This window comes from Genypterus blacodes, unplaced genomic scaffold, assembly GCF_046128005.1.
Source record: "Genypterus blacodes isolate CSIRO-AG114 ecotype Tasmania unplaced genomic scaffold, CSIRO-AGI_Gbla_v1 ptg000104l_1, whole genome shotgun sequence".
Classification (NCBI taxonomy): domain Eukaryota; kingdom Metazoa; phylum Chordata; class Actinopteri; order Ophidiiformes; family Ophidiidae; genus Genypterus; species Genypterus blacodes.
This window is the reverse complement of record NW_027466908.1, coordinates 1,244,435-1,386,050: the sequence shown is the minus strand read 5'-3', so window position 1 is coordinate 1,386,050 and position 141,616 is coordinate 1,244,435. Positions and strand designations below refer to the sequence as shown.

Sequence of the window (141,616 nt, the reverse complement as noted above, 5' to 3'; positions counted from 1 at the left end):
TCTTTCCTCTAACTGCGCTGCTTTGTTGGCCAACTCTGTGCCTTCTCACCCTCTTTCCACGGCGGCCAACTTTTGATGAGAGCTTTAATTTGATGTTGTTAAGGTTGTACGGTTTCAACTTTGCCATTTCTTTGGCTTATAACAGCCCAGGTTTTTTTCCCATGCGAACTCATAGTCTGTTGGGCGACGTCCTAAAATGGCCTCCAGATTTATTGGTGAGTTTTTTTTCCCTCTACAAGCCAAAGCAAGAACATTACTCAGCAGCAATTACTTCAACGGTTGACAGGGTCGCTGCTCGCCGCGACCTACGCACATCCAAATGTCAAGGTGTGCAGTGACGGCCTTACGCTGTACTTTTGAAAATGCACAATTACAGCTTACGGACTCCAGTTTTGCGACGGTGTCATCTTGGTGGGGCTGTAACAGCACACCGGCCCGGCTCAGGATTGTCACCAGGGCAATCACCCACACCTCAGCGGTAATTAGAGTAAGACTTACAGAGGGCATCAGTCATGTCCCTGTTGCAGTGACTCATGACCTTCTAAACACACACACACGCACACGTACACAAAACCACACACGCACACACACCTCAGTGCCGCCTGCACACACGTGGAACCAGTCAGCGGACACTGAGCCTTGCCTGGTCTTAAGTAAAAAGTCGAGGCTTTGAATGGATGATCTGTTTACGGGGAGAAGAAAGGCAGGCTATCAGGTTGCCAGATCTGGAACACATTGATGTTGATGCTACTCCCATTGTCAGATCAAACTGTGGATCTATTTGATATACAACAGATGATTCACGGGGTACGCACACGCAGGCTGACAGGCCACGGGGAGAACAGCGAGGAACTGTGAGTCTGGATGTACACCTCTGCAGAGTTACATGGAAACGTCTCCGAAGATGGTCCGGTACAAAATCGCCTGGTGCAGTCAAAAATGTCTGATTGATCGATTGGAATTGCCAATTGGAAGTTCTGCTTGGGAAACCGTTCAGGAAGACAAAAAAGTGACTTCCATCTAGATTTCCTCTCCACTTTGCTTGATAAATTCCCAACTTTGGGGTGAAAGATGCATCTCCTGAATTCTTCCGACGATTTCTGTACATTTCTGGTTCATGAAATGTGATGCTGCCCCCGGTGGACACATGGATGTCCGCAAACTATAACAGAATAGGGCCACCCAAACGTCTCAGAACAACATATTGCTTGACGTGCAGGCGGTGGAACCTGACAGCACTTTAACTTTATTGCTTCTGTCACAACTGCAAATGCTAATTAAGGCACCAATTTCAAGGCCAATACTCAGACCGTATATATACTGCGACAAATGAAAGCTCAGCACACATAAAAACCCATATTACTTATTTCTAGCTTGAGGTAAAGTTTTCCATCAAAATGACATATAAAGTTTTGACAAGTGTAGTCCAAGCCAACGCTCCTTTTCATCCACTGGCCTCCCCAAAGGCCTTGTCAAAGGCCAACAACTACTGGCAGATCCGCTCACCCCTGAGAACCAGAGGCAGCACGGATATTTGACACGGCCTGTGTGTCGGCGTGTGTCAGCTTTTCTGTTCCAGCCCCGGCTTGAGGTGCACCTCTGCGTGTTGCTGTGAAGTAAATGAATATTTTCCTCAAGGATACCTCACAGCGGAGTTTGTGTGTTCACCAGGAGCTTTCAGTGCGCGGTCGGACAGACAGACTGCGCTGCAGACAGATCTCTGGTTTACCTCTCGGGTTTGTCTGCTCCCGGCCAAAACTATGCAGATGAAGGCTCGGAGGGTAACAAAGTGATTAACGGCGGTGCGGCTGAGGTTTGCTGTGTTTGTCCTGCTGGGTGGTAACTTCACGACCACATTAACGTTAACTAAATTATCTCCCGTCCTGCTTCAGCACAGCAGTCGCATTCCTGATTGTTACACGACAAGAGTGAGGAAGCAGCGGACAGGAAAGAGACGTTCACGGCAACATTAGCGACGTTTCCCAGGAAATTTGGCGGTTTTGCTCTGTGACTCTTTGTTTTGCCATTTTTTTAAAGTGAGAAGCTCCGTTTTATTTTAAAGAGCACAGCCCATATCCTGTTATTGAAGGCCCCAGTCTCTTTATTGGCCGGTGAGGTGGCGGTGAGCGTCCCCGGCTTGGTATCAGGGTAGCTGGGCGAAGGGGCAGCATGTTTAGTCATACATTAGGGCGAAGGACACTTAAGTGCTACCTGATGTTAGCGGGAGTGCATGTGGACACAGTGGGGTTTTTTAGGCGTGCCTCAGAAACTATGCACAATAATTTTACCATTTACTGCGGTCTTGTGATGGTGCGCTGCCGCTGTTATATTGGTTTGGAATGTACCGTTCTATTTTTGCGCTAGCCCACTCAGGCTCAGTGGGTTGTGGGCCACTACGGCCACTGCCCCACTCATGACTCTTACAACAAAGCCTGCCCATCGGGTCCAAGCCGTCTTTTTGACTAAGGACATTTTTGAGGTGATTGTGTCAACATTTCTACGCTGTAACATCCTTTACAAAGAAATAAATATGACTGACAGAGCGGACATTGAATTTCACCACAGTGTTTTCCCCAATTCTGTCCAACAAATTGCCCTGTTGGGATTTCCAAGGTTTCCAGTTCAATCTTTACCAAGCAAGTAGAGGCTGATACAAATAATTTACAGAAGAAAATTATCTTCTCTTTCCCCCTGATTGCCGTTTGGCCACAGTTTGTTATAGGTCTGAGGAATGTGTACGTCTGAAGAACGATTCCCGTTCTGTGGCCGTCTGTCCCATTCATCTGTGTGAATGAAGCTTGTGATTACAGAGCAGAGCGCCGTGTGTGTGTTTAAATGGCAATACACTTTGCAGTTTTTCACATAAACCGTCAGAAGCTTGAATTTGAAACGAAGCAAAATAAGCAATATTTCCGCGGAGAGTCGCTGCCAATAATCCGAACAAAATAACAACTCCTCAACCAGGCCAACTGCTGTGGGTGCCCTGTATATTTATCTGGACAGAGTTCATCGATGGAATTTCAGAATTAACTGACAGACTTAAAAATATTTATCAAAAGGGCACCGTGGCAAAATGAACATTTGAAAAAAAATCTAAACGCATCCATCATCGGCGTTAGAGGGGCGTACGAGCGCGCAGCAGCTGCCAGCTCACTTCCACTCGCGCTGAAATTAAATAAAGAGCAAACTGCGAGAATCCCTCTGTAGTCCAGAAGCTCCACCCTCCTCACACTGCGTCTGACTGACCACTTGACAAACTGAGAGAGAGCGAGAAGAAAGTTTGTTACATGACTGAATTTATTAAATATCTTTAAACAGCAAACATAGCTTCAAAATACAAAACTGCTCCTCCTGTATTAGATTAAATCCACAATAATCTACTTGTTTAAATCCAAAATCAATAAAAGGTCCTCAAATATTAAGCATAAAAATACACAGGAACCACAGGAGATAACGAGGGCTGATGACCAACAGGTGAGGCAAATGAGGAACAGGTGAAACTAATCAGGGACAATCACACAGGCGGGAAACACACAAGGGCAGGAAGTGAAGAGTCTGGAAGGAGAGGAGGGGCGAGAACAACACAACAGCAAACAATGGCAAAACAACATGAAGATAAGATATAAGCATAAACTTAGCAGCTGTGTTGGAAATGACAGTATCTTAAATTTATCCTTAATGCCTTCTTCTTCTTCTTCTTCTTCTTCTTGGAGATGAGTTGTACTGACTTGAGTTGACTCTTTGTTTGTGGCCATGACCCCAAACTCTCTCTTCTTCTCTGTTTGTGGTCTGCAGACTATGGCAAAATAAAATTACACACCACGACCACTTACAAGACTTCATCCCTCTCTATTCAACAACCTGTGGATTTTACAAAAGGTCCAATATGGAGATGGATGCAAAATCAAAATATACATTACACGACAACAAAAACATTATGGAAAATTATTATTAAATTAGGATTTCTTTAAAACAAGAACAAGGAAATCACTTGAACCTACAATACATGAACCTAAACGTTATCTTAGATTTGCAGGCTAATTAGTTTGAGAATGCAGGCATATTGTTGATATTAGAGTCATTAGATGTCTACTCCTGTAATACTGTACAGTCGCAATCCGGCATGAATAAAGCATTGAAACATCACGCAGCGTCAGTAATAGTAGCTGCAGTAGTTGTACTAGTGGTATAGTTAAGCTCTAAACCTCAAAAGCATTTCATATGTGAGCTGGCTTTGATTTGGAGCTCCAATGGCGGAATAATGGGAGGCAGACTCGCCGGGGAATCGCAGCCACACAAAGGCACCGTGCCTCTGTGAGGGGTCTGGCCTGGCTGGCTGGCTGGCTGGCTGGCTGGCTGTCTCTGGGCCCCGGGTTTGGGGTTGAGACTGAGGGCTGGGGTTTCAGAGGAGATGGAGCTGCCACGGGGGTTAGTAATGAAAGGCCTGGATGGATGAGGAGAGTCAGAGGCGTGTCATCCTCTCCTGCAGCCTGACCCTCACCTCGGAGATTAGCTCGTCACACAGACCCATCAGCGGAGCTTTAGGAGCAACAAGAGACGGGGGAGATGTGGGGCTGGGGTGGGGTGGGGTTTTGGCTGGGGCGAGATGGGACGGAGGCAGGGTGGGGTGACTTGGGCTTGTGGTGGCTCCTTTTCTTAAACAGCTCAAAATAGATTGTTTGGAAGTCACGGAAGGAGTTTTTAATCAATCCCGAGGAAGCAGATCTTGAATTGGATGGAAGAAGTGTGGCGGGTGTGTAAGACACAAAAAGGGGGGGAAACTCTGAATGGATCATGAATAGGAACTAGCACCTTTACAGCCAAACAGGAGCTGTGAGAAAGAGTAAAAAAAGGGGGAATAGCTGCAGCGGTCGGAGGGAGATGACGCAGCCTAATACAGCTGCAATAAAGTTAGAACGTCAGCTACGGCTGATTTATTTGAAGTGGAAGGGAAGTGTTTAATATGAGACACATGGTTTCAATAGATAGCTGAAGTTCCACGCCACGAATTGCAGAAAGATGTTAAACGGACTATACAGGAATCGGTCAGTGATAAGTACATGATATAAGACAGACACGCGGCGATGCCTTCCAACTCTCAAGCCCTGTGCTGCAGCCTTTCCCGACTATTGCTTCCAGGAAATACTACAATCCGCTCTGGATTTCCACTCCTCAGATCTAACAGACTTGAGACGCTTTTGTGTTTTCACTCCCTCGACAAGATTTCCAGTTGTTTTAAGCGTCTGATCGTCTCTCTCTCTCTCCCCCGTATGGAAGATTGCATCTTTCTTTGGTTATATCGACACAGACAGTCAGGTGCAAACAAACACACGCCGCAAACGCACTCCGGGGGCCTCTACTGTACACAAGCGAGGACGTGCAAATATACCCACGTCCAGCAGCGGATCTCCTCCCGCAGCCTTTGTTCAGTGTCTCGCGCTAACACTCGCTGCCTCCTTTGCCAGAAAAATAAACACCAGCACTCAAGACTGGGACGTGACTCAAAAGTAGTGTCTGGCACCGAGCGGCGGGGCGGCCATGCCAGCGTGCGAACCTAAACAATTTGGAGACAAATTTTGGGAAAATTGTTGTGATAAAGCGTGCACTTTAAAGGGATTAACGGAATTTACTGGGTAGAGTATGTGGAGCGTTTGTGTTGAGCAAACCAGAACCAGGAACGTTTCATTTTCTTAACCTTTATATTTGCCAGGGAAAGTCGACAGAGCGCACACACACAGACACACTCAACTTCAGGTTTGTGCAGTTCACACACATTCACACCTGGTAGCTGCAAAAATATTCACAGCCATCAACTCCTGGCCAGCGAGCAGCTTTACTGGCATGGCTGACGGTTAAATACCTCGCAGAAGGCAAACTAACAGCCTGTCCAGCCTCTCATCAGCATTCTAGTCACAAATCAAACCTTTAGGATAAACTCACGGCATTGAGACCCAAGACTTTAGAAGATATCCTCACTTTATTTAGCCTGGTAGGGACCGGAGTCGATTGGTTTGCTCTCTAGTGGGTAGAGGAACCGCTAGACGAGGACGTAAACACACACGGACAACACCAATTGAGTCGAATCAAATGAAGTATCGACCAACAAAGACACAGAGGTCCTTGCTGCTAAGGAGTGGGCGCCATTAGATGTAGAAGGTTTCCAGTTTAAAGCCCGGCTGGTGACGGATGAGATGATTGGTTGGACTTGTTGTTGGACGCGTTCATAACATTTTGCCAACAGGATATGTTCATTTTCAGTGCCACATATACTCTGACTATGATGTCGACACGCCTGAGCGGACTGATTTACGAACTCTCCGCTTCATTACTTCGACCGAGGTTTGTTTTGATTTGCGCCCGCTCCAGTCACACGATGATGGATGCAAAAGTTTGAAAACAACAAATTCACGGGCCTTAATCGCTTAATCGTATAATCTAAAGTTTAATGCTCGTCCTGGCAGCTGCTAAATCAAATCGTCTATCGCTCCTCTCAGTGTTGTGTTGTGTTGTGGCGCTGAGGCTTCACTTCACAGAATTTTAATGGCTGCTTTTTCTGCTTGTTTATGGGCATGTGTGTTTTCCTCAACTATAGAGGGAGAGAGGGAGAGAGAAAGGGAGAGAGAGAGAGAGAGAGAGGGAGAGAGAGGGTGGGAGTCCTGAGATGAAACGCTGACATGGAGTTTCCTTATGGTGTAGAAACGGCCCGTGAGTTTGGAGGCGTTGTTGAGACTACAGAGAGACGCTTTCCTCGTCTCTGCTGCGGAGGAACTGACTGATCAGCGGCCAGTCTGCTCGCGCTACGAAAAGACAGTTGTCTCCGTCGTTTCCTGATCCGGACCAAAGCCCTTTGTGACTAAACAAATGGAATAAATTACCCAACTGGAGTGAATTATAGATTTTCCCCCTAGAAGTCGCTGGCATTTATTATATTACAAATGCCTTTATGTTAGGAGCAGAAATTAAACGGGGAAGTCGTAAAAGTTTGCTCCCAGACTCATGGCAGCAGCCTCCATCCACTCTGGAAGGGTCCAGCAGCTCCACTTCTGTAGATTTTTATATCATTGTGAGGATCTCGGTTATTAGTTCAGCCTGGTGACCCCACAGACGACGACATTTCCTACAGTGTCAAACAGGCTCCAGGCGTGAGCCTTTGAGCCCCAGCCCCTCTACATCTGCTCTACATATTTATCCCAGGGCCTCTTTAATTCTTACCCTGCGCCCACACAAGCACACACACACGCGCACACGCACACACACACACACACACTGGCTCTCTCTCACATACACACACAAACAAACACACACCTCTCAACGCATACATATAAGTACACACACACGTACCTGTCTGACACACCCACAGACGGATCTGAGCTGAGAGAAAATACATCTGTTGCACATTTTTATTTATTATTTTAAGCTCTGAGTGGAATGAATGAAGCTAATTGAAAAGAAGAGCCCAATTTTCCTCGGGCACATGGAGTGAAAACAACCGTTGACTTGCTGATTAATTATATAATCAATCAAAATGAAATGGATCAATTCCAATTTTTCAGATTTGATGGATTTATCTCCCTGTTCCAATCATTATAAACCCAAACAGGCATGTTGTTTACCTTGTAATCGGATGATCGGTTCTATTAGCTCTGCTCTATTGATCAAACTAATGAGGTGATCAATATGACTCTCCTGCAGGGCGTTTGTCAGCGTATGTAAGACATCAGCTGCTTCATCAATACAATCAAATCCGTTGCCGTGCTAACAAAGTCTCCTAATGAGCCTATAAAGCCGTCTGTTTCCTTAACAGGCAGTAAAAGCTCAACGTAGCAGCAACAAACGTTTCACACGATTGTACACAAACATTAATTGGAGAGAATCGCATTAGAAAGCCAGAGACCCGCTCAAAACTAAAGGAATGGAGGTCAGAGTTCATTCCAAAACAAAAGTCTATTTCCAGCTTTTTCCCTCCCGTCTTCTTCATCCTGCCGCTACATCAAAACGTGGACATGGGTTCAAACCCTCTGTGGTAAACTCCCTCAGAATCTACAGTCAGCAGCTTTAACTAACAGACCTTATTTTCCTGCTCACGTAAACTTCTAACGTATTAGCAGGAACATTTGAAGTCCTTCAGTCTGCTGAGTCACGACAAAAATCAACACGCGGAGGTGAAAATTGGCTCCCAAAATCAGTAAAACAACCCCAACGCACTGGCACCGCCGCCGCTGACCACCCAAGGCAAACACCGGCGTGCCCGTATCGCGTTACAGGCCGTCGCCTAGGCCATTAGACCAGACTGATGACAAAGTAAAGCTCCGACACGCAGGCCGGTCACATCAACAAGGTGAGACCTGATGGTTTCTGATGTCTTGCGGGTATAAACGCTGACAAAATCACTTCTGGTTCACTTTCTGGTTTAGCGTGAAGGTGAACGTGGGGTCTAGTTTGCAAAGGGATGCGAGCCTGTGACATACTGGTCCTGCAGGGGCAACTCGAAAGGAGAACGACCTCTAGATTGCGACCTCTCCACTATGGATCTGCTCTCTCCTCTCAACCCTCAAAATCTGAGATGAAACAGATTCTGCTTTGGTTCTTTCCCATTGCTCGGATCTGGACTCAGATTTGAGCCACTTCAGGTTGTGGTCAGATGGTTCTGGGTTCACACAGACTGTACTTGGACTCTGCAGCTCTCTGTGTGTACCAAGAACTACTGGAGTGTTTATGTCAGCAAGTCTTCAGAGCTTTTGTTGTTTTAAGACGTCAACATTTCCTTTTCTTATTTTCAGAGGTAATGGAAAGGTGGGCGGGTCACGTGCAGCGTTTCCTCTGCAGAGGGCCGTGCGGGGGTTCGTGTGTGGATTTGTTCGGGCGTCACGCTTTATTAACACATTTCTGACGAACCTGCGCGTAAATAAATAAACCTGTTCCTGTTGTAGGTTATTTTTAGGGCCTTTTTAAATACGAAAGGGCATAATTCACTCCGCCGGCCGACGCGGTGCAGCAGAGGAGGGCCGCCGTTTAGAAACCCCCACCAGGCTTCGGGACGGGGGGGGGGGAAATCATCAAACTGTGAGACAAATTGCTCCTGGGGAATAATAAAATAACCCAGAAGCAGTTGAGTAATTGAGTGGCGCAAAAACACAAAAAAGCACAAAATCAGCATCGCCGCAGACGCCGCACTCGTCCTCTCTCTTCCTCTTCCGCACGCCCGCCGCGCCGTCTCTCTCTCCGTTACACCCGGCGTTCCCACTGACTCACATTATTTCCATATTTATGTCGGCAGCGGCGCGGCGGCTTTGATCTCCCTCCCTGCCTTGCTCAGAGGCCGATCCTGTTATGGCTTGTTCCTGTAAATACTTTGAAGTACTCCGGGATTAGAAGATTGTGGGACTGGATGAAAAAACAAACAGCTCTTACACAGATTCATTTATAAGGCCCCCCGAAAAAACACAGAAAATCATTTGGTAACTGTAGATGGAAGTTTACTCTGTAATTGTTGGTAATTGTGGAGCCTGTTTATGGGCTCTGACAGTCCGATTTTGAGTGATTGAATTTGGAATGTTTTTCTGCCACACACAGCATTTAGTGCCTTTGAAACCTGACAGCAGCTGGGGTTCACACACTCGCTGCTGCCCGTCTTTCTGCTGACCGTTTTGAGCGAGCGGGCGGGTGGGGTGGGTGGGGGGGATAACACTGAGCATGCATGTTTGTCTCCAGCGGACGACGCCAAGACGACGGGCCTCCCACGTACCAGTTCATAAACTCACACGCGTCCTGTATGTACGCAAAGAAAAGCAGACGCACACACACACCACTCTCTCTCTCTCTCTCTCTCTCTCTCTCTCTCTTGCTCACCCACACACGCATCTCCAAAAAGTCTCTCTTATGCAACACCCCAGGTCCAGGTGCTCTCTGAGTCTCCCCGAGTCGGTCAGCCCTCTGAATCACCCGACCCTCCAAAATAAAAGTCAATTATGCCCCGGCTTCGCTTTTCCACGCTACCCAGAGAACAAAGACGCCCCTGATCCTTTAAAGTGACAGAAAGACAAAAATAAAAACAGAGAGCCATCTAAAATGAGGAATGCGTGGCGGCGGCGGTGGTGGCGGCGGCGGCTCCACATCCCCTTGTACTTGTCAAGATATGTAAAGAGTGTTCTTCCCCCCCCCTCGTTTTTTTATGAAAGCCTGTTAAGTGTCGCACAAAGCGGCGGCCGCAGCTGTTTCGTGACATTTATTTTCTTGTCGTTTTTTCCCCCATCGTTCCCTAATTGGCTTCTGTTTGTGTCCTCGTCTCATGTGGTCTCTCTACACTCAGATTAAATGAATATATGCTCGGGCAGAGAGAGAGAGAGAGAGAGAGAGAGAGAGAGAGAGAGAGAGAGAGAGAGAGAGAGAGAGAGAGAGAGAGAGAGAGAGAGAGAGAGAGAGAGAGAGAGAGAGAGAGAGAGAGAGAGAGAGAGAGAGAGAGAGAGAGAGGGGAAAGAGTCGAGCGGAGGAACAGAAGAAGAAGGGGCCTTTACCAGCGGTGGCGGCCTGAATGTTGTAGGTTACAGAAATGATTATGTTTAATTCCGAGGCTGTGATTCTCCCCATTTTCGGTGGCTGCACGCGGATGACATCATTCACTTCATTGCACATTTCATCGCGTATTTCCTGTCCTTTTGCCACTCGGTCTGTGGTCTATCACCCTTCATCGTGTGGTCTCCCTCTGACCAAATCACCAGGCTGTGTAAACTGCTCATTGGGACAGATAAAAGCGCAGAGTAACACTCCGACTACTGCAAGCTGCGGCTCGGCATTAAGGGAACCAAGTGTACTTAACCTTGTAACAGTGAAACACACACACGCACACACGTGCGCGCGCTCACACACTCACTCACACACACGCTGCCTGTTGAGTTTGCATGTTTAATCTCCCTCTGAAGTGCCTCCAATCCTTTGATATTCTAGAGTGTGTCTTTTTGCGTCATGACAGCCTGTCAAATCAGCTCGTTTTTCATCGCTGCTCCTCTGTAATGATCTCAGTGAATTACCTCTCCCACTCCTGGAGGACATGAGACCTTCACAGCCCCCCCCCCCCCCCCCCCCCCCCCTCCTGCCCCCCTTCCACCGCCCACCTCACCCCCCACACTCTCACTTTTATTACTGTAGTTAAAGAACAATCTCTCCTCTAGTCACACCGCCGTTATCGTGACAAATAGCACCCGAAAGATACACATATACTGATCTGAAGGGAAAACACAGCTTTTACACCATCTGTGTGTTTCCTCTCCAACTGAGCTCATTCTGGCAGTCAGCATCGCATATGATACATCCCTCAAGTAGCGATTCTGGAACATTTACAGTGAAGATTGTTACATACGTCTTCATTTAGCGGGAAAGGACTGAGAGACTAAAAAACAAGGGTCTGGGTAAGAACAGTTACTACCCCCCCTGCATATCTCTTCTATTAGCCTAATCCCTACAGTGCCACACAGTGGACAGTCTGGGTTATGGTTATGTTTTGGAACCTGTAAGTCCCCTTAATTGTCTGTTTGTTTTGGCTTTTTCAGCTGTTGGCTCCTCGTGTCGCAGCTGAGTTTGGACTTAGTTGTAACTTGAACATATTAAATGTAAAAGTAAACAAGATAAATAGTGATCATTTAACTATTACCGTATATTTTTCATAGCAGGTCTGCTCGGGCTTAAGTGGTTGAACTATAAAATGCTTTTAATTGCAAAACAGACCAAGAAAAGAAAGCTAAATTGGAATTGTTTTGAGTTGAAAGACACTGCGAAGGCACAAACAAGCCACAGAAGCTCTGCCTTTTTCACACTGGGTGTGTGAATAAGCCGGATAAATGGATAACACACAGCCCAGAGGTCGCACACAGGAAGTGGAGCCAGTGGGCCCGATTGTGTTTTTTGGAAATGTGTGACTTCACATTCCAGCTCACTACCCGAGGCTTGTAAAGATAGTATAACGACAAACACAGACTGCAACCGGAATAAAAACAAGCCCACTTAGAGCACGCACGCACACACACAAACACACGCACACACACACTCAGAGTTACTGGAAGAGTGACAGAGCAATGCAACTGGAGAAAAAAACACAGAGAGAAAAACAAGTGGGCAAAACCACTTGGGGAGAAAAACACCCTATATTATCAGGGGTGGAGATCTGCCACAAGCACATTCCTCATCCAATACTCACTTCATCCCGAGCTATTTCAATATTGGTAAATACTGGAGCGTATCCGCAGGCTTGGGACGGCTGCAGCAGCAGCCATCAGACACAACACCTCACGGGCGAGACACCGTGCTGCGGTCGGGCTGTTACGGCTAATGTTCTATTGTAAAAACCAAGGGCGATGAAACTTGCAGACTTGAACAAGAATCAGTGATAGTAATCGTCAGGCAGTCTCTGTCTCTTATACACACACACACACACACACACACACACACACACACACACACACACACACACACACAGCCACACACACACGCGGGCTGAATGCAGCATCCAAACAAAGCCGCTCCTACCAAACCAACCAACCAACCACAGAGATCAGTTTGACGTCAGAGGCTTTGGCCGCCGTGTTGCTGTTGTTCTGCTGCTTAATCCATTAGCAGGATATTGAGTTGATGACCCACAGAACCTCAGCAGACAAATCACATTAAAATAACTCAGGGGAAAATAAGGAAAGAGCCACGTGAAATGCAATGAAAGCAAATGTTGCAAAAAAGAAGCTGTTTAGTTTGAACCTCTGGAAGTCTGTCGGGCCAAAATAGGAGCTGAGTCCATTTTTCATTATAGACGTGCAAATTTAAACTTTGTTTCTACTCTGATTAAGGCAATAATTCTACCATAATGCATCTGAAGTCTGCATCAATCAAAGTTTCCTCACTCTGAGTGGAAATGGGTTCATTCATGCATGTGTCTCATCAATGGGGGAACAATATACTGATCACTTTATGCTATTTAATACACTTTATATGGATTCATTCTCTTACTTAAGTAGTGTGTCTGAAGTTTGAAGTAATGGCTGTATGGAGAAGATATGGAGTGGACTGGAAAGTTAGTGAATGGGTATAGAACAGACACACAGAGGGAGAGAGGAAAGGGCTGGAGGGCAAATAGCGGAGGAGAAAGTGTGAGAAGGAAGAGAGAGAAAGAGAGCGAGTAGGCAGAGAGAGAGCGAGAGGCCAAGCCGCTGAGGGGGCGAAAGGTCGCGACCCTGACACGTGTGGCTCGTTGAACCTTTAACTTTTAGCGGAGGTCACGGCTGGGGGGCTCAGAGGGGGAACGGCTTTATTGTTCTGGGTTACGAGCTCCACACCAGCGCTGTTAGGAGCTCCTAAATCACACACACACATCCACACACACACACACACACTGTGGGTCATTCGGGGCTGCTGAGCCAGATACTGGCTGGCCTGAGCAGGTTTTTCCCCTGGTAAAGTCTTCATCCGAGACGCCCGGCCCGTCTATTCCTAGAGGCTGCTGAGATGGAAAAGACGAGGCGGAATTTATTCCTGAATATTTTATGATACGAACCAACGTATGCGAAAAGACATCACCTCATAAAGCGATGAGGTCGCTCGCCCGTGAGCCCACTCAGTGTGCCACGCAGAACATGACACATATGGAACATTCACCTCTCACCCCTCTTTCTCTCTCTTCCAGATAAATACAAGAGAGTCAGAATGAGACAGAATCAAATGGTTCCACTAGGTCACATTAACTGTCGACTCACACTGCACATTCAGATCGTTTGTGATTGATATACGACACAAACAACAACAAGTTGCAGTACAGCTTGATTTAAATAACAGAGAGTATAAACCTCTATTGTCCATTCAGGTCGTGGTCTTTGCTCTCACCTAAGACAAATAACAACAAACCCCTCAGACGGACACGAGACACAATCAGCAGCGAGACTCGGCGTCGGCGTCAAATTTCACTCGATGCTTTTTCTCCACAAAAACAAATACGAGTTTATCAAATTTTAAACGGTATGCGTGCACATTTCCATGCGTTCTAGCAACTAACTCAATAATATGAAACCAGATTCAAATCTAATTGGAGCTAATCTGCGTCTGAGTCCTAGGTGTTCCTCTGCTTTATTCTAAACTCTGGCCAGTGTCACTTTGAGTGGTAGGAGAGAGGAGTGTGATGATGATAACCTCAAATGAATTCTCCTCTCTCCACCCTCCTCCACAGTTTATTAGTTTAGGCCAGAGGCCACTTGTAGCCTTGCGGAGTGGACGGTAATTGTGTGCGTGCTCCTTAAGCACCGACCGCAGCAATAATAGACCGAATTATACAATAAATTCCCTCCAGATGTGCTCCCTCCGCTCCCACCCACCCGCTCCAATTTGACAGTCCGCACACCCGCAATCTGCGCGGCGAGGCCTCAGTCCGGGCCCGCTCACACACACACACACGGCGTGGACTCGCTCACCCGTACACGCACGCACTCCTCTATACAAACGTACATACACACGGTGGCTTAGTGGCAGTGTTTGCATTGTCAGATTGTTTCCATACTGGTGTTAGCTCGCTGCGTTTCCTCACCGCTGCTGTAATTACGGGTCGTATTAGCTGATAGTGTTTTGTTAACCTCTTAATAGATGTCCTCTCGCCCAGGAAAGCTCACAGAGAGACCATTCAATAACAACCAGCCTTTCTAATACCCAATACTATTAGACGCACACACAGACACACACACACGGAGACGTTTGAAGCAGTCAGAGTGTGTAAGTTTGACTCCTTTAACACGTGTTTGATGCACGTCTCACACAGGATTTGGAGGTTTTCTGTACGTTCTCGTCAGGACGGCCTCGTGAATGTGTCGCTGGGTGAGAGAGGAGTGAAAGTGTACAAACCCAACCGAAAACATCACCATTCCTACACCCTGCATGGGAATCTAAAGGTCTATTTCTGTCTTAACGGAGGAGGCAGGAGAGGAGGAGGAGGATGAGGACGAGAGGAAGAGAGAGGAGGAAAAGAGTGGTCAGACTAATTATTATGTATGCTGTTGCTGAAATGTGAGTCCGTTTTTTTTCGGGGTGTATTTCTTCCATAGTGTTTTCGTTCCAGATTTTTGTGTACTTCGGCCGACCATCTTTTGAAAACACGGTTTCATATTTTCTTATGTCTAAATATTGCCCGCGGCCCAGCCGGCGCTGTGCTGATGCAGGAGGATGGTGAGAGCCAGAGCTTGGACCACCGCTTAGATGAGCTGTTACACACTCAGCGGCTCCTCATGCTGCTGTCTGGGCCTCAACAGGAGCCTGCACACTGCCCCCTAGTGCTCAGACATGGACCTGCATTTACAGCACAATCCAAGAACAGCAAATAATAATAAACAAATGATAATAACAAACTTCAGTGTGCTGCAGTTGTTGGATGTAAATATATTCTGTCATCATTTGTAATAAAAGAAATATTAAAAAAAGGTGTCATATTTTTTTTAATAATTTTCTACCTTTTCACAATCGAGAAAAGAGATTTTTTTTTGTACAAAATAAAGAAAACAAAATCCCACATACATAAAATTTGGACATCACAGTGACACTACAAATATGTGCAACTAAGCTTTTAAGTTTTTAACAATGTGATTTTTGATTTCATAACCTACAAATTAAATACATTATTGGTTTAATAGTCGGCCACCATGAAGGAAAGATTTTTTTTGCCAAATAATCTGAATTGTTACTGATTAACACAGACACAGATCTGCACCACAATTTCTATAAATAAGAACATTTATATGGATATTACAACTTTTTAGATGGTAACTTTTACAGATCAGCACCATATGTCAGCCTGAACTGACAGTTGTTCCCTCTGTTCCACTGTCACGCGCTGATATTGTGTTTGCCAGGTGAGAGGCCGGCTGCACTAATCAGTAAAGGCAGAGTAATTTGCTGGCAGACATGTTCCAGAGCAGAACTCGCCCGTGTTATTCTCAACCTGCTGTCCCAGGTGGCTCGGCTGCTTCAATGCCCCCCTTCTCTGCTTAAAACAAGAAGAGAAGAAGAGAGGAAAAAAAAGAATCCAGAAAAAAAAACACGTCACAACAGGAAACAGGAACAGGAAACAGACTTGGCGGGCTGTTGCTCACACCAGGTGCAGAGTTTGGCTGGCCTCCCCTCCTCCCGAGCTCTCTGCTGGCTCGTGCAGGCAGGAGGGTTGCTGCTGCTGGTAGCCGAGGCCTTTTCATCGCCAAGCTTCTTTATCAAACCCCTGGGTCTAGTTTGTTCTCCTGTTGCTGCCGCGTGGTGGGTTGCCACAATAAATTAGTCCGGAGGAGATGTGGGGAGCTCCCTGGTGGATCTCTGCCCGACTACCGCTCGCAGGAGAAGGTCAAATGAAATATTAGCCGCGCCCGTTCATGTTTTAATTACAAGGAGCCACGCTCGTAAAAGCCAGCCCGAGGGCCGGGGCGGTACGGTTTCCTCTCTTTGTGTTTTCCTTTATGTCTCGGCCTCCGTCGTTGCACGTGGATCCTTAATCACCGCGCAGGAGGGAGAGGACGGTCGGCGTGGAGCTGCTGGATTTATTTGAGCCATCAGAGGAGTCATGCTCACCGTAACACCGCCGCCGTCTCTGAGCTGAAACCTCTGGAAATTTACTGCTTAGCTTCACTCGCTGTACAGCGAGGGGAACAAATTAATTTACAGTCATATTGACCATTTTAGAACATGATGACGTTTAGGGGAAAGAATTACTTTCAGCCCTTGAAAGCCGCACTGTAAAACACTGTCAAACGGATGAAATCAGATACTAAAATTGCAAATTCGCGAATCACCCAAACTCCAGCACAGACTCTCGTGTTTTCATCTCCCTGCTCAGGATGCGTTCAGGGACGTATTAGCTCTGCCTCCAGGACTAAAACACGCCTAATTAATTATTTGCATCCCTGGTAAGAGGCTGTTGTTTTTGTTTATTTTTGTTTGAGTGGTTGTCGGGTGAGTTCGTCATTCGGCACCCTTGCGGCCTCCTGGGTGGCCGTGGTTAATGCCAAAGATACCCACGCCGTGTTTAATCTTCGACATTTATTTGTTTGTGTTGTGAATGAATATGCAAGCTGGAAAGGCCTGTAACCTGGAGTATATCCTCGTCACAGGGGGCCGTTCATCCTGCGAGACTGTGGTTGGTCAGGCGGCCATACCTCCAGACCCGCGTCCAGACACGGCCTGGCTGCCTCGCAGTGAGCCCGTGTCCATTCACTGCTTCCTGCCAAATAAGTGTCCAGATACTGTCTGGCACCCTGAAGGCCACACTGGCATCCTCACAACGAACGGAGCCTAGAATTAGTTCAGCTTTTATATCAACAGTTTGAAATTGAAAATACTTAAACTCTCAATGAACCACCTAAATGGAGGGATTGTGATGCATTTAAATATTGACTTTAATATTTGCACATTGGCTGTTGTCTCTCATAACAGTTTCAGGGGGTGTGTGTTTGTTTGTCTCCGTCTCTGTGTGTGTGTGTGTGTGTGTGTGTGTGTGTGTGTGTGTGTGTGTGTGTGTGTGTGTTAGTGTGTGTTTCATTCCTTCCTCCTCTGTAGCATCCAGCAAACCTCACCTCATCTGGCAGCCATTACCTGCACACATGCTCCTGTCTGAAGGTTGATCTGCCGGGTTAAACAAATCCAGGCGGCGCTGCGCGGCCCGCCAGGAATCAGCTCCATACATCAGCTGCGGAACAGCCAACATGACAGGGTTAGAGCCGGCTACCGTTAGCCGCATACTATCACTGATCTTGCAACACCAAATATGCTTGAAAACGACAAACTCACTTTAGTTCAGGTGGTGGATGTGGCGATCAAACATACGGAGATATAAGCTTCTGCTGAGGGAGCACTTTGGCTCCCGGGTTCTCGTCTGGAAAGATGTGACACGAGTCATTTCTTATGTATGAAGTTCCAAACTAAACAGTAACAGGCATATAGTCGCAGCATCGAATGTGGAATTCAGTAATTATCTGCAGCAATATTCTTTATCCAGCGTTTTTGGTGTGAGACGAGGCATAAATGCATAACTGTCTCTCAGCGGGGATGGCACGGGATTGACAATTCAACCGAGTTTGCGGAGTCTGACTCAATTCCGTTCCCAATCAAAAGCTTGAGATTCCATTTATGTTTATTACATTTCCTGTTTCTCACTTCATCACATCGGAATTGAAACTGACAGGGTAATTATCATTTCATCCCAAATTGATCCCAATCCATGTGGGCTGGCTCCAAACATGGAGACACGAGAGGGGGAAAAAGGGAGATGGAGAAGAAAAAAAAACACCCAAAAAAAAAGAAGCCCCGAGTTTTTGGAGCATTTGGCGACGGTTCAGTCATCTGTAAGACGTATCGCTGAAGGGTGGGAGAGACGAGGAGAAGCGGGGGGGAGGAAGGGGAGACGGTTGGAGATTGCGTTGCGGGTGTTCCCTTGATGTCCCCCTGACAGGAACCAGATTGGGAGCCACTCGGCGTCGGCGCTTTGGCTTTTTTATTCGTCTGGCTCCGCCGGGTTTTTCCTGGCCTGAGCAGGCCCGGTTCTGAGACGTCGTGGCCCGCTCGTGGAGCCAGCCTGGAGTTTAAGTGAGAATAACAAATGCTTGAAAAAAAAAATAATAGGGCCTACAAAAAGGGAAAGAGAGGAGCAGCACAATCCCACTATTGTTCATGGTAGCGAGGCAGAAAGCACAGTCGAACCACGTCTTTGGGACATTTTACTGGCTCTAATAAAGAGTGTGTGGTCCCTGTTTTGGAGAGGTCTGCCAGACTGACAGATATGCTCTACAGTAGTATTGGATGGTTCCGTATCATGTATTTTGAGTTGTGTTACTTGGCAGGGCCGAGAAGAGAGCTGTCATTCATCATGCCTGTGCCGAGCCGAATGTAGTGGTCCGAGTTGCTTATGATGGCATCGTGTGTGAAACGTTGAATAAGTAATCATAAAGGCTCTTGTGGATCATGGCAGACGGGGCAGATTTCACCTCCATCGCTAACAAACCCTCACAACCGGAGGGGGACGTAATGATTTGGGGGGTCTGAGGTACACACAGGTACTGGGACTTCTCCTCAGCTTTCTCCTTATTAGAGATACTGAAATCTTATTTTGTCTGCAATAGACAACCATTCAGACTGTTTGTGCTGTTTAAACAGGAGGTTACCACTAGAGACCTAGGAGGGTACAGCCAGTCTTCACATCAAAACACCTCGCTCCAATTGGATCAGTAGGATCTGCTGGTCAGAGAGTCATCTTCAGGTGGAAGCCATATTTATCCAGGCATAGCCAAGGGCCTAGCAGGGCTACAAACATGCAGCTACGAACCATCATCCAGCTGAGATGAAGCTGATTCAGTAGTTTGAATGGATCTTTGATAGTTCCACCAGTATTGAATGTTCAATTTCCAATACATTAAGTGAAAGATATCCTTCACGTTTCCATGGAGACGTCTCGCGTGTTATAGCAACTAGGAGAGAAATGTTTGGTGTACGTAGAGGTTTGCAGAATGGGGCTTTGTTGTTATTTATGTTTCGAAAAACAAGTGGAAATAAAGGACACATTTAAAAATATTAAATTGTTTAATTTTTTGCACTTAATTTTTAATCTTGTCTAAACATGTTTGTAGATTTACAGCCATTGGGGGCCTCAGGTAAAGGCTCATGTTGCCTTACAGTAAAATGGGCCTCTGCCGCCAACGTGTCCTGAATGTAACAGTACACCAGGTTCTCATGAGCAGAAAAATATTTATACATGTCATTGAGAAATGAAGTTGTGACATATTTACCTTCTGTGAGTCAAAGGTTTTATTGATCATGTGTAACGTGTTATTCAGCGCAGCGCAGCACTTGGGGGCTGCAGCTCCATGTTGCGTGTCTTCATCTGCTGGCAGGACGTATGGCTTCATTCTGCAACGAGACCACCTGGTAAGAATAGGTGAAGATCTCTGCATCTGCACCACAGCACCTCGTTTATGTAACACATGCATACAAATAGCACAAAAAAAGGGGAAAAGACACAGGAAAGTCTTTTAAATGAAATTATTCTCCCCAGTCTTCAAGCTTTTCACGTTTAATATTATTCATCGTTATGCAGTGTTAATTCACGGCGCACTCACAGCACACACACACACACACGCACACACACACACTCCAGCACTGCTGTGTGTGGTGCAGAAACACAGTTGGGTCTGTGCTTAATCAGTTCTGTTTTTAAGTGTTCTCTGCTCGGTTTTCCAGCACAGCCCTGCGAAAGAAAAACGTCTGGTCGTGGGTGGCTGAGCCGGGTCACTGAGCCCACAGAGTGGAGCATTTCATAAGAAAGAACCCACTTAATTCTGAACCATACATGGCATTAGCTGATTTACATGTGGACAGCTATCATTTTGTGAGGAGTTTGACATTGATAAATGAGGTGTTTTACCTAATAGGTAATAAAAACAAATTACAGGTCTTAAGAGAAAGGATGTTCTTCATTTGGCTCTGTTTTCTGTCTCTCAGAGGCCAAGGGCCAGATTGTTTCCATATGATTGTAGCCTTCATTTGTTAAGACTACAGACAGAGATTAATAACGGCATTTTCTGATGACCAATCCATACGTGGCCTTGAGGTTATTTAAAGTTAAAAAAAAATGGAAAGAAAGAAATGGAAAGATCAACTGGACATTAAGGACAAACAACTGCATTTACTGCCTAAAGAGCAGATGTGCAGTAAATGACTCAACCATTAATAGAGCTCTTTATTAATTTGTTGATTCTTATAATTTATAACCCAGTGATTTACTTTTGTTTTCTATCAAATAAACCTCAACACTGTTTTCACAATTAAATGTTATTAATGACAGGAAACAGAGATTTCTTTACCGTCAGCATAAAAACCTGTAATGAGCACATTAGTAGTATTTATATCCTCTGAGGTGTGTGTGCAGAGTAATAAATAATACTCTGATTAACCGGGACAAAATAATCCCCTGATGTTTTCACTATAAGACTGTTAATTATGGGGTCATGTGTGTTTCAATGCAGTGATTATGTGGCTGCTGCCCTCATTCAAACACCTTAAAATCTAATTAGTGCAATCATAAACAATCTACTTATGGTCAGTGGGGATTCTCGCAGTTCTCAGAGACGCTGACACACAACGTGACATGACAAACGACAGCCCAGAGACCAGAACAAATCAGTGAGCTGACCCCAGTTTCTTTTTCCAATGAGAAAATATTAGCCCAAACAGTACTTAGTAGGTGAGGGTGTGTTATTCTTAACTGGTCTGAATCACTAGTGGACTCTCCGGGTCCCACAGAGCTCGTATATAAGCTCTCTCAAGTTTCTTCAGCTAGGCGTGAAAGGGTTTCCCTCCCGGCGTAATGCAAGCCTGACAGAGGACAAGTCGGCCTCTATTCCACGTCTCAGCTCGGGGCCAACGCAACCCGAAAAGGATGAGGCGGCCGCATCTACGGTCACAGAGGGCGTCACGGTGTCCAACAAGCGACCATCTAAAAGCTGCTCAATCAGCTGTGATCCATCAGCTGTCATCTGTCCGCAGGTGGCAATGAATTAGCTCAACACACACGGTGAGAAATGTAGTTCAATCAAATTAAAACATATGGATGTAAAAATGGAAATCTTTAACATCTCCAGATACACACACACTATCTGATGAACACATTATACATCAGCCATATGGTTAAAATGGAAAGTCCATATGTAGGAGTTCAGTCTGGGAGCTGGGAGTCATCGCTTTTTAACCCTGAAATGAGATAGTTATGTTTTGTCACAATCCCGCAATCATCATATAGAGAAACAAAGACGATACTTTCCCTGTGAATTGAATTTTGCCGTTCAGTCTTGCTTGTAAATGATGCAGGCGTACGTAATGACTGCGCAGTCAGGCCAAGGTAATTTTAGGTGCCACATCCAATCAGCACTATCACCACAAAGCATCACAGCTTAGAGCGAGCGCACTCTCCCGGGCTGAGGTGATACCCCGCCACTGCAGCACAGGCTAACCTACCAGTATCCCTAAAAAGAAAGAGAGAGAAAGGCTAAGGAAAGAGAGGAGGGCAGGAGGGATCGGGGATGTGGCGGTGAAAGAGTCTTGGATCCTGTGGTGAGTGCCAGAGGGACACATTTTGTTGGAACACAGGGTGTGCTGAGTGATGGGGGAACGGCTACGGCAGTGTTTAGAAACACCAGTCGGCCAGTCTATTGCCTAGGAGCCTGGGTGTCTGCGCTCGGCTCTCCCCCCCACCGCTCTAAGTAGGATGGTACATGCAGCCTCACTGCATACCGCTCCTGCACGCCGCTAAAATTAGCCCCCCTGGAACCAGATGGAATTCCAAACAGAATAAACTTTTCTTGACTTGATTATATTGAGCCTTTCCAAGCTCCGACATTAAAAAGAAAGAGAGAAGGCAAGAACGAGGGGGAACCTTAGAAGCTAATTGCCGCGGGTCTGGCGTGCACATTGGGCATTGTGTTGAGTCGAGACGCTGCAGTAATGCCGGAGCCTTTTCCCCGGGCCGTGTCTCCCAGAGGGGGAACTGTCACATCTTCCATGCGTTTGCGGTGGGCTCGCAGCTCCACACGGACTGCACGAGAAGCCGCTAATTAAAAGCAAGCGATCCGTAACTGTCTGGCTCACCAGGCCGTGCTCATCCATGTGGCCCCCGTCGGCTCCCATAGACCCCCTACCCCCTGACGATATCTGTTAGGCCTCTGCATGGGAGTGATTTCGAGAGGAATTACATGACTCTCTCTCCGGTGAAGCAACACTGGGCAGACTTACCGCACATTTATGAGACTCAATCAGATGGATGAGGGTTGTTTTAGTCACTGACTGATGCTAAAGGTGGAGCGCAACAAATCCCCACAGCAGCACAGGATCAGCAGATCTCTCCAAAGGCCAAATCTACACAGTTTGCTGCACGACATAACCAAAACAATCTCCTCACGGAATCTTTGAAAAAGAAAGGGTAATGACTATAGACGATAATGGCTGTAACATAGCAGAGACGTGTAAACACAGGAATCTAAGACAATACAAATTCCTTTAATGAAACAGCCCATGGTTGGTAGAAAAGAAGAAATGGGACTTTGAATGGTTCCAAACAGCGACTTTGATTACCGAGATTTGTTTGTTTCCACAAAATGACAGCTCAAACCCCAAGTCCTTCTCTAAACCAAAGTCTCACTCCAGTCCAAACGAGGCCCAGTGGTTGGCCACCTACAGCACAACAAAACACAAAGAGGAGGGAAAAACCCCCGTGTATCAAAGGCTATCTGCTGGTGACTCCCTGCCTGGTGTTTATCGAACGCTGATTTTAATGCTCCATTTTTATCATGGCGATTAGCATTGTTTAGTAATCAGTCAAACCCAGACTTCCCCTTGTTCGTTGCGAGTGTAAACACTTGTCTTCTCCAAACGGCTTCATTTGGATGCAGAAAGGACAGAAATGTCTCGGCGAAATGTGATGGTATATATTTTTTTGCATTGTTTGGCTAAAGCAGAAGCACATGATGCAACGTGAGTGTTTACGGGGGGAAAGAGCAGTAATTGTAGTATCGGTCATATGTGAGTCATGACACATGTGACCACCGTGAATCGGCTGTTTCTCTGTCATAATCTTTTTCCACAGTTCACTGGCGAAGCTCTGCGCCACAGATTTAGCATGATCCTCTTTTTTTCAATAACCTCAGTTTGCTTTGATTACTTTAATCACCTTTGAATCTAACCAATTTTCAGAGTTCTGCGGTAGCTCGACCCAGGCCTGTGTGTCTGTGTGTGTGTGTGTGTGTGTTTGTGTGTGTGTGTGTGTGTGTGTGTGTGTGTGTGTGTGTGTGTGTGTGTGTGTGTGTGTGTGATTGAAGAAAGGTACCGAGCGAGGCTGCAGCAGCTCATTGGAGTCCGGGGCTGAAGAATTTCCTCGACAGTAGGAAGGAAAGAGGGGTGGGGGAGGAAGGAGGTAAGGTGAAGGGGAGAGCGAGCGGGCGGGCGGGCGACCCAGACGATGACTTGGCTGGGGTCAGGTGTAAACACACACAGGCACAGCTGGCCCACAGATGTGCTCAGACGAGAGGCAGTGACCATGTCTTCAGTTCCTTCCTCCTCTGCTCACCTGACGCTCTGCTCATTCAGGGGAGGAAGAGACAAAGAAGTGAGGCACAAAAATGGTTAAAAAAAAGGAAATGTATTTTACTCTTTATTAGCAAATCCCAGCTGTTCACAAGGGACCGTCTGAAAATGACACGGGACTAAAATCGAAAGTTATTTAATGGATTCTGGGACACAATGAGTCTAAGTCTCATTTTCAGACGCTCCCTAGAGTTCAGCATGTGTGTGTGTTTATGATAATGACTAATTGTGATGCAAGACCAGACAGTCCTGCAGAATCCAGAGGGTTTAAGCATTTTGTATTGTCCCGGGTCGTTTACATCGATGACGGGACCGACTTACAGGGCCGTGCAGGAGGTCGAGGAAGAAAGTGGTTCCGTGTAATCCGGGTCCTTTAAAACACACGCGGGGTTGTGAAAGTCAGACTGTAAGAGAGGGCAAAGGGAAATCAAAGGCTCTGGTTACTGCACGAGTGGCGTCAGCCTCTCTGTTGCTCCGCTAGTTGAGTGAGTGTGTGGTCGATGAGAGAGAAAGTATAACATTTCCCATTTTCTACTTTACTGAAGCGGTCTGGGAGACTCATCGGATGGGATTTGAGAAAGATCTTTCAGTGCTCCGACATCCACCAGCGCTCCATGATTACATTCCTTTCACCCAGCGACTTTTTTCTTTTATTCCTTTATTCACGATGTGCCAGGCCAAAGAGAACAGACAATTTTGTGCATTTTTGTGGATTTTCTGAGACCCCTAATCAAACTCTCAAACAAATGACCTCACAGTGTAATGGACTGGAGAGATGCGAGCAACAACAAAACAAAGTGGGCTTTACTGCACTCTGGAGCAATAACCAAAAGTTTACACCCGCCAAACCCTTTAAATATTTACCAACCTTAGTAAAACAGTCGGGGATTATCCTGTATTGTTATAACGCTGAGAAATGGCTCTCATACTTTCCATATTTTCGACTGATTCCGTGAGGCTGAAAACAAGGAGGGGGATCAGATTGAAATCTCTTTGTACATAAACTACCCATTGACTCACTGTCTTCCTGTCGGAAGAAGCAATTAGCTCGCTGAGACAAAGATCTCAGACATGTTAAATGGCTGAAAATAAATAAATGTGGGTATTGCCGTTAGACTTTGGGCCCTGTTTCAATTAGAGCAGAGGCCGTGTTCTGTGTCTCTCTCTGAGCTGCAGGCTCCTTCGGGCTCTGGTTCTATGGGGACTTTTTAATTGCTGTGTTTTAGCTGAGAGGGGAAATGTAGTGTATTCATCTCGGCCTCCCACTATGCTGCGCTCATGAGGGCCCGGGGTGATTTGTCTCTTTAACGCGCGACGCTGTACAGTGAAGTACAGTGCTGCCCAGACAATGTGTTCATTCTTCCCATCATGAATGGAGATTTTTCTTCCATCGCCCCCCCTCTTTTTTTCATTTTTTTTTTTTGGGTAGATTGATTTATGTGACATAATTTATTATGACCAGCACTCCGGCTCCTTCCATTTCAGGTGGTAAAATGATCTAGAGATTTCCTAAAATCACAACACATTTAATATAAAAGCTTTTGACATCGTCTGTGTTTGATATTCATCATTAGATTAATGGCTGGCGTTGGTTAAAGCTTATATAACTGATAAAAGTTGCCTGTGGGTCTTATTCTAAGGATTGCGTTCCATTTCAAACATTCCACACAATCCGCTAAAGCTGGTTATGCTACTCCATGGAGCGTAGCATTTCAAGCTCCTCAGTCTTTCTGGCTTTTTCCACATCCAGCCCGTGGCAGCCATGTCAGCTATCAAAAACCCCCAGTCTGCTTATTGAGATGACTGATGAGCGACGGGAGCCAGATCTGTCTGCTCTCCCGCGTCTCCTGTGTGCATCCAGACATGTGGGTCATAGAAGGAGACCAGATACATAAGTCTGCCACCTCCTGAGCTCTCTGCTGTCAGATCAACACATTCTGTCAGCGTTTCTGTCTCCCTCTGTGCCGCTCCCACTCTCTATCCTTTCTATTCACTGTCCTCAGGCATTCCATCAATCATCCCCATTCCTAAATTCACGACCCCAGCCTCCTCTTTGCGTGCGCACCGAGCCCGGGATGGGAATGTTTAAAGGTCCCTTTGTCCCTTTGAGAGCGGGAGCGATGCGAATTTCCTCTCAGATGCGATAATATGATGATGGTTATGCTATTTTTCGAGGACGCCGCAGTCTCTTTCTTGTTTCCCTCAACACCCATAATAAGCAGCGTGCGCCTTCTGCAGCGGCGGTTGTACCTTCCACCCGTGGCTCCCTCTGCGTTGCATGATTATACGCAGACAGATGGTTTGAGTTTCAGCCCTGCCACCATGCGCTAATATCAGACATGCTTTGAATTTATCTCACATTTTAATGGCCGACAGCGCAGACTGGCAGTTTGCACGCCGCTCCACCCGCTCCTCTCGCCCCTGTGTGTATTATCCTGTTTATTTGACTGAGATGGAGAAACTATGAAAGTGAGAAGGGGAAGAGCTGCACGCTGAACGCTCATGAATAGAAGTGTTAAGACTGCGGTCATGAAAGCTGTCAAATGCTTGTCTGTCTAATGATCAACTTCATTATGCTGCGATGCCAAACAATCACACCATTGACTTACATCCTCTGGGGGGGCCGGGACAGGGGGGGACAGGGGGGGTCAGGGAGGGCCAGGGGGGGACAGGGAGGCCCCTCAGGTACTGAAGCAAAACACATCAAAGACTTTTCCTCTAATGTCTTATCAGGGTTATAGCTGATTAACTGGGAAGAGTCGTTATTGTGCAACACACAAATTCGTCTCACTTAGTTGCCTATCTTGACTTGGAACTTGACTTGGAACTTGCCTATCTTAACTTGAAACTTGTCTATGTTGACTTGGAACTTGGGACTTGTTGCAGAGACATACTTGTGACTCTGTTCCGCCCCGCTCATTGTCTTGCAGCCATATAAAGTCATGTGAATAAACAGGGATAATTTGATCCTGTGGTCATTCTGCAGCATTGCAGCATCACGTTTCCCTGCTGAGGCCCTCTCACTCGCTGAAAGATAAACTTCTCTTGTTGATCCAAAGCGGTTTGCTTGCGCTTCATCAATTGGTCGGTCGGTCAAGCTGCAGTTTTTGGGAGGAGAAACGAGGGCGACGGCGTTGCCTCAGCAGAAGTGGCAGAGGGAACAAAGCCTGGTTTATGGCGCACGGCCATTACACAGGATAGATCAACACTGTTCGTCAGGGCCCAGGAATAGAGCGGAGGGCTGAGTCAGCCTCGCAGTAACTACCCACAGCTTAGGGAAAGAGAGAGAGAGAGAGGGAGAGGGAGAGAGGGAGAGGGGAAGAGAGGGAGAAGGAGAGGGAGAGTGAGATGGCCAGATGCAGAGGAAGGGAGCGAGAAAACAACCCAAGGTTCTTGTTAAAGCTAGATTGTTAAGGATTCCTGCTGTGGGATTTAGTTTTCTGCCGTTCACCGTTTGACTCCACTCTTGACCTCGGAACACACGGAAACAAATGAGGACTTGGCCTCCATAACAGCCCTGTTTACTGGAAATGCAGCTCACCAGGGACAATAAAGACTTATGATGCATACAAGACTCCTGCCGACCTTTGCTGATTGTGGCCTAATTTAACACACACACACCCATGTACGCACATCCATGTGTAAACTCACACACACACACAGACACACACACACATGTAAAGCAGGACACGCCTTCTTTATCACTAAATAGGAAGAATGAGTCATTTTGAGGTAATGGGGGATGTAAATCACGCTTCAAGATGCAAACCTTTATCGTCCATAACTGAAGGCAGTAATGAAAATTTGTCTTTGACTCATTTCAAGAGCTCAATAAAACAAAACCCACATTAAACATTCAGGGGAACAAGATGCTCACATGGAAGGAGGTATTATTACCGATTAAATCACCAGCGTAAACTCATTATTTATGGAGCTCCCGTGTGTGTGTGTGTGTGTGTGTGTGTAGCAACAGGACCAAACGTTGTCATCGACCTTACGTTTGAGGTGTTGTGTGTTGCTTGGATGAGCTGTTTATTTATTTTACTGTTTCTGCTGCATATGGAGTGTGTTCATGTGTGTGTGTGTGTGTGTGTGTGTGTGTGTGTGTGTGTGTGTGTGTGTGTTTGTGCGTGTCTGTGTGTGTGTGTGTGTGTGCACGTGTGTGTGTGTGTGTGCACGTGTGCATTTTCATTTGGAAGTGATCTCCTGTGTTTTTCCTGTTGCAGAGTACAGAAGCGTGCGGTGTGGAAGCTCAAAGCTCTCGCCCACATCAAGAGAAACCATCCGGCCTTACAGCCACAAGACGCTCCCCCCCTCCCTCCCCCCTCCCCCCCTCTCAGGCGTAATAACAGAGCCATCAAATAGCCGTATTTATAATCTACGAACGGGCCAATTTTAAAGTGGTCAACTCCAGAGGTATAGGAATTGTTGCGAGCAATTTGCGGTTTTCATTTTTAAAGAGGCACCATCCCAGTGGCAAATGAAATAAAGTCAGTTTCCCTTTTTTTTCCATTTGTCAATGTAAAAAGCTGGGTTCAATTACATCTTTGGCTTAATTCTGATATCGTCGTCAAAATGATTTATTTAATTTGGTTTGGGTTTAAATTATTTTATCGTAATTCCGCTCTGTGTTTGTGTGCCATGGAAAAGCAGGAAAGCATTTATCAATTTCCAAAATACAATGATCAGATTGCGCCGGCCTGCTGCGGGAGCCTCTGCACGGGGATCATATGAAAGCAATTAGATATTCAGTAGCGAGTACCTTTCTAACAGTATTTGTTATTGTTTGTCTTGACATTATTTTGTTGAAATCTTTAACTGATCGTATGTCATCAACACATTTGCAGTGTTTATGCAGCAGCTCCGTTCAGTCATCCAAACATTTGTTCTCTATCTGGCCCGTCCTGGTGGTCAACTGGGCCAGTGGAAGGTGGTAAGAACCTTCAGACGCAGGCAGAACCCGTCTCAGTGATAATAAAGGAATTTTTAATGCAAATAAAAGCCGTGTGTTCCTGCAGCACATTGTGAGCAGGCGCAGCACATCAGCATACATGAATATATTTCATCTGGTCATTACCGTGCATTTATGGAGCCAAGCGTTCCTGCACAGTTTCCAGCCTCCTGTCACTCCGCCGTATCTGACGCTGATGCAAAATGCAGCGTGTTTGGATCACCGCAGCATTAGCATTCTGTTTTCTCCACAGGTTCAGATCAGATGACTGCCCGGTGCTGATCTAGCCTGATAAACACGGCAGCGTTCATGTTAATGTGCTTTACATCAGAGGAAGGACTGACACGTTGCTTTGAGAGTCCCGAGTCAAGACTGGAAAGTTGCAAAACAAGTCACAAGACAAGATAGACAGGTCATAAGTTAAGGCCCAGATTTAGACAGGCAGGTCACAAATCACATCCTAAATCAAGTCCCAGAGTCAACACTTAAGCCAAGACTAACAAGTCAAGCCCCAAATCAAGACAGGCAAGTCACAATCAAGTCCTACATCAAGTCAAGTCTTAAGCCAAGACAGCCAAGTCTGAGTCAGGACCCAAGTCCAGATTGATAAGACTGATTGATAGATTTTTGCAGTAAAAGTGCAGATTTGATTTCTTACAAAGCTGCAGGATTCAGTCAGTTACAGTATGTTTGATGTACATATAGCAGGAACATTACACAGGCTGCTGAATGCTGTAGTAGATCATCTGCACATCATCTATACTTTACCTTGATGGTTGAGTGCAACACAATTCTCCAATTAACCATCGCAACCTTCCTTAAAATGAAGATTTCTGAACATTGAGCTGATCTGATGCAGTCACACACACACACAGAGGAGTTCACATGCTATCATTACCTCAGAGCTGATGCATCCAACCTCAGGGCGCCGATGATTTAACCATTTTCCCCTTGACTATGAAAATGAGTGAACTGCTGAATACTGTAACCACCTTAATCACATTGTTTACTGATGCCGTTTGTGAATTCTTGGCTGCCCGCTTTTTTTCAGACCCATAGCTATTAACTGGAGCCTCCTTTCATCTTTCCATCCTTTTGCTTTCTCTGTCTGCGCCTGAAGGGTTGTGCTCATGCATGCCACCCTCATAATCAGCCATTCTGATATTCAAATGAGCAGAGCAAAGGCATTATTTGCACACGTGTAGCCGACGACCTGAATACATCAAGGGACAGCTGCCGAGCCTTCCTCTGCTGACTTAAATGGAGAAATGTGAAGCATAGGGCAGAAATATTTGGGGGGGTTGTGGAGCTGTGAAAACGTGGCCAAATGACACTGCTGTCTGCGCAGGAAGGAAACCCAGCTTTATACACTCCTCAATAACTTCCTGTTAAACATCCGCAAATCACAAACTCACAAAAGGATTAAAAAAAAGAGTCGGCCGGAGACCTGGTGTCATCTAAACACAGGCTGTGTATTTATGTGACTGCACTTGTAGGAAGCTGACCACCATCGGGTTCCTCTCTCTGTGTGTGTGTGTGTGTGTGAGTGAGTGTGTGAGAGCGAGGACACATCCCGTTCCTGCTGCCCTGTGTGTGTGTGTGTTGGATGGGCTGTGTGTGTACCGTATGGAGGAGGATGTTATCAACATGGCAGTGATGAGGGATGAATGGAGTCCCGTGGGGAGGGGGGAGGCGGCTTAAGCCCCTGCACATGTGCACGCCGCTGCCGCCCCGCTAAAAATATGACTCCTGGATACTTTTCCGACTCCTGGCTCTGTCCATAAATCAGCAACCGGACAGGGAGACCTGGACTTGGCAGAGTATCAGACGTGCCTCCAGTGACTCGGCCTGTCCGTCATCCTGCCACTGCTGCCCCCGAGCGGCTTAATTAATGTGCCAATTGAACGCCGCATATCATAATGAACACACAGCCCCTCTATCTCAGCCTTCCTGGGCTTGTTATTCTTGGTCCGCGGGAAAGGATACGTCCCTGTGTATGTTGGGTTATTTATAGGTAATGGATCTATTAAAATGCATGGGAGCGAATTAAAAAACAAATAAATGCAAAGGTGCTCAAAGGCGCTCGGAATGTTTGGCGAAGGGATTTTGGGTTTGATGTGTTTTCACAGCGCGGATGTCGAATTTATCACTTTCACTTTTGTTGGTGTTACTCCGTCGCCTCGTTTCATCATGAAGAACACACACGGGCTGTTTCTACACATCGACTTTTTCATTTTCACAGGATTCCTCCTCGCTGCTCTGTGGAAAACACACACACACACAGGCAACCTTTCCATTCCCAGATTAAAGCAAAACATGAGCACGTTTTTGCAAAAGTCTGCAAAGTTCAAGAGGGAAATTTAAATGATGTTGATTAATGAGGCTTGATGTTCTAATGTCACCATCAGAGGTGAATGTAAGAGCGACCAGGCAGCTCCATGGGAATCCTTCTCCTTCTCCAACTTCTCTGGTTCACTTCCTGCTTCTGTAAACATCCATCACGCTGCTCACACACAACATGGAAAGAAACACAAGACGTCAAGTCGCATTACTTTTTTTTACGAATGACGTCTTTATCGTTACTTGCCACTAAATCTAACGAGTGTGAAAAGGTTTTCTATCTGAGGGTTCCTCCGTTCCGTGTGGAAACTTCGGTACAGGAGCCGGACTTTCAAGAGTTAAAAATGGGAAAACCTGTCCGAGAGGCCCTTAACAAAGTGCCGCAGCGTCGAGAGTCAGAAGGTTCAACCATCTCCAGCCGAGTGAAGACAGAGAAGTTGCTCTTTCGCACAGACCATCTAACCTTTGGCAGCAAACGTGAAATGGAGCGTTATGCCTCCGTGTGCCTTTAACCTGGAGCTCATTCCTTCTGCTCCGATGATAGTTTGCTCTTTCCAAACCAAGAGGAAACTGTATCAATGTGACAGCCTGGGGTAGCGCTTAATGCCCCTACCATTTGTAACTCTTTGCTGTGTGTAATGCCACCTCCTCGGCTTGTAAAGGCGTCATAAATCAAGCGCCCCCCCAGCCCTCTTCTCACACTGTACACAGCCTGATTTATGGACACACCTTCCAGCAGATTCCTCCTCCTTTATCCTCCTTTATTCCCCCCCTCCGTTTCTTTACCTCTCTCTCTCTCCATCCCAGGTGTCTGGACTCTGACTTAGCAACGCGCCAAGCCAACCAACACACACAGGCAGGAAATGGATCTGCTTCAAGGGAGGGCTAATAGGATGTGACATCATTTATGGGTGACTGGGGCTAAACGTGTGACACTTCAACTCTCCACGGCCGGCTGTGTTTTGCCGCCCAAAAAAGGAGATTTTTCAAAAAACCTGCCACCGTCCGGAGTTTGAGAATGAAGTTGTGTGTATTAATAGAGGAAGACTTTGTTTTTACCTGAGGAGCTGGTGTGGTGGAGCAGCGGGGAGAAGGTCAGGGAGTTTGTTTTCTGTGTGGGGTTTCTCCCTGACTGAAGGACCGCCCCCCCCTGTCACAACTCATGTATTTTGATGGCCGACCCTGGCCCGGGCCAAGGAAGTGGCTCCTCCATGACTTGGCCTATACTATCTATATCCTCTATATCCTATCTGAATTATGACCCGCGGCTGCTCACGTACGCCCCTGATCCACTTTCCCTGTGGATCGGTGGAAAGAAAGGCGGTTAGCAAACCAGAAATAAAAGGTTTTAATCAGCCAAGGCCTTTAAATGATTGATATACATTTTTAGATGCAATAAAACGACTGATTCTGTAATAGAAACCTACAATTTAGGTGAATTACTGCATTTTAATTTACTGTAAATCCCCACGTTTTGCTTCTTTTGCACCAAATTAACTTCAATCTCTAAAATTTAAATACATTGTAAAAAATATTTATCTGTCTTGTAAATTCTTGAGAAAATCTGTTAAAACTCTATAATATACAGAATCACTTATCTAACTCAGGTCTGTATATGTTAAGTCTGAATCCTGCAGCTGTGGCTCATATATAATGAATACATTCTGCTCTTTAATTGGACTTACGGGTACAAATGAAATTAGAATGAAGTCAGAAATTAGAAGCGAATCAGTCAAGGGCTTCACAGAGAAGTCAGGTAGGTGCTGAGATCCCCCCCCTACACACACACACACACACACACACAGACACACACACACACACATACACACACACACACACACGCACACACACATCCCTCCAGCGTCGACACACCTCCTGTAATTTCATGCTACGTTGCTGCTCTGTGCTTTAATGTAAGCAGTCTAACACTTTGTGTGTTTTCTTGTCTTGGGCCATATGTTATTTCTCAAACTTCTCGGCCCTCCATGTTCTGGGACGTTCTTTCGCTGAGACACTTTGAACCCCAATCCAACTTTTCTGTGCAACTCAAAACCATAAAAACCCATTTTTTAAAGAGTCTTTGTTTCAGCCATTGAAGAAAGGAAACAGTCTTTCTGGGATATGTTTGTACTCAAAATAGTGGAGCCTTTGTTTTAAAAAGACTGTTTCTTTTGTTATGGCTTCATGTCTCTATTTCTGCTTGCTGTGGTGGAAGCGTGGACGTGGGTAAAAGTTTAGTCTTGGTTATCCTATGACCGGCCGTGTGTGTATATGTGTGTGTACGCGTGTGTATGTATGTGTGCGTGCACGTGTGCGTCTCTTCGGGGTCCATGCGTGTCAGTGACGAAGATGTGCACTCGTGACATCGTTGGGCGCTGTGGCGTTGGGAGTGAAGGGGGGGGGAACCCTGATAATCTTGTTTGACAGTTGGGAGCGGGGGCACCGAGGCGATGGTGTCCCACAATGCAACTGTAAAAACAAACAGCGTTTGATTGTGTGAAGAAGGCTGGGAGGTGCTGCTCGCCACATTCTGGGCATCTGATCTGGAGCCCTGCAAACACACACACACACACACACACACACACACACACACACACATATACACACACATGTAGAATCCTAGCAGGCCTTGAATCTGTAAAACTTTAATCCGCTCTGCTTCACACGTGTGTTATGACAGGCACAACCTCTCTGCCTCTCCCTCTCTCTCTCTGTTGTTCTTACAATACGGGCTGAGGGGTTCTAATCCTGTTAAGACCTGTCGGGACTAATACAACGACAGGTCAGACCCCCGGCGCAGCCCCTCCGCTACCCCCCCACCCCCCGACCTGAGATCAGGGTGTTGACGCAGAGGAAGAGAGCGAGCACCTTCGCCTCTGAAGTCGTTAACATCAAATGCTTGTGAAGTGATGCCGACTGTTAAGGAGTGAGGACCCTTGTGTGAGGCGCTGAGGGGCCCGGTTCTGATCACACTGGAGTGAATAAGCATGAGTGTGTGAGACGTAAACCTGATCTGTGATCTACATGTGCAGACAACAACGTCCTTCAAACACACCTAAAATATACCTTGAAAAACGATCACTCAACAAATTGTCCATTCTCACTCAGTGTGCATGCTGGTGCTGCAAGGAGAGCAAAAGTGGATCGGTGTGGTTTTTTTTTTTTTTTTAACTCACAGATCAGTCCATAGAGGCTCAGCCAGACTTCAGCATGTGAACTGCTGAGACGCATGTGTGTGTGTGTGTGTGTGTGTGCATTCCCATGTTTAAGGCTCTGGTCCACCATTATTGGATCTGCAGGACCGTGGCGTGCTTGACCCCCCGAGGAGTGTTCACGCCAGCGCACACGCCGCCACACACACAAACACGTGCTGCGGTTTCTCCTGCGGGCGCTCCGGCTCGTTCAGACTCTGACCACCAACCCCACCAACCCACCAACCCCCACCCTGTACCCCAACTCACTGCCCCCCTCCCCTCCCCTCCGCTGGTGGAGATTACGCAACTTCGCTGGGAGCACACACACACACACACACACACATCCTCAGATAAACGGGCAGCGAGCCAAGAGCCGGGGTCAGGACGGAGGAGTTTACGACAGAGAAACTGGAGGGGAGAAGAAGGAAAAAGGTGGAGGTGAAGAGGCGATGGAGAGGAGGAAAGGGGGGAGGAGAGGCGGGTGGCGGCTCGGAGGGGGGAAACATATCACCTAGTTCATCATATACAAACGTCCCGAGCGTGCCTGTCATCCCGGAGGCCGCGGCTCGGCGGAGGGCTGGAGCGTAAACGTCTGCGTGCTGATGGAGGAGATGAGGCGATGGTGACACAGGCTGCAGTGTGCTGAGGAGGCCTGAGGAGCGGAGGAGGTCTGAGGAGGCCTCCTATCTACCCAACCCATCGCTCAACCTGAAATGAAACACGCTCAGCCCGGGCCGTTATTAGAATTGGAACGTGGACGTAGTCTCCAGAAGAGAAAACAAATGGACGTGACGTGTTTATTTGCGCTTGTCTGAAAGCCATTAAAAGAGTGTATAATTCAACTTTATCCACTATTGTTCTGGGCGCCCGTGGAGGAAAAGAAAAGGCTGTGTCATCACCGGGGGGGAGGAGGAGGGGGGGCAGAGGAGTGTGTGTGTGTGTGTGTGTGTGTGTGGGAAAGCTGGCCCGTTCCCAGCACTGCCCTCTAGGACCCGCTCCTTCCTCTCCTGGACACACATCAGCACATCCAGGGTGAGAGAATGACGGGAATGAGGAGAGGAAGAGATGGAGAGATAGAAAGATAACAACAAGAAGAGGCCAGTGTGTGTGTGTGTCTGAGTGTGTGAGTGCGTGTGTGTCTGAGAGTGAGTGTGTGTGTGTGTGAGTGAGAGAGAGAGAAAACACACAGTCTGCCTTCCCCAGCATCCGTCGCTCAGCTCGCACGGCGGTGCCAGCCCCACATAAACACGCAGCCAAACCTGTGGAAAGTTCCCCTCCTCCTCTCTGGAGGGTCCTCGTCTCTCCGCGCTCATTTTTATTTCTGTCTATCTGGAGCCTCCACTCTCTCTCTCTGGTTTTAGGAAAATTCCCCCGGTGGTAATGGTGCTGCGCCCCTGCAGCCCCCTAACGTCTTCCATGTGACCGTCGCCGCGGCAGCGTCCAGTTTGTGTTTGTTTTAGGCAAACAGCTCATTTGCCACTTCATCCATCTAGTTTACCTCTCTGACTCTGGACGCTGACAGTTTTCCAGACGCTCACGTGGGCGCAGCTCTGAAAGAAGGCCACACCTCACTCACTCACTCACACACACACACACACACACACACACACACACCTCACCTCCTCCCCCGAGCTGCAGTTTATTTTCAGTTTTATTCAGTGTAAAAAGCCTTTGATATCCTGCCTGAGGCCCAGAGGGAGCGGGCGATGGAGAGACATTTGCAAAGACTTGTTAAATGTCACCAATTAGGAAAAAGGCCTCACACATCGACGCTCTGGCTCCGGCTCGGATCTGAACTCTGAAACCAAGGCAACATCGCCATCTGCAGGCCAGCGGCAGGACTGAACCCTTCTGCGTGACTTCTTCTCCTTACTGGATGTAGAAACACACACATCCAGGTTCTACTTACGTCCTTACGCCACACCTGAAGGTGGACGTGGACGTGAATCTTCCTCGGCCTCCTCTCCTGCAGGTGGCGCCCTTATCTCGTTCTCTCCGCTCGCTCACGGCTGCGGTGAGCGCTGGACGGAGGCCTTGTTTGTTTAGCCCACAGTGTTGACGCCCACCCACAGGTGCTAAAGGTGCAGCGGAGGAGCGGTGCCAGCTGCACGTAAGCCTCGGCGCTGCTCGGCTTCGCCCTGCTGACTGCCTGAGGCTCACAGGAAGGGAGGAAGTGGTTGAGTTACCCAGCAGCAAATTTGAGGTTTATAAATGGAGAAAGTTGTTAAAAAAAAAGAAAACACCCCAGCCCAGTTTCCTTTAACTCAGCAGCTCGCTCGCTCTCTCGCTCGCCCGGGTGACACGGAATCTCTCCTAACACCCGAGTCCGTCATTGTCATCAGGCATTACGCTCAAGATCCAGACGGGCCTGTGAGGCGGACGAGATGTTTTTGTGATTAAGGCAGAAACGTGGAAGTAACGAGGTTCCATTCTCCAAACACACGAGGAGAGTTTGACCCCCTGATCGGTCAGAAGAGGGGCCGGAAGTCCTGATACCAACTCTGAACGTGAACATGTGGAGGCTTGTTTGGTGTAAACAGAGGTTTTCAGAAACTAAGGTGACTTGACAGGGGGTCTGTTGTTACTTCCTGTTAGTTTGGACACAGAGTTTCCTTCTCTTGCTATTATTAGTGTTAATCCTCAGGCCTGGTTGAAGCTCCAAACCGCGTCCTGACTGTGACGTTTACACGCCTGACTACATGGATTACGGACTCGTTGACCGCGTGTGTTACAGGGAGGAAGCGTTCTTCGGTTCAGGCCGGTTTGCGAAGGCGGAGTTGCGGCGGCAGCGGCGGCGTACGTAACGTGACATTTGAAGTAATCCGTTTGTAAATGCGGCGAATGATTTCCAAATGTGGGCTGCTGCCGTGTTTAGCTTGGTGCCTGACTGGGTGATGGAGAGAGGATCCAGTTCCATGGGAGCTTGATTACCTTGTAAAAGTTTAGATTCATTACGCTATTAATCCGTTGTTACCTGTGTCACAGCAGGAAACCACCCACAGCAACCACAAGCGTTCAACACATGCACCACCCCCTCGCCCTTCACCCCCCTCATCTTCAACTGGCATGACCAATAATCACAGACTCGTACAGGCAAACATGTGCAGAGAGTCTGACTGACTGGGGGGGAAACAGCGTCACATTCTTCATTCTTCTCTTTTACTAGAGATGTGAAATCGGTTCGGCATGTTTATTGTTTGGACTCGTACCTTTGGCGTGTTGTCAGTGCCAGGAGGGAACAGGAAGTGAGGGGTGAAGCAGAGCGCCGGGGGGGGCTTTGGCCTCGACAACGCAGCTCAGTTCACACTCGGCGTAAAGCGCGAGGCGGCGAGAAAGACGCTTTTAAATCAGTTCCACCCCGCCGTAAATTACAAACCAGCATTTTTAATTTCCTCTCTCCATACAATGTTATGCATTGAAGTCCAAGTCAAACACGAGGCCCCGCAGGACAAACGGGGGTCTCGGGCCGTCGCCGTACCTGTCAGGGGCGCAGGGGCGTGACGGGAGAAAAGCATGAAAGGTGTGTGAGGTCGAGGAAAGAAGAAGGAATACAGCAGGAAAGATCCAAAAACCAGATTGAATTAAGCTCTGAAACAGGGCAGAGCGCTGAGCGATGCGTCAGAAACAAGCCGAGCGGAGCAAACATGATCTCTGATAACAATAACACTCACTGGCAATTATCTTAGCGTGTTTTCCTCTCGATTGATACTGTGGAGAAACGATTTGTGCGGCGTCTAAGAGGAGCCAGATGCCGAGCTTCAATGAGACTCCAAATTCAATTTCAACACACACACGCACACGTAAACGCCGTATTCACGTTCTTTCACGTCGCAACATTTCATGGCAATAATATCGCAATTACACGCTGAGCGGCGGCCCGCGTACCCAAACACGCCGCGTCCAGGCCTCAGGAAACTGTCTAAGCTCCTCTAACCACTAGAAAGACTCGGACTTGGCTGCTGGAATAACATTAGGAACTTGTTAGCATCACGGTAAAGCCTCATTTGTTAGCATTACATATCTAAATACCATCTGAAAACCATGGCTCACTCTGATTAAGCAGGGTCGTGTAACGGAGTAACATTTTAAACAACTTTATGCCCACATTACCACACGTCTCCTGTTTAGAATCAAACAATCCCTCCCTGTTTTGCTTCCTTCAGTCAGAGGTTCTATTATTTTGCCCTCACGCTTACAGGGATATCTGCTTTTGTCATCAGGTTTGGAGCTGTTTTTCGCCGGGATGCCGGACAGGTTTCAAACATGATACGCGCTCTGGTTTAGGCTCAGACTTCAGGTTACAGAGCCGAGTCGAGGAGGTTCCGCGCAGTCAGCAGCTCGTCGTGCCGCGCGGGGCCGACGACGTGAGACACCGGTGTCCGGCCTGCACGTCCACATAATCCAGAGAGACGCCGCCCGAGCGTATACTTAGATTAAGCTCAGAAGGTAACGACATAATGGTGTCATTACCCCAGGGGGGCGAGGGGGTGGGGGGGGGGGGCGGCGCTGACACATTGCTGCGTTGGGTGGGAGACGCTGGGTTCCATTTCAGCGTAAACCCGGCGGACCTTTTGTGTCGCGGCCCAGCAAAACAGGGGAAATACAGCAGCCTGGCACGCCGCCATGCAAAACATTTTAGCCTGCGCAGACGAAAACAAAGCCGTTTCGCCATTTCTTTCCCCCCCCGTTTCCCCCCGCCCCGTTCTCAAATATGTATCTGACTGAAACACTGAGAGGCGCCTCGGCAAACGTTTGGGTCTCGCACTTTTGCTGCGTTTTGCTGCGTTTTTCTGCCAGAATCCATCCAAACTCCCCCTCCGTCTTTCTGCTCCACTGTTGATTATTTAGCTTTTTGTCTTCTCTTTCCTACTAAATGTGTTATTCATCCTGTTTCGAGTGTCTCCAGGCACACTTCAGAACTAGATATAAAATAAACAGCCGCGTGTTTGGCCCCCCTGTCGCTCGCCCCCTCCACTCCATATACCTGTAACAATAAACAGATGGGGGCTCGGGGGCTGGGTTAGACTCATCTCTTGCCATTTGAGGACAGAAACACAACAGGAACTGGAGCGTATGTGTGTGTGACTGTGTGTGTGTGACTGTGTGTGTGACTGTGTGTGTGACTCTGGTGGATGCTACTAGACCGTGATGGGAGCGGAGGCTGCTGGCAGGTAGCGTGAGCGCCGCCTGGCAGAGCTGCAGTTTGACTTGGAGGGGCACCAACCATCTGCACGCTATAAGAAGTTGAAATTGCCAGTTTGATGTCCAGCGAGTGAGACAAAAAGCGTTCCACATACATGAGCGTGTGTTTGTGTGACGTTGTGTGTGTATATTAGCGTGTCTGGGCAAAGAGAGAGAGAGAGACAGAGAGAGAGAGAGAGAGAGAGAGAGAGAGAGAGAGAGAGAGAGAGAGAGAGAGAGAGAGAGCATGCAGAAGAGAGTTAGTTCACATCTCTAGGAGTAAACTTGGTCGTGTGTGTGTTGGTGGCTCGGGCCTGATAGAACCGGCCAATCAGAGCAGAGCAGGCGCTTGAAGAGGAAGATGAAGTGATAATTGAGGCAGCGACCCCTCGTGCGGTGAATGGCGGCGTTTTCTGGGCACAAAGTCTTCATGCTGTCGTTAATGTATAGATCCCTGTCAGGGTCTAAATGTATAAACTGGAGCTTTAAGGGTCGTTTGTTGTGCTCAGTGTGTCTCTTTACACATGAAAGCATCATTAGTGTCCCCTGAACAAAAACAGAAGGTGTCTTATATGTCTCCTTTAAGACGAGCACATGTGTTCTCCATATACTGGACATCGGTAGGCACTAAAGTTTATGTCCCGGCTTTGTCTTGGTGTCCTGCTTCTCAATAGTCTCAGCATATGGCAGGTTTGAGGTCACTTCCTGTCTGTCCTTTGTCTAGCGTTGTCTCTGGCTGTGTGATATGAGTGGAGTGTGTTCATGTGGAGGACTGGCAGAGTCTCACCACAGCAGAATTCACTAAGCTTCATGGGGGTTCTGGGTTTGGGCCACACACTCAGTCAGTCATAAATAATCTGTCCCGTCCTCTCAAGACGCAACACGGCCGGACAGACGCCTTTAATTCGGCTGACAAGTAAATTAAAAGCCTTCATTACCCTGCAGTCTGGGGGGAAAGAAAACTTTAAGAGCTCAGACGATCACAGTGTGAACGCGGCTCCCAGAGCGGCGTCGGGGGCTCTGATTGGTTTTCCAGAAGGATGTGGGACTCTGAAGTGTGGCAGACGCTGAAAATAAAGTGACAATTTTTAATGGGGTCTCAAACCTCAGCAAGTCACTGGTTCCTGCCAAACCAAACGCCATGGACCGCGTCCAGCCCCACGGTTAGATGGGGCCGGACGGGGAGGGGGGAGGGGGGGAGGGGTGATGGGGGGGGGGGGGGCTCTGTTCCCCTCGGGGTCTCTTTCCCATCGGCCGTAACTTTTTATGCTGCCATTCATGTGCATACGGCATCATACTCAACTTGTTCAAGATTAAGGCGACGGTCTGGGACATCATTAGAGAGTCTATAAACCCAAGAGGGTCTGACTGGAGCTGCTGTTAACCCTTTAAGCCCCAAGGTTTTTATGGAGTTATCCTGGCCTGAAAGCTCAAATGGGGTTTCCACACACTAGCCCGGGACTTACACACACACACACACACATCACTTCCATTATTAGAGTCTGTATTTACACATTACTGCCTTTGAGTTGTGATATTTTATCCAAAAATCATCAGATTTCACTTTTGTGAAGAGTTAAAAATGAATAAGAACTAAACTAATTCAATTGATTCATGGCAGAATGAAGGTTGATCCATCTGCTGCTTGTGAATTCAATCGCAGTATCACACTTTTGCCAGTAGATGGAGCTCTGAAACATGTATCCACACTGGAGGGACTCTGGAAGTGTAGAAGAAGAGCCAGAGGAGACAAAAGCTCCATATCAGCAGTGACAAACAAGGAGGTGAACACATTACATACAAACACACTTTAATCTGACAATAATAAGGGAGTGTTTTTGTATATGCATACGGGTTCAAAACATGCAAGCGTCTGCCTGAAATCCAGATGAAAAACGTTCTCCTCTGCAGGTTCGTGCAACGTCTCTGTTACATTCACTTCAATCCGCCCTGTGATCAAGGGCGACTGAAAGAGACGTTCATTTACACACATAAACACACACACACACACACACGTCGAGAGGGAGAGTGAGGACGAGAAGAGAAACTCCGAGACTAACAGGAAATGCAATTACTGTCTGTCTGGGCGCGGCATTCCTCAACAGTACGGCCAATTTCACAGCAATTTCAGTGAGTCAACAGCTCGTAAGTAATCATAATGAGCACCTCAATGTTTTCACACGGAGCAGAGGAGCCTTTTGTGGTTTTATCCCTCGGCCATTTGATCCTTCTAATTATCTACAAACTATTTAAACTGTACACAGGAGCTGCAGGCCTCTACAAGTCCCTGGAGGAGGAAGGCCCCTGAACCGGCCTCCCTGTTTGTGGAATACTGTCATTTAAACACTGTGTCAACAGGGATCAGATTCCCCTCTTTGACTTCTCTCCTGCTCAAAGGCTGCAGGCGGCAGGCGAGCAGACGTGGTGTTGACAGCGTGCTGCTGCTGCCCTCAGGTAGCGAGCAGACGCGCACATTTGCCCAACACAGATATGAGCCCGTTCCTCCGCTCAACTGGTTTTTGTAACGAAAATCCCCAAAATGTAAAATTGAGCTGAATCCAGGCGTCGTGTTTGTCCGAGCCTGGAAAAACTACACCGCCGTCTCCAGTTATGCCTCATGTGATAGTGTGTCTGTGTGTGTGTGTGTCTGCTCTGTGAATAACATCAGTAATAGCATCAGAGTGAGGGACCTCAGGCAGGCTGCTATTCCAAACAAAGGTCCAGAGTGACTCAAATGAAATCTGGGATGAACAGCTTCAGGGTCTTCTGAGGACTGTTACATCACAGCTGCTACTCATCTAAACATGAGGAATAAGATCTGTGGCAGCATACAGGCACACAATAACACACACACCCGCTCCTGCTTTCACACCTGTTTGCATTGCTTTTGTCTCAAACGTCTCATAACCTGCTGAAGGATCTGGAATCGTGTTACCAGCATCTAATGGGATTGTCTTCCATCTACTTTCGCTCTTCTTCTTTCACAAAATGCTGCTTATTCCGAAATGATAAAAGCAAGGAGAGACAGAGGGAAATAAAGGCCAGAATAGAAGCAGAGAGACTGATAAGGGAGCGTCTCAGCTCGCTGCACAGAGAGGCACACACACACACACACGCGCGCGCGTAGGTCCACATATACATGCACACAAGCAGCGGCTGTGTGAGCGGAGACCAGATTCCCTGTGCATACCTCAGTCAGAGCCAAAATGATTAAACAAACCCCTCCTTTGTGAGCTGCAGCCTTGATTAAACTGAGTTGTATGTATGTGCCCTCAAATACAGGAAAGTGCCGGCGGTGGTGCCAAAATTCACTTTCCCTGTTAAAACATGGCGGCTGTCAGGGTTGTTTTTACTCTCTCTCCTGGAAACTAAATTTATCGTGCCTCTCCCGGGTGTTCACCCTTTTTTTGCTGCAGAGAATGAGCGTGATTATTTATGTGAAAAATAAACATTGAAACATTATCCGTGTTAGTGGTCAGGGAATGCTGACACTAATAAATTTTAACAAGAGCTTATTTACAGTGTCACAATAAAAGTGGAAACAGGATCGTTAGGCCTTGTGTGAGTCGAGTGGAGGCAGGATCACACTCATCCATTAGGATCTGAGCAATAATGCAACATTTCATCAGATTCAAACAGGAAAATCATCTCTAATTGTTTACCATTCTTAACATTATAAACTTGCATTACTACAGTTTAATGGGAGTAGAGAGGAGGATGTGAGCATGTGTGTGCCATGAGATTAGATCTATGACTACATCATGTCAGGAATAGCACAGATTGTTTTTATCATCGGGATCTGAGTAACTCATAAAGTGAACAAGTATGCCCTCTAGTGTCGACATCTTGACTTGTTGTTGCAGAAAGCCACTATTGTGGTATTTCCAAGTCTCAGATGTGATTTCAGTCAATTTAGTGCATGTTCGGCAAACATTACGCTTGTTTTCGCTTGTTGTGTATGTGCATGTAGAATCCGGAAAGGTTTGTTTTTATTGTAACGTTTGTAATTCCTGGGTCCATCTCTCTTGGACTGATCGTTTTTGTCTCCAGCCAGTTATCTCCTCTCAGACGACACATGGCTGAATAATGAATGATCTTCATTTGGGTTTGTTTTATATCAATACTGACATTGATTTCTTCTCTTGCTTTGAATTGCTGAACCCGAGGTTTTCATTTAAAACCACGAGTTTTGCAGCTAAATAGCAAATCTTTCTCAGAGTTGTTGTGGAATGTGTGGATACAGGATGAGGCTGTTTATATTGTTGTTTGTCTCGTTGCTATGGTGATTTGGGGTATTTGAGGACCTATTACTTATCACAATTGCACTCAGCCACTGATTTCAAGTGATCCCCCTACATGCCTCCCTGACTCACCGGTCCTATTTCTTTACATTAACGGACAGAATCTGCATTACAAGCTTCTGCACCTCCACACTGTCTCCTTGTTGTGGTTCACTCGAACACACTGAAGTTGTTTGTGCCACTTTAAATGTTGTTATATGCCCAAGAATCCAGGGTTTACTGGTGCCTTCCATTGTACTCGGAATTTGCAAGCCTTGCAAAATGGGCAATGTGCAAAGTGCAGCTCCTCTTCAGCCCTTCAGATGAACACGCAAACTGGGGCAATGTCAGCAGTGTGCAGAACAAAGTTTAGTGAAAGGTATGTCTTGATGTGTCCAAACACATCAAATTAACAGCTCCACAACACAAACTGGAGGCTTTAATCTGTGCAAAACTGGGTCAACTTCTGACTCATCCATGGTGTGTGAAGTCTCGGGCTGTCATTTGGCCTCCACTGTCTTTCTCTCGTTAACATCCTTAATAAAATTGATTTCCGATGTACAATCCAAAGCAAATCTTAGTATAATTTTAACCTTTTGCTATTACAATTTCCAAATTATAAAACCGGTATTTCCAACATTACTCGAAAGCAGCATGTGTCTCAGCCAATCAGAAACGTCGCGCCCCTAATCTCACCTACGAATAGAAAATCTGCAACCAGGAAGTACGGAGCTGCCTTGCTTTGTTTTGTTTTGGCTGCTGGACTTGGATTAGGCACCGACAGGCAGCGGCGACAGAAGCGCTCACTATGAGGGCAGAGCCGCACCGGGGATGGAGGAGGACCCGCCATTAGCTGGTGCTTGTGAAATGCCGAGTTTTATCAGCAGCTTCGAGGAGGGGAGGGCGAGACTGAGCCGCAACCTGCCGGTGGAAACTTCCTCCATCGACGGCAAAGTTGAGCGGTCGAGCGGCGGCGTCGTGTCCCGGTCGAGCTCGGTGTTGTCGGGCAACGGAGGGGAGAAGACGGGCGACGAAGAGGAGGGGGAGAAGGATGCGGAGGAGAGCAACAACAACAACAACTGCAACAGCGGAGGGGAGGAGAGGAGGAGGGCGAGCGCGGTGGAGATCCTGAGGAGGAATTTCGGGGTTTCGATCCCCAAATCTCCATCGCTGCTCCTGAACACAGCAGACCGGATGCAGCCCAACGTGGAGGAGGACAACAAAGAAGAAGACGAGGCGGGGGGCGACGCTGCGGTGGCGGAGCGGGGAAGCGAAGAGGCTGATGTGGAAACGGGAGAAGGGGAGACGAAAAACGAGCCAACCTTGATTCACCGGGACGAAGTAACGGGGTCGGATGTGTTGCTCAGTGCTTCCGGGCGCCGCTGTTACGTCTGTGACGGCGACAGCGGCGCGTCGGACGAACATTCCCACTTTAAAGAACATGTCTACTGCACTGTTTACTGCATCGACAACGACATCCAGCGCCAAGAAGCCACTGATGTGTCTGACGCGGGGGACACAGAGTCGGAGAGGGGACACGACCCGAGTCTGGGCTCCGAGCCGGTCCTCTACACCTTGGATGACCTCGTGGATCCCCGGGGGGACCTGACCCGCCAGGTGAGCCCGGAGGAGGCCGGCGCGGACGCTGCGGTGCAGTGCTGCCGGGTGTGCCTGGAGGAGAACCCCATCGCATCCCTGCCGTGCTGCAGGAAGGCCGTGTGTGATGAGTGTCTGAAGCTTTACGTCAGCTCCCAGGTGTGTATGAGGGGGGGACGGGGTTAGATCTGTGCAGTTTTACCTGCAGGAGTGTGGATAGACATTTCTGGGGCCTGGAACACCACCCGGGCCCCCACCAGTTGTGCCCCCCTGGTTCTTACTCCTTGGACCCATAGTTTGCTCTATAGTATCATGTAAGTGTAGTTATCTCTGCTCTGTGAGGTTTGTTGTCATAAAAGTCCATATAAACACAGTTTCCCCATTGTTCCACATCAGTATTCTTGGTATGCTGATAGTTTATCTCTGGGTCGTGGTGTTTTGTAACAGGTCCTTCTAGGAAATGAGTCGGTGTGAATCTTCAGAATCATTTATCCAGGATGGATTCCTCCCATCCGAGGTCATGCGTGGGTATTTCCAGTTAAGCATTCCAGACCTCATAGTGTTCCATGACTTGCAATATTAAATGTATACAAATAACACGACAGTGGGATGATTAAGAGGAAGTGAGGAGTTCTGGGTGTTCTTCACCAAACACACAACCCTAACCGCAATATTTAAACCAAATCAGTTAATGGTGTTTGTGTAAACACAGCAATAAAGCTGCTGTATCAGAAAACGCTGATATGAGCTGTTTATGGAATCACTGACCTACTTTCCTCTGTTTTAAGTGTGAGGCTTAAGTAGGAGTTATTTGGCTGCCGTGAGACTGTACGTCATCATCATCAGTCTGTTATGTGTCACCAGCCTACATTCAGTCTGCATCAGACCTCGCTTACACTTCTCACAATGCCTTGCTTTGACCTCAGAGAACACGGCTGGATACGTCGCAACATCTGACCAACAGTTACGATGCAACAACGCGAGGCTGCGTCGGATTCTGTCCCGATAAACCTCACGGGTCCTGATTCTAATGGGGCACCTGTCAATCTGTGCTGCTGTCTCTCTAATCTATAATCAATACTCTGTGATAGTAACGGCATCTCATCAGTCTGGCAGAGTTTCTACACAGACGAGCAGATTTCCATGAGAGCAGATGAGTCTCGTGTCAGCTAACTTGTGTGTGTTTCCTCTCATGCGGCAGCAGAGTGCTCGGCTCAGTGGTTACGGCGATGAAGGTGGAGCAGACGCATTGTTGTTGTTGCGGTCGAATCGATGTTGTCGTGCGGCTCAAACCAGCAGCTAAGTGGTTATTGACCAGTGACCTCAGTCTGGTTCCTTTATTATGATGACGTACAGCTGTTTTGGTTTGTTTACTGAATCAAGATCCACTGGAAGAAGAGCCAACATTGTTTCTACTCTATTATCACTTTCAGACTCTTTCTCACTGTGAGCTGTGCTTCCAAAGATGTGAGACAGAATGTTGAGGCAGAACACGACCTGGGGTTCTGTTCAGGCCAGCCGTCATCGGATAGTTTGAAAATCGATTCAGCTGCTGATTATCTCAATTATTAATGGAGTGATCAATATTTGTGTCCATCAGTCGGCCTCTTACTGTGAGAGAGACTGAAGCCTGTGAGATGCTGTGTTTCACTATCGCAGGTTGTTATCTAGTACTGAGAGGGAGAGAGGGAGAGAGGAACGTGATGCAGGTATCTTCACGAGGCCTGGACCCTGGTACAGAATGTTCTCAAAGCCACCAGTGTCACCATAGTTACCAGTGTCACCAGTATGGGAGGTGACAGAGTGAAGCTCCGGTACTTAACGGAGGAGCGAGTGAACCAAAACACTGCTCGCTCATGTGCTGGGTGCGACCAGCTGTGTGATAGGAGGTTAATGATGTCCCGAGGGAGTTAGCAGGTAGACCAGATCTCCACACACACACACACACAGACACACACACAGGGAGCTGTGTGGGTGGAGCTGTGCTGCTAGTGGATCACAGGGGCTTCGGTTCCATCATGGTGCTGTGGGTGGAGACTACATGGAACTATACTGGAGCCACTTTGTGTGAGTGTAAGTGTGTGTGTGTGTGTGTGTGTGTGATCCAGCAGTCTTAACCTGCCCAACCAGTTTGGCAATGGTCATCACAAGGATAGTGTTGTGGCAACAATACAAACACATCAGCTCTATTGTCTGCAGAGTATAGATTTCCATTATCCTGTAATGGTGTGCGCGTATGTGTGTGTGCGTGTGTGTGTGTGTGTCAGAGGGGGGATATCAGGTGTAACCCTGTCTAAAGATGCCACTATTGTTCTCTGCCCTCTGCCTGTTGTTATTTCACACACTGTCTCACCCAATTCTAGCTTTCTCTCACACACACACACACACACACACACACACACACACACACACACACACACACACACACACACACACACACACACACACACACACACACACACACACTGGTCGAGTGCCTTATCATGTGTCAGTACGACAGGTCTCACCGACTTAGATAGAGTCAGACAAAGACATCGGAGAGAAAGAGGGATAAGAAAAGACAGAAATCAATGTGAAAAGAGAAGAAGAAGAAATACACACACACACACACCGACACACACAGTGATGAACAGATAAAAGGAATGTTGTATTACAGCCAACTACAGATGAGTCCTGTAATGTGTGCAAGAATGCAAAGCATCGTGTGTGTGTGTGTGTGTGTGTCCTTCCTCCTCCCATCATCCCTCTCCACTTCTTCTATTCTTTATAAATGATTAATCAATCCATCATGGTGTTCCACATGCAGATGTCTCATCGCTCATAAGCTGCAGAACAAACCCCTTCACTCTCTGTGATCCGTGTTTTCGACCGGCTTCTCCATGTAGCAGAGGATCAGCTGTGTGTGTAGCACCGTGAGCAACATGTGGAGGAATACAAATGACAAAACGCAACATGTAGTCACTCTGAATGCCCAATGTGGACAGAATGAAAGAATCTGGTTCATGTTGAGATGAAGTGAAGAAAGTTTGTGAAGTAGGAAGTGGATCAGTGTGGAAAATGGGTTACAAGGACATAAGGCACCGCTCTGAAGGGGTTAATTTTCATCTTATTTGTGGTATTGGAGTGCTGACGGTGTGAATGTGTCTCCATGACTGATCGTTGACCCGCTGCTTCCCAGGTGCGAGTGGGGAAAGCTCTGATCAGCTGTCCCATCCTGGAGTGCAGCGGCTCCCTGGAGGAAGGAGCCATCCTCGCTCACCTGGCCAGCGAGGACGTGGCCAAGTACCGCTACTTCCTAGAGCTGAGCCAGCTGGACGCCAGCACCAAGCCCTGCCCCCAGTGCAGCTACTTCACCTCCCTGAAGAAGCAGCCCGTCGCCAGCGGCAACGCCAGCCGCTCAGAGCAGAAGTACAAGGTGAGAGCGCGACCGCATGACGACAAACACGAGAAATCATCCTCATCCTGCACCCACCGACTGGACTCCCTGTGCTCTCCTCTTCCTCTTCTGTCCCGTCCAGATCCAGTGCGTCAGCTGCCAGTTCGTGTGGTGCTTCAAGTGCCACGCCCCCTGGCACAGCGGGATCAGGTGCAGAGAGTACAGGAAGGGGGACAAGCTGCTGCGGTCGTGGGCCAGCGGCGTGGAGCACGGACAGAGGAACGCCCAGAAGTGTCCCCGGTGCAAGGTGAGAGAGAGAGAGAGAGAGAGGAGGGGTCGAGTCCCAAACCAGAATGATTCAGTCCAGGTTTAACTTCTTTCCTGTTTCTGCTTCTTTTGCGTCATCAGATCCACATCCAGCGCACGGAGGGCTGCGACCACATGACCTGTACGCAGTGCAACACCAACTTCTGTTACCGCTGCGGCGAGCGTTACAGACACCTGAGGTCAGACCCTTTCACTGGACTCTCCCTCTTCCTCCTCCTCCTCTTCCTCCTCGTCCTCTTCCTCCTCCTCTCTCGCCGCCTCGCTCGCCCGCTGTGGCCTCACGCTGTTCTGCTCGTCCTTCATTCAGGTTCATCGGCGACCACACGTCCAACCTCAGCGTGTTCGGCTGCAAGTATCGCTACCTGCCGGATAAACCGCACCTGAGGCGACTCATAAGAGGCTCTGTGTGTGGTGAGTCAGTGTGTGTGTGTGTGTGTGTGTGTGTGTGTGTGTGTGTGTGTGTGTGTGTGTGTGTGTGTGTGTGTGTGTGTGTGTGTGTGTGTGTGTGTGTGTGTGTGTGTGTGTGTGTGTGTGTGTGATGATTGAAGTGTTTTGTTGCACAGAATGTTGTTAAACTACTACCTGTGACATTTGGATTGATACTTAACTCTCTCTCTCTCGCTCTCACTCTCTCTCCCTCTCTCTGCAGCCTCTAAACTGTTAATAGCTCCTGTGGTCATTGTACTGGTTGTGGTGCTTGGATCTCTGGCACTTTTTACAGGTAAACACACACACACACACACACACACACACACACACACACACACACACAGTCTTCTGGTTGAGCTCTGTTCCAGCTGTGTTTCCTGTGTAAGCAGATGGAAAACACAATCCAATTAATTCCTCATAATGGGAGGAATGAACTGTTCTCATTGGATTAGAGTCAAATCTGTGCTGCAGCCGCAGTTTATCAGTGTCTGCAGTTAGATCAACCAAACTGTGAAGTGACCAAGAAGCTGATCAGTTGCCCGTTGCTCCTCCGTCCGCAGGTCTGCTGGTGTTCCCAGTCTACTACGTGTGCAAGCGGAGGAAGAAGCAGAACTCTCAGGGCTCCGGCCGATGGATCTGAAAGCCGAAACCGCCTCCCGCTCTGCTCTGCACGCCGCCGCGCCTCGCCCCGTCCCTCACACACGGCTTTAGAGAGGAGAGGAGAGGAGAGTGTCCTCGCTGCACAGACGGACACGAGACGGCCAGTCTGGAGACGAACGGCGCCATCAGAATGAGAAGGATGATGTCTATCAGTCATCGATTTCCATCACTGGTTTGGTGGCTCATGAGGGGACACGACCTGCTGACTGACAGAGGAGAGATGGATGTAGTGATCTGGCCATCAACACACCTACACACACACACACACATTTGTACTACCCAGTAACAGGCGACTTTCAAAGATTTTGAAGGTCGTTACCTGGCAACAGTCCACTATCCGTCCATCACTTCACCCTCTTGTCTCCTCCCGGATTCCCAATACTTCACTTCCTCTCCGCCCGTCTCTCTCTCTCTCTCTCTCTCTCTCTCTCCCTTGCTTTCCTCCATGTCGTTCCTCCGCAGCAGGAGGACGGGTGGAGACGTTAACGGTTGTAAATTCAGATTCGCTGCGTCTCTCCTGAGCCTGTGATGAAGCCATGTGGAGCTTTACTCGTCTCCACTTACCTATGCAGTGGACAAAAGCCGCCTTTTAGTTTTATTGTATCTTTTAAAACCACAGCACGCCACCGCTGCGCCATAGAATGCTGTGTGTGTGTGTGTGTGTGTGTGTGTGTGTGTGTGTGTGTGTGTGTGTGTGTGTGTGTGTGTGTGTGTGTGTGTGTGTGTGTGTGTGTGTGTGTGTGTGTGTGTGTGTGTGTGTGTGTGTGTGTGTGTTTTAGATGTGGAGTTTTACGGCTCAGCCTGAGAGGTTTTCCTGGACAAATCACTGGAAAAACGAGCAAAAGGGAGGAGGAAGAGCACATGAAGTCCTCACCGTGAGTAAACTGGCCCCATGGCTGCAGAATACAAACTGTGACGTGACGGGAGGAGTTTGCGTCTCGCTCATCTTCATCTGGAACGACTTTGCATCTTTTAACATTGAAGCCGATGAGAGGAAAACGCGTCTGGAATGTTACTGCACATTTCTCCAGCATCCCGCCGAGACGCTGAACGTTCCCCCGAATCCTGGACGTGAACGCGTCGAGTGTCGGCGCCGCCTGTGGAGTCAAACCAAACGAAACCAGACTGGAGATCCACGCTGAGAGGGGAAGTCCGGACTCTGGGTTTGTGTTCTCTCTCAGGGACTTTGTTTGTTGTTTTGTTTCCGTGCACCCAGAGCCTCCAGCTGAACTTCCTGGACCGTATTCCAAAATGCTTCCTGATAGGGATGTTCGCCCCCCGGCGCTGCTTAGCAACCACACTTAGTTCCAGGTAGTAAACAAAAACGAAAACAACCTAAATCTGTGTTGTGTTAAGCGTGTATTCCTAACTCCTCAAAGAAAAGTGAAGAAGAAGAAAACATGTTGTCTTAATAATTCAGCATCTGGACTCAAACTGTGCAGCAAACCAAAACATTGAAGCTACCTGCTAAATGTTCCAGAATGTTCCGTGTGCGTCTACATGCTCAGCTTTCTACTACTGAAATGTTCAATCACTGTTTTAGGTTTGAGTGAACTATGACTGATCGCTATGGGAACAGGGTGTGACTGTTGACTAAGAAGGAAGAATGTAGACTTGTTAAAACGTTTCCCCGGTGTGTGTAGTGTCCAACTCGTGACTCCATCTTTCAATGAGGCGGTTGTTGCCGTCCTTATTGTTGACATATGTGATTGTGGAGTCGAGTGTGAACGACTGAGTTTACTGCTAAAGCCACACGTGGAGTATTATGGAGAACGTCACCTTTTAGTCGGAGGTTCGGCTTTTTCCCCCCTGAGTTCGGAGCCCGTTGGATTTCTGGGTGTCTCCCTCTTGTGGTTACATAGTGCCATCTAATCAGACTCCACCAGTAGGAGGCGCTGCACACACACTGGATTGCTCATAGATGTAACAAACACACATTAACAGAAAGTTGCTGTAGCTTCTGCTGATGAACATAATCGTGCCTGCAGTTTAGAGTTGAACAGGAAGTGGAAAGTTCCTATACAGGAAGACGGAGCAACAACAACAACAAGTGAGGATGACTTTGTTTGCTTGCAGATATTTCAGGTTTGAGTGCTTTTTTTTTTTCTTTAACCGAACCAAAGAAGATCTCACAGGTCCTCCGTGTCGAGTCAAGTTGTGTCGAGTCGTGTTGAGTCGTGTGGGCCTCTGGTGTCACCGAGTCTTTGGGTTTCAGTCCAAACGGGCCAGCTGAGCCTCATGCTGCCTCATGGCTCTGACACGGCGGAGGGCCTTGTAGCACAAATGTGTGTGTGTGTGTGTGTGTGTGTGTGTGACCCATCTTTAACATGATCCACTCTGTTTTGTGTTTCTGTCTCAGGAGCAGTGTTGCTGTTAGACAGTTGAGTCTTCGCTCTCATGTTCTCTCCCTGTGATGCACATGTTACATGTTACACGTGTTTCGCTCTGTTCCCACTAATGCAATGTTGACGCCTGGTAGAAATGCGAATACTGCTCCGTTCTGTCGCCGCGGGTTACCTGCTTCACTTCAATTTACATTTACGCAACTGTGTGGGTAAAGTTGCTGCTGTCGTCATTTTCAAAGCCACAAGAAGTTGCTGCATATTCACTGAGTCTGATGTGAGCGTTTGTGTCGGCCAATCGTATGTCTGCTGCCGGGTGTGTGTGCGCGTGTGTGTGTGTGTCGGCTGGCTGACACCCCTCCCGGCTGCGCTGTCGTCGTTGCAATCATAGTGATGTTAGTGTGACAATGCAAAGGTGCCTTTATAGCCACAAGAAGCAGGGGTTGACAACCTGAGGTCCAGGACCCCCCTGTGGGACTCCAAAGAACACAAGTGGGTTTGTGGCAACAACACAAAACAAAACAGGAATCGGAAAGAGAAGAAGAGATGATTTGAATTGATACGCTGTGATTTTTTTGAATTGCTTTGTTATTTTTGATGTCTTCAGCTGAAGCAAAGGATACTGTTGCAATGTGAGGGCTCCTGCAATGAATGAACTACAGTTGTTTGAACCTCTAGTGAGTTCATAGAGCAACGTGAAGTTCAATCAGGTCCCCGATTAACTGAATGTGCATTGAGTGAATCATTTTTGTAGCAAATGATTGAGAATCATCTAAAACAATCCAGAGTTTCCGCTGTATCTCAATACAATCATGTATATTTTGCACATGTGAAATCGTCACTTTATTCTGACTCGTGCAGGTTCAGACCACTGCAACACAGAGGGGATGCACAACCGGTCAAACATTCAAATGACATCAATTCACCACAGTTAAATTACAGCAGGATTACTGTAAATACAAGTGAAAGGTGAAAGTTACAGTCGGGCTGCTGGGTTGTTTGAAAAAGGACTTTACACTAAGAATAATGGCAAAATATCTACAGAAGTGTTGCTGTAAATAAACGTATCGTAGATGCTCTATTTTGATTTTTTTTTTTTTTACAGTGAATTGCTGGCTTCGAACCGCAAGCATCGTGCTGTAATTACACAAAATGAGTATGAGAGTATATAGTAGCTGTATTTCTGTAATTCCCCACAGTTCTATTTTAAATGCATTCAAACAGCTGAGTTACTACAAAGTCAACATGTTCCCACTCAAAAGGTGTTTACTGAACGCTCGTACATAGAGAAGCTTTGGTGTTCCTCTCAAGAAAAACAGCTGTTTTGTTGTTCCTGATTTGGTTTTCTCTTCAATTGACTGAGATCAATAAAAAGTCTGTAAAAACAAACTTGAATGTCGCCGTTTATTTAACATACTTCAGACCTTTAATCAGGCACTTCTCCCACTATTACTTCCAATTCTATATTGAATGTGAAATCATTTGAATGTCATTACAGGTTTGTGTCACCAGGGGTCACTAGATCACAACAGACCGCTCATGGACCGCAGCATATCAAGTAACACGGTACTGAAGTCTATGCTTACTTCACCGAATAAAACGTAAATATCAGGGCAAAGACATGATGATGATGAAGAAGAAGAAGAACATTAATAATAATTTTAATTTCTCTACTTTAAGTCGTGTCTTTTCCGGAAGTACGTCTTAGAGCGCCCCCTGTCTGTACAACTGGCTTACTGTCTCGCTCTTGAAGCCCCGCCCCGGTGCACGCCCGGCGCGTGACACCGGAGGACACGCCAGTGAACACGGTGCAGCGCGTGCCAGCGTGTGGGTCTGTAGTTCGGATCCTCGGGGAGCTCCGCGCGCCGCTGCAGATGGAGACCAGACAACAGGGTGAGTTTGAGTTCCTCTGCCGTCACCGCGGTTACGGCTTGTTTGCGTGTTTGATTCCGTGTTTGTTTGTTTGTTTGTTTGTTTATTAATTTGTTGATCCGATAATCTGAGCTGAACTTCACGCGCCTCCGCGTCCACGCACGAATTGAATTTGAAGGTGGATAATGTTGTCATTGTGAAAAACGTAACACATCATAATAATTATAATGATGAAGTTATTGTTATTATTTGCAGTCCATAATGCGTTTGTTTTTCCATTTATGAATGTACAGATAAACTCCATAATTTGACGAAGCAACACATAAATATGTCTGTGAGAACTTAAGAATTTATATCATTGTTGGACAGTTATCAAGTTTTTATTCAAATCCAAAGGCTTAGCACATTGGTGCCTGGAGTCGAGTCGAGTCTAGTCATGTCGCTCATGTGACTCGACCACAACACAGGTCACTATGACACCAGGGTCTGAATCTGGCCCATTGTCCTGTCAGCTAGGAAACCTGAAGTCTGTACAGTAAAGCTTCTCTTGATTCAGATGCCAGAGGGTTTGGAACCTATGGAGCAAACACAAAGCCACACACACAGCCACACACACAGAGCCGCACACTCCAGCAGACAGCGTTCCTTATTCTCTATTCAACACATCATGGAAATTCCAGATCAAGTGAAGTCATGTGGTAGTTGGCTCCAGTTTCTCAGCCTGCAGACCGTCTGCTCCTTCATCTCTCACACACACACACACACACACACATGCACAACTGCTCGGGTTCATCAAATATGTCCGCCCCCTTCACATGTGAGGATGAAGAACGACTCCTTTATGTTATTGATTGTAAAAATGTGTCAGTTCATGTTTAATCCCACATAAGCGTCGCGTGTGTGTATGTGTATGTGTGTGTTCTCTATCCTTTATGGCAACACAGGACAGGCTGCTGTGTGTTCTCAAGCTCCGCAGTCAGTTAAAGAGGCTTCATACTGATTGATTTCATATTTAGTTGTAGTAGTTCAGCTGGATGGAGTTGCAAATGTTTTCAGGTTTGGATCTCAAAATGGCCGATAGTAGCGTATGGTGGTTGAATCCCATTTGCCTAAGGGGGAAGTGATGGAGGCGGTTCAGCTTCATGGATGTACAGAAGTTGTTTCCCTCTGCAAGTCTTGATGAGAAGCTTTTGTCCTTCTGTAAACAGGCAGCCATATTTGTTTTGAGGGATTGATGTGAGCTTCACCTTCATCTGTTCCCTCCTCATGGATCAAACCTGAGTTCTGAGCTGAGCAGGTTTCAGGATGAAGCAGGACGAACAGCTTCATCTCTGTTTATGGTTGCAGAAAACATGATTTTAACTGATTGATTTGGTGGCCATATGACCCACAGCAGGCCCGTGATTTAGCATAGCCACATGATCGAGAGAGAGAGAGAGAGAGAGAGAGAGAGAGAGAGAGAGAGAGGAGGGGGGGGGGGGGTAATTGGAATCTTGTGACCAAAGGTATTCAGCTCCAGACGAAATGAGGAAAGGAAGCGAGTCCACAATGTCAACATGGACGTTTCAGACAATATGTAAAGGGATTTACCATCTTTCTCCTTTTTAATCCTCTTTACAAATCCATATTTCTCTCATTTGGTGTTCAAACATGGCGCCTTCCACCTCCAGGTCTTCACTCTGCCTGCTTCCTGTTTACCAGACTAAAGCCTGCAGTGGAGCTCTGGTAGCAGAAAGGACAGAAGTGTTGTGGAAACAAACGTGGCCTTATGCCGCTCTGCTCCTCCCTGGGACCGCAGAGCTCTGATTGCTCAAGAGCCGCACGTCGCACAGATTGGCTATCGCCTGGTCGCTGGTATCGTAAGAAACCCTAGGGATTCTGGTTCATCCTGTTTGAGAAGATCAGATCTGTGTCGTCAAGGGTCAAATGGCAGATTTCCTGTTCATCAGCCTCAGCCAAGCTTCGCCAGCAGCTCCTCCAGTCACTGACAGGGCGAGGAGCACCAAAGCCCTCTAGAAGAGCCATCTGTGTGTGTGTGTGTGTGTGTGTGTGTGTGTGTGTGTGTGTGTGTGTATAACCCATTCTCTTGTCCTTTCTCACCCTGCTGCCTTGCCATGCTGCAGAATTGTACTCTAGTGTTCTGAGCGATGATGCAGTGGTGGACTGGGGCCCCGGAGAGGAATGGGTTAACTCTGTCAATCATGAGGCAGAGGATGGTAAGAGTCAGAAGGCTTAAAGGGTTAAATCCAATCCAATCCAATGGCCGCCGTGTGTGTGAGTGGGCGAGCGCGCCAAATAGCTCCAAGACACGTTCTGTGTAGTTTCCTCCCAAAAATCCTTAAATCCTGTAGATTCCTCTCTCTCTAGTTCCATAGAGCCCGCAGTCAAAGAAGAGGCAGAGGAAGTGTTAACCGATCTTCCAAACTTTGCTCAGGTGCGACTCGGAGCTCAGACTCCGACGCTCAAATGCTCCGAAACGGCGAAATCCGTACGGAGAGAGGAGCGGCGTGTAGAGAGGAAGGGGATGAAAGTCCCACAGGAGAGGACGGGATGAGAAGCTCCCAGCATGCCAGCATGGAGGAGTGGGGTCTCTGGGACAAGACAGACACTTGGGACATGCAGCCAAACGCCACAGGTGACCAGGGACAGAGACTAGAGAGTGTAGACTAGAGAGTATAGACTAGACAGGATAGAATAGAATAGACAGGAATTCCTTGTCGGTGTTCAATGTTCAACCAGAGAGAGGTTCTGTTCCTTTGAGTGGTGTTGTGGGAGGATAACAGTAGTTAAGTGCACACAGCTGTTAATAGATCAACCAGCTGTGAGGCAACGCAGAGGGCAAACACCTGCAAACGACAGGGAACCTCAACAGACGAGTTCTAGGATTAAAGTCGCCCCCGCCAGAAACTTTCATAACACAACTGCTGCCTGTTGCTCAAAGCGTTGGTCAACCAGGGAACAAGTGCAGCTGCTAAACACGCTTCTAAAAACGCTCCCGTGTGCTGAGTGTAGCGGCGTTACACACACACACACACACACACATACGCTGATGATACTGATGAGGAAGCAGCGGCGTGAGAGGAACCTGGATGTGTGACCTCGTTTAGGCCTTAAAACAGAGTGTGTTTGTTCTGTATTTTGGGTGCGGTTTGTTGTTTGTTGTGATGTGGTGGTGCATCTTCCCAGCATGCTGCATTCCACTGTGATTACGGACTCAACGTACGCTTAAGCTCCATATTCCCAACTGTAATTAAAGGCGAGAATCCGTATATAAGCGGCGTAGACGCCAATACATTGATTTAGAATTGCATAGTCGATGCCTGTTACTCAGTTACAGTTACTCGCCTCGATCAGGACAGAATCAGAGCTTTAAGGTGCGTGTCAGCGTACAGACGGACACGGCGGCTTTACATTCCAGCCGCCGCGTGAAGAGGAGAGACGCATCTGATCTCTGGGACACGGAACGCTCCCACGAAGAGAACACGAGGGCTGGAAATGCGTTTGCCCCGCTGCTGTGTCATGCAGCCTGAAATAGCTGTGCGGCCGCGGCTCTATAGAATCGTCTGCCTTGTTCCTGTGCATGCGGCGCTTGTGCCTGAGTTCACTGCACTCTTGTGAACTGTGTGAACTTTGTGTGTGTGTGTGTGTGTGTGTGTGTTTGCTGCACGTTTGGTTTGGTTGCAACAACACTCAGGAGTGGCCGTTTTCACTCAGTCTCTACTAACCTCCACCTGTCCTCATCTTTCTGTCCGTAACGTCTCCACGTGAAGACAGAGGACGTCTCACTGCAGGTACGGACAATCCTTTCCTTCCATTCTGTGTCTAAGCATGTAGTTTAAAGCTAAAAAACGTTTGTAGAAGAAGAATCTGTAGCACCTCCTCCTCACTACATCTGCTGTCAATCATGTCTCCTGTCCTGCGGCGTCCCCGTCTCAGTTGAGCCTGCAACCTGAGGGGAAACGGCCGGCAGACATTCGTTGACGTTCTGCGTTTTCATGAATTTCTCTTTTCTCACTTAAAACTCTGACTACACTTCCTCTCCTCCATGAAAGAGGAACAACGCAGCTTCCTCCCCAGAAAAGGAAACTTGAACACAAACACCAGAAGAAGAAGTGGCTCTGGTTTGTTATCAGACACGTTTCTGTGATGAAGAAGAGGCTTTGCTCCCCCAATAAACCCCCGTATCAGTGTTCAAGCTGCAGTAAAACACACACATCACTGAGATATTGGATACACATAATGCAGCGAGTGTGTGTGTGGTAATGAGAAACTACAGCAGGATGACGCGAGCCAGCGAGGAAGAAGAAGAAATCAATCAAAACGCCACAGCAGCGCCACAAAGAGCCGGAACTGTGCAGGGTGGGGAAGCAAGTCTGGAAGCTTTCTCCCCATCAGGACACACTCAGATGTGTGTGTGTGTGTGTGTGTGTGTCGTTTCCGGATGTTTAAGTACAGTGTGCGACTCAATTATAATAAGGTGTTTGCGTGAGAGACAGTGTGTGTGTGTGTGTGTGTGTGATTAAAACCTTCCTACTGAAAGTTTGAAGCTTAAGAGTATTTGGTGTTTAGTTTTGTTGTGTGTGTGTGTGTGTGTGTGTGTGTCTCAGTCTCTGGTGTCAGTCTGCAGAGCTAAAGCAACGTAATCCAAACGGTTTAATCCAGATTACAGCTCGATAGGCCTCAACCACAGAGATTATGTAACGGTCAGGGAGGCGGAGACTAACAGGCACGAGGAGGAAAGATGGTGGACGACATCACCGTTGTTACTGTGTGTTACTAAATGACACCACTGTGTTAGTTGGTGACATCACCATGACTTATTTAAAGCTGGAGCGTGACACTGTTGGACGATCAGGTACCTGTACGAGTGTTTACTGTGGTAAACAACATGGTAAACAGCTGATTTTGACATTTGGCTGTTATCTCATGATCACAAATTAAACAATAATAAGTGCCAGGTTTACCCAAGAAGTGACACTTCGAAGTTGGAGAGGTTTAAAGTGACTACAGGAAGTAACTAAGTACTGCACCTCAGTACAGGTCAGACATGTGGGTACTCTCTCTCTCTCTCTCTCTCTCTCTCTCTCTCTCTCTCTCTCTCTCTCTCTCTCTCTCTCCCTCTCTCTCTCTCTGCATGTTTCTTATCCACTTGATGGCCTTGTTGTCCTGACTTTAATCTGCGATTGATCTCAGTTGTCTACTTGTTTGTGGTTTGTTCCCTGTTTTAATGTCTGATCTTTTGTTGATTGATCGTGTGTCTGTGTGTGTCTGTGTGTGTAGGACTCCTGGACTCAGAGCCTCTGAGGGAGGCTGATGAGGATTTGGTGTCGGAGGTCAACCTGGACTACCCCATCATGACAGAGGAGGAGAGGGAGGAGATCCAGAGAGAGCTGATAAAGGTACACACACACACACACACACACTCTTTTCAACAAGCATATTAGAAGGCTGTGTACCAACTACTACTACATCGAATAAACATCGAATAACAATGACTGACTGACTGACTGTGTGTGTGTGTGTGTGTGTGTGTGTGTGTGTGTGTGTGTGTGTGTGTGTGTGTGTGTGTGTGTGTGTGTGCAGCTGGAGGAGGAGATCAGCACACTGAAGCAGGTTCTGGGCTCCAAAGAGAAGCAGCACTCAGAGCTCAAACAGAAACTGGGCGTCACTCCTCTGAGTGAGCTCAAGAACAACTTCAGCAGAAGCTGGATGGACATGCAGAGCACCACAGCGTGAGTCCACCCTGTGTGTGTGTGTGTTTCATTTCATTATCTGAATACATTATTCAGATAATGAGATCGCATGTTGGTGCAGGGTGAAAGGTTTGGCAGGATGCATTGTGATCTCTATCATAAGTAAGCAAGTGCACAGCGAGGACACATTCACACCCCCGCAATGCTACAACTACATCCCAACTTGTCCCAACATCTCCTGGAAATCATCAACATTTGTAAAATCAGCGGCGTATCACTTCAAATGGTGTAAAGAGCGACGGAGGTCCAGCGGTTAGGATCCAGACACACAGGTCACATTCTAATGGAGGCTGTAAAACAGAACAAAGGACTAGAAAAAGAAAAGACCAAGAATGGATGTTTGTTTACTGACACCACAAATGGCTTTTATAGGACTAACACACACACACACACACACACACACACACACACACACACACACACTAATAGGACGCAGATACAACCATATCAGTCAATACATCATAAACAGCCCAATCCAAGTGTCTGTTGTAAACACAGATAAGCTAAACCTCATCACAGAGTGGATGGTGTTTTGCTTCTGGCTGTAGCTGTCAGACGCCACAGACGTCACAGATCTCATTAGAAACCTCAGCAGTTGCACAACGTTAACAGCTTTTTCTGCTCCCACACCGTTTTCTGCACTCGCCAGGCTTTTACGCCGGAAACCAAGCGGTCATGCAGCTGCAGCTGACCAAGGCTGTGTCATCTGGAAAATGAGTCCATCAGCACATTTTGAGTCTTATTCTCTTACTGACAATAAAGTCATAGAAGAGTTTCAGCTATTAGTCGAAGAGGATTCTCATGAAAAGGAGGAATTCACTGCTAAACTAGTTTTTGTTGTCATTCTGGTTTGTATTTTCAGTTTGAGTCTCTTTCAGCGTTCAGATCCACAATCTTAATTTACCGGTTTACCAGTCAGGCCCTGAGCTCCTGGAGTGTGAGGGTATCTGCTCCAGAGACCTCCCCTCTTATCCGGTTACACCTCCACCCAGCGATCACTTTACACACACACACATGCCGTCGTCATCCATAATGAATGGAGGTGACCGCTGATATGCGATTGGTTACAGAGGGAGTGGATGATGATGAAGACGGTTGGCCGAGAGCCTGATTGGAAGACGAGCATCCCTCATGTGTCCACAACCCGTCCCCCTTGACGGACAGTACGGGACAAGCAGTGGGGGATTTGACCCTATGACGCATTTCTCTGATCATGATGTGTTTGTGTGTCTCAGCTTTAAGAAGACATCAGAGACTCTGACCACCGCCGGGAACAAAACCTCAGCGGCGTTTAACACCCTGGGCACCGCCATCACCAGGAAGTTTGGAGACATGAGGTAAAGATGAGCCACCAAACACTGAAGCAGCTTTTTGAGGACCTGGATTAAACTATTCAGGCCCTAGACAACCATTCAGACTGCAAACTCAAAACCTCCTTAATTCATAAAGATGAGAGAGAGAGAGAGATGGTTCACGTTGCTATGGGGATGATTTCAAAGTCAATGAGTCAGAGAGAACAGTTCGGCCTTGTGGAGGTTTGGGTTCGCTTGAGTTCTTCTTTGTTACCATAGCAAGTATGAGAACATGAGTGTGTGTGTGTGATTGTTCTCCATATCTGATTATTTAAGTGTTCAGGCAGAAGAAAGAATAGAGGGAACAAACAGTGCACAATACAGAACAATCAACAATGAGACTGTGTGTGTGTGTGTGTGTGTGTGTGTGTGTGTGTGTGTGTGTGTGTGTGTGTGTGTGTGTGTGTGTGTGTGTGTGTGTGTGTGTGTGTGTGTGTGTGTTGACAGAGAGTTATCAGCTGGTTTTTGGGAACATAAAAGGAAACATTATCTTTCATGTATTTCAGCATGTACGGTCTAGAGTTACTGTACCCACGGAGGTATGTCATGTTGATCCTGGTGTGTGTGTGTGTGTGTGTGTGTGTGTGCTCACGTGCATGCTTTTATATTTCCTGCACGTTATTTGGTCAAAATCATTCTGATTGGAGTGATTTGCTGTTAAGTTTCACCTTCAAAGTGGCAACAACAAGACACTTTGAATGTGAGTGTGTCGGTTATCTAAGTGTGACACGTTCACATCGGTTTGTTTACAAAGCTTTACTGGTGTGGAGTTTTCAAGTGTGAGTAGAGAGATAAAGAGGTGTGTGTGTGTGTGTGTGTGTGTGTGTGTGTGTGTGTGTGTAATGTTTAACTTTAGTAGAACATTTTCCTCTTGGCCTCCCCTGTTTCCCATTTCTTGTAACACAATAAGCGCAGAATTTGAGTTTTGTCTCTTTGTTGTGAAAGTTTTGCATTTCAAAATCTAAATGTTCTACCAAAGTGTGTGAAGCTGCTGAACTGTACTGAGATCTAAAGTCTAAGCTTGTTTTCTTAAAATGTCCCCCCCCCCCACACACACACACACGCTTCCCAAGGTCCAACGCCATCGGGTAAGAATCGAGCATTAGGTTTAGTAACCATAGCAACTATAGTAACAAAGAGCTTCACAAATGACTAAATAACCAAACAGGAAGCATCAAGATGAATCAGATCAATGAAGTCATCTTGATTCTCCTGTAGACTTTAATATTGAAGTGTTCAATGGAATGAATGTTGGTTCTTTTGTGAAGATTTGTTTGTTTTGATGTTGGTTTCACATTTGTAAGTTGAATATTTAAGGTTTTTTTTAATGTTGGTCACATTTGGTAATTTGTAACAAATCAACCAGAAGATTCAACAGTTAATAACAGATAAGATCTTCTACTACAGTCTGACTCTCCTCTGGTCTGTCTGCTCTCTTACTCCACCTACTGGACAAACCGCAGCACTGCAAAGCCAGTTAGCACTTTACTAACCTCAGTGACCCTGAGGAGAACAGTAACAGTATCACCAAAGAGAAATGCAGATATGTATTTGCCTAACTGTGTGTGTGTGTGTGTCTGTGTGTGTCTGTGTGTGTGTGTGTGTGTGTGTGTGTCTGCGATACCTGTGCTAATCATTAACTCCTCTCTCCCACTGCTCTCTGTGGACAGCTACTCTATCCGTCAGTCTATGAGCATGCCCACCATGAGGTAATGGCTCGGCTTGCTTGCATGTGTACGGTGTGAGAGAGAATGTGTGTATTTGTGTGTGTGTGTGCGTATAGATTTGTAGACCTGTGTGTGACCTCTGTGCTTTTTGTCTTTGCATGATGTCACTTTTTACACAATTCCATAGGTCTTATGAGTATCAACTTTTTCAGAACACTGTGTGTGGGTGTGTGCGTGCGTGTGTGTGACAAAACAATCACAAACATTTCATAAAAGTAAAAGCACTCCCATCTCTATTTGGCCATGAAAAGCATTCATTTAAAGCTGTGTAACAACTCTAAAGTCAGCTTACAGGACCTGAGCAAAGCCTTGTATATTATGGGATGTTTAATTACTCACATTAATATAATGAATCCTCTGTCTGTTCTTCCCGCTCCCTTTGTTTTTCTGCAGAAACTCTCAAAGCTTCAGGTCGTTTGAGGAGAAAGTAGAGAATACGGTGACAACTATTAAGGTGAGAAGTGTGTGTGTGTGTGTGTGTATGCAGTGTACATCTATACAGTGTGATGCTGCTGTACAATTGATTTGCCTCATTCATGAAAAAGTAAAAGTCCAAAACAAGAGAAACCATGGAAACGAAGATGAGAAATAGGACTCTAAGATCTGATTTCTTTGCTTTTCTGTTTTTAAATCAGACGAAGGTCGGGGGTCCGGGGACGGAGGGAAGCTTTCAGGACGTCCTCTCCTCAGCGGCAAACGCCACCCCTCAGGAGACGCCCACCAACGACACCGCCGACCCCCCCGAGATGCCACACTAAGGCGCAAAGGAACTCTTTGTCACTTCAGGGTCGTATAGCGCTCGGTTCCATCTGCTCGGCTGAATACACCAGAAGACACAGCTTTAATGTTGACAGTAAACAAAAGCCAGTAAGTGATAAAGGTCCCCTCTCAATGTTACGTGTTCAAGAATCTCAGTCAAATCTGCATGCTGTTACCATCGGTTACTCAGGAAAAGACCAGAAAAACACAATTTCTGTGAGTTAACTTTCCAACTCCAGTCGCAGCCTTTAAGTTGTAATATTAAAACTATAAGTGAACTCTAACCCTCACTTCCTCTCACTGCTAATTAGTGTTTGAAGGCTGGATCGTCATTTCCTCCTTTTTCTTGGGACCAAACCAGATCTGTTGGTTTACAACTTCATTCACACTACACGACAAACCGTATGAGTTGTGCATTAACATGGAAGCGTCGTAGTTTAGTCTGAGTGTAAATAGTGGAGAACAGTTGACTGCCTACAATAGAGACTGGATGTCTTTGTGTTTTTTTTGTCCACATATAAATCAAATGCTGTTCTTCAGATCTGAGCTGGATTTGCGTCCCTCTAACACGATCTAAATCATCTCAATGTTAACGGCTACTCCTCATGTAACCTGCACTAAAAAGGTCAAAATGTGCTGTTGATTTAGAACTAATAAACACAGTATATATATATGTGTATAAATAACTGTACTTCCTTTGCTGTAATGTCTGGATTTTTACCTCCGACTTGTCGCTGATCTGTACGGACTTTTACAACTTTATCAAGTAACTGCTGCCACCAAAGATAAAAAAAAAATGTTGTGTTGTTTCCTTTTGTTGTGGTTTGAAAACACGATTCATTTTAGTTTGACTTAATATTAATACTGTTGTGTCTATGTACTAGATGACCGTGTGTAGCACTTAAATGTTCCCAGGTCACAACAACGCTTTGACTATAACCCTCAAATGTGCTGATGACATAATGATTATTACAGAGCATTATAAAGAAGCGTTTCTATGGCTGAAGCATCAATATTAAAGACTGTTTCAAAGTAAAACTGATTTCATGGGATGAGTCATTGGAATATGGTGGTTGAATGTGAAATATGTCATCACATGACTGCACTACACACACATCAGGATTCGTACAGGTGCTGGAAATTGTTGTTTTGTTTCTAATGTGGTGTTTTGAAGGTGTGTAAGTACTTGGGTTATAAATAATGTGCTTGCAACTGCTTGAAATTTAAATTGTTATTGCATTATTTTAATGATAAATCGCTTTCTGGTTGATTAATTGGCTCTTTGGATAAATAAAATGGTGAGTGCTTTGACCAAACTTGATGGGTTAATGGCTTGTGGTGCCATCTGACGGTTGTGTATGGAATTACAACTTATTTTACCAGGCCAAGATATGGTGCCGTACAAAACATGTCAAATGTGGATCTCCTGACTTTTTTAATTTAACATATCAACGATGACGCGATTGACGTATAAAACCGGTAGACCAAGACACTTTCTTATTCATTCACAACACATTTCACGCTCTTTGCTTCCACCTTCCTGTCTAAAGTGTTTATTTCTCATACTTTCTATAATCTAATCAAAACTCACAAAACGGCCAGAGTCATTTCTGTATCCTCCTTTTAACTCTGCAGTTTATTTGGAAAAACGGATAGTCACTTTTGTGTCCTTAAGCTAACTTCGCTTAATTCCGTTCCAATCCATTCACTTTAAAGGCGACAATGCGCGTGCGGACCGCGGATCTTCAAATGACGCATGAAACAAATGAGGAGGATCGCATTGTTTGAGCTTTTCTGGATTTAAATAAACAAATTGCCAATGAAACGGATAGATTTCTCGGATCTGTTTTTAATTGGAGGAGCCCACTGTCAAAGAAAATCAATATTGTTTAATCTTTGGTGTAAACAAATCTCTGTCTCGCGCTCCTTTTGTTTCCGTCAATGTCGGCCACACAGAGGAAAGTGAGGTGGGTCAGTGAACGTCACATTGTGATCACAGAACAGAATGAGCCAGAACAGTAAAAGTATTCACGTTAATTTATTTGAAATGAGATGCAATGCAACATGGGGCACAAAACACTTGTGTCATTACAATCAATGATATGGTTACAAAACATTTACATAATAAATTAAGTTACTGCAGTACCAAGTGAGACAGTAAACATGGAATCCCCAAACCTGGGGTTATTTATATTGCATTAAAAACAATATGAGTTGATTTTAATGTACAAAAACATGTAGGCATTATACAAAGGCAGCCTCTGCGTCGCTTGTCATGTTCTACATATATAAATATAAATCTCTAAAGTTGTAGTTACACTGATATGTCCGCTAAGAGAGACCGAGGGAGGGGAGGGGGGATGAGGTCATTGACCAACATGCAGACGTTCATCAACTAAAAGGAACCAATGTCCAAACCAGATTGACACAGCTGATGATCATTTCTCCCTGATTACAGCTCAGACTGCCTTTAAGACAAACATGTGACGTCCTGCACGCGGACGGAAGGAAGGAAGTAAAAGTATTCCACCGTTCTGTGAAAACACTTGATGTATGGCCTCATCTGTGTGTGTGAGATGAGTCGTAAATCGATTATCGAGGTCATAATCTAGATCTGTTACCTGGTGAAGCTTTGATTTGTGCATCATGATGTGATCAGAGTGAAAACGTACCGGGCGAGCATTTGTCCCTTTTTAGTGTCAGATCAATACTACTGTACACAAACTAGTCATGATCAGAAATGTGTTTGCAGCAGTTATGGAGTGGTAATGTGGGTACACACACACTGACTTCATGTAGCACTACGACTCTCTCTCTCTCCCTAAATGGACTCTAAACACAAGCTTATCTTTGTGCCATCTTCCCAACATTCATCATCTTGACTTTCCCTTTCTTCTCCTCTTCTACCTCTTCACCTTCTCCTCCATCACAACCAGCAATTTAACTTCTGGACGAGGCTACAACGTGTAGATGCTACTCTAAAGGTCTCTGAATTGAGGGATTTTCGGGGGGAAATGCTGCCTGAATGAGGTCGCTGACTTTTCTCTTTTGTAAGTCGAAGCACAATTGGCGATATTGTGCCGGGCTCCCCGGGTCTGGAGGCCTGAAAGGACCCGGTTCTACTATCTGGACTCCCGAACAGGGCTGAGTTAATGCTATAATGACAGAACAACAAACAACATATTAGTATCTACACTGTATTCAGCTAAAAAATGCTCCAACTAACAAAAACAACATAATTTAATGACCTAGTCCGGACATCATTTCCCCCAAAATGAGTCAGAGTCACTTCAAACTCCACCTACAGGCTCATCTGTGCTGCTGTACCTGAGCGCTGAGAGCAGACCGGACCTCAAAGTGACAGCCTGACATGTTCTACAGCTGTTTAAACGTTAGCGTACAATTCAGCGGCGCAGCTTAAGGTGCGTTGAAATCAGGTGGAACGAGGCGAGGAACAGTTCTTCGTCAGCTGTGCGGGTTTATTATGTTATTAAGTCTAATCTAGTGAGACTCCAGCTACTGATCCGTACCACGTTACCACCAAAGTGTCACCACCACGTCCCTAACATCCATAACATGTAGAGGTTTATAAAGAAAAACACACAAGATCAAGTAGAAGCTTAACTACGTCCTTATCAGACAAACTAGCTGCTAAACCGCTCACTGATGATGTCACCGGCTACGTTGTTCTTCCATCTAGGAGAGTGACAGTACGAGTTTGTGAGGTGGGTTCACTACTGGGTGGCTAAAAAGGTCAAAAATAGCATTTATTTACAAACATCGCAATGAGGTCATAAAAGTGACGCCAAGACCCGACTCGCTTAAAAACTCATCCAAAAATATTTGTTCTTTCTTAGACATTTTTGCTTTTCCCTTTTATCAAAAAAGTGACTCTTTTAAAAAGCTTCCCAAACGCTGCAACTCCACAGGATAGTATACAAAATATTCAATCTCAACATTGGACTATCAATGATCGGGAACACGCAGACCAGGCGGAGCGACGGGTCTGAGGTTCAGAATAAGAGGGGCGTTTGTGAGTTCTGGATCTGAAAGACATAAAAACAAACTAAAGAATGGAACCAGAACCGGATCGTGCAGGATCGTGCCTGATTGCCGAGCGCCGCAGGGGATTTGGTTTCCTCTCAGCCGGCACGAGACTGCAAAGATGCAAATGCCTGGGAGTTACAAAGCAGACTCGTGATTGTACTTTGTTTCCGTCATGTGACTCCGCTGTAGAATAATAATAAAAAATAAAAGCGTTTCCCTGACGCGTCGCCGCTCCACAGGCGAAGGCGCTCCGACTAATACTGACTCCAAGCAAACATTCATATCATGCAGCCGGGATTTGTTGGATTGTAGCACTTTTAAAACGTTAAAAATGAACTGATCTACACAAACAGACGCCTATTGTCTATAGAGTTAGAATGAAATGAACAATAGGGACAAATATGTGGCAAAGTACGAGTACAAAACACGCCACAGGGACCGAGGCTGTTACTTGAGGAGGAAGGTGAGGCAGGCCAGATGCTTCATCATCCGTTCGTCGTCGGGGTTCTTCCTGAGCTCCGGATCCTTCTTCTTGACGCTCCAGCGGACGCTTCTGGAACGCCGAGGCCTCGCCTTGGATTTATGTAGGACACAGAACTGTGAAAAGAAGAACGGACGAGCCGATCAATGCCAGTGTGGTTCCACCTGCTGTGGCACATGAAGAGGAAGAAGAGGAAGAAGAGGAGGAGGAGGAGGAGCTTGAAGCAGGGAGCAGCTGCTGAAGGGGGAAACATGTTGGGGGAGAAAAAAGGAAGCAGAATCTACAGGTTGAAGCAGACGGGTCAACAGCAACGGAGACTACAAGCTGGGCAGTAAAGGGAGGGAATGTGTGTGTGGAGTGTGTTCATGTCCTGAGGACGGGTGGAGCAGCACAGCACGATAAGACGCTACAGCGAAGAGCAGGGGGGCTGCTGGAGGGGGGAGGGCGGGGTTAGAGACATATGGAGGAGGTGTGTGTGTGTGTGTGTGTGTTAAGGATAAAAGCCGTGTGTGAGGATCTGCGTTGATGTATCAGTGAAACACAAACCTCGGCGTCCGCTGCCCTCAAACCAGAGCTAACGAGAGGACGAGCAGCACAGACGAGAGACAGGAAGGGACACGTCAGACAGGAAGTGAACGGCGGCATAACAATCACATCTTTGTACCTAAAAGCGAACCGCTGCCATTTCTACTCTCAACATCTGCACACAAACGTAAACATGAACCTTCTACCGCCTGAGGTTGTACTTCCTCTTTTGGACAGCAGGGGGCCGGTTGCATAAAACACACTTAACAAGATTAAACATCACAACTGAGAGGATTTAAGGCTGAACTGAAAGATTGACTGGGTTCAGTCAAAGTGTGAAGGAGGACGAGGAGGAGGAAGAGGAGGAGGTTTGATCTTCACCTTTGAGGATGTAGTCTGTCAGCAGGCTGGGCACCTTCTCACTGTCGTCCCTCATTGCCTGCAGGACTGACGAGGCAAAGACAGACGCACAATGAAGAGATCAGGAACAGAGTCTGGGTCAGTGTGTGTGTGTGTGTGTGTGTGTGTGTGTGTGTGTGTGTGTGTGTGTGTGTGTGTGTGTGTGTGTGTTTAATCAGCTCACTCACTCTTTGTCAGGATCTGCAGGTCGTCTACACACGGGGATCCTGCGTTCTTCTCATAGGGGATCACAGTGGTCAGGTACTGAGGGGGTCAAAGGTCACAGGTTAGAATGACAAAACATGTGAAATATCAAATGTCAGCGTGAACGTGAACGTGAAACAATGTTCAGACAGTTTGATGCGTGATAATGTGTGTGTGTGTGTGTGTGTGAGATGTAGATCACATGACAGCAAATTAAATGTGAACTTATGACGACAATAAGGAACCAACAGAGTTTCCAACACTTTAAAACAATAAAAACAATGAACACAGAAATTAAAGTAAAACAACTGAAGAGATGAGAGAAGACGTGACGCCAAACGCCCCGGTGAGAGCTGTGGAGGAAGTGAGAGACGTGCAGAGGTGAAGGAAACGAAAAAGAAGGCAGTGAGGAAGAGGAGTGCAGAGGAGGGGGGGGGGGCACCTGTTTGTCCCCTCCTGTGGTGCCGAAGGTGTGACGCAGGCTGCTGTGAATCACACTGGAGAGGCCCTCCAGAGTGAGGAGCTACAGGAAGTGAGAGCCCGGAGGAAAAGAGAGAGAGAGAGAGAGAGAGAGAGAGAGAGAGTGGCGGAGATAAAGGAGGTTTCTAGGTTATGACACAGCAAGAGAAGAAGCCAGAGAGGCGCCGCACGTGTGACCGCCGTCTGGTGCATTTTGAGTCCATGCGTCATGCAGCCCTGCTCAGTGAGGTCATGTGTGCACGTGTTGGTAAAGCTCCCTTCACTCACCGTGCCCGGTATGTGCGTGCTGCCCGTCTTCTGCCCGTTGGGCCCGGTGGCAGAGACGCTCCTGATCTTCTTCCTCTTGCGCAGCAGCTCTCTGTGCTCCTTCTGCCTGTTCTGCACGTCGATCAGCAGAGAGATGAAGCTGTTCTTCACCTGAGCGCAGGAGGAAACATCAATGTGGGTTTGTTTTGAAACTTGCTTTGCACTCATCTGTCAGAGTCAGTTTGTCTTCTCCTGGCTGAGCTGAGTGAAGTAACGAGGCGTTTATAAATCAAGCGCACCTCCTTCTCGTAGTCCAGCTCGTCTCGCAGGGCCAGAGCCTGGATCAGCTCCTCGCTGTAGCGCCGGATGGCCGACTCCACCTCCTCCAGGGTGGCGCTCAGCGCAGACATAGACATGTGACGCAGCCCTGCAGACACACACACACACACACACACACACACACACACACATCAGGAGGGAGCTGCAGCACTGTGATCACACTCATACTATGGATTCCTAGTTTAGATTATATAACATACAGGGGCCGAGCACGAGCTGGGTATTTTTACACGTTACATAAGAATGTGTTTATGTGTGTTTATGTGTGTGTGTGTGTGTGTGTGTGTGTGTGTGTGTGTAGCCTTAATGTGTAACCTCTTACACACCACTGATCAGGTGACCATCAAAGTGCAGCAGAGACTCAAGTCCACACATTCAGGGAGTGGAGACATTAAAGGTGTGATGCATTGTGGGTGATTCTGTCCTGTCCAGGTGTTGTGTGTTACTGTGAGCGTCCTGCAGGGGGGCGGGGGGTACTCACTGTCCTCGTAGCTGGTGTTGGAGCTGGAGCGCTTGACGGCGTTGAGGTCCTGAGACAGCATGGACAGGTCGGACTGGGACGGGCTCTCGTCGTCCTCCGGGTCGGGAGAGTCTTGCATCATCTCCTCAATCTCCTCTATCACCTAGACAACAACCCGACACACACACACAGTGAAGGATGTGTTGTCTAGTTTCTCTCTTTGTCATGTGTTTGCCAGCAGGCGGCGTATTAAGACATGAATTGTGTTTGAAGCGCATCACTTGCTACACAAATGTTCAACCTGTTCAGCGGTGAAGATGGGCTCCACGTTGATGGAGGAGACGATGATGGAGTGCATGTCCATCTGCTCCCTCAGCTCCTCGTCATCCGACAGGTCCAGAGACTGGTTGTCCAACTTTTGTCCATCGGCGGACGGAGGGACAGAGAGACAGACAGACAGAGAGAGAGAGTCAGCTCTACCTCAGGATGGTGATATGGAACAAACTGTGAAAGCAAAGCCTGGATGATCCATTATATGTGTGTGTGTGTGTGTGTGTGTGTGTGTGTGTGTGTGTGTGTGTGTGTGGTACCTCATTCTTCCTGAGGTTGAGTGAGGGCAGGTGTAGTGAGCGAGTGTACGACGTGTTCCAGTCCACTGGCATCACGTTGCCATAGTTATCTGTTAAAGCGTTCCACACCCTGGGGGGAGGGAGAGAGAGAGAGAGAGAGAGAGAGAGAGAGAGAGAGAGAGAGAGAGAGAGAGAGAGAGAGAGAGAGAGAGAGAGAGAGAGAGAGAGAGAGAGAGAGAGAGAGAGAGAGAGAGAGAGAGAGAGAGAGAGAGAGAGAGAGAGAGAGAGAGAGAGAGAGAGAGAGAGAGAGGGTCCATTATATCAGGAGACTCATTTAATCATTAGAGTGAGAGAAGTGGAGCTATGAAATAAAAGACAAAGGATATGTGAAGAAATAGAAATATGGAAATGATGAAATAATGATGAAATCTGGAACGCTGATGTCGTTTCCTTCCTTCTTTCCTGCGACCCACCCACGCCTCTGGACATCAACTCTCACGCATGCTTGTCTAAATCACACCATGTGTGTTTGGTACATTTGACTCATGAATGTACGGCATATTGACTACGTGGCGACTCTGAACACTGAGTCCCCGTGTGTGAGCCTGAGTCGCTGTGAGCAGAGAGAGGACGGATGCTGTGAGCCCATGTGTCAGAATGGCACCGCTTCATCTCTCCCTCTCTCTCCCTCTCGCTCGCTCCCTCTCTCTCTCTCTCCCTCTCTCTCTCTCCCTGACACACACACACACACAGGTTTACATAAGTTCATGTTTGTTCCTGAAGTGCCATGCACAGCTTGGTATGTGTGTGTGTGTAGGTTGTTCTAAATAGGGCGAAGGCTGGCAGGAACTCTTTTCTGTGCCTCAGGTCGTGACACCTAATCTGATGCAGCGTGCAACATGCAAAAATAGATGCACAGGGAGAATTTGCATTTTGAATACATGTTTGCAGATTTCTTGCAAACACGCGCACGCACACACACACACACACACACACACACACATCCTCTTTGTCACCTTCTTCTACATCACAGCCACTGGTCATACTGGGTGAAGGAGAACTTGTTAAGAGCCTCGTCACGTCCAGCCAAAGTGCAGTCAGACAGAAACGACTCGCAGAGCTTGGCAACGGTCTTTGGGCCAAACCGGGCTGACGTCCAACCATCCCAGTCCCTCCCTCTGTTCCTCCTTTACTTTCCTATAATAATCACACACTTAATCTGATTCGCAAACCCTGAACACTTTAGGGCAACATTAGTAGAAGCTTGTGCGCCTAATAGAAAGTCATTATTCGCTTCATTTTGCATATCAAACACATCTGAGGTGACGCTGTCTGACATTAAGTACAAAACCATACATCAAGTCCTCAATCCACCCACAGATTCAAGTAAACGTGTGTGTGTGTGTGTGTGCATGTGGAGCTCGGCCTCTGGTGATGCAGTGAAGCCAGGCGGAGTCATTAGATCTGCTCGTGTTGCAACAATAAAATGTGACAAGAATGCAGAATACAAAAGGATGAAGGGCGACTCAGGTGCTGTCACACTCTGATGTCAATGACACACAGCACACACACAGCACACACACAGCACATACACAGCACACACACACACACACACACACACACACACACACACACACACACACACACTGAGATAAGGAGGCTGTTAGGTCAGGAAGGGCAGATGCTGACACCACAACCTTACACAAATGATTTTAATCATATAAACCATATGAGATGAAGTTTATGAGTCAGGCTCCTTGATTCTTATGTTTAATATATATAAGATATGAACTGAACTTTCATCTAAATACAGCAAACAAGCGCTGCTGCCCCTCATCATCGTTTTACATATTCTTTATTTAGCGGCAGTTTGACAACCTAGAGCATGAAACGCTAACGTGGCAAGTGAGAGAGACACAAAACCGCCGAAGAGGCAGGAGACACAAACTTCTGACTTCAAACTGACTTAGTTTGAGTATTGTTGTTAATGTATATTTGCCAAAACAACCTCCAAAATTTACTTTCGAATCTTAATATGTCGGATTTAACTAAACAAAGTGAGCTTCAAGTGTTGACACGCAGCCTAAAGTTCATTCTCCTTCAGCAAACGCTCAACACTGATTGAGAGAAGCTAAGCTAAGCTAGGCTAAGCTAACATTCACCGACTGGACACCATTAGGTTACGTTAGCTACTTAGCCTAGCGAGGCTAATGGAGCTAGCGACTGTCAAAAGTTGGGCGAAATTTTAAACTCCCGACAAAAATCCCCACTTACTCGTCGTCTTTTAAATACGTGTCTTCCGTGATGGGTTTGATGGGGGCGATGTTCTCTGTGGTGGTGTTATAGTTTCGGAAACACACTGTCAGCTTTTCGTCGAAGTCGTGGACGAGGTCTTCCATCGACTTGAAGCTGCAGATCTCCCCGGACAAACTGTTGTCCAGGTCGGAGAAATCCTCCAGGCCTGACGGCGGGTCCCCCACATTGGAGTTGAGCTGGTCCAGCGTCTCCTCCGCCTCCGGCGACGGCTTGAATTCGTTAAAATCTTGCCAGTCCTCGTCAAAGTGGGCTAACGGGGCCGCCATAACTGCCGCGGGGGCTCTACTGACTGACGTGCCCCGGAATGATGCTCTGTTTTCGGTTTGGAGATAGAATGAGACGGTCAAGCTGAGAGAGGAGAGGGAGACGTGGGCGGGCGCTGTGACGTCACTAACAGAACCACGCCCCCGTCCTGGAACAAAACAAACCCACTCCTGCAGCATTCCTGCATTTCATCTACGTGTATGACATTTTCATCATATATCAGCGTTGGCTTGCGTGTTTTTGATGGCATCTCATTACTACGCTACAGACGCTAGCAGCATACAAAGCGGTCGGGTGTGCTTCTGCCGAAGTGCCCCAGAGCAAGGCACAAAGAGAGCATTATGTAACTAGTTGATCTCTGGCGTGGTTAGAGTAAACCTAGTCACAGTCAACCAAAGAGAGAATTTATTAAATGGTCTTTTACATTATAGTTTCCTATTTTCTGTTGGCGATGTATTCTTTTGTACCAACAGGGGTCGCAATAATTCATTTTTTCAGATACTGTGCACTTTTGTACAGAAATTCTAATCCAAACAACAATGCTTACTTAAAATAACAATGCTTTATTGGCAGTTGTTCCTTGTGCTAATTTGGCATTGATCATATACTCCTGCTCAGGACCCAAACATTGCTGTCAAGATACTTCAAAATAGATGCAAATAGCTTTAGTTCAACAGAAAGATAGCCTCAAGCTTTCCAAGCAGGTCCCCTTGATACACATTAAAAGCAGGGATTCCGGTCCAATTTTGCTTTAGGGGTGGGGTTGATGATTATGCTGGCTCTAAGGACATTTACAATCCTGCTCCATGAAACTTCCATGGGCCATTTTTTTTTCAAAACCCTGAATTCTTTATTGAAAATATGCATACATAACACTTCTCCTACACAACGATACAAAACAGTACAATCACTTTTGTAAATAACACATTGAACACAAAACCACAAATCACCCCCTTCCCCCGCCCGAGCCCAAGGAACTTAGTGATGCTACAGTAAGCCCCCGGTGCTCCCCCACCAAGCCTATCCCCACCACCAACACCTCTGTGAGAGAAATAAGACATATTGTTAAATCCCTTGGTAAACTCAGACAAAAGAACAGAGTAGACACCAGATTGCATACAGACAACAGCATTTGCCACCAGCAGGTGAATGATGGGCTTCACTGAAAAAAGCCTGTTTGGGTTCTTTGACTTGCCCGAAGTCTTCTGAAATGGTGTACGGTGTGGAAGAGGAGGATAAAGTCCATTCTACGATCCGGGAGTTGGGAAAGTGTTTCCGAGTGTGAATATTAGAACCTGACACACATAACACCTACAGAAATCACAGCCGTGTGCCTCAAGTGTTTTTTTTGGTTTTGATAAGGGGTAGAGAACTGGCAACTGCCAATTAATAATGGCACATAGAGGAGAGATTTGGGTGAAGGACACAGACATGCGATACAGTAGATTTAGATAAGGTAATTGTTTAAAGGCGAGGGGTGGAGAGTTCAAACCTGATTGATTGTAGGTAACACACTTCCTAAAGACTCATCCCAATCATACTGGCATGGGTGTTACTGTGCATATTCATTTTGTTATAGTAGTGGGAGATATACTGAAAATGCAACAGAAAAAAGAAGCGAAAATATTAAAGAAAACAGAAGAGGGATTATAGAGAATAGTTTTAAAAAACAAAAAGAGCACTCAAAATGTCTGGTTATATTTTAATATGATCATACAAGGGATAGAGGTCAACCAAAAAATGATAGAATGCGAACAAAAATTTTAAGTAACAAAAAAGTTCAATAAAAACAGACAGAAAAGCACTGTTTTAAACATTTTATATCAGTCTGTAGCAAATAGTCAATACATACCCTGAAAGGGGAGGACGAAAGCTTTGAATGGAGCACTGAACCACTGAACACCGTGGCTGATAGCAGGGGGGTTAGGGGGGGTCGGGGGTGGTGGTGGGGGGGTGGGGGTGGGGGGGGTGGGTGTTTGTAGAATTCTCTCTAAGCTCCAAAAGTGGCAAACTCAAGATGAGGCTGCTATGCCTAATATGCATGAGGTCGGGTCTTCATGATGTCACATTACAAGATATACTAAGTCACTGCGTTGGGGTGCATAGAGGCATAGTCAATCTCCTGTTCTGAGCCTTAAAGTTGACGGAACCGCCGCCACCGAGCCTACACGTCTACGGGAACCTGATGGAACTATGGCGTCGCGGTAGGTGCGAATGGAGCAAACAAGACGACTCAAAGTGCAGTGGGAGAGGAGAGGAGGGGAGGGAGCGGGGGGGCCGCACACACTGAAGGTTTGTGTGCTACTGCGGGGAAAGGAAGGCAGTTTGCGTGTTGTAAGATTGTAGTATCACTCCCCCAGCACAGACAGAGAGAGAGAGCAGCTCTAGTTATTGGTGCCTCTTCCTCCTCGTGTGGAACGGCCCGTTTGCTCGCCACACAACACTTCACCATTGTTTGAACTGTGCGCCTCATTCAAATTGCTTTTCCAAATGTAGCTCTTTGCCACAAGGTTGATTTAATGCCAATAACTCAGTGCCACTTGAATGCCACGTGGTAGGGAGGGGGGAAAAAAATGTAAAATTAGAGCCCCAGATTAAAAAAAAGTTCTCTTTTACAAAATGGCTCTCAAGTATACTTTGTTCAACAGACAAGAGGTCCTTATGGGGCTTTGGATAACTTAGAACAGGTTTAAAATTCTCTTTACAATTTTACCGTGGGATTGGGAGCATATGGGGGGGGGGGTCAAGAATCTTCTGCTGGTGTGAAAAGAACACGCATACATATCACGAGCCGATTAAGTCCGTACCCACAAATGTCAACTCTCACGCAAATGTGTGCATGCGTAATCTCTCACTCAGTCACTCACCCACACACACACGTACGTACACACACACACACACACACACACACTCACACAGAGGAGGGACAGCATTCATCAGTGTGCAATAAATTCTCTTATATCTGCAAGGGGGTGTCTTTTTTTTTTTAGAAAGTAAATGTCCCAACATTGGAAACTCCAACTCACCGACGACGACTGACCCCTCGCCTCTGATATGTGACCTGTACGTCCCTCTGTCCTCCTCCTCCTCCTCTTAGGCAGATGTAAATGGGAGTTGTGCGGTAGCTAGCTCGACAGAGGGATGGGGGTGAGGGGGATAGGGGGTGGGGGGGCTGTCAGTTGGAAACATTACAGCGAATGTCCTTGTTAGAAGTTAAATTAAGGAATAAAAAAGTTTGTTTTCCTAGTGTAGAGAAACATAAAGTGGAGTCTTCACACCAAAGCTTTCCACAGGGTACTATTGAGCTAAGATTCACTTCTTAAATGAGAATAACGCTAATAACTAGCAAATAACTCCAACATTTAGCATAGCCTCTTTTTGTATTCGTTTGTCAGCTGGTCGGTCAGTGTTTTCAGCCTTTGTCCAACGGGTCGAATGTGAAGAATATAGCGAGAGAGAGGGGGGAAGAAGAACACATACATACAGAAGAGTTGCTATATCCCCCCAATGCATCATCCTCCCCCCCCGCCCAACATCAGCCCACCGTGTCCATGGAGACATTATACAGGTGTGTGAGAGGAGAAACAGCCAGACTGGTGGAGTCCAATGAGGAGACGGCTGGGGGTTGGCTGTTACTGTCCGGAGGCATCGCAGGGGGGAGGGGGTGGGGGAGGATGCGCTCCAAGCTCGAGGTGGAGGTGGGCTTCCCGGGGAAACTTTGGGAGACCCCGGGCAACAAGATAAGAGAGGGGGAGGGGGGGGAGGGAGGGAGGAAGGAAGGCCGGGTGGAGGACAGCCGTCACAGCTCACCATTGGTTGGCGCTCGTGTTCCGTTGGGTGCTGACTGGTTTTTTCCAGGCCTCTGGGTCAAGATGGGGTTTTGGACGTGGACCTGAATTCTCAGCGTCCGTCGTTTCCACAGTTTTGTCTAGGCCAGCCAGGAGAGGTGGGGCTTTTTATTCTCACTTTTTAATTCTGCTTTTATCATGGTGGCTTTCATTTGTGATTCTTTTTCCGATGGTTTCTTTCCGAGTTGGTGTTGTTGTCGCTGTTGTTTTTTTGTTTTTTTTTGCCAGTTTAGGTTTTGTTTGAATGCGGATTCGTGGGTTCGTTGTTAGAGAGAGATGACATCTGCTCCATCAGCGACCATCAACTGTCCATGTTGCTGCAGTTCTCTGAGGAGGAGGAGAAGAAGAGACAATTGGTGAGATCAGTTCATCAATCATCCCAAACAGCTCAAACCCTTGAAGTAAAACACTCACTTGTACTCTTTTCTCCAACTACAATACTTCAACTACCACACAAAGCAAAGTCACACAATGTCCTCATCTCCATGCCGACTATGACAGCTACCGTTCAGTCCGTCCGCCTCTTGCGTGTCAAGGTAGGGCGCCGGGCCCCAGACGCGCACTGTGCCGTCGTCTGAGGCGGAGGCCATGAGTCCTGGGATGGCCGGGTTCCAGCTCACACAGTTAACGGTGCGCGTGTGGCCGGTTAGCTCGGCGATGGGCAGCTCGCCGCGCCGGTGCCAGATGTACACTTTGTGGTCTGTGGAGACGGGGAGAGACGACGACAGCGAGACAAAAGAGACATAAGTAAAGAGATGCATGAAACGACACAAGGACAGTTGTTAGAAGAGAAATCCAGATTCATGTCGCGTGTCAACATCAGGGTACTACACTGTAGTACCTTCGCTGCCGCTGGCAATAAAGTCCTCGTTGTGTCCTCCGAAGCAGGAGTGGATGGTGTAAAAGCCCTGGGTCACTCCTTGGTACTTCCTCACCAGCACCCGGTCCTGCAGGTCCCACAGGTGCACTCCCTGTAAACACCAAGCAGCCGCACGCGGTTTAGAAGCAAACACGCCGACGACAATGAAGACGAGGAGGAGGAGCTGGTGAAGAGGCTTACCTGAGTTGCTACATTTAACAAAGCTAATCTTCCATTCTTTGAAACAGTGAAAGACATGATAGGGTGGTCCTCCTGAACTCTGTAGGGACACACGGACGAGACACAGGCAGTCAGTCAGTCGGTCGGTCAGGCTACATACGACAGTCGGGTGCGGGCGGTAAGGAGGACAGACACCCACATGTTTCTGTCCGTAAGGTCCTCAAAGTTGTAACCGCGGATCCGTTGATGGTTGTCGGAGGCCAGCACCGTCCTGCCGTCGCCCAGGCACCACAGGCACTGCACCCTCACGCCCTCCCAGGAGTCCAGCAGGTTACCGTCCAGGTCCTGCCAGCACAGACAGGCCAACAGACAGACAAACAGACAAGACAGTGAGGTGCTGGATCTGGGCGGACGCCTCTCATTTGTTACAGTGATTGAAGACGGATGTGTACAGAGCACAGTGACGCGGCCGCCGTCCTAACAGCCAATACGCTCATTGACTTCTGGTAAATGAGTAACACACAGGGCGCCGCTCACACAGACACCAGCCTGACATGAAGTAAACAACACTCCAGGGTTCATCAGGTTCACCAGAGACAAATCAATACATGGAGGTGGACCATCAATCTAAAAGCCGTCTCCTTTAGGTCATAACAACACTTGAGCAGATGCTTTGTAGCTCCTCCCACTCTTCCCCTCCCCCACCGGCCTCCTTTGCTTTGGAAACAAACCAGGCGTTGACAATGGATGCAGAGGTGATGTACACAGATGCTGTTGATGCGATACAAAGACAGAACATACAGATACACCTTTGAACTTACACACTGATAGAACTGTCCCCTCTGTCCCCCGGTGACAAAGCGTTTGCCGTCCGGGTTCCAGGCCACGCTGGTGAGACTGTCCTCGTGGGACTGGGACATTTTGGTCCTCAGCTCCCCCGTCTGGTCACCAAGGGGACAAGGCAGAAACAGTGAGAGAGAGAGAGAGCGAGAGAGAAGCATTGGGGGAAGGGAGAGGACGAAGAGAAAAGTGGAGTAAGAGAGAGGGGGAGGGAGTAAAATGAACGGGAGTAGGAGGAGAGGGGGAGGAGGAGAGGTCATTGAGTACACAGCTTAGTAGAGTATCTATGGGAGACCATAGGCATGCACATTCCTGTCTGCTTTCCATCCAGAAGCCCCATATTTACTGAATTTGTTTATGGCAGTTTATAGTTCCTAAAACAGTGAGTAGCTTTAGCCTCAATGTTATGATTTTACATCTGCAGTCACTGAATTAAGGTGAACAGCAAAAACACTCATGACACACATACAGACACACACATTGTTACTGCAGACAATCAGAGGACAATACTGTGTCAAAGCCAGGCGCCTGGACTCTCGTGTGTATGAAGGTTACCTGGACGTTCCAGAGCCAGAGGTCAGAGCAGTCGTCAGGTCCACAGGCAATCAGGTACGTGTCATCAGGACTCCAGGCCAGGTAGGAGACTCCGTAGGCGTGACCCTCCAGGGTCCGTAGCAGCTTCAGTTGGTGGCTCTCCTACACACACACACATGATGGAGATGATGATGATGATGATAACCCCTTTTTCCCCAAATTCAAAACAAACAGGTCTGAGGGACACTTTGTCTGCTGAACATGCTTCTGTCCTCTTAAGTTAAGGACAGAGAGATGGAGAACGTGTGTGTGTGTGTGTGTGTGTGTGTGTGTGTGTGTGTGTGTGTGTGTGTGTCTGACCACGTGAGAAACATTCATTCACTAACTAATCACATGGTGAGACCTATGTTCCGTACAAACAAACATCAGCTGTCGAAGGGCCGATTCCCTCTTAAAGAGACCAACCAAATATTACATAATATCTTAAAACACGCATGCATTGTACCAGGAAGAATCCCACAAGACGACAGGATGAGCGTGATGAGTTTTGTCCCCACACTCACCGGGTCGACCTGCCAGACGATGACAGTGGTGTCTTTGGAGCCGGTGGCTAATTTGGTGCCATCATTGGAGAATTTGCAGAACCACACCTCGTTACAGTGTTCTGTCAGAATCTGCTGGGTGTAACACGGGAACTGTTTCCTGTCACAGCAGAGAAAAGAACAAAGGTTAGAAATCAGGAACAATGGCTGATTTTGTCGCACCGTCGACGCTGGAATCAGGATGTTGAATGAAACAAGACAGTAGAGGACAAAGACAGGAGGACGTGAACGGGACAAAGCACTTGTCCACGTCCTGCAATAATGTGGTAAATGTGCAACGATTGCGCTTGGACGTTAAACAGGAGATGATTGAGGATGATATCAGACGAATGAGCTCGGTGGTTACTGACCGGCTGCAGACGTGATCGAGGAGCAGAGAGACGGAGTCCAGGCTGCTGTCCAGCTTGGTGTTGTGGTAGAGACAGCGGTCCCTCTGCAGCTCCACCGCCTGTCGCAACAGCGTCTGCAGTCGCCGCGGCGGCAGCATCACGGAGGGAGGCAGGTACGCTGCAGGGGACAGACACATCATCATCATCACCTCGCATATGCATCGTGCCGGCGCGGAGCCTTTCAAAGTGACACTTCGTGACTTATTAGTGCGCAAGAATACTGCAGTACAGAAAAAGAAATGTCAAAGCCAATCAGCTGGTGTGAATCTGAATCTATTGTCAGAAATGAGCCGACTCCTGCCTGCTATCAGACGGTGACCGGGGTCAACTCGCCTGCTCTCCTCCTCATTTCTGGTTCAATACTGCAAAATCAGGCGAGACACGTTTCCCTCCTTTTGAGTGTGTGAAAGAGGAAGTGTCCCTACTCTGTAATTTGTCCAGCAGTCGCGAGCGTGAGGCAGTGCCCTTTCCTTCCCACTCTGCCTTGACTCGCAGATCCTCAGCGTGGCTACACATCAGGTACCTGCAGGGGGACGGAACCACACACACACACATACACACACATCTTAGCCAAATCCAAAACCAGTTACAGGAGTGAGTCATCGCAAAAAGTCCTCAGCAGGAGATATTAGATATTATGAAGGGAACTATCTGGGCTACAATCACCTGAGGTCACTATGATGTCAGATTATTATGATTACTGAAGATTCCTGTCCAGGCCAAATGGATATTGAATGAATCTTCTGGGTGCGTTGGATACAGTAAAGTGCTGCAGCTCATAAAATGGGGACGGTAACGCGTCGACAAAGTCAAGGACGCGTCGGAATACGGCTAATGACCAGAGACAGACAGACCGGCTGAGGAGAGCTGACGGATCAATGCATGATTCTGTCAATGGAGTGATGGACTGTTAAAACAAACAGGCTCGGTGTGGACGGATCAATTGGCCCTAATTGATTAGATAATGGATTGGAGTAGTTTGTTTGCAGGATGGTTGCATTGATCAGATCACAGAGCAGATGATCCCACGATTAGGGACGCATGAGAAAGCTAGAGACATCACAAGAATATTGACCCCGAGTCATGTTGAACTTTGACCTGAACTGTGAACAACTGTAACACCTGCACATCCGTTACACAGCGACACACACACTCCAGTCTGGCAATTTAATAATGTCTTACCCGTCAGCACAACAACGTATCATATAGCAAATCACTTCATTATCACTTACAAACACCAGAGAAGCAGAGGAATGTGATTTTAAGGTGACTGCGTTAGTAACCAAAGAGACCCTGAGCCGGCTGTGAGGTAACTATGAGGCAGGGGCAGAATTAGGCGTGTAACTTTACCCGCTGAGTACGTGGATGCGGTCTGTGTTGTACTTGAGCGGCGTCAGTTCTCCGCGGAGCACCTGCAGCGCCTCTAGGACTTTGCTGTCCTCCAGATACTCCAGGTACTTCTGCTGCAGGAGGAGGAACTTCATACGCTGCCGGTGAGGGAGAACACACAGATTGTGAGACGCCGACATAGAGGAGATAGAAATTTTAAAAAAGGGCAAAGGAGAGCAGGGGGAAGGACAGGCGGGGAGAAAAGACCGAGAAGAAAGCAATCAGTCAACAACCGATCAAGCAACAGCAGGTCTGTAGAAGACCGCACTAACAAGAACAACTCAGTATGAAATGTGTGTGTGTGACACTACGATCCTTGAACAGTGACACCATATGTTAAGGTGACGATTTGCAAAGACTCGGTGTCGCCTGTTCTCATTATCACAACATATTTATACACGACCGAACATTTCTAATGTCAACACCAGCGGCTCCCGTCCTCCGCACTGCAACTGCAACTGACGAGTGTGAATATGATCACGGCTCCTCGTCATGCGTGAGATCAAATGGCCTCCCGTCTTATCTAACGTATGCAGTATGAGCTACAGCCATGGCAACCGGAGCTAAACACGGTAATACTTATTAGACAGGCGGAGAGAGAAAACTTTCACCCACTTTAAGCTCACAAGGTACACACACGAACACACAGACACACATCTATATCTCCTTAACAAGGCTTGTAACTGCCCACAGCCGCACTGGATATCATGATGATGATGATGAGACTACGCTGCCACTTCTCAACACCTAAAATGGACACCCATGTTTCAGAGGCAGCCAATGATCACACAGGCTGGAGGCTAAACGGGGCAGCTAAGGTTCAATACTGGGGGACTATTATCTGTTCATCGCAGACGGGACAGTGAACAACGCACACAAACAGACACACACACACACAGTCTATACACTCTCACAGCAACTGTTGAATGGACAACAAGCTCTTGATTTCAGAGATATTATCAGATATGTCCTTCAAAGCTAAGTGTACATTTCCACTTCCTGCTGCCACTTTCAATTTATCTTAAAGCTAAACCGACATGGGAAAGTGGACGTGAGCTCTAATGTAGAACAGCCTTCTACCGAAGAACAACAGCATTATATGTTCACCGCAAATGAGGTATTCATTCTAGCCACTAGGCTCTCCGAGGTGAAATTCAGAGGAGTTTGCTGTTCAGAAAAAAAACCCAGAATGTACAGGCCGTGAATTGAAAAAGCAGCAATCCAGAACCTCCTGGCGGGCCGTCATTCAGCTCAGCTCAGGTTTGGCCAGAGAGAGAGAGAAAGAGAGAGAGAGAGAGAAAGGGGGAGGGGGGGGAGGGAGAGAGAGAGAGCCTTACCACAATAGCGTTGGGAGAATGCATCAGTGCTCTCAGCTCGTTGAGATCATTCTCAGCCTGGACCAAAACAAACGCAGGGGCGAGAGGTGGGGGGGGGGGGGGGGGGGGGGGGGGGGGGGTGGACAAGGGAGAGAAATGTCAGCTCAGCAGTTTCCATGCAAGCGCAAGAACAAAAATGAACTGAATGACAACACACGGACCATCATACAGATCTCACAGTTATGTTATGGTTTCATTGAAGCTGTGAGGAGAACGCTGAGGTGTGCTGTAGATCTGGTGTCACTCAAAATGCACCATTGAGATAAATTAAGAGTCGTGAAGAAAAGAAGGTCTCACTGTCGGTCAGGACGGAGAATAAAACCTGCCAGACTAAACTTAGCACCATTTGTCTCGTGAGCCTGCCCGCTCTGATAAAGACTCATTATTCTGCTGAATGCAAGAGGACAAGCTTAATATGACGCACGCTTCCTCTACGACGCTGGCCCGATTGGTTACTTTGTATTAAGAACTAAGGATTTGTGAGACTGTAGATTTTTTAAGCCAATTACAGAAGAAAAACCTGGAGCGTATTAAACACATCTAAGGTTTTAAAATTCCATTGGTGTTGCTGCATAATGAAGCCCCACAACAGTGCAATAACACATGAGCTTTACATGTTCCATGGTAACCTTATGATCTAACAATACATCAGCCACGGGGGAGGTATTAGCCTCTAAAGATGGGTTACTGCACTGTTCTGTGGGCATCAGAAGAATCCCATAAATGACCGAGGATGTGGTTCATTCTTGTCCTGGGAGTCGTTTTACGTTGGTGGAGCAGTTTTCCTTTCCAGCTTTTACAATCCTACTTGGAAAAAAAATCAATGCTGGTCAACTAACCAAACACCAAACACTCGCTTATAGAAATCCTTAACAAGTACAAGCAGAGGAAGCACGAGCCAGGACACTGAGTGAGAAGTAACCTGTGGGTCTGACTGACAGTGTGCCTGCATGAAGGTTCACTGAGACGCACAACTTTAACGATTTAAACTATTGGTCAAGACTAAGACCAAGACTATAAGACAAAACTATAGTTTCATGTCATGGCGGTTACCTGCAGGCACTTGTCAGGAATGTAGATCAATCTTATATTAGATACAACCAAGACAAGTTGTACGTGTAATTGAATCTCAAAGGCAGAGCTTGAATCGTGTTTGATTGTAAATGATGCGAGTTTGGTCTGCAAAGACTCAAAGATCAAACAAGGGCTTCAGATTACAGCAGATACATCAGAAGGAACTATGGTCTAGACCCCAATCCCCAATCAGAACGCTTGTTGTTGTGTAACCGTGGAAACCCAAGACCAACCTTGTCCCACTCCCCCTCCATGACATGGTTGCGGAACTTGGTGGCTGAGGAGTGTTCCAGTCTGCAGCCTGATTCCTGCATCAGCAGGTCCACTGTCTGACTGCAGAGAGAGAATGAGAGGGGCAGAGAGACAGACAGAGTGAGGCCCACAGCAGACAGGCACAATGCAAGAAAGGAGAGGATTACCTGAGTGTTAAGAAGATAATATATGCTCACCACCAACCGCTATCACTAAGCACACACATGATATTTGAACTTTTAACACTCAATCAATACTAAGAAGTTGCGAGACAAGTCAGCATTGTGCTGAAAGCTTTAACACACCGAGCTGTAATTAAGGAGAAGATTCTGTTTTTCCTGAGTTATCAATCTATGGCATGTTTCTGTGTCAAATTATGTTTACAATGCTAGCAGAGTGGAAGATCTGAAACTGGCTTCATAAAATAACTTTCGCGCAAGGACAAAATTAATGTTGCAGGTTGACAAAGAAACAAAGAGGGATTTGTGTCTGGGCCTGTGTGAGATGTGTGTGGACAGCAGGGGCTTCATGTGGGACAGATTTCCACTGCAGTTGTCATCAGCTTATCAGCTTGCCAGCATTGAACCTTAACCATCTGTCCCACCAGACCCTCTTTACGTGGAGTGAGAATAAAAGTGGGGTGGGAGGTAGCTGACACCTTCAGAACAGTGACATCATCCTCAGGTATCAATGGCGCAGCAGCTCTCATCCTGCTGCCTGCAACACCGTGTACCCCCCTCCTCTGTAAACACTGCAAGGCTGTCACACTGTCTTTGACAATGCCATGTCATTTTAACAGTGCCGTGGAATGGAAGCTACACTTTCCCAGCTGGGTACCACAGAGCAGCTGATGTCTCTGGGCCCACTGGACCTCACAAGAGCCTCCTGTGCTATAATTACCTTCAAACAAGGTCTCCATCTAACACAGCTGGTGAGACATGAGATTCCTCAGCCGCCATGAAGCTCATTCTGTCCCATTCAGCACCAACTGTCCCCCTCGGCGTGTCTACATAAATACACGTCCTAACCTTACACACCACTGCCACTGAGACTGTTGACACACTGGCAGTCACACAGAAATGAGGTCAAACAAATCGGAAAGTTGTCGTTGACGCTGAGACATCGACACAAAATGGTGTTTAATAGGTCTGATGAGCGGGTTGTTGGATGTGTCAGCTCAAGCATGTGCACACACTCGAATCAGGGCAGTTTACATATGAACCCTTCTCGTTATTACACCGTGATCGGGCTATTTATGTTCCTCCGACGTCGTCACGGCGAAACGATGTTATTCTAACCGAGGTAGCAAAGCAGGAAAAGGGAATGAAAACATAATCGGGGCCAAAAGCGACGCTGTCAAACCCGCATATTGTTTAGTTCCTCCGCATTATTTTGCGCAACAGCCCTTGAGATGAAACACACACGAGAAAACATGACAATCCAGCTTTTATCCTTAAATCCATTCCTTCTGTTCACATGGCAACTGCTTAAAACGCTTTACAAATTGTCAAACCAAATCTTATTTCCTTGTATTCGCGTTACCAGATGATGTAATGGCTTATTTTAGTGTAAAATGTATAATGTGGAGTAACGTGTTATTGTTGCCGTCTGCTGATAAAAACATGTTTCAGATCAGAAAGGAGTCTTGTGCGGTGAAACTGTGAAGTGTTTTCGTGTTCGTGTGGACGTGAAATGTCAAGACAAAACACTTCAGCGCAGGCTAGTGGCGTTAGCCGGCGAGCTAGCAGTGTTATTGTGCAAGATGGACCCCTTCTTTCTACCAACCGCCGAGCTCCCAAGCTAACACCCCATCCCCCCATGTTTGTCTGTCAAACGCAATAACAGCGCTCTGCCCGGCTCCAATTTCCCAGATTCACACTGAATATGAGTCATTCGGATTAAACCCCATATGTTTAGATGTTTTCGAAGCATTTCCCTCGGCTGACACATCGAGTTGACTTACTTTAGCCCCAGTCCGTGGAGATGTTGCCCTATTAATCGGATGACATCTTCCTCCGCCTGCGAAAGACGTTTCTTCTTTTTCAGAGAGCCAACCTCCGAGCTCGAAGCCGTCGAGACAGCCGAAGTCCCCGAACCGGGCCCGCTTGACGACCCATTACTGGTACCGACACTGTTTCCGTTGTCTGTGCTGGAGAGAAGCCCATTCGAGTGGGTCCCACCGGCCGAGGAGGACTCCCCGTTTTGTGCGCTGTTTAGGCAGGAAAGCTCGGAGGATTCTTGTCCCTGTCCTGCCCCGTTTGCCTGCATATTAGTGCCGAGGCTGTTGACAACACTTCGGTTAAAGTGAATGGCTGAGGTGGCTTGAGAGTGTGGAGAGAGAGTAGCAAGTCCTAGGACAACTCCGGAAAGGCCCGTCACAACTGCTGAAGCCCCGGGCTCTCCTGCTCCCTCCGCCGCCGAGGCTCGGTGTTTCTTCCGCGGGGGCGGCGACGCTCCGCCGGTGTCCGAGTCGGAGGAGGAGGAAGCGGAGGCCAGAGTTTCCTCACCGAGAGCGGCCGTGGTTAGACGCCGACGGAGCTCCGGGTGGGAAATTCGGTTTAAGCTTCCAGATTTGAGGCGTCGTTGTCGGACTCAGACCGGACTGTCAGTGTGAAGCCCTGTCAGTTAGCCAGTTTTTGTTGTTGTTTCTCCAAACAGCTGCAGTTCTAATGGAGTCCTGACGCCCTGACGTAACCGGAAATTCCTACACTACCATGCTTCCGGGTAAAATTATAATCCATGGGTGGCGCATGGGAATTTATTAAGCATAATTATTAACAACAAACCATAGCACATTAGAATTCATCACAGTATCGTTAAAATTATAACTAAATCTGTAATGTTTAGTTTAGTATTACTGTCAGTCGGAGGGGGCGGATAGTTCGGGTAAATCGTTTTTTTAGTTACTTTTTAAATTAAAACTAATTATTTTGATGACAGAATGATTGCTCCACACCATGACCGTATGAGGTCACGGAGGTCCAGACTCCGATAATTATGTCATGGTGAAAAAAAAAATAAAAATCGGCTTTATCATTATATTTATAGTCCGGGTTGAAAACGAGCGTTTGGCAGCTGTTTGTGTGTGAGAGGTGAATCACATTTACAAGCAGCAGCGGATGGACTCTGTAGAGCAAACAAGCTCAATTAGAATACAAGTTATATTAAAAGAGTAATTATATTGAGGTAAAATTCAACCTGTTGGAATTGCAACATACCTCCGGTGTCTGGCTTACCTGGGGATGTCACCCTGGCTCACTCCCAAGTTCATCAACCTGGCATAAACCACAAGATAAATTGTACACCTCAGTTATCAAAAGTGGTGATAGGTTACACAGGAAGTTAAGTGTTTGGGTGGTTAGGAAAGGCAAGAGAATTTTATTTCTATAGCGCAGGTCAAACTCAACAGGCAAGTCAAAGATAAGAACAAAGAAGCAACATTTAAAACCAATGAGCATAAGATAAAAAATGTAAAATCAAGTACAAATATCTATTGTGCAGATCCTCATCACCTTCAATGAAAGCTTTGACTCTGCTGGCTCTCTTCCCCTGGAGGAGGAGGCTGTAAACTGCTGTGGGTGAACACAGGCTGAAGAAGGTAGATGCCAACTCGCTCATTCTCTTGACCACCTTTGTCAATGGTACTTGTGAAAGCCAGCATGACATGGAACTGCTGCCTGACAAAGGTAAAGGGAAGCATTTCTGTCATGGTGCGTCGTCTTGGCGACAGTGACGGTCATTGGAGGCGGTTGTAGAAATGATGCTCCACACAAACAACCGACACACGATCTCCAGTTATTCTTGGTGACCCTCTCACATCTACCCCCTGGTGTTTCACCCCCTTAACCATCACCCCTAACTCCAGCCTCCCCTGACCCTCCTTCCTCCTGCCTGAAGTTGCATTAATGGTTGCAAACGCTTCCCTAACCTCATTCATATGACATCACGACACAAAGGATGACAACTGCGACATCATATCTGATGTCATTTTGGGGGTTAAATCACAAAACAGCTGATGGGTTGTGTTTGTTGTTGTTATTCCTTCAAATGGCAAATGCAGTAAATAACCTGATAATCACTCTGAAATATCAAACAGTTTAGTGACAAACCTGAAAAAGGGAACACTGACATCTAGAGGACATACAGTATACTGCAAATAACTACAACAGCTATGATTGGGATACAAAATGTGTCCAACTCAAATACTTCGTCAAAACATATTTAATAAATACAGTATAAACACAGTGGTATTGTAAAGCTACATTATTTTACAAAACCTGAGCCCCAGGTGAAATAGGGAACATTTACACATCTGGTCCAAGCTCGTCATCCAGCACTGAGTTATGTGCAGATCAGACAGATCGTTTATGCGGGAACTATGTCATTGACCTACATCCTTCAGGTATATACAAAAACAGCTTTTTTCTTTGTGAAATATTTGTATTTTAAATTTAGAATCATTAGGTGTTATTAGGTGAAAGGTGTAAAATGTTATTTTGCCATATTTGTCTAGTTCCACGTGTTTTATATTGCTACAGAGCATGAGGTCTATGCACATAATCTATATCTGAGAAACATGGAGCATAATGGACATTATTCCCATATTCATGTGAATAACATTTCATCAAGAGAAAGCAGTCAGGAAACATCTGCGACTTGGTGTGGAAGGGCTGTGACTCCCAGAGCGCCGCCATTGAGTTTGGGTGTGTCTTTGCCTTTCATGAAGAAGGTGAGCAGCTCTCCTTTCCCTTTGACAAATATTGGACCTCTTCGGACAAAGCGGAAGCCGTAGTCCTTCAGGATGTCGTAGCAGTCCTCCACCACCTGAGGGAAGGGTGACACATCCCGGGAAGATGGTGGGAATAAGACATGGGAAGAAAGTGGGAACAGAATAAGGAAAGTATAATGTTTGTGTGTGTCTGTGTGCGCACCTGGATATTTCCCATTACACCAGTGGACTCCATTCTGCTTGCCACATTCACTGTGTTGCCCCAAATGTCATAGTGAGGTTTACGAGCCCCAATCACTCCAGCTAGCACTCCCCCCTTATTCAGACCTGAAGGAGAGAAACATGGAAACACTTACCCCAATAAAACACACACACACACACACACACACACACACACACACACACACACACACTGACCTATGCGGAGCATGAAGTTGTTGAAGGACTGTTTGTTGAGGTTGTTGAGGGTGACTTTCATAGCCAAAGCAAAGTCTGCCAGGTCTGCAAGGTGCTGCCAGCGTTCAATCACTGACTGGTCCTCTGGCTGTGTTTATAACATGATGAAGGTGTTATTGTTAACACTGCAAATAGAAAATGCTATGGCAACGCTACTTCTTTATATAGATCTTTATACAGAGGCTGTTATAGTTTTCCACCTTCCGGTTGCTGTATCCATTAGTGTTGCTCTCTGGGGTGAGTCCTGAGGCCGCCATGTAGGTGCTGCCTATAGTCTTGATCTTAGTGATGAAGCGGAACTCATCTCTGTCTAGTAACTGGTGGAGAGAATGGACTGCATTAGCCACTAATGAATGAATAAATGATGCTGTATTGCCGGCCAAGAACACCAACAGGTAACAGCATTGTAGAGAAAGTGCAGCCAGATAAACACAAACACGGCCATGACTCACACTATCAAAGTCTGAGATAATCTCATTGAGGATCCTGAGACACTCCAGGCCTCCGTTGTTGATGCTCTCTTCCGTGTAGAAATCAGAAAAGTTGGGGATGGAAGCAAACATCACACCTATTTCATCATAAGACTGACTGTACAGCTCCTACAAAATGACACATTCAGCAAGCTGTTAGGCCTCTGACTCAGTATGAAGATGCACCGCAAGAGGGCGCTAATACTCACATGAATTAGACAAAACAATGATATACTGAAATGTCAAGACGCAAAAATCAGAAAGAAGATGTCACAATCTTTTTCTGTTACACACTCACTCTCTCTCTCTCTTTCTCTCTCTCTTTCTCTCTCTCTCTCTCTCTCTCTCTCACACACACACACACACCTCATCTCTCTTCTTTGTGCCTAAGAAATGCTTGGCCACGTGCTCTGGCAGCATGTTGGTGACCAGCGCTTCGTTCCAGCGCCTCATCTCAAACACCCTCTCCTTCTGGTCGTGGACACTTATCTTCCACAGGAACAGCTTCCTGGACTGACACTCCACCTACAGAAAAATGTGTATGATGACACCATACCACACAGAAATAACCTTTAGCAAAACAACTGGAGAGAAATAGATCACATTAGGATCGCTGTTTCTGCTTTGAGTGATGGTTTGATTTTGTTGCAGACAGGCGGTGGATCAGTCAGGTGTGACTTATGGGTGTAGGGAAGACTGTGACTCACATGGCGGGCAAAATAGTAGAAGCCAATCATCATGACGATGATCATCATAGTCATAAGGTACTTTGATGGCACAATTCTAGAAACCCAAAGAGAGAGCGACAGGTGGACATAAGAGATAAACTGTCTGTGTGTGTCTATGTGGAGGAGATTCAGCCAAACATTTCACACTGTTCTTTGAACTCACTTAAACATTTCTCACCTGTAAGTGCCAAACTGTATGAAGTCGTACAGATCATAGATGTCCCTCCAGCTGTAGATATTCACGGCTCCGGTTGCTGTGACAACGAGCACCATAAGGCCCAATTTGATCAGGTGGCTAACCTGCACCAGCATGGCTGTTGCAATTAGTAACATCACAGCCATGAAGCTGTAGTGTTTGGGATTCTCGGCGCAGCTTCGGTCACCTAGTGACTGTAAGACCGGCCCAGAGGTGCTGTTGAAGACCCTGAGGGACGGTGGGACACAGCTGAGCTGCAACATAAGAAACAAAGTGAGACAGTATGAGCCAAGACACACATTTTACACCGCTTGGGGAAACATGGACGCTCTGGCTGAGCACACAGATCAACACGGCATAGAGATCAATAACAATAACATCTACTACTGACTCTAATAAAGAAACTATTTATGAGCTATTATGATGTGAGAGTGTGAGAGCAGTTAAATGTTCAAATTTTAGGGCTTTTTTCCAATTAAATGTATCAAGCACTGACTGTCACCTCCATCTGACATCAAAGACAGAGAAAACAGCGTTCACATTATTTTCCTTTATTCCTGACAGACCTGGAAGGCAGCAAGGTGTATAACAGGTCGCTCCTGTGGGATCACAACAAATGAGGCAGCAGGCAGAGAGACAGACAGCTTTAGCACTGTAATGGACCCCACAGGGAGCAGGTAGGCAGACACATACAAGGCACTGATACTTTGATGAGGACAAAGTGGAAACACACGCACACGCACACGCGCACGCACGCACGCACACACACACACACACACACACACACACACACACACACACAGCGTCTCAGGGTCGTACCATGTCAGCGATCTCAGCCATGGTGAGCACAAATATGGCCGCCATGGCCCACGTGTTCCTCGCCCACCGCGTGCGATCGATCCACAACGAGAAAGACACCAGCGTTTTGGAGAACACCTATGACAGACAAACACAGGTGCCATCATCATCATCATGCAGTCAGCAGATAAAACACACACACGCACACACAATCACTTCCCTTTTGAAGTAAACAAACTATGAAAACAAAAATGCAGGAGATTCTCTGCAGTCTCACCCTGGGAAAGGCGGCAGCGAGGGAGCAGACGGTGAGGATCAGCAAGAGTATCTCTCCGATTGCAAGTGTCACGTAGTTCACGTACAGCCTGGGACAAGAACAAACATCTAACATCAGGAGCACTGAGCATCCAAGTCACTCCGCTCTCAAACTTCTTCGTAGCACAAAGTCTGGTTCTCTAACTCACAGTGGGTCTACGAACACCTCCATCGCCGTGATGAAGAAGAGCACTATGCAGGAGCAGCAGAAGGCCACGCCGCTTCGCCTCTCCTTCTCGGCCGAGTAGTGATCCTCCAACGTCAAGTCCAGGAAACGCAAAGTCACAGGGTTGATCTGATGCTCCTTTATGCTGCGGGAGAACACAGAGGTTTGTATCTGTCTCAAGGGGACAAAAGGGCTTAACATTTCTCCTCTCTTCTGCAAGTACAGATTGAATCCCGTCACTCTGCTCCTCTTATCTCCACCTCACTTATCTTACATCTGCTGGCTTTCTCTCTCCAGCAGCTCCTGATGCAGCCGTTTGTTGATCACTTGTTCCTCGACTATCTTCATCCTCTAAGGGGGTGAAAACAGATCAGAGAGGAAAATAAGAGAAGAAAGAGAACAAACAGACCCTATGTGTGAGTTAGGAAGGACTAAGTTAGGATTGGACCCGGGGAATTAAACCCGACACCTCTAGCACCCTTCACCTCTGGTGTGGGCTCCGTGGATGCGGCTCTCTGTGAGCTGGCGTTCCCATTGGTCGCTGTGGTGCTAATCAGCTGGTTTGAATTCCGATTGGACAATGTTCCTGGTTTCTGAGGGAGGGGGAGGGAAGAACATGTTACTAAAGATGGAGAGGAGAGAAAAAAAGAGTGACACAAACAGAAATAAGGGTTGTATTCAATCCTCTTACATTTCCATTTGCCTGGTTTGCATCGCTCGCCACGAGGACCAAGTACGTGTCGATGCCTTTCTCCTGCAGGTACTCGCATCTTTCTCCGCCATTCCCTGGCTCCAGCTCAAATTCCCCGTGGAGACATTCCATAGTGCTCTGAGAGATGTGCACTCGCCTACGGAACACGCAACAAGTTTAAGATCGATACATGAAATGATTTCTTCGGTCGTCACAAGACAGCAAACAAGCGTCGCCGTCTCACCCAGGAATCCCTCCAGACTCCATCTTGTTGGCCACGGTGACGTCGGTGGACCAGACATCAAACTGCCACCTCTTCTGGCCCAGCACGCCGCCCAGCACGGTGCCGGTGTGGACGCCCACACGCATGTCCACCTCGGTCTTTGTCTTCTCTCGCACGTACCTGGAGTGAGAAGAAACACAGACTTGTAAATTCTTTGTAGTATTTCAGACTGGTCTCATATGTAACAGTGAGGTCGCTGTGGTTGTCACGTACGAGATGGCCTCTACCATGGCGAGGCCCATCATTATGGAGCAGGCAGCGTGGTCCTCCCTGTAGTCAGGAAGACCACAGATGCAGTAGTAACAGTCTCCTAGGATCTTAATCCTTAGCTGGTGATGATCCTGGAAGAACGGTGCAAAGTAAATCAACCAGATTCAAAGAGATTTGATCAAATGTCTTCATGTTGTTCACGTCACAAAAGCAAACCATGGAGAGATACTCACTGATGCCAGTTTGTCAAAGCTGGCAAACAACTCATTCAGCAGCTTGACCAGCTCCTGGGCGCTGCAGGATGAGGAGAGCTGAGTGAAGCCCACAATGTCAGCAAACAGGATGCTGGAACAGAAACATGGAGGAGCAGAGGAACGTTCAACATCACTGCAAGGAGGGAAATCCTTTCAAACTCTCACTCCTGAGGAACATGAATAAAAGCCGACCTGACGTTTTCGTGGCGATACATGTACATGGTGTTAAACTGCTGCTGCTGCTGGACCTCCTTCTGATTGGCCTCCTTCTTCATGCCCTGCAGCATCTCATCAGCAATGTGTTTGGGCAGGATGGACAACAGAAGCTCCTCCTGTGAGGAGACAAAGACAAAGGGAAGTGAGACTAGCTATGATGTGTAATATGAGCCATGTATGTGTGTGTGTGTGTGTGTGTGTGTGTGTGTGTGTGTGTGTGTGTGTGTGTGTGTGTGTGTGTGTGTGTATAGTGTGATGGAGGTAGGAATTGAATGTCAGCAGATCTCAGGAGAGCCTGTCAGGTGTTCAAACATGTTCTGACTCACTGGCTGAGCCCGTCAGTCAGCCAGCCACAATGCACCGGGAGATTCTCTCTGTCACTTTTTACTCTCTGATCCGTCTATGGCTCAACAAACTCATGTCTTTATAAAAAATGTTTCTTTCTTGATTTTTCTCTGTCTTTTTTCTCCACAGCTTTGGTTCTGTGGTTCTGCTCACTGAGGTTCTGTTGTGCGTTGTATCTGAAGCTGACCCACACTGATGCACGTCCCTGATGATGCTTCTAAGGTGACAACAACAGGCCTCACTAATAAACCTGTTAGAGCGCAGCTGAGAAAATTCATGGTAATTAGGCACAACAGGATGTTCCACCTCACAGGCTGTGTGAAGAGGCTTACCTGGGAGCGTGTCTGAGTGTGTGTGTGTGTGTGTGTGTACCCTAGATATAATGGAACAAAAAGAAACAGAAAAGCAATTTACAACAACTTAGTGTATTATCTTTCAAGGGAAACTGTGTGTGTGTCTCTCTCTCTCTGTGTGTATCCACTCACCTGTTGCGTGCTCTGCTCCTCCAAGGTGAGCTTGACCTCGAGTGATTGACGTGCTTCCAAAAAAGCCGTCCTGTACCTTCTGTCCGCCATGTAATATGAAAACACCCCGACTGTGGCTGCACACAGGTACAGCATCAGGTTGGCAAAGAGCTGAGGAGAGAAAGAGACCATGGGAGTGTGTGTGTGTGTGTGTGTGTGTAGTTTGCTCTTATGCAACCTGAATGGACAGTGTATAATGTGAGAATATGACATTATGGTCATTGGATGTATCTGTGTTTCTTCCTCCTCTGAGTTTGTCTTGCAGGATCACACACTCATCTTACCTGTCTCACCAGCATGGGCCCCTGGTGGCTCCCCTCAAACCTTTGGGCCACGGTGACCCCCAGGACCAGAGTGTGCACCCCGCAGGAGAGCGCTGTGAGGAAGAGGAGAGGTGCCAGGCTCAAGGGCAGCGTCAGGAAGCAGGAGAAACCGAAGAACGCCTGCCAGCCCGCGGAGTCGCTGCCGTGGGAGAAACGCCGGTAGTTGAGCCCCATGTAACACAGCGTGTGCACCGCCACCATCAGCCACAGCACGTACGGCACCGCGCCGCGCCACACCGCGGAACCGGGGAGCTTCTGGAACCGGCACAGCGCGTAAAGCACCGCGTCCGCCGCCAGACCCACCGCCGCCACCACCACCATGGCCAGCTTGTCGTCCGTGTAGACCACCGCGCACATGATGATGATGTAGCTGTTGAAGAGGGCTGCGAACATCACCAGGATGGCGAGGTTCTCCTGGCGCTGGCGGCGGAAGTAGTTCTGGTAGAGCCGCTCCAGAGACTCCGGCGTGAAGGCGAGGCGCAGGACGCGCGGCAGGCAGCGGCAGCAGCTCGCCTGCACCACCGTCACTTCGCGCACCCGAGCGGCACCGTGGACCGGATCACTCGGTACCGAGCCCGGGTACTCCGTGGACGGCTCCGTGTCCGTGATGTGGACCCGGTTGAGCGACATTTCTGTTTAATACTGTTAACCGTAAAGAAAGGCTGGATCCTAGAGCGCGCAGGAGGTCCAGGTCATCATGCGGGGTTGTGTTTACATCTTCAGTCTGGGATTGTTGAGAAAAGTTTCCGTTCGGTTTCAAACACACTTTGGGAATTTCAAGCGCAGCCAAGCGCTCTGACAGGAAGCATCAGGAAAACGCTCTCACCTGCATAAACACGCGTGGATCCGCTCATGACTGGACCCAGATCAGGTCCTCACAGCAGCTCGGCTCCTTCGCTCCTCTCTGTTATTTTTCATGGGGAAACTTCTGTCAGTCTCTTGTTGCTGCTGTGGTGCCTCAGTAAGCCCCGGAGGTTGATCCACATGTCTGTTCCTCAGGACGCATGAACCCGGAATCCACTTTGAAAAACACATTTCTCTTCATAACGGGAAAGAAGAAAAGATCCTCTCACACCATCATCAACACTGTTTCCAGTCTCTCTCTCTCTCTCTCTCTCTCTCTCTCTCTCTCTCTTTCTCTCTCTCTCTCTCTCTCTCTCTCTCGTTGCTAAGATGAAACCAAACTAACTGCTTGCTTGTGTTCATGTCTTGGGAAAAAGGATGGAGGAAAAGGAGAGGAAACATTAAAGTCACATTGTTTATTTTACCCATCAGTGCTTGACAACAAATGTAAACAATAAACATCACATCTTCCATGATTTCTCATCACTTACTCAACACTGAACTTCAAAACAACATGTTTATAGCAGGATTATGAGTTCAAATTGAGACACAAACAATGTAGAAAACCAGTAGTAGTGGTCTTTGCACTTTGTCTTTTCATTGGTAACCGGATCATTTCTAATCAGTCATCAATCAGTGTTCAATCAGTCCATCTGTTCACTTGTTTGTTGGTGGTGATTGTCCCGTCGTACCACTCAGCGTCTTTCCCACAGCCACCAGTATGGCCAACACAACCCCCACAGTCCCCAGCCTCCCAAGAGCGGCGGTGCCTAACGCTGCTGCCCCTAGTGCCCCTGCTCCGACAGGTGCTGCTGCTGCGGTGACCGTTTCCATGCCGATGCCACTAATGAGGACCGGCCCCGTGAGAAGTCCCCTTCGTAGGTTCACCTGAGTGTGAAACGGGCTCTTTGGCGCGCCTAGAACAAACGCCCCCAGTGCAACGAGCGTGATAGTGATGAGTTCTGTCGTCGCCGGCGCGGTCGCCCTCAGCCACGGACCTCGCAGGGCCAAAACTGCACCGACCACAACTGAAGCTAAAAGGGCTAAAGTGTGATTTCTAGATTTGAACCATTCTTTGGCTGCCACACTTGCAGCTCCGAGCGAGACCCCCGCGGCCGCAGCCACTCCCAGCATCCCCCCCACGCTGCCTCGGCCTCCTACAACTGAGCTTTCTGGGACAATCGCTCTCATGGCCACCGATGATGTGACGGCAGCCACGATGGCTACGTTTCTAGCCACGTCTGGACCTAACCCCACCATGGCCACGGTGCCTAGGCCGGCTCCTAGCAACCCTGCAGACAGGAAGGCCACCCAGAGGACAGACTGCAGAATCAGAACCACCTCAGCTGTCTCCCCTACTCCTGCCCCCACTGAAAACCCCAACATGGACACAAACACACAGTATAACTTGATCCTGTCCAGCAGTCGGCAGCTGTATTTGGGTCTTTGTATTCGCCCTCTCATGGCCATGCGTGCAAGATAAACTAAGACGATGGTCAATCCCATAACAGGAAGGCCCAGTTGGACGCCCATCCGCCCGTATGTGACACTGACATAAAGAGTGGTGAAGATGATTAACAGAGCTGTGGTCATCTCGTTAATATTGGATAATGAATAAACTACAAGGACCATAACAGCCTGGGCAGCGATGTAGAGCCAGGCGGGGATGACGCCCCCCAGCACTCCAGTGGTGACGGCTCCCATCACCACAGAGGTTCCTGTTGTGGCGTCTGCCAACCATGGTCGCCTCTGACCCAACCTGTCCAGCAGCTTCATTGCCGCGGCAGCGAGTAGGAAGCCGCTCCCCAGCGAGAGGAGCATGGAGGTGAACACGAGGCAAGCGGCCACCACCCCCACACCCGTGGAGCCGACTCGCTCGGCCCCCAGAGCTGCGGCCGCCAGCAGAGCTCCGTCCTCGGCCAGGGGGGGCCTCAGGGCGAAGCGTGCGGCCTCTCCGAAGGCAAACGCCGCCGCCGTGCTGCCCAGGAGGGTCCTCACTGCGCCCTTAGCACCTGGGGACGACAGAGAGAAGAGGGTGAAGCAGCTTCTAGGATTCCCGGATCTGTCTTGCATGCTCTGTTAGCTGCGCCTGTCACTTTAAGAGGAAAGTGAAACCACGTTGTAACTTAAACCAGGAAGTCTGACAAACTGCTGTAAAGAAAAACAAACATTTCCACAGAGCGTTTCAGTAATATGAACACTTTAGAGTGAAGCAGATTCTTTTTACATTTGACTCTTTATACTTTATCTACACTTTGACTCATTTTCTGTGTATAGCACAACACTATACAATGCTCAGCAGCATGTCTTCAACTGGCTCTGATTCAACTCCCAGTTCTCACTTCCCAGACCTGCAGCAAACACAGGACACATGCTGTGAGATTGTGATTGTCCTCTGACTGCTCATTCCATCACCATTCCCCTCATGCTCTTACCCAGGCTGCTGTCTGCCATGACTCCGTGCGGTTGCCTGTGGCTAAGTCCAGCTCAGGCTCCGCCTTCAGCCGTGATGTCACATTTGAACACACATGGGGCGGAAACAGTGAGAGCCTCAGCTATCAGCAGTCTGAGAGAGAGAACTCGTGACCTACCTTTGCCTTAAAAGGGATGTGAGCTGAGATGTTGATGCTCCTGTCTGCTGTGTGGATCTCATACATCTGTGATATCAATTCACTTTGTATATGTATAAGTTAACATTAGATTCCTGGATGGTCGCAGTGTGTCCCTGCCTATACTGAGTGTACAAACACTACAACACACACACAAACACACACACACACACACACACACACACACACACACTTTGACCCCACAGCATCTGCCGCACTGAAGAAGCTGCACCAACCTGCCTGTCCACCTCACATTCCATCCAAACCTCAACCAGGAGTATGAGCAGAGACCCTGAGTGACATACTTTACTTCCATTTGCTTCATAACATCACAACTTTATTCTCAAAGTCAAAAACAAAACACTCCACCAGTGGTGTGACGGTGTTGTCTGGTGTGTCTTTCTCTCTCTGCTCCTCTCTTCTCCAGGATTGATCCTACCTGGAGATCCCACCTTCTCCTCTCTGTTCGTCCACTCTAACCTTTGTTTGAACCAAACCCTGTACTGTGTGGTCTTCCCATTTTTTGTTAGTGGCCTGAATACTCTTTAATAAGCTTTCTCCATATTTATTTCCATGTTTCCATGTCCACGGCAGCTGGAAGATTAGAGCCACATTGGAAAACAAGAAGAGATCTGAGATTGAATTCAGAATTCTCTTTCTTTCAAACTAAGTAATAAAATCCTCTTAAGTTCTGAAACAATCACAAGCATTTCCTTGTTCCTGACAGTCTGCAGTAGCTTTGTTTAATCATTAACAAAGACATTACAGCCAAAGTGAGGTCATGTCAGTCAACTAAATGCCACAATTCTGACTTTAAACTCAGAAGTCTTCTTTTATTTGTTGTTTTTTCAACTGTCTTCCACGTTGATTCAACAAGACGCGACAGAACATTAAAAGAAAGCGAGCGAGCAGAAATTAATGTTAAACATGAAAAGAGGCCACTTTCCTTCCTCCTCCCACTTCCGGGTGTGCGGTCAGCTGACAGCCGTCACGTGACCGCAGCTCGCTTCCTCCGCCAGACGAATCAGTTCAGCGCCGATCAGAGAAGTTTAAGTTCGGATCACTCAAACCTGAACCACCGGGGCTCACAGGACGCTTCGGCTCGGCTCAGTTCGGCTCAGTTCGTCCGCTGATCTGTCGGTAAGTTTGTCTGTTTGTCTTAGGGGAGCATAAACAGCTGAGATTGGCTCTGTAATGATTTATTTCTCAGCCTCCTCTTTTAAAAATGTCTCTTATTACAAGTCAGAGTTCATCATGCGTGAAAGGAGCCAGGTTAAAAGGTTGATTAGTATTTAAGAAACAAAAAGGGGAAGCTATTATAGAGTAATTGGTAATGTATAATGTTGTAATAGTAATATCCATATATATCAGTCTATACACTGTCTTCTGTGTTGGAGGACCCTCATGTTTAACTGTGTCAGTCATTTAGTCAGGTGACGGTAAAGAGGGTGATGGCAGAAGTCACCTGGCAGGTTGTTGCTGCTCTCAGTGGAGTAACACCACACCTAGTCATGTGAGATGAGAGAGAAGGAGGGAGAGAGAGAGAGAGAGAGAGAGAGAGAGAGAGAGAGAGAGCAGAAGAATGTAGGTTGTTGTGTTCCAGATGCGTTGTCATTAATTAGCTCTCACCTGAACATACAGCACCTCTGACTAACTTCTTGTTGTTGCCGTTCAGCCTCTGCAGCGATGCACCCTGCAGCACTCGTCTTGGCTCTGGCGCTCTCCGCGCCCGCCCTCGCCCTCGACAACGGCCTGATGTTGACCCCGCCGATGGGCTGGCTGGCGTGGGAACGTTACCGCTGTGACATCGACTGTGCAAACGACCCCAAGAACTGCATCAGGTGAGATGAAGTACTGGTGTACATTGTGATCTGTGTGTGTGTGTGTGTGTGTGTGTCATGGTGGTGAAGATGTTGTCATGGCAGCAGTGAACCCGAGCGGGTCTGCATCTCCCTCATGGCACGTTGCTCTTTCCTCCAGTGAGAATCTGTTCATCGACATGGCGGACAGACTGTACGAGGACGGCTGGAAGGAACTCGGCTACAGCTTCATCAACATCGATGACTGCTGGTCGTCCAAGGTCAGAGACAAACAGGGACGACTGCAAGCCGACCCAAAGAGGTACAGTACAGTCCAGTTCACCTAGAGAGAGACACGTTGACCTGTAACCTCTCTTCTTCCCTACACCAATAAAGCTGAGGAGCCAGGTGATGACATCGTGACCATCACGTCTCAGTCATATGACTGTGTGTGTGTGTTTAATGCAGCATCAGCACAATCACCACAGATATGATACTAAGATGCGGAAGAAACAGATTTGACAGCTGAGAAAACACTTTTCATGTCTGCAAAAATACTGTAAACGATGCAAATATTCCAGATATTTTACTTCTTCTGTTAATGACAGAATGTTAATGACCTAATAGTTATAAAATGATTGTATTCACTAACTTTACTGTTCAAGCATAGCTGAACAAATCCAGTCACACAGTATAAATCACATTATAGTTATTATCTTAAGTAAACAGCTGGAGGTGTTTGTGATTTGGAGCTTAGCTGCTCGAGTGCACACGGTGCGTTCAGGCGTCGGTGTTATGGAGGACATTACACACACAATTACTCCTTCTGTTTCATATTTTATGATCATGAAAGAGAACAATATAATGTGTGTGGGGAGAACATTTGACTTATGACATCACAATTGTTTTAGTTTGATCCATTGGTGTGTGTAAAACAGTGAACCATCACACTGCTAACCAGGATTTCTTTGCCACCTGCAGGTTCCCAGGCGGCATCCTCAAGCTGTCCCGCTACCTGCATGAGAGGGGCCTGAAGCTGGGCATCTACGGGGACATGGGCACGCTCACCTGCGGGGGCTACCCAGGCACGCCGCTCGACAAGGTCAAGATCGACGCTCAAACCTTCGCCGACTGGGAGGTGGACATGTTTAAATACGACGGCTGTTACTCCAACGCCACGGAGCAAGAGAAGGGTGAGACACAGAGCAGGAGCAGGCACAGTCGGGTTGTTTACGCTTCCTTGTTTTGACCTCACTCTTCCTCACTCTTCCTCTCTTATATAGGCTACCCTGCCATGTCTGTGGCTCTGAACGCTACAGGCCGACCCATCGCCTACTCCTGCAGCTGGCCCGCCTACCAGGGAGGACTGCCACCCAAGGTGATACAAGCTGGCTCTGAAACTGAAGCTTCTGATTATCTTGCGTTATTAGGATCGTCTTTTTAAACTACTCCATGTCTTTCAGGTCAATTATACTGAGTTGGGTCAGATCTGCAATTTGTGGCGTAACTACGGCGACATCGAGGACTCATGGGACAGCGTTCTGAACATCATTAATTGGTTCTTTGAGAACCAGGATGTCCTGACACCTGCAGCCGGACCTGGGAAATGGAACGACCCAGATATGGTCCGACTGAACCCACTTCAGCTTCCTTTCACTCACATAAATACTTCATTACTTTGTCAGTTACGGGAGACTAAGATAAGATGTCCCGCAGTGCTTCATGTCCTTTGTGCTTTCGTCCTTCTCAGCTGGTTATCGGGGACTTTGGGCTGAGCTATGAGCAGTCTCGTACTCAGATGGCTCTGTGGGCGATCATGGCGGCTCCTCTCTTCATGTCCAATGACCTGCGCACCATCAGCAGCAGCGCTCGTGCCATCCTGCAGAACAAGATGATCATCAGCATCAACCAGGATCAGCTGGGCATCCAGGGTCGACGCATTGTAAAGGTGAGACGCTGTCATGACAACTGCAGTGATGCGTTCAGTGCTCAAGATTCACAAACGAGACCTTTAACCGCTCCGGGCCTTTTTTTTCTCTCTACCAGGAGAAGATCGGCATCGACGTCTATTTGCGTCCTCTGTCCCACAATTGCAGTGCCTTGGTGTTCTTCAGCCGCCGCTCCGACATGCCGTACCGCTACAGCACATCGCTCAGCAAACTCAACTTCACCGCCGGCGTATATAAGGTCTGCGTGCGGCGTTTACGCTTCATCGTAACACATCTGTCAGTCGGCTGGTTTCACACTAACATTCATATCTTTGCTTTCCCCCTTTGCTCTCTCAGGTGATGGACGTCTACAGTAACAAGGAGGACACACTGAAAGATTCCAGTACCTTTGTGGTGTCGATCAACCCCACCGGTGTGGTCATGTGGTACGTCTCTGCGCCGGCCAAACCGAGCCTCCGCCATTTCTTCAAGGCCGGAAAGCTCCGTGGGTACGATGACTACGACCACGCCAACGCCCTCCCCGCCAGCTTCCTCTGAGCGCCGACCAAACTTCTCAACCACCTTTCTCTGCCTCAGCGGCAGAAAATGTTGCGCAATAACTAACAGGACTTCACATGTGCATCGCCATGTAAACCACAACAAAGCAACGGCGGATTCATCTCTGCCAACGGAGCTCAGGGATCAGCCGCCACTAATCGGAAACTCTCTCCGTCATCCTTTCCTCTAATTCTACACCTGCAATACTAACGTCTCAAACAAAGCCGACGAGTATTGGATCATTTGAACGGCAATCGTACATCAGCACTGCGCTTCCCAGATGTGTATAAAATGAAGAAATGTGTACCGTTGTCATGATGCAACGGGCAAATCTTTAATAGAATCACCAAAGTAGTTGGCAATTGATGTTTACATTTCATTAATCCATTATTTTAAAGATGCCTTATAATCATGATTTAAATTTTTTTGGGACTTAACATGAAATGATGCTGTTAATGTTTCCTTTTCTTAAAATAAATATGTTTCACTTAAATGATGCCTTCAATGTCCTTCAGTGTGTCAGAAAAATCAATTGACTACGTTTTGCAGCATTCGGTAACATTTGTTTTCACCCAGTGTGACTTAAAAGCTTCACTGTTTACTATGATGTAATTTAATAATAACTCTTAAATGCATTCATGAATTAACTCCGTGTTTTGCCACCAGAGAGGCTTTGTTTCTTGTCGAGGAGGAAGAGGCAACACATCACAAAGTTGAAAACACAGACATAAGAAACTGAAGTGAAACACGGAAGCTTCACACCACATTCATCCAGGACACAAGGTCAAATCTGAGCTGCATTATGAAACATCAGTATTCATCAAAATGCCAAATAATGATGCTGTGCAAGTTGAACAAGTTTCACACAAAAAGGAGAGAAACGCAGTGAACATGTGGAGCCACTAGAGGTCAGTGTTGCTGTGTTGTTGATGGGTTTGGACAACAGAGGCCTTTCAGTGCTGCACCTGCTCTCCACACCAAGGCCAGTCAGCCGCTCGCCTGCCTCCTTTATCTCTCTGTTGTGGTTTCCTCTCCTCTAACATCTCCCTTCTTCCTCCGTCAAGCAAACGCAAACATCACACGCACGCCACTCACACGCCACTCAACCTCCCTCCATTTCTGTCTGCGGTGTGTCCAGTCTGTGTCTCGTCTGTCATTTCTACCTCCTCATATTCATTCCTCTCTCCTCTCTTTTCCCCTCCTTTCCTCTCCTCTCTCATCTCCTCTCCTCCTCCTTTCCTCATTCTTTCTGCCGAATGTTGTGGATCGCGTTGCCTCTGACCTTGGCCATAAAACTTTCTGTTTGCACAAAGTCTGGAGCTACTGTAAGATAGCAAACTTTGGGTTAGTCACATGAGTGTGTGTGCGTGTGTATGTGTGTGTGTTTGTGTGTCTGTGTCTGTATGCTGTGAGTAAACCTGCTTGGTGTGGGTGTATAAAGTGAGAACTTTGCACATAAAGACGGCTCACAAAAAATGGAAAATGCAGCACAGATGCACCATGCAGAATAAGAGCAACACACACACACACACACACACACACACACACACTCTATTCACTGCAGGTCATTTCAGGCCAGAGTCTCTGTGTGTAAGTCTGTGTGTGTGGGAAAGAGGATCTTTGCCTTTTTCTTTCCCTTTCACTCGTCTCAGATTTCCGCTGGCTGGCAAACGACACATCTCCCTGTGTCAAGGTCCCCTCCGTTTGGGAACATGGGAGCGAGGGAGGCGAGGACGAGATGCGGGAGGAGAGAGAGACAGAGAGAGGGAGCGAGAGAGACAGAGGGAGAGGGAGAGAGAGAGAGAGAGAGAGAGAGAGAGAGAGGTTTGTCCAAAAATCTATCAGAAGGTGAAAACGTAGGGAGGGGGAGTTCGGGATGAGAGAGGGAGAGAGAGAGCGAGAGTGAGGGAATGGACGAGCAAGGGAGGGGGTGAGAATAGGAGGCAGAGTCGGTGCGTTCCTGCCGATGCTCACGTAGGCCCACAGCTGCAGAGGCGCAGTTGCCACTCTCGTCCTTGTACCCCCCCACACCAACACACTCACTGAATCTGTTGATCCCCCCCCCCCCCCCCCCCCCTTCCTCCTCTTTCTCACACACACACACACCGACATTGTTGTCGTGCTGCTGGTCACGCTGTGAGCCTCACGCCTCTTTAACAAAGATACAAGGATCTAACAGGGGGGCACACACACGTGGCTGTGCTGAGGTGGATGGAATGCAAAAGAGATGTTGGATATACCGGTGATCAGAATCAGAATATATGGCGCGATCCAGAATCAGGCACACACACACACACAGGCACACACAGTACATTTAAATATGAGACAGTCCCTCTTTTGTATCGCCTGTATTGTCATGAAAAGGACAACATTCAGCTCTTACCTTGTTAGCACCACACAACACACACACACACACACACACACCCACATGTCTGTGCTCTCCAGCTGTGACATCATCACTCCCAGCCCCCTTTTTTTTTGCCTGCATGGCAGGTTGCTACCTGATGATGTCACCCCCCTGCAGGCGCTCCAGGCTGAATCAGGCTGCTGTGTGGTTTTGCCAGCGTTGGTTGCGTCATCAGCCTGCTGCCACTGCTGCGTTTGGAAACTTCACACGTGAATAAATCACATTAAGAAATAGAACTTCAGTATCATGAAATCATGCGGGCTTTCTATAAATAGCATTAGATAGACCGGTAGAGAAATAGAGAGATAGAGGGATAGATAGAGAGCTGGATGGATACATTCATTGCAGATGAGGCAGTGTAGGGTTGTGTTTGTTTCGCTGTTACTAAGCTTTGATTCGTTGCTTCCTGAGTATGGAGTTCCCTCGGGGTTTGGCATCCGAGCCCCGAGTTTAATTCGAGCAAATATGGAAAGTCCACAAACGATCACTTAATAGAAACTGGACACTCGGTCTCACTCCTGCTGCTGTTTGTGGAGCTGTAACGTCCTGCCTTCTAGTTTTACCTCCTGATGCATTAGGCAAACAGCAGACATGGCCTCATCTGGCCATCCTGGCTTACGTTACACACTACACTCAACTCCCTGTGACCCACGCTGGGCTGCAGCCAGGGCCGGCCCCGGCATGTCAGGGGGGGCCGGAGCTGAACCCCCCCTCCCACCCAGAAACCTGGTTTGGACTAAATTGGATATATCAGTAATTTCCTGCTGAATAAAATGTTTAAACGTACCACAAATATCTTAATAAATACAACATGATCTCAAATGGATTAGTGTACTCGACAAAATATACATTATACAGTACATAAAGAGTTATGTGTTTGTTCTTTGTTAGTTAGTTTTCTAGTGAGGCATGAATGTTGTTTCCTTGTTTACATCACAGAATCATGAGCTGACATTGATTATTGCAAAATCCCAATCTGGCTATAAATTCCAAATAGTTACATAATTGTATATGATATAAATATTCATGCCTGGGTATGAAAAGTTGTTGAAGAGTTAAATGCTTATAAGTAAATGATTTAGAAGGTATTAATCTCCGTGGGGCCCTGAGCAGCTGCTGAAATTCATTCATTTCCTTGTATCCCTGAGGTGAAACCTACTGGGACACTTTGGTTTGGACTCTGACAGGACCACCAGTATGTAGGTTAGTCTGCTGTGTTCTGTCCTACAGGCGGCGGCGGCGTCCCGCTGGCTGTGTGGCTTCACTGTTATTCCAGCTGGAGTGAGAATATGTGAATGTATATCTGCAGTTGTATCAGCATGACTTATATCACCAGGTGTGTGTCATATCTGTGATTGTGCAAGACTGCAGACACGGAGTCCTCTACATCTCATTGCATCACTCACTTAAGCCCTCGCGGTGGGACAGTACCCCGCGCAGATGATTCGGTTATTCATGCCTCCAGGTCTCTAAGTTGCCGTCTATAATTATGCCACACTTTGACGTCTGCGATCACATTCCACTGATGTGATTTTTATGAATGAATGTCTGGCTTTGTCCACCAGTGGCTGCTGTTGACTCAGTAAAACAGACGCGCCTGGTTACTGTTTCCAAGACGCCGGGTTGCCAGGGCCGTGTACGAGGAGAGCTGCACGTTGTCGAGTTGTTGGGTTCGCATGGCGCCAAGCCAGCATGTCAGCTGCCTGCCTCCTGGCAGCCTGTGTGGGTCAAAGTCAGAGACTCTAGCTAGAACTGCTCTCTCTCTCTCACACACACACACACACACACACACACACACACACACACACAAACACACAGTCATGATCTCATTCTCTCCTTTCGACTCTATCTCTCCTTCTCGACTTTGCACACAGATCCACTCTCTCACACACACACACACACACACACACTGAACCAGCTCTCCTTTCTCTCTCTCTCCTTTGCATTTCATTCTCTCTCTGTAAACACGTCCCACATAGACAAATCCACTGAACACTGGATCCCACAGTGCAGCGTGACGGTGTTTGCCAGCCTGTGCCAGTGAGTCCTCGTGCAGCATACGTGCCTGTTTCTGTGTGTCAACGTGCGCACCAGTGTGAGCGTGTGTGTATATGTATGCGGTGTTTACATTTGTACATCTGCCAGAGTGTGTGTGTGTGTGGTCATCCCATTCCCTCACTGTAGCTCATCTCTCTGGCCCAGACTGTGGTTTTATGAGTCAGATCCTCGAGCTTCTCTGCCTGTTTGAACCAAACCGCGTCTTTCCTTTTCCGCTTGCCCGGGCAGAACACAGCCGGCGTTTTGGCCTAAAAGGGCTTCAGGAAGAATGGCTGGAAAGAAGGGGGAAGAGCAGGTGTGATAAACATTTGTGTGTATGTGGCGCGTGCCCGTGTGTGTGCCCGTGTGTGTGTGTGTGTGTGTGTGTGTGTCTGCTGACAGTCACACCAACGGAACCTTGTCAGACATCCAGCAGATATTCGATCTGCATTCATACGGCAACAATTTGCCGGGCAGCGTGACGCTGTGTGACCCCTGCTGCTGATAATGCATCTATTTGTGGGGTAAAGCCCCGACAATGACTCAAGAGAGTGAACTGGCAGGATTAGCTTGCAAAACAGAGTCACACGCGGAGGCCTGGCCAATAAAAATAGAGACTTGATCGGTCAACAATGCCTCTCCTAACCTTCCTGCCTGCTGGCTGAAGTTCATGGATCTCCGTGTGAATCCACATATATTCATTTATTTATATCTATCAGCAGATAAGGGTTTCTCTTTTCTCTCCACAGGTCACCCGCTGTCTCTGAGACTCCTGTCCCGCTTTATCTGTCTCTGTCCGTCTGTCAGCCTGACCGTCTGTGTGTCACGCGTGGCTATCAGAGCTTAGACTGTCGCTGTGTAACTGTACCAAAGAGGAGATCGCGCTCGTGATGGCGACCGTATCATATGATTTCAAAGGTGAAAATCGGCATTGGGGACATAACACCCGGCCCGACGAGGCGATGGATAATCAGTCGGAGTGATTTATTGGTTGAGAAATGTTGATATTGTTGTGACTGTCACATAGGGAGAATGTTACAAATCAGCTGGGAACAGAGTCCATCATAAGATAAAAGATGTCTGTACCGACATCATCTACAGTGGAGTCGTTGTCTAATTTGGCCGATTGTCTATCTGCTTGATACCTTGTCTTTCTTGGTATAATGATGACTTTATCACTCTTAGCAACAGTTTACAAACACTCTCTCTCTCTCACACACACGCACAGACAATTACCTACTATAAAACAAACATTGTCTTATTTGGTCCCCTGCGCCACCTTCCTGTCACTGGTTGACCTATTTCTGCCAAGGTGATGGCGTTTCCTTATGTAAAAGAAATATTGATTTGTGTCGTTAGGCTGGAGAAGTTCAAACAGCTCGTGTGTTCCTGACCTTCAGCCCTGTACCCCCGCCGCCCGCCGCGTATATCTCAGCAGGCACGGCGCGTCTAAACATTAACTCTAAGGACTGGGTACAGTTTAGTCTAATGGAGTCTGAGTGTGTGTGTGTGTGTGTGTGTGTGTGTGTGTGTGTGTGTGTGTGTAAACATGTGTGGTCCTAGCCACCTGTTATGTAAGTCTATATGAGGACATTGTCTGTAAAGTGCAATGTTTTAAGCCTCAGGCAGAAGCAGGAGACGCTGGCTGTTACTAATTAATGTCCTGAGTGGCAGAGAGACAGACGCAGAGAGACAAGTGAGACATAAACTCAGACTCAGGCACTTTTACTAAATGTCATGATTTTCAAGCGGAACGCTGACGTTGTTGTTTTTTTTTTTGTGTGTAACCTGCTGCATTCTGGAGATAATTGGCAGTTACACATTTAGAGTGTGTTTGTTTCCTGTCAAGGTTCAGCCTGACAAATCTAGATTCACACACACACACACACACACACACACACACACACACACACACACTGCTGCTGCTGTCCCACACTAACCTTCTTGTGCCTTCTTACATAAGTTCTCAGCTCGCATGATGCCACCCCAAGGTGTGTGAACTTAGTTACCTATGTCAGACCCACCAACCGGCTCTATTGGACCCTAAAGGAACCAACAGCACAAAGATACAAGTCACAATAAAGACACATTTGTCTGAAGTCTTATTTTCTGTATTCCAGGTCCAAACTGAACTTTTAGTTCAGATATTCTGTTTATTTATTTTATTTTACAAATGTACGTGGAAGTTTGTAATCCAGATAATGTCGGTATGTAACTCAAGTCCTAACTTCATGTGAGGAGCTTTTACAAGGCGTTCCCATGTGTTCCATGCTGATCAGAGTCAGACATGGTGAGTTAAGCAAAATATGTCCAAAATGCTCCAAGTTCAGATGATGTGATCACTTCTTTAATCTGGAGCACAGCTGCTTAGTTGCAGTGCTGGTGTGAGAGAGAGAGAGAGAGAGAAAGAGTGTGTGTGTGTGTGTGTGTGTGTGTGTGTGTGTGTGTGTGGCGGAGCAGCACCTGTCACACTGGCACAGCCTGACCACTGTCCCTCTGCCACACAGGGACCCATACTGATGTGCACCTGCACTGGGGGGCAGGGGGATCAGGGGGGGGGGTGGACCCACCTGCACGGTCAGGCTCGCATCCCCTCTGCGCACCCACACTGTCACTCTGGCACCTGCGGCGGGTGGGTTTCAGCGGGGAGGGAGCGAGCGGCTCACAGCCTTGGAGCTGACATGTGAGCAGCTGTTCTCTCAGCCGGACAGCGACACAGACCAGGCTTTGTGTCCGCCGAAGAAAAGAGTTACTTCACAAATGTGTGACGTAAAAGTCCTCAGTGTCACAGTGTCAGGGGAGATTTTGGGTCAAGTCATATTAATGTGTGAGTGCCACATACAGCACACTAAATGACTCATAAAAGCATTTGTTACCCTGCTACGTGATCTGATTGGCTTTATCTCTCTCTCTCTCTCTCTCTCTCTCTCTCGCTCTCTCTCTCTCTCTCTCTCTCTCTCTCCCTCTCTCACACTGTTGAATAATTGGCAGGCTGTGACACCTTATCAAGGCTGTTGTACTCTGGTACTCTGCTGCCACATTCAATGGTTCTTCACCTGAACTGCGTCTTCAAATCAGGGCAACATCATGATGAGGTCATATCATGAGGTCATATCATGACTGCAGGCATTACAAACTAGTAAAAGTAAATAGTAAAACAATAACTTCAACATTACTTAAATGCATTGAAGTGTGAAATTAGAATGGCATGGTAACATATTCAGAATCAATCTGACCTCAAAGGTCACTGGTGTTTGCCCCATGGCCACTGGGAGGCGGTATAGTATTGCCTGACCCATGATCGTGGCTCTGAGCCCACATAGCTGAGCTTTCACCCAAAGGCTGAAGGTCCTCATCCTGCATCACCACGGTGTGTATGAGAAGCTGTCTGGAGTCTCAGTGGTCTCACATCACTTTGCTGCCAGTGTTTTGTACCTATGAACCAAAATGGAAACACAATCTTTGTCTCTGAGGTTGACAAAAGTAAGGAATGAACATTGATGTGGGACAATTTGGATTTCTCTGATGCTGCAAACTCAGAAGAGTACTTGATTGTTTCTGGAAAAAATCAAAGGCCTTCTACTAATTTAGCTGCCAAGAGGGTACATTAGGTCAGACCCAGGGTCAAACACACACACATACAGAGAGAGAGAGAGAGAGAGACAGACAGACAGACAGACAGACAGACAGACAGACAGACGGAGGGAGGGAGAGAGAAAGAGAGACAGACAGACAGACAGACAGACAGAGCACAGTGTGTACAGAGCAGAACGTCATGAGTCCATAAATCAACTGTCTTTGACCTCTTGACCTCTGTTGCGACACACCAACCCCTCCCTGGTTAGTGTTCAGTCAGTAGCTTTCCTGTGATAACTCTAATCTCCCTACCTTGATAATCATTCCACCAAATGTGGCGTTCAGGACACTTTGAAGCTGTGACAAGCAGCCATTGTTCAGATCAGAGTGGGTGGGAGAAATCTGCTGATTTGCTACTTGATATGGAAATTCAGGACGTGGGAAATTGAATTTGAGAAGGCCTGCCAAAGGGAACGAAATCCTGGGATAGTGTGACAGTGATGGATGTGATACTCCGGCTGCATGAATGGAAATATTATTGTCGCAGTTATTTTTGGGGGCAGAATTTCAAAAATGGATGGCAGAGGGAGAGATTTCATTTTTATCTGATGCTGGATTTCCTTCTGTTATGGCAAACACACACACACACACACACACACACACATACACACACGTGCTGATGTGTAGAGTCACATGTGCAGCTTAACAACATGAAGCCGGATGGAGTACGAAGCCGGGATTTCAACACCTATGGAAAACATGACGAACATTAAGTCACAGGACTACCTTTGCAATTAGCCGGTGTCAAATATTTGACTTTGTCATTACAACCACCTGTTCCCCCCCCCCCCCCCCCCCAGCATGCACACACACACACACACACACACACACACACACACAGTCACCGCGTGGTACAATAAATCTCCTCCTCGTTTAGTCAAAGAGCCTCAGCTTGTTTGCTGCTCTCCAGAGAACGAAAACACGGCAAATCAGTTGAACAGCGAGGCAGTTTGAAGGAAGACAAACTGGATCGGACTAAGTTAAGTTTTGAAGGGGGGTCACGTGTTCTAAACCCCAAAACCTAAGCCGTGACACCAGCGCCAACACATCTTCCCCCCCGATTACATCCCACATCATGCTTCTGCGGCAATGTTACATCAGAGAAAACACCAGCCGAGGGGGAGGAAGACGATAACAATGACGAAGACGACGCCGCTGACCACTGCGGTAATGTTTGGACTGTCGGTGGACGCTACCGAGAACCTGCAGGGATATTTTCAGACGGCAGCTCTCACCGCTGCAGAATGTAGATAAACACATACCATTTATGCTCCCAGTATAATCCTACAGTCAACAAAAGCTCCCTGGCAACACGGCCGCGCCACTTTACAATGCTAAGTCACAATTACACTGCCCCTAATTACTGGGTGACCTCCGAGTGTGTGTACTGTATGCGTGTGTGTGTGCGTGTGCGTGTGTGTGTATATCTGTCCCGTCTGCCTGGCTGTGTTCGCCGGTGAAGGGGAGACGTGGTCAAACGTGTGGGTGGGCGAAGGCGAAGGTGGGATCCATGTAAGACGGGAAAACAGGCAAAACACTGGAGTAAAGATGGAAAATCAATAGTTCTCTAGTTCTCTCTCTCTCTCTCTCTCTCTGTCTCTCTTCCCTGTGTTATATTCGGCCTGCGTCATTCCTCTCTGCCGTGTTTTGAAGCTGCCCGGTCGCACAGTGAATAAAGCTTTTCGGGCCCTCGGCTGCCATCTTTAAATTCTGACTGACGGCGACCTCGCAGCTAAACAAGCATTGCCATCAGAACAAATGACTGTTGTACTGGGAAAGGGATTGAAGGACACACACGGGGAGAAGAGAGAGAGAGAGAGAGAGAGAGAGAGAGAGAGTGAGAGAGACCCGGAGAGGGACGGACAGCATGGACATAAAAGGGGAGGATGAGGGAAATGGATTGCGCAACTCACTCAGAGGGAGGCGGAGGACATTAAGTGATTAATGGATCGATAAGGAACAGAACAACAGGGCAGGCGATGACGAAGTCTTCAGAGAGGGAGAACAATGAGGAGAAGCGGCGAGGACGGGGACGTGATTACAGGCTGGAGGACAGAATGTGAAGGCGCCGAGCGGAGGGTGTGTCCGAGTGTTCCAGTGTATTTTGGAGACGCGGAGAAAGAGACGGAAAATAGAAAAGGAGACAAATGAGCTTGAGTCCTCCGCTCGCATGCACCGGGCGTCCACGTTCACCTTGACCTTTACACTTCAGGCTGGTGATGATCCAAGCGCTCCATCGTGACACGGCGTTTGGTGCCAAAGCGATAAATTGCACAGCTTCTTCTTCTTCTTCTTCTAATCTGGTTCCAAGCGCCGGGTATAAATCATAATGTAAACATCTGCAAATATGTGTGCAGATAGGAGCTTTAACGGCGCCACACACACACAAATGATTCCAAATATGCCCGACACACTCATATACAGTTACACACGTAATATAAACATCCACAGCCGCCCCTCACACACACTCACACACACTCACAGAGGCGTTTGGTGCAGGGAGATACGGCTGAGAGGGGCGAATGTCACACCATGTGAGTTCTAGCTGCCTAGAAGTCGCTTTCTTTTGAAACCTGAGAGGCGCCGGCGACACTATCAGCGCTCGCCAGACGACAAGAGCAGAAACGTGGAGTCGTGGAAAATCTTAAAAAGGCCGAAACCTGCCAGACTGTGCCGCAGGTGACAGAGCGCCCGCACGCTCCTGAATCATCCTGCCAGTTTGTGGCTCGGGGAGGAAACGTGGCCTCGCCGCTCGGCCGACACGTCGCAGCGTTGTCACTACAGGGGGTGCGAACGCCGGACTGTAAAAGCCCCGACGTGTGGCTCGGCCCGCCGTGGCCTGCAGGGAGGCTTGTCGCCCGCCTGCGGTCGGCTTCCGAGGAGCTGCAGATTGGGAGCACATGCCATTCCCGAAGAACTCTGCAGGGTTGGGGATCTGGTGACAGCGGCTCTTGGCTTACAGATACTCGATGCTAAAAGGAGATTCACTTATAGGGAAGAGAAGGGAGGAGGAGGAGGAGGAAGAGGAGGGGGGGGAGAGAGAGGAAAGAGCAGGATAGAGGGAGGGAGGGAGGAATGGGAGGTATGAAGAGCCAGAGAGGGAAAAGGAGAGATAGTGGGCAAAGGAAAGCGAGAAATGTGGGGCCACGACGATCACGTGTCGATGAGTGCATGGAAAAGAAGGAGCTCTCGTTTCACACACACACACACATACACACACACACACACACACACACACACACACACACACACACACAGAGACAGAGACAGAGAGACACTGACACACTGAGTCTCACTCCTTCTCACTCCTCCTGCGGCTTCTTCCTCTTCTTCTTCTTCTTCTTCATCTATCCCGCCACCGGTGTGTAAAGAGTTAAGATCGGGGCTACTGGCTTTCATCTGCTCCTTCAGGTTGATTTAACATTGTTTATACAGCCTGTGTACACACTGCAGGAAGTAAAAACCCATCAGTGACCCCCCCCCCCACATGCACACACACACACACACACACACACGCACACACACGATTGTGAGCAGGTCGGTTTCCATCGAAAGTAACCTGACGTGGAGTTGATGAAGCTTCTTCACGTTGCATCTGTTCTTTCTATTTTCCCTGCAGGATCAAATGAAGACGAGCAGCTTAATGTTCACATTCATGTTCACGTTCACGTTCACGTTCACCTTCACCTTCACCTTCACCTTCACGTTCACGTTCACGTTCACGTTCACGTTCACCTTCGCTTCACTCCTCCACAGCCGTTTAGATTCAGCCAATGTTTCCATACGCACTTTTCCCTGAATTTGATAAATATTTGATTTAGTCTTGGCACTGGAAACTCCAGTGTGTGTGTGTGTCTGTGTGTGTGTGTGTGTTCTCTTATCTGTCTGTCCTTGAGCTCCAGCCTGCCAGACAAACCTAAGCGAGAGTGGAAGCATTCACACTTTTCCAACCCCCCGTAAGTAGGAAACTGCAGGGAATTCTCTTGGATTCGTGTCCCAAACGTGTCCAAGTTAAGATGAAGAGTACTGCATGGGAGACATACGTCAGCCCTGCAGCAGATCAGCCTGAGTGAAGATGAGCTCAGAGCCTTTAGACTGTAACTCAGTGATGCTCCTGACATGGCTCCGACTGTTAATGTGCTCAAATCCCCTTAATTATCCCCAGATAGCAGATTTTCCTCGGAAAAAGGGAGGAGATACGTTCAAAACATCATTTTAAAGAACAAAATATGAGACTGGACCCAATTGGATATTAAAGTAGGACACATATGCGTTTTGTTTGGCTCCTGGCAATAAAAGCTGGACCTGAAGGAACGACGCTGGGCAACGAGAAGGACGAGACGTTGACCGTTTTTTAAGGATTTGATGGATTCTGAAGAAACTCTCATCTTCATCGTCATCTTCCTCCGGCTCACTGCATTCCTCACATGACCTCCAGCCCGTCGACTCGCCTCTCCTCGTGTCAGAGTCGGGACCTGGCGGGCGGACTGACCCCTCAGCGACACTCGGCTCGGCTCCGACTCTCTGACTTCCATTTCAGGTCTCGGGTGTCTTGGGCCTGCTGTCCTCAGAGACACACGCGTGACCTCTCTCTCCATTTGCCCCCTCCTCCCCCGCCCCCGGTTCAGTATGTCAGGGCTGACGGACACATTGACCCATTTATGATCTCGTCCCTACGTTGGACGGAGCAGCGACTCTACTGCGCCGAGAGCCAAGTTAGGACTTTAACAACATAACAATGACACATTTTCTTCGCTTCTGCTACTTTTCCTCACACGTGTCGTCGACTTTGTCACTTCCCGGAACAATATTGCGTGAGCTGCAAACCGATACACCCGGAAGTCACGACAGGATATCGGATCGTGGAAAAATGCGAACATTTCAGGAGTAAATGTCGTCGGGAAAAACCACCTGTGAGGAAATGCAGGATATTTAGTTTCCCACAAACTGCCTGAGGCTTCCTGGCTCCATTCAACCAAATATCTCCAGAATGCTACATCATGGTGGAATATCACTTTGCCACTTCCTGCTCATGTCATGTCATCATTTCTCTCTCTCTCTCTCTCCATCCTGATGTGGATCACTGAGGCGCTCCCGTTCCTGTAATCAGTCTTTCACCTTCCTGTTTGTTTCTATTTCCCAGAACCCCACAGGTCTGAGCCGTTTCCTTGCTGATTCCTGCTTGCGCCTTTAATCAGCAGAGGAATCGACCCCTTTGTCTAATCCCTCTTCATACTAACACACACATGTGAGACATATGAGGAGTGTCCTGGATGACTCAGCACTTTACATTGCTGTTGAGTCACTGGGTGTTGACTGACAGGTTTCCTGAGTGGCCTCGGCTCTGACTATCCACCCATGAACATGAAAACCCTTAAATATCTTAAATATTACATAGTAAGAAGATTAAGTCTAATCCACTTAGGATTTTGAAATATGAGCCTAATGTATAAGCGATGTATGATCACAATATGGGACGTAATGCGACAAGATCACTCAGGAAATGCGCTGAACTAGAAACAACAATCTGCTGCTTTGATGTGAGCCGCGACTCCAGCGATCACACGCCGGCCGTGTTTGTTTTGCGGTTCTCGGATTTTGTCGGCGGTCAGACGGACTCGAGGGAGACGAACACGAGACGCCAAGACGAGGCGATAAATGCTCCACACGTCCATGTAAACAAATGAATCTTTAAAATCCAGCACATGTGTTTCATTTCTCTTGCCCAATAGCTAGAAACAGCCTGCACACACACATACACATACACATACACACACACGCACACAGGCCTCACATTACGATTTGGGGGGGGGGTCGCCCTAAAAATAGAGCCGAGTCATATCTCACATTAATGTGTTGCATGTTTTGTTCCCAGCCTTCCCTCGCTTCTCTGGCTGTTCCTCGCACGCAGTTTGATTGACTGGCAGGTCTCAGCGCGGCAAAGCTAATCACATGTAAATGATTTAAGTGGTTAGAAAAATAGGCCGATTTGGCAGAACACGCAGGGAATGTCTTAATCTCACTTTTTAGTGGCCTCACAAACTGCTAATCTCCCAGAAATACCTCCTGCTCCTGGACACCGCGTCCCTGCGCACCTTCCCAGCAATTAGCTGCGGCTAATTAACCTCAGCGCCATAAAGCGGCCGGCTCGGCTCAGGCTGCGATTGTTTTAAAAGCGGCTGTTAATCAGGCGTAACGAGTACGAGCTCCTGGAACAGTAACTAGATTTTTATGGCTCATCTCACGTTGCGGACGTCTTTGTGTGCGAGTGTGAATATGTTCTCACTCACTCCCATAAAACAGCACCGTCGTGCAACGTGATGAATCAAAAACAGCAGTAATCTCTGTGTCTGGAGGTCGGTAGACGCGGCGAGGTCGGCGTGTAGGTGAAATGTCCTGACAGGAGGTTTGGTTCATTATGGGAAAAGTCAAGGCGACGCGGCGCCACATGTTTGTTATTGGGGGCAGCTGATGCCAGCGAGACGTCAGCACGCGGTCAGAGTTTGTTGTGGTCAGTGCAGAAAAATAATCCCAGAGTCTCCCCAGAGGACGAGACGACGGACAGCCGAGTCACGAAAGAGGGAGGAAGTGGCCAAGATGTGGGGTGAGAAAGTACAAAATGAGGTTAGAGGAAGAGTGGAGAAGAAGGAAGGCGTCAGCTCGGCCCGGTTCATCATCTGGGATCACCGGACCAAAACCTGGAAAATGTCGCTTTTTAAAATTTAGCTTTACATTCTGACTAGTTGATTGGTGTGAGGCTGAAGGGGTAAACACACATCAGAGACACACTCGTCGTCTCGTCTCACACACCTCGTGCGGGAGGCAACATGTAGGTCGAGTGTCACTGAGGTATAGAAGTATTAGATTTACAGTGTGTGTGGGAAGAAGCAGCCAGATGTTTAGGTTACAGAGCGTCTGCAGTATAGAGCCCAGCCTGTATGTACACACACACAGCTCATGAGCAGCTTCTTACTTCAAACAACGTCAAGCAATGAGAGTCTCATCCATGAAGTACACACTGAGCAGTACCATGCAGGAGATGGATGTACACTTAAACGCACTAATGTATATGAGGAGGGAATAACAGAAACATCTGTTATCAAACTCACGACATTATTAATAACAGTGGCGCCAGATAAAGAAGGTATGAATACTTCATCACAGAATTGAAAGAGTGGTTTGGGACAATTTGTACTTCAGTGGAGTATTTAAACTTTTACTTTACTACTTTTTGTCAAAACTAAGCAAAGTATCAGAACAACAGCGAGTGTTTAGAGTGTTGAAGTTTTGAGACGCTGATCTACTGAAGAAAACTCAAGTACAATGATTTTTCCGGTGTGCAAATTTGACCTGGAATGAAATCTCTCTACTTTGAATCAAGCACCACTTTGATGTACCGATTAATAACTCACAGTACGTTCACGTGTGAGATTGTTCTTTGAGCCCGTCAGATTATACGGCTCATATTTCAATAGAGGCGTTTGTTTATTTGACCGCCGATATTCTTTCAATGGGAAGAATGAATGAATCAGTGTTGCCTCTGCATCCCGATACTCAAACTTCATGCCCTGTCAAGTCAATTTCCCAACCTGTTCTCCGGAGTAATTTGCTTGTTTGATGGGTAGTTGGAACGCTGCTGCTGGGGGATTTGAACACTGAGCGATTGTAGATTCTCTAACAAGGCTGAACCTGTCTGTAGCCAGCGACGCAAACTAAACCCCGGCTCCTTTTCTGCTTCATTTGCACTAATTCCTCCGGCTCAAATGGTAAATTTCAGATTACTTTGTGCCCGTTGCTGCAAAGTGGCATTGTACAGGTAATTATAAGGAGTGTACTTCAACTGGATCATTTGGATTTGGAGCGTCGGAGGCCACAGACCCTGTTGTTGGAGAGCGTAGAAGGAGACTGATGAAATGTCGGAAAGCTTCCAAAATAGGTTGCAAACACGGCTGTTTTTACCAAAAATAACATATTTGTACCGACAAAAAGGACAAGAAAATGGCTAACCAAGGAAATCTGGTCCGTTAATAAATCATATTTAGGCAGCGGGTTCCATCAATCATAGACACAGAGTACTTTCAGGGGTTTGATTACACCGATAAAATAATGATGCTGTGGGGAAAATAGGGCAAGAAGAAAGAAAAAGAGAGAGAGAGAGAAAGAGAGAGAGAGGGGAGGAAGAGAGAGAGGGAGGAAGAGTTGGCTCCTTCTCTCACTAATTAATGATCAATAATCTGCTAAGCACATATGCACATACACACCTAAACACACATACACACTCACACACGCACACACACTCGGACGTGCCCTGTGAATGGTAATGCTGCGGTAATGAGTGTAATCTGGACTCTAACCGTCATGTGAGAAGTGATTGGGTGCAGCCACGTCTGCCAAACAACAGACTCCCAGGGATTTGATCCAATGGGGATGTAGCCCCGTGATAAAGGATGTCAGTGTAACATGCACATAGGTGGAACCACAGATCAGTTATGAGAAGACATGGATTGAAAGCCCTTAAGCCATTTCCTTACTCTCCCTCTCTCACGCTCTCCTTTATATCCTCTTTCCTTCTTAGCCTTCTGCTCAATTAGTCTCTTTTTCACTCAGTACCACTGATCCCTCTTTAAACAGATTTCAGTCTTATTCCCTCCCTCCTTCCCTCCCTCCCTCCCTCCCTCCCTCCGTCTCCATTTCCCTGCCTCATGACTCATTAGGGATACTCACAATGACTTGTAAAGGTGGGTAAATATAGAGCAGATGCTGTAGCCGTACGTGTGAGCCAGCACATATCTGATAGGCCACGCCCCCAGGTGGAGCTCTGCTCTACCTGCCTGCGAGCACGTTGGCCGCTCGTCCCCTCAACCTGCTGTCGGAGGTTTTACAGCTGCAGCAGCAGCTCCTTCGCTCACACCTCCCCACTTGTCAAACACATCTGTAACTAATAACATAAATCATGGCTGCATTCCACTTAGGTGTTACCGTGCCAGTCCCCTGATACTAAATGTTACTAAACGTTTCGTAATGTTAATTACACTTGTGCACATCTTGACACTTACATTGCTGTTTAATCTGCTTCACAGTTTGGACCTGAAAGTCTTGATTCCATCTGAACTCAGAGGTGCACGGTGTCATTACGCTCCAATCTGTACTGCCATTAGTGTAAAGAAGCACTTAGCACGCACACAAAGATGGATTCTGTAGGATTCCACAGTTTGCTTGCGTAAGGGGAGAATTAGACGAGTCCGCTTATTGAGGAAACGCATGACTTGGACGAGCCGGAGTAATCTAAGTCTGTTACTCAATTAAAGCCTGTGTTATCGTGATATTAGAAAAGGAAACGATTTACTGCCTCAATAATAGTTTAACAAGTTAACCTTCTGTGTGGAGCTGCATCTTCCTCCCACAGTCCAAAGTCATGCAGGTTGGCTGATTTGGAGTCTTCGGTGTGACTGAGTGGATGAGTACGTATAGATAAAAAGAGAGTGTAGATGTTAACTTGACCTCACAAGTGACATTATTGAGATACAACTTCAACTTTGACACACTTCAACAAAAGAGAAAGTTATAAAACATTATGAAATCTAAAATCACATAAAGGTTATGACCCACAAATCCTGCAGGTGGAACGTCTCCATGGCAGCTTTTGTTATTGTGGTTACCAAGTTCAAAAGGTACTACGAGTAACAGTAACCAACAAAATAAGACCTTGATGACGACACAACATCAGCAGCGGTACTATCTTGCCATTTTAAAATCTTTGTGTTTATTGCTCACAAGGAAAGCAGAGATGAGTCAGCACCAAACATTGTCACAGCACGAATGGACACACAACGCCTCACACACACACACACAGGCGGGGACTGACTTGTCTGACGTCCAAAAGTGAGTGATGAGTCCATCAATGAGTGAGGAGTTTGAGATGGGCGTGAAAGGAAAGTGAATTGACAGTGCACAAACAAGCTTTAGCTTTATCGCTGTCTCTCTCTCTCTCTCTCACACACAAACACACACACACATACACCATACATACTCTTATTATTTTCAGTGTTTTAAAAGTTACTGAAACATGATGATTGATACACATTAAGCTTTGCAGAATAACCCTCAACAGTTTGTTACAGGGTTGATAAATAGAACCGAACAACTAAACTCCCCATAAAGTGACATTATCGCTGCGATTGAGGTTAATATAATGTTTGTGAGCTTGTTTGCTATCTAACATGGCAGACAGGCAGCGAGCTCACAGGCTTTCATGGTAAATCACAGATTAGACGGTTTAGGACATTCTTTGGGGTGTTTCGCTGAGCAAGGGGGCCCCTCAATTCACTGGGATTATTGTGTGGTATATATGGAGGTATGCACGTAAAGAGAGTGCGTCTGTGCAGGCGAGCAGAGCTGCTGCACGGCGGCGGCAGCTCGAGCTAATCTGGCAACGGCACTAAGAGGGAGCGAGTTTCAAAACAAACACAGCCAAAGACCCAACAACCTCAACTTAATCTGGGGGGGGATCAGTCAGGCTAAGCTGTCCTTTGGAAAAGACAAGAGACATTAAAACACCACATTACAGAAAATTAAACTGTTAAAATGACACACAAATGAAGCAAAGGACGTTTTTAACAGCACATTTTGATTGACAGGCGTGTAACCTAAACAGATTTTAAGTTTGTTGAAGTTTGAGGTTTTGATAAACACGTAGTACGTTATTGGTTAGTGCGTCTTGATTTAGCAAGGGAATGAAAATAGCACCAACAGCAATCGAAGCGATATGTTGTAACAGAATGAGTCAAACTTTGTGGTTTGGTTCATTTTCGAACACACAAACAAGAAAGAGCACGAAAATACTTCAAGGGCCAAGGGAGAATGTTCACTGTTTTCACCAGTCAGACATTAGTCAGAGGTCACGGCAGAACTTAACAGATTCCTGCTCGTAGCCACCATTTGTTACGACTAACCTAGCAAAGCCATGCTAGCGCAGCGCTGTGGCTTCATACAGCATGACGGTGCACATTACTGAGCTTTTTACACGTCAAAGACCTGCTAGCCTCCCACATGCTGCTATGATGACCTGCTTTGATATTTAACATACTTTATACAGTCTCTGTTTGATTTGTGATGGTGACTCAAAGGTGTAGGCTAATGCTAGGCGTACAGCACCTAGCCCTCCCTGCTTCAATAGCTCCATAAATCAATGGATGGTGTTTCGTTGGTTCAGAACTACTTCAGATCATATTTAAAGCTTTGAGTCCACTCCCACCTCAGGCGTGTCTAACTGGTGTAGCTGCAAACTTTGTTTTGTCGAAGGAAAATCAATGTTTACGCTGCAAACAAGCCACTTTTCAGTTTAGTTTTCCGCTGAGGCGTTTGAAGCGTCAGGGAAAGTCTGGCACAGGCGCGGTCAGTCTCACATGGAGCCGACGTGGTGAAGCTGCTTAAAATGTGCAGTCACGCCGCAGTTTTCAGCCCACTTACTTCAAGGGGGCATGACGCCTTTGCTTCCCCCGCTGAATAGATATTGCCTTATTTTCCTCACCCAGAATTCAGTCTCACTAAGCTCGACAAAACCCAGCAGCCAGTGTGAGAGACCCTGGACTGGACCCTCGTTATGGATGAATAGACCGGTGCAATTTTGCAACTTTGAATTCATGTGGAAAGATAGATGATGCAAGGTTGGCAAGGAAAGTTTGAACCTTTATCCTGGAACCTGGATTGTTCCCAGTCTGACACACACAGCAGCTATGTGGTAATCAGGTTGGATGAGCCTCTGTTAGACTTCAACTCTACTGACATGGACTTGTCTTGTGAATCATTTTTAAATTAGTTAAATTTTAGTTTCTGATAACTGTGTATCCAACAGTAGCAGGTCAGGGCAACTGGACTCATTTAGTCTTGAGGACGTTGTGCCATCCAAATAGATGGTGATTCCATGACGTGACCTGAATGTTTGTCTCCACAACCGTCCGTCCTCAGCACTTCATTGGTTCCAGTTTGCTAGCTAGCTAACGTTTCTTCTTTGGACTTGTGGCATCAGCTCGGCCAACATGTGAACAACTCTCAGAGCGACTCAGAAGTGATGAAGCTACATTAACGAGCAATAAAACATCTTCAAGCTTAATCACCTAGAGTCCAGCTGCCTTTGTCTGCTACTAGCCAATGACTCGGACCACCTAGAACCTCAAGAGACGATAACTGTGACTAAGACCTGGCAAAGCGGGGCTACCTGACCTCAGACTCGTTCACACTTGGATTGATAGTCGCCGTCATGTGAAGGTCACCAGAGTCAGTCCTCACATGAATGGAGAATGTTGGACGGGTGACTTGTCACATGACTGCAGGCCTCACGTGGCTGAAGGTGTGAAGGACTGAAGAGGCCCAAACATGGAGTCCTTCAGCTGCTTCTACTCCACATCCCCTGACCTGGACGGAGACGTTAACTGACCAAACTGAGACCTGACGCTGTCCAACGTCCAAAGCTTTACACGATTAACTCTTTTATTAATACTTTGGCATGTTTATTATTATTCTTATCGAACAGTTTTCCTCCTCTACAGTCCCATATAAAGATGAAATTACTGCACACTGCTTCAAAGTGCCATTTTATTCATAATCCTGCATGTCTGTCTGTATTTCATGAAAAGCGTGGAGGAGGAATTTCTTACTACTTTATATTCTTATTTTTTTTTACATTCTTCAGGAGTTGGTAATTAAAACGTGTATCAACTCGCTGCACATAAACATGGAAAACTCACATGTCCCCTAATGAAATCTCTTGAAAACACAGCATTCACAACACAGCAACCTTTTCCTTATTTTATATAAAAAACAATATAATTTGAAAATAAATATGCTTTACTGCTTTACATAAACACAGAGGAACATGTTAATAGTGGAGAGGAGACAGACAGAGCGGATAAGGAGGCTGGTGGGGCCGATGGCAGAGAGCTGATGGAGCTGCTGACCTGCTCGTGTTCGCTGTCAACTGGTAGCAGCACTTTATTCTTATTGGTATCTTGCAGGACGGGCAAACATGGGTCACCTACTTAAATACACCAAACACCTAAACACCAGTATGCACAGATACAGATGCAAAGACACACACGCACACACACACCAGCACACACACACGCACACACACAGGTAATCACACTCACAGCGGCCGAAGCAGGTGTTGAGAGGACACACAGCACCCACACCTTGAGATTAGGGGGGGGTGAAACAATCCAAACGGAGGCGACATCAGTACAAATGATCCATTTAGGGAATGTTAACACACTTGTTTTGGATTTTTTTTTGTTTTCCCGTCGTTGTGTTTCTTAAAAAAGCACAGAGTCTCCATGCTGAGCAGAGAGAAGCCATCAGTGACCTGACACATGGGGGAGGGAGGGCACAGGAGGGGACATGAGACAGCCAAAGGTACATAACACTGCATATATAAATAGACCAAATTATGTGTAGACTGAATACTGAAAAATACTCTATAACATTATAAATTATCTAGATGGACTATGGTATAAAGCCGTATTATGTATGTACAAGTACAGAGAGGAAGATATGTAATCAATGAATTCTGCATTGAGCTCAACTGCTAACAAAACTACGTTCACGACCCCCCGCCAAAAAAAAACAAAAAACCAAAATAATTTAAAAAGCATTCAAAGGATTTTCTCAGTACATTTCGTGAGGCACAGTTTTTTTTCTCAAAATGGAATCAAACTACAGTATAGATGGTTTCAGTGGTTTTCATGTAAGATATACCAATATAGGCTATATTGATAACAGTATCCCTTTAGACGCGTATGGCACTTGAACGTCTCTTCAATGGTGAGAACATGAACGTCCATCAGTCCTCGAAAACAAGAGACAAGATCCAAGACTCCCATCGTCGTTTGTCCCAAAAAAATCCATCTGTCCATCGTCCATGGAGACAGAGAGAGAGGGAGAGGAGCGCCCTGCCTCTCTCTCTCTCTCTCTCCTCATCTCTCTCTTTTTGCCCCCGAGTTCTCCTGCAGCCGTTTTTCGCAGTTAATCGAGAGGTTTCGTCATTTCTGTTTCTTATTTTTGTTTTAACGATTGACACACAACCACAGTAGACTCATTATCCAGTGAAGTAATTGCATAAAATGAACTGACGACAAGACGAGGAAACAGCTGCATCACAAAGCCTGTTAGAAGTAAAATGCAACACCACATGGCGGCCATTTGCTTTTTTTGTTTTTGTTGTTGTTGTTGTTGTTGTTGTTTCGTTTTCTCAAATGATGGTTTAGTTATGTGTTTTCTTAGCAGCATAAACATTCTGTACTATTTTGTGGTGGTCTATGTACACACAGATATACAGTGGGAGGGAAACTCAAGTCCTTTCAGTCTTTCTCTTTGTTCTCTCTCAGTCAGTCCAGGGGGAATGCTTTCCACAGAAAAGAAGAGCTTACGGTTCAAAGGTCAAAGTGCTGTGCTGTGAAATATTTCTAGAATATTCCTTCATCTTGTACATCTGCCGCTCCCTCCTCTCTCATCTTCTTGGCTTGTCACATCTAATGAAAGACGAAGGGGAGAAGGTGCATTGGCATACAGGCGAGACACAGCGGGGGGGCTGAACGTGGGACTGAACGTGGGACTGAACGTGGCGACGGGCGGTGTCACGCTGCGTGAACGCGCCGGCACTTACTTGCAGGTCCTCTCGTTGAGCTCTTGCTGGCGCTCTTGACAGATCTCGACCGTGTGTTTGCAGGAGCACCGGCAGGTTACGGGGTCCTGAACGAATAAGCGCTTCCTCCTCTCCGAGCACTGATCACAACACGGCTCGCACACACTACAGAGAGAGAGGGAGAGGGAGAGAGAGAGAGCAAGAGAGAGAGAGAGAGAGAGAGCGATAGCGAGAGAGAGAGAGAGACAGAGACGGATTAATAGGTTGTTGTTTCGGCGCGGTTAGAAGTTGCTCCATGCTGCACTTTTACACTTTTGCACTTCCAAGACCAACAAACTGAGTTTTGTTCCCACAGACACAGAGAGAGCAGCAGGCCAAACTCCACGCAAAAAAGTGACCCAATTTTTTCCTCCCCGATTCCTCTTGACCCCCCCTTCCTGGTTGATTGACCCCTGGCGTTCATTAGCCATGCAGCGAGCGAACGAGCGAGCGAGCTGGACCTCCATGCGGGTCGCGAACATTGAACTAGTGTTTCTCTGATAAAGAAGACTCGAGGGTCTGCTTGGTGCTCAGGGATGAACGATTTCGTTTTATTGAGCAAAGACTGAGAGAAAAAAAATGCTACTTTTCCCACAGAGAGACAAATTCAGAAAAACAGAGAAAAATGCTGCTTCAACTCTTCACACGGAGGGAGAACGGAACAGATGGAGGCTCAGGTAGTGCATAGACATCTCAGAGATGTACATTACAAAAATCAACACACAAGTATTCAATCACATTAAGACACAAACATGAGATCATAAAGCAAAATATGAGGAGATTCGTGGAGACAAAAGCAAAGATGCAACACAAAAACACAACTTGTTTTACAATGTTCCACATGATCTCCCCCTCAAAAAGAAGACAAGCATCAGCATCAGATTGGCATCTCTCACATCGTCACAATACATGAAAAAAAAAGTACCAGCATGATGAACAGAACAGAAAAAAACCTGTTTGGGAAAGATGAAGAGAACAAAGAGGAAGAGGAGACACAGCAAAGCAGCAAAGACTCAACAGTGACGGCCGAGCGATTCCCCACACAGATACACACGAGCAACAGCTGCTGCCACGCAAAGGCCTCCGCTCACAGCTAACCGACAAACTGGGATTTAAACCTTCAACCATGATCAATGTGGAAAAAGCAAATCTGTGTCTGACGGGATGTTTCGGGGCGACTCGGGTTTCTATCGTCTATCGGGGAGACGAGGAGGTTAGACGAGGGTTTGGGTGATGAGTGTGTATGGGGTGCTAGTGCTCCAACAGTGACACGTGACTTGGTTAGGCGAGACATGTTAGCGGAGTGACAGAGGCGCCGACGTGGACGAGTGTGTGTGTGTGGTTAGGACGAGACAGACGATCACAGAAGCAGCATGCGAGCGGAAATTGGAGGGGGGAGGGGGGGATGAAGGGGTTAAAAGGGGCAGAGGAGCTCCTCCCAAACCAGCTTAACCATGAGAAGCGCGACACTCAGGTGCAGGTAGGTGGAGAAGGCGGAGCTGACGTACGCGTCGGGGTTTGATTTCTCGCGGTTTTTCTTTCGTTTTCTCTTTTTCGTTTTCTCTTTGCCTGTCCGGGGTCGTCTGGAAGAGAGGGAGAGAGAGAGAGAGAGAGAGAGAGAGAGGGGAAGAGAACGAGGAGAGATGCCTGAGAGAGTGGACGTGTGTGTGTGTTTGTGTGCTCAGTACTCGTGTGATCCAACACGGAGGACTCGAAGCCCGGAACATCAATCAACAGCAGGGCAAAGACAAAAAAACAAACCCAAATCAGTCAAACATAAGCCTTCATTTTGTTTACGATTCACGACTTCATGATGAGATTGATGGAGCTGAAGCTGCTGCATGCAGCATGCAGGATGGAGGACGTGTGTGTGTGTGTGTGTGTGTGTGTGTGTGTGTGTGTGTGTGTGTGTGTGAGGAGGAGGAGCTCACCAGTGGGACTACGACCAAAAAAACAGAGATTTCTCGAATAAAGTGTTAATGTTTGCAGTAAAGCGTGTAAATGTGCTGACAGCTCTAAAGCAGCCGAGCTCCTGCGTCGCATTAATCTGCTTATAATTACAATAATCTGGTGTTAATCTGGTTTCCATATTTCCTCCTCTTATTTCCACCTGACTGCTCCTGTTTCCCACTTAACCCATGACTTAATCACCCGTTATTATGATTTACAAGAAGATCTTATACTTCTGGCAAAACAGTCAAAGTAGATGGATTTGATCCTCCAACACGTGCTGGAGTCACTTTGTCCCACTGGTGCCTCACATAAGAGTCATGTGACGTCTTTGACCCGATTGGATGGCGAGCAGAACCTTCAACATGAAGAAGAACACCGTCACCACGGTTACATCTATACCGACGACGCACCGCAGCACTTTCTATGTTTAGCAGCAGGAGAAGCGACGGAGCTCCGCGTGTTCCCGCCGTAATGTCACCTGGCCGCACGGTGACTCGGCAGATTTGCCAGTGGATCTCTGGAGGATCGGAGAGGTCAGCCGCTCTAAGATGTCCCAGAAGGAGCGCAGGAGGACAATGAGCGCAGACTCTGAATCATTCCAGACATCTGGGTCAGAGCTTTCTTCCCTAAATCAGGCTCTCCAGAACTGCAGCACAATGAACGCTGGCGTGTGCATCAGTCGCCGCGCTTCACAGGTGCGAGTCGGGATTAAAATATCAACCTGCAACTTTAGAGTTTTGCCTCTGAAAGTCTCGGATCGCAGCGTTTTTTTTCCTTTACGAAACACAAACCGTAGCAGCATTGGAGTCAAATTAGAGACTATGAAAGCAGATATACCACTCAGATACACGTCTCAATGATATATGTAAGAATAAGACAAGGAGTGAACTCGGAATAGTTTCGGGATTCAACCTCCTGCTTGGAAAAGTGCATCGGAGCATTTAGAGTCAGAATCAGAAGCTCTGACTTTGTCGACCAAAACAAAATCAAGTTCTTGGGAGTTGCGAATCGTAACGACTTTACAATCAAATAAGCCGGGACAAAACGGCTCTTGTTAAGTCGGCTAATGATGATGTCATCGGGTGAATCTCTGGGAAATGGAGGCAATCGCAACGTGCCGTCACCTCCTTATTCCAGCTTAAAGCTCAAGGTGAAACCCGATGATCTAACCCATATTAACAAGCTCCTGACCTGCGTTAGCGTACAGGAATGCCGTGTGCTTTCCTTTTTAATGATCAGGCGGGCGAACAAGCTCATGTGGTCACAAGCAGCACACATGCTAGTATCTGATAAAGCTATCACCATAACAGGATGAAGCCCCAGTGTGTCGAAAGAAACAATTTCCCCATTTGGAGAGCTGATTCACTCTCACTATTGCTCAAGTGCTTTGAACTGGCACAAATGTCACAGCGGGAGGTCAGCGGCCGGTGGTCAAACTAAAGATTAAAGCTTCAGGTGGCAGCAGGAGCCAAGGGAGCCTCCGGAGAAACACGCCAGCGGAGTCAAGACTCGTAAAGAGTGAAGACAAGGTTAAAGAGGAGGAAGGCTTATCTGGAAGAGCCTGCATAAAACCAAAATAGCAGCAGCCACCCGGCCGTAGAGATGTATTAATGGTTCCTCATTGGAGGAAGAGCGAGGAGGTTTAACGACCCCTCGCACACTGACTCCTGCCGCATGAGGGAGGAAGAACACTCAGAGCAGGAGGGACCATAAAGACCAAGGTTTAACAGCATCTTCAAAAACACTGTTATCTATATCAGAGCCGCCAGTAAAACAGACGGAAAACAAGTCGCCGCTAAAGTGGGATGGAAACCGTAAAAGAGGAGGGCAGAGGAATGTAAAGAAGAGATAGAGGAAGAAGGGAGGAGGTGTAAAGTAAAGGCGGCGAGGTCGATGCCCTCATCAAGTGTCACTCATTCACCTGAGTTGATTAACTTCACATTGCCTGCGTTTATCACCTGGGATCTGTGTGTTCGTCCCATCCAAAGGTGTGTGTGAGTGTGTGTGTGCGTGTGTGTGTGCAGCGGAGTGTTATAACGTGTGTGCTGTGCATGCATGCGTGAACGAGCGAGAAATAAGAGAGAGGTGAGAAAAATGGTGGCAGACGAGGTGAATTAACGTGGAGGGATTTAGGCGGCGGGAGGCGAAGACGAGGACTGAGAGCCGGAGTTTGTTTGCAAAGCAAAACAGATCAAATCTCAAGTCTCCATTGTTCCCTGAAAAAGCCCCAACCTCCATTCAGACAGAGAGACAGAGTGCTTTACTCACTTTTCTTTCTGCTCTCTCACTCCTTTCTTTAACCTGAAAGACAGGAAACAAAACAAAGCCACGTTAGATCACAGCGCGCCCGTCAACAGATACACGTCGCAATCATCATCCCGGGAGTGAAGGGAGCGACCGGAGGGCCCGGGGAGCAGCGGTGGCGGTGGCGGTGGCGGCACGGGTGGGCTCGCGTCAGATCCTTTCAAAATGACATCATCTCGACAGTGTGATAACGCCGACTTTCGCTTTTCCGGCGGCTCGGTAACTCGACCCGGCGCGTTGAGAAAGAGCCACACAAAGGGGTGTGTTCATCGATTGATACACACATGCAGGGATTCACACACACGCACAAACACCAACACAATAGCAGGTTGCGGGGTCAGTTTCACTTCTGGGCCGCGTTGAGCGATAACAGAGTGGAGCAATAAACGTGCTGGCAGCCTGCAGGAGGCGACGAGCCAGCAGGTGTGAGGAAACAACCCCGCTGCATTCAGGGCCGCCACGGCAACGGCTTCCTGTTTGACGGACCGAAGCCGCAGCACAGGGAGAGGAGCGCAAAGGCCGCCGCCGCCATCATCATCATGATGGTTTATGTACCGCTGTTAATCACATTTAAGACGTATTAAAATGCTACTAAATGAATTATTTGTGGTTTCTACGGCGACATAAACCTGCAGTAAAACTTGACAGCTGCACCTCCGAATGGTTTTATGGTGCTGAGCGATCACACACACACGCAGCAGCCACGTTTGACGGAAGTATGTGGACACAGTGTACTTGGGACGGAGCGGAGGACGTATAGATCCAGCAGCCGCACACACGTAAAGATGTAAAGATAGCAGCTTTATAAAACGCTTAACCCCTATTTTTCCCCGTAAAAAATCAGTCAGAAGGATCTAAATAAACTTTGATTTGAGCTGGAATGCAGAGGAACAATGCGACTCAGAGAAATGGAGGTTTTATCAGTTTTGTATCTGTTTTTGCAGATGGACGCCTCACATTTGGAGCCAGTAGCTCAGATAAGAGCAAAGATCGTCTCTCTGCCCGCTGAAGCTCCTCTGCTGCTTCAGAAGCACATTTACCCTTCCTTCTTTTTATCATCCACTGATTTTTGGATTTTGGAGGACAGACAGACACTTTCCTGTCATTTCCTGCCATAAGTAGACACTTTGTGACACTAACCAGGGTCACACCGAGGCACAAATATATCAACAGTTAGGCGGAGTGTTTGTGCTCTAAAGCCTGTTTGCCAATTTTTTTTTCCATTCGATTTTCCACATCTGTTAATAAATAAGCTGCCGCCCGAGTGTGTGTGCGTGTGTGTGTGTGTGTACAGTGTGTGTGTACAGTGTGAGATTAATGTGATTTCTGTCCAACACACTGAAACAGTGAAACAAACTCCTGCATTCCAGTCTAATAAACTTTGGGTGGTGAACTTCACGATTGACGCTGCATCACACAGAACATTGGGACAATGACGCATGGCGCCGCCCCCCTCCTTTTGCCAAACCCCCCCGCTGTGTTTCAGACAGCAGCCATAACTCTGGAAAACGTTCCCGAAATCACAGCGAATACAAAACGACGCGATTGTTACTGATTGGCTGAGATGAACTTAATCATTCCTAGAAAAGGAAATGTTTACTAATTCAGTTCACCTTTAGTCGACAGCCTTGATCCCTGAATCTACAGGAGGATTGAACGGATTACAGAAACACGCTTATGCTGCTTCTTATGCTTATGCCGCGCCGCAAAAAAAAGACCAATCGCTCCATCAAACGTATGCAGGAGGAGCGACTGACGTGAAGTCTGAGCAGCAGCAGAGGTGAACTTGCTGTGACTGGAGGGTACAGAGAGGACACACAGTACTTATCTGCACACAGCGATCAATAACTAATGCAATCGGCCCAGAGCTCCAACAATGACCTCTACATGCCACACAGGGAAAACAAAGGATTAGGTAGCAAACCACGCTCGCACAAGTCTATCTGCCGTGTTTGAGCAATCTGATGGAATGAGGTGACATTAAAGCAAAATGGCGAACGGGAGAACGGCGGAGATCTGCTGTGACCTGGAGTCGAAGCGGCGGCGGCGTGAGGAGGCGACTCCTTCTCCCAACGCTTCCGCTCAATGTGTCAGTGACAAAGTGGCAACACGCAGGCCGCATTCAAATCACTGTGAGTGTGTGAGTGTGTGTGTGAAGGTGCGTTCAGGGTTTCTTACCTACACTCACATGCGCTGTGTTCTGTGAAACTCATGAAAATGTCGTTCTGCTGCTTTTGCTGTTTTATTCTTTTAATCTGTAGGAAGAGGAGATGAGAAGATGAGAGAAAGATTCATATCGTGTTTACTAAGATTCCCCGCAGGATTGTGTTGTGTTGCGTTTTCTTGCTGACCTCCATGGTGACGTTGTGGCTGGATGTCGGCGTGCACTGCAGCATCTCATCGTTGCAGCAGCCGGCGCAGCGCGTCAACACCACGCACGACGGGATGAAGATGTGCTCCAGCTCGTCGGGGTACTCCTGCAGAATCTCCACCAGCAGCTCCCGAGGCTTACACAGACTCTTGTTGTACACCTCCATTAAGGGGATGACTGCAGGAGAGAGCGAGGAGTTACAAAATGGCAGCAAAAGCAAAGAGAGAAGTGATGTAAAAACAAAGAGTGGATATTTACTGAGACATGCAAGTGGACAGAGAAAGAGAGAGACAGTTACTGTGAAAGGTTTGGCACAGAAATGGACTCTTAAAAGGTACAAATTTGCCAAAAACTAACGCCTAAGGGCTGCAGCCCCAGTGGAAATCATCGTACTGCGTATTTTATGAGTTAGAATCTGTTTTCTTCTCTAATTCACTGCAGGGGTTCTGATGTCGAAAGAGATTGGGACACAGACAGGTAACGCATTTCTCGGTGGATTAGCGAGTCTAATGCAAACTCGGCCTCAGACCCTGATGGGGAGCCAACGCAAACACACACACTGGGCCCTGGACAATATCACCGAGTTCAGCTCCTGATTGTCCAAATTAGATTGGGCAACAGCCGGGTTGTGCAAAGACCAAATTGTGGGCCAAGAGGTTGAAATTCCATTTCGACAAAAGAATCCAGAGAGCACAACATTTCCCTGAATGAACCTCAAGTCGTGTTCGAATGGAATGTTGCACGAGAGAGAGCGCGGTTGTGATTTAGGGGTAAAAGTGGCCTGGCCTGGTCAAAGGGGGAGAGTTTGAGGGAGATAAAAACAAAACAAAAACAAAAACAAAAACAAAGAGATAAGTAGAGGGGGCAACGCTACGCAGGCGACCACCAGGGGGCGCTAATGCCCCTATATCATCAAGGTGAGCCTCAAATCGGGCCTGTGTGTTTGGCGGCGTGCCAGGCGTGGAGCCCGGAGTGGAGTGTATTCCCACGGTGCCCAGTGGGACACGTACCGGCATGAGGACCTCGCTCTCCTTCCCTCGGTATGTGGGCGCTCTGCAAGGGACACAAGTGGTTAGCAGACTGCAGCAGGAACACTTATCTTATCTTCAACCAGAGACTTCATGTGACTTCCACAGGCTGTTCAAGTGCCAACATATCAATGAGCTCATCCAATGTCACGGGTATAACATAAACATGAGAGTGATAGACCCTCTGCGCTGCTGCGTTCACGTGCTTATTGGGGATCAGACTCGTATGTTAGGTTCATGTGCCGGAGGATCAGCTGACCTCGGTGCTTTCACGTCCCGCAGCTACGTGGCGGAGCAGCGAGCGGTTGACCTGGAACACGCTGCGGGGTTTAGTGCTCTGTTAGTGCGCTTGTTTTGCGGCGCTTCCTCCATTCATGTCAGCTTTCCGCGCGTTCCTGCCGCTGATTCATAACCGTCGCCGTTTTGACCGGCGGGAATGTGAACCGGCAGCTGTCACCGCTCTGACCACAGACGTAGATCTGGCACCTCTCCGCCCGAGTGCGCGTGACGCACAACTTTCTCTCGCTTTGCTCACAGGCACGTCAGCACGCACGCCCCCCTGCGCGCCTCCTCTCTCCCGACACACAGACACACACACACACACACACACACACACACACGCTCTCTCTTTCTCTCTCTCTCTCTCGCATACAGACACGTGCGCGCGCTTGTTATCCGCGCAATATCTCGCCAATATTGCGTGAGACCCGGTGTTGCGTTCAGTGACTCGGCGTCATGAGGTCGTGTAACGCGGGGACTGACACGCATTTCCATCCCATTATGAGAAGTGGAAAGCGGCGCTTGGTTCTGTGCCGCAGTCTCCGCCCCCTTCTGGTGGCGTGAGTGGCTGAGACCCCCACAGCCCCCCCAAAACGCGATTTTATTAAAGTGATGGGTGTCAAGCTGCGAACACCGGCTCTCAGACGGAGTGATGAGAGGACCATTAATAATGAAACAGTTGATCCACGCAGGCGGATTTCCGCGATGATTAGGTGGCTTAAACAAACCGGTTGCTTCAATAAAAAGCTTTATTAGACAACGTGGAATTTAAAGCTTAACAGGTTTGACAGGAGCAGCTGGTCTCGAACCCAAACAGGAGTTATTCCTGAGGTGGTAACTGGATTTAGTCTGTATTATAGTGTTTAATATCCATTTAAAGTCAGATTGGTGTTAATATAACGCGCAGCTTTCGGTTCAGCTGGTGCGTTCAGGCTTTTTTCACCTTAATAACCTTTGCTCACAGCCTCCCTGGACACGCTGTTCTTCATTAATGATTATATGGGAAACGATTTACAGTGTTCTCTGGACAGCCATTAAAATTCTCTACGAGATGAGTCTGCTTGATTAATTACCGAAACCACGTGTGAGCGAATGTAACATTTCAGCGTGAAAAAAGTTGTGGCGTCTGTTTCGGAATGAGGCTGAACTATGCGAGTCTCGGTGCCAGTGAACCTGCTCACATGGCCTAATTCAGAACGGACCGCTGCGCCTTTAAAGCGTAATAATATCTGCCAAGGTGGTTTTAGATCAGGCCTGCAACAGACCCAGCACCAAACTTCACACTGTTTGGGAACAATAATCACGTTTGATACATTCGTGACGCAATAACGCGCCACAGATCGAGTGTGTGGGCTCGGATTGTGTGGTGTCAGCTCGGCGTAATGGCTGTTTAAGGTCCCGAAGCCTCCAAACAGTCCGGCGGGTTTCAACCCGAGCGGTGACCTCGCGAGCAGCGGCAAGGACGAGCGAGCGTCACATTAATGACCAACGGCCTCATTACACACACACACACACACACACGCACACACAGAAGGTCAACAGAAACACGCTGGGTCCAAACTCTCCTCCGGGACTCTCGACTCACCTTGACAGCTGACAGCGTCAAAAATAATAATGTCAAACTGTCAATAAAGTTCATTGTGTTAAAAATCAAATCCAAAGGCAGTCGACGTTTTAAAATCCAAGAAGCCAGTGAGGCGATTTCTCCTCGAGCATGAAGTTTACAAGTAGAACAATAACAACAGAAGCGGAGCTGCTAAAACTTGTGGGAGCAGCGAGCGGGCAGATCCATGCTGGTCCCGGGCTCGGAGCTAGTATCCTCTGCGTAACTTCTGCTGCTTGCTTCTCAACTGTTGCCAATGATTTTCAAGATATCCAGAAACACGAGAATCCAAGACGCGTGTTGTCTCACATTGTTCCTCAGCAGATCTTTGTTTTCTTTGAAGAAAAATGCAATCCACATAATCCCATGCTGCGTGCGCCAACCGTCTCCAAGTCCATTGGAAACTTGTGCCCTGTTCCTGTGTGCAACTTGAAGCCGATGATCAGTGTGACGTTCGTTGAAAGACAAACCGCGCTCAGATATCCGTCCCACAAACTTTGTCTTCTCGCTGTTATTCAGTCCCGTGTGTCACTGCCGCTGACGGTCTCTGTCCACAAGAAGCCACCGCTGCCTCGGTGTCTCCATAGTGCCTCAGACTGTGAGCTGTGGTCACGGAGGTGGTGATTGGGTCATTAGAGTGGGGTAGGTGTGTCCTCTATGGGCTGATATACAGCAGCTCTGCGCTCACAGGCTTCGACGCTTTTTTCAAAAGTTTCGCCCGAACACCGATTCACAAGCGAACCTGCCGAGCCGCTGAGCCCGATCCGGCACCGACGGGCTGTTTGGGAGCGGAAACGAACCGGCGCATCCTGATACAGTGAGGTTTGATTTCACAGACGGTAACACGGCGCGTCACAGTGTGTCGGTCTGATCCTATTCACAAGCTCCACACATCCTGGGAGAATGAGGCGCATCCGTTGCGCATCTTAAAAAAAAAACCCGTCAAAGATGCGCAACATGAACGTCTTAAACGCTCTCAGGGGTTAAATGATCTCAGCCTTCTGACATATTAACACTCTGGATATCATATCTTGGACACTAAAGCTCCAATTCATTATTGGCGTCATATAATAAAACATTAGTCCAAATATTATGTTGAATATGTCCCTGAATGCGCCATTAGTGCGATTTGAAGGCATTACAGTCTGGATCTTTATCCAATATTATGATAAATAAAGGAAAGATCAAGGTCAAATGTATCTGCTGAGGCGGAGGTATGGCTGTGCCACACCTCGTCATTCCCAGCTGACTTGGCAAAGACTTTCCAGTCGCTCCAAATATGCCCCCGTTTCCACGACAGGAGGAAGCGGACCTGCTTGAAGTCAGGCAGCATGTGTGTTCGGACACGTAGACGATTGGTCAGTGCGTGTGCGTGTGTGTGCGCGCGTGCCAGCCGGTCAGATCTACTGCATGCTCAGGTCATGAGTTGTCAGCGCGTTTTGCGTCACACACACACACACACACACACACACACACACACGGAAAGTAGCTGTGTGGATGTCGTGACTTCCTCTCGGTTACTAAGTTGATTAGGGTCACAGAATGGATTTTCTGTGTGATGTCTCACTCATTAGCGGCCACCTGACCCGTTGGCCGGGCTCGGTTTTTTTCCGAGCAACAGCTGTGACATCATGGCGAGGAAGAGGAGGAAACGCCAGAGAAGAAGAAGAAGCAGAGGTGGTCAGCGAAGCAGAGACAGTCTGAGTGCTACATGATCAAAGATTAAAGTTGGGAAGTGAACCCACCAAACATGAAGGCGATGCTGGTGTCTGCATCGCTCTGATATGTTATATTTTGTCTACATAATACAAGTCTGAGTGCTCACCACACAGCAACGACGCCCTCTTCTGGCCCAGCAGGTCACTACAGGCAGAGTGGGTCTTTCTGGTCTCCAGCTCCATACAGTATGACAGACAGGCACCCTGACAGAGGAGGGAGCCCATAAGTATGTCATGAGGAAACTTAGCAACTATGTGTTTGACATGTGAGAGTTTGCATGCCATCGGCCCTACGCACACACACACACAGAGAGAGAGAGACAGAGACAGAGACAGAGGGATGATTGAGCCGGAAAGCAGAGGGGCAGAATGGGAGATAGAGCGGCAGAAAGAGAGCTTTTAGGAAGAGAAGGATTTGGCCGTCCCGTAACCTGAGCGCTCCTGAGTGGAGCTGCTTGGCTCGCCGCTTGTCCATACTTTAATTGAAGAATAACACTTGGGTTCATCAGCGGTGTCACCAGGCTCTTCTTTCTGCTGACTCAGTGTGCAAGGTGACGGTGTGGGTGTGTGTGTGTGTGCGTGCGTGTGGGCTGGTTTGTGCTGACTCCATACACACACAGACACACACTTTAATGAACCCCCCCCCTCCCCCTCTGTCTAATAAGTACAATAAACATCCTCCCCTGCGTTGATCGACACGTTGACGCACATCTGTAAATGTCACGGCAGTTTGCTGCACCGGTCGATTCCAGACTAACTCTCATTCTCAACCTGGCATCTAACGTTACAAGGAATCCTTCCCACAATACACCTCATCACTCGCCAAACATTCCAAGCTACAGAGTTACAAGAAAATGTGTGTATTGTATGTTCCTCCTTCTCACCAATCTAATAAGGAAAAAAACCCTTAAGGTTTCAGGGACATTTTGTACTTTTACTTTAAGTTTGTATTGTGAATCACGTGTATGTTAGTCCACCTTAACTGCCTAATGAAGGATGTTCCTTTTCAGCAAGAGCAGCGTGTGGGTCTGAGTGTGTGTGTGTGCGCGAGCTCATGCATGTGAGGATGAAAGTCACATTGTTTAAGTGTATAATGTAACCGGGGCATTCTATTACCAACAGCCTCACTCCTCCATCACCTGGCGCCAAATTACACATTCTTCCTCTCTCTCCTCCTTCCCACCTCGCACGCCCCCTTTCAGTGGGTCGCCACCTCTTTGGCGTTGTGGTGTGAGCGGTCAGTCTGTGGAAGGGAGCGATTAGCGCGGCGAGGTGCGTGGGGCCGACTTATCAGCGTCGCCCTCTTCACCAATCTAAAATAAATTATCCGAGAATTAACCTTGACTGCCTGCCCTGATAATTTCCTCTGATAACATTCACAGTTAAAAGCCTCGTGACCCGGGAACATACGTGTGTGTGCATTTGAATATGTGTTCATAGCGGGCAAAATTAATGAGGTGTAGGGTACACGAGCTGAGTTCTTGTACGTCTAATGTATTAGTGTGAACTCAGGTGTGTCGAGTACATTAATCTGGGCTGCGTGTGTGTCTGCCAGTGTGTGTGTGTTTGTGTGTGTGTGTGTGTGTGTGTGTGTGTTCATATCTAATGGGTCAGTTTCTGGATGGAGAGTTTCTCAGAAAAGGGTTTTAAAAAACAACCTCCGCATAATATGTTTGAGCTCCATTTTATTTGAAAAGGGCTTTGTTGTCTGACTCTCGCAGCTCTGTGGATATTTGATGGTTGGCCAAAGTTTGTCTCTCGTGTAAGTAGATAAGAGGAAGAGCACTTTTAAAAAGAGTCTTTGTGCATTATCAAATCCCAAACTCTTTCTGTTTAGTCACCACTTGCCAAATATCATTCCATTCCAGCAAACGCCTGACAGCCTCTTGGACGTTGGACGCAGCACAGATGACTTCACTCACGGCTGATAACGCTTCCATAAATCATACGGCGATCTGCTCTCAAAGTTGTGACCGCTGACCCTACCCAGCTGTGAGGGAGCGTGCCGCACAGAGGCAGCGCACGTCCACCAGACCTCCGCTACCCTTTGGGACAACTAGCGCGTCCGTCCTTCCTCCTCCTCCTCCCCCTTCTCCTCCTCTTCCTCCTCCGCTGTCTTATTAGGATGAGCAGATAAGTGGAACCTTTTAGATGAAGTACGGGCTAGAGTTCAAGCGTATGAACAAGCAAGAGAAATGAGGCTGTTTCCTCTGTCACATACTCTTCCTCTCTCTTTACCGAGCCAGCCCCTCATCGCTTTTCTGTCTCTCCCTCTCTTCACGACATCTCCCTGTTCCAGTAAGTGTGTGTGTGTGTGTGTGTGTGTGTGTGTGTGTGTTTATGTACACACTCAGTCAAAGCGGTTCACAGGGTTCATATGGCTGTTTGGTAAGCAAAGAAGAAAAATGGAAGAAAGGAGCGAGAGAGGAGAATATACTGTACTTCAGCCCGACCAAAGGCCCCCGTCAACATTGATCATGCTCCAATTTGTCGGGACAAGCGCAGGAGGAAACACGTGTTCAACCAGTCACACAGCATGAAGATGCAAATCCAGGAGCCTCCTCAGGGGCCTCTTCTCACTCTCACCAAGCTGGACGCTGGTGTGAAGGAGTGATTAGAAAGAGGTTTCCTGAGCAGAACAGTATGGGTTCACTTCCATCCGTCCACAGCAGCTTGTTCCCATTAAAAAGCTGCGATAAGCCGCCTGTACCTGCTCGCCATCAAACCACAGACCGCAGAGAAGATTGATTGCAAACTCGAAGGAACGTCAACCATCTATCAAAATAAAGATCTAAATACTTCATAATTCTCAACAGCTGGTTGGGATCAAACCGGCTAAGAGACAGACACAGACAGAAATGAGACTCAGGTGGGTTGTTAATGTTGCTCTGTGTATAAAGGCTCCGACAGATTGTGTGTTTTGGGGCCGTCTGAAGTGTCAGAAACATAAGGACCAAATCTAATCATTTGTCTGTGGCCATGACTCACACATACACACAACATACACACAAAGTACGCTACTATTAGCCTAGCTTAGCTCATTAACTGCACGTCTATGGGATCAATGCTACATTAACAAGAAGGGAAACACAGCTAAACTTTGCTCAAACATTCTCTTCTTCTTCATCGGCACCATTCTTTCCTTATTTATGTCTAGGAATTCAGATTGTGCTATGCTTGGAGACTTCAAAGTAAACAGTTTAACAAGTGAAACGTCTCTGTGGGAA

At 47.4% G+C, this 141,616-nt stretch overlaps 8 protein-coding genes across 16 annotated transcripts; 3 read left to right on the top strand and 5 right to left on the bottom strand.

The window, feature by feature from the left end:
• The first annotated feature begins 44,792 nt into the window (after positions 1-44,792).
• rnf217 (ring finger protein 217) lies at positions 44,793-53,791 on the top strand. The gene is made up of 7 exons (XM_076160199.1): positions 44,793-45,824; positions 48,844-49,080; positions 49,184-49,348; positions 49,450-49,547; positions 49,676-49,779; positions 50,018-50,089; positions 50,358-53,791. The coding sequence occupies exons 1-7, from the start codon at positions 44,901-44,903 to the stop codon at positions 50,435-50,437; spliced, it is 1,680 nt and encodes a 559-aa protein (XP_076016314.1). The 5' UTR covers positions 44,793-44,900; the 3' UTR covers positions 50,438-53,791.
• A 784-nt stretch (positions 53,792-54,575) lies between these two features.
• tpd52l1 (tpd52 like 1) lies at positions 54,576-65,300 on the top strand. Of its 2 annotated transcripts, XM_076160156.1 has the most exons (7): positions 54,576-54,692; positions 59,952-60,070; positions 60,255-60,403; positions 61,660-61,761; positions 63,447-63,485; positions 63,897-63,957; positions 64,139-65,300. In XM_076160156.1, exons 1-7 carry the CDS (start codon positions 54,674-54,676, stop codon positions 64,259-64,261), a joined length of 612 nt encoding a protein of 203 aa, XP_076016271.1. In that variant the 5' UTR covers positions 54,576-54,673; the 3' UTR covers positions 64,262-65,300. The 2 variants fall into 2 exon arrangements, with proteins under 2 accessions (XP_076016271.1, XP_076016272.1); XM_076160157.1 differs by lacking the exon at positions 63,447-63,485.
• A 981-nt stretch (positions 65,301-66,281) lies between these two features.
• On the bottom strand, positions 66,282-74,682 carry fez2b (fasciculation and elongation protein zeta 2b). Of its 3 annotated transcripts, XM_076160183.1 has the most exons (10): positions 74,287-74,682; positions 72,034-72,142; positions 71,745-71,858; positions 71,465-71,606; positions 70,944-71,071; positions 70,666-70,815; positions 69,903-69,978; positions 69,697-69,762; positions 69,337-69,364; positions 66,282-68,906 (listed from the first exon to the last, which is right to left on the bottom strand). In XM_076160183.1, the coding sequence occupies exons 1-9, from the start codon at positions 74,592-74,594 to the stop codon at positions 69,354-69,356; spliced, it is 1,104 nt and encodes a 367-aa protein (XP_076016298.1). In that variant the 5' UTR covers positions 74,595-74,682; the 3' UTR covers positions 66,282-68,906; positions 69,337-69,353. The 3 variants fall into 3 exon arrangements, with proteins under 3 accessions (XP_076016298.1, XP_076016296.1, XP_076016295.1); XM_076160181.1 differs by lacking the exon at positions 69,337-69,364; XM_076160180.1 differs by lacking the exons at positions 66,282-68,906; positions 69,337-69,364 and having other exon boundaries at positions 69,372-69,762.
• Positions 74,683-78,586: 3,904 nt separating this feature from the next.
• On the bottom strand, positions 78,587-88,526 carry LOC143008382 (WD repeat-containing protein 26). Of its 2 annotated transcripts, none has more exons than XR_012964584.1 (14): positions 87,899-88,526; positions 85,917-86,016; positions 84,571-84,627; positions 83,195-83,331; positions 82,270-82,367; positions 81,806-81,962; positions 81,417-81,555; positions 80,875-81,015; positions 80,301-80,420; positions 79,679-79,824; positions 79,501-79,579; positions 79,282-79,411; positions 78,855-79,140; positions 78,587-78,767 (listed from the first exon to the last, which is right to left on the bottom strand). XR_012964584.1 is itself a non-coding variant. In XM_076160114.1 (14 exons), the coding sequence occupies exons 1-14, from the start codon at positions 88,201-88,203 to the stop codon at positions 78,742-78,744; spliced, it is 1,830 nt and encodes a 609-aa protein (XP_076016229.1). In that variant the 5' UTR covers positions 88,204-88,526; the 3' UTR covers positions 78,587-78,741. The 2 variants fall into 2 exon arrangements, 1 of the variants encoding a protein (XP_076016229.1); XM_076160114.1 differs by having other exon boundaries at positions 78,946-79,140.
• Positions 88,527-90,185: 1,659 nt separating this feature from the next.
• LOC143008381 (adenylate cyclase type 3-like) lies at positions 90,186-97,269 on the bottom strand. Its single transcript, XM_076160113.1, has 20 exons — positions 96,601-97,269; positions 96,278-96,427; positions 95,424-95,563; positions 95,211-95,322; positions 94,981-95,108; positions 94,729-94,887; positions 94,485-94,641; positions 94,279-94,386; positions 94,068-94,144; positions 93,777-93,938; positions 93,590-93,677; positions 93,334-93,450; positions 92,497-92,768; positions 92,298-92,373; positions 91,957-92,115; positions 91,573-91,719; positions 91,321-91,437; positions 91,082-91,208; positions 90,867-90,991; positions 90,186-90,759 (listed from the first exon to the last, which is right to left on the bottom strand). The coding sequence occupies exons 1-20, from the start codon at positions 97,267-97,269 to the stop codon at positions 90,574-90,576; spliced, it is 3,276 nt and encodes a 1,091-aa protein (XP_076016228.1). The 3' UTR covers positions 90,186-90,573.
• Positions 97,270-97,883: 614 nt separating this feature from the next.
• LOC143008464 (uncharacterized) lies at positions 97,884-99,999 on the bottom strand. The gene is made up of 2 exons (XM_076160243.1): positions 99,918-99,999; positions 97,884-99,494 (listed from the first exon to the last, which is right to left on the bottom strand). The coding sequence occupies exons 1-2, from the start codon at positions 99,934-99,936 to the stop codon at positions 98,140-98,142; spliced, it is 1,374 nt and encodes a 457-aa protein (XP_076016358.1). The 5' UTR covers positions 99,937-99,999; the 3' UTR covers positions 97,884-98,139.
• A 1,088-nt stretch (positions 100,000-101,087) lies between these two features.
• naga (N-acetylgalactosaminidase, alpha) lies at positions 101,088-104,869 on the top strand. 2 transcript variants are annotated; one of them, XM_076160214.1, is made up of 9 exons: positions 101,088-101,231; positions 101,767-101,932; positions 102,072-102,212; positions 102,872-103,083; positions 103,174-103,268; positions 103,354-103,515; positions 103,641-103,838; positions 103,937-104,077; positions 104,176-104,869. In XM_076160214.1, exons 2-9 carry the CDS (start codon positions 101,778-101,780, stop codon positions 104,374-104,376), a joined length of 1,305 nt encoding a protein of 434 aa, XP_076016329.1. In that variant the 5' UTR covers positions 101,088-101,231; positions 101,767-101,777; the 3' UTR covers positions 104,377-104,869. The 2 variants fall into 2 exon arrangements, with proteins under 2 accessions (XP_076016329.1, XP_076016330.1); XM_076160215.1 differs by having other exon boundaries at positions 101,093-101,211.
• A 20,380-nt stretch (positions 104,870-125,249) lies between these two features.
• vegfab (vascular endothelial growth factor Ab) lies at positions 125,250-137,731 on the bottom strand. 4 transcript variants are annotated; one of them, XM_076160117.1, is made up of 8 exons: positions 136,654-137,589; positions 134,772-134,814; positions 133,742-133,938; positions 133,569-133,645; positions 131,355-131,387; positions 128,642-128,716; positions 127,116-127,259; positions 125,250-126,981 (listed from the first exon to the last, which is right to left on the bottom strand). In XM_076160117.1, the coding sequence occupies exons 1-8, from the start codon at positions 136,705-136,707 to the stop codon at positions 126,960-126,962; spliced, it is 645 nt and encodes a 214-aa protein (XP_076016232.1). In that variant the 5' UTR covers positions 136,708-137,589; the 3' UTR covers positions 125,250-126,959. The 4 variants fall into 4 exon arrangements, with proteins under 4 accessions (XP_076016232.1, XP_076016236.1, XP_076016235.1 ...); XM_076160121.1 differs by lacking the exon at positions 136,654-137,589 and adding an exon at positions 135,049-136,611; XM_076160120.1 differs by lacking the exon at positions 128,642-128,716 and having other exon boundaries at positions 136,654-137,581.
• Between the last annotated feature and the right edge of the window lie 3,885 nt (positions 137,732-141,616).

Coding starts and splice junctions, on each gene's coding strand:
- fez2b (XM_076160180.1), bottom strand. CDS start 74,594: ATGGCGGCCCCGTTAGCCCACTTTGACGAGGACTGGCAAGATTTTAAC. Junction 71,859..72,033: donor TCAACCTCAGGAAGAATGAG/GTACCACACACA, acceptor GATGGACAAAAG/TTGGACAACCAGTCTCTGGA. Junction 71,607..71,744: donor CCATCTTCACCGCTGAACAG/GTTGAACATTTG, acceptor GTTGTTGTCTAG/GTGATAGAGGAGATTGAGGA.
- vegfab (XM_076160117.1), bottom strand. CDS start 136,707: ATGAACTTTATTGACAGTTTGACATTATTATTTTTGACGCTGTCAGCT. Junction 133,939..134,771: donor AGAGCGAGGTCCTCATGCCG/GTACGTGTCCCA, acceptor TCTCTCCTGCAG/TCATCCCCTTAATGGAGGTG. Junction 131,388..133,568: donor CACAGCGCATGTGAGTGTAG/GTAAGAAACCCT, acceptor CCTGTCTTTCAG/GTTAAAGAAAGGAGTGAGAG.
- LOC143008382 (XM_076160114.1), bottom strand. CDS start 88,203: ATGCAGGCAAACGGGGCAGGACAGGGACAAGAATCCTCCGAGCTTTCC. Junction 84,628..85,916: donor TGGAGGGGGAGTGGGACAAG/GTTGGTCTTGGG, acceptor GTTTTGGTCCAG/GCTGAGAATGATCTCAACGA. Junction 79,825..80,300: donor GGGGACAGTTCTATCAGTGT/GTAAGTTCAAAG, acceptor CTGTGCTGGCAG/GACCTGGACGGTAACCTGCT.
- rnf217 (XM_076160199.1), top strand. CDS start 44,901: ATGGAGGAGGACCCGCCATTAGCTGGTGCTTGTGAAATGCCGAGTTTT. Junction 45,825..48,843: donor AGCTTTACGTCAGCTCCCAG/GTGTGTATGAGG, acceptor GCTGCTTCCCAG/GTGCGAGTGGGGAAAGCTCT. Junction 49,780..50,017: donor CATAAGAGGCTCTGTGTGTG/GTGAGTCAGTGT, acceptor CTCTCTCTGCAG/CCTCTAAACTGTTAATAGCT.
- tpd52l1 (XM_076160156.1), top strand. Junction 61,762..63,446: donor AGGAAGTTTGGAGACATGAG/GTAAAGATGAGC, acceptor CTCTGTGGACAG/CTACTCTATCCGTCAGTCTA. Junction 63,958..64,138: donor ATACGGTGACAACTATTAAG/GTGAGAAGTGTG, acceptor TTTTTAAATCAG/ACGAAGGTCGGGGGTCCGGG.
- naga (XM_076160214.1), top strand. CDS start 101,778: ATGCACCCTGCAGCACTCGTCTTGGCTCTGGCGCTCTCCGCGCCCGCC. Junction 103,269..103,353: donor AGGGAGGACTGCCACCCAAG/GTGATACAAGCT, acceptor CATGTCTTTCAG/GTCAATTATACTGAGTTGGG. Junction 103,839..103,936: donor AGGGTCGACGCATTGTAAAG/GTGAGACGCTGT, acceptor TCTCTCTACCAG/GAGAAGATCGGCATCGACGT.
- LOC143008381 (XM_076160113.1), bottom strand. CDS start 97,269: ATGTCGCTCAACCGGGTCCACATCACGGACACGGAGCCGTCCACGGAG. Junction 94,888..94,980: donor GCCATGGTAGAGGCCATCTC/GTACGTGACAAC, acceptor TTCTCACTCCAG/GTACGTGCGAGAGAAGACAA. Junction 90,992..91,081: donor CAACTTCATGCTCCGCATAG/GTCAGTGTGTGT, acceptor TCTCTCCTTCAG/GTCTGAATAAGGGGGGAGTG.